The sequence below is a fragment of the Esox lucius genome, chromosome 14 (assembly GCF_011004845.1).
Source record: "Esox lucius isolate fEsoLuc1 chromosome 14, fEsoLuc1.pri, whole genome shotgun sequence".
NCBI lineage: Eukaryota > Metazoa > Chordata > Actinopteri > Esociformes > Esocidae > Esox > Esox lucius.
Genome location: NC_047582.1, coordinates 5344113 through 5466008, shown reverse-complemented (window position 1 = coordinate 5466008; position 121896 = coordinate 5344113). Strand labels below are relative to the sequence as shown.

Here is a 121896-nt window from a genome sequence, read left to right as displayed (position 1 = left end):
AGTATATACATGTGTTTTTTCCCCATTGTTTCTCACCATTTCCCAAGGTACCCCTGACAGCAGTGTACAGTTTGGAGTGGGGGTCAATGTGGGTGGAGTCAAACAGTCTGTTCATTGCAACCAGTACCTTGTCTGAAGCAAAAAGTGTCACACCACTTGGTACCAATTTGAAAGTGCATAGGGTCTAGAACAGACTTGGATGTAAGTGGTTGAAAAATTACGCAACTTCAGAAGCTTTGACCACGTGATATTTGTAAAGTTCATCCAGTCAACATATGCAGGCACAAGTCGGGTACTTTGTGTCCCCAAAATGCGGGGAACTACAGTCGTTGACCTACTTTTACTACCTTCTTGACAAAATTGACTATTTTGAACGCACCCGCAGTCATTCTCAGACTAACAACTAGGGAGTTGCGGGTTACGTGTTTTTGGCATGTCACAGTCCCCGCCCATCTGTAATGGGCTAACAACACTAGCCGTCTCTAAACAGTCAAATGAGGTTACTGACTTGAAAAGGAAGGACATCTTCGTGTTCTCTGAAAATGTTGACTTTTTTCTCCATGCCCCAGTATTTACTATAATATTCTGCAATTCTCTACAAGTTCTATAGAGTAAAGCTCGCTTGCAATACAAAAAAACGTTATCAATGCAAATCAGCTAGCTAGGTAGCTAACTGTCAAATGTAAAGCAAGTATTTACTATAGCTTCTTACAAGGATGTCTGTCGCGCTGAAAATAAACCAGAAGAACACCAATTTGACAAGGAGCCAAAATGAATGGTGAAGCACGCGGATTGTACCGTTAGCGGTACTGACTTACAGCACTGGGACATATATGTGACTTGGACTTACTGTAACTTCCCACTACAACATTGTTGGAAAACATTCAGGTACAGTAACAGCAAGCTTGTAGCTTGGCAGTTTAGTTATCACGTTACGTTATATAGCTCTTGTCAATCTCTTATCAGTTAGTTAGCCTGAGAATTGGTAGCTACGAAGTCTTGCCGAAAAGCAAGAGGTGGTCCAAGCGTCCTTGTCAGCAACAATTAAAACATACTTCCGGTTCGCGAATATTGCTGAACCGATTTACATCTATAGTATCTGTTTTTCAGTCAGTTATTGTGTAAACATTAACAGTGACACATTTACGTGACACTTTCATTTTAAAACATGTTCCAATATAAAAATATCCCTTCTGTTCAGTACGTAATCTATGTTGATATTAGACTTAAGAGTGAAGGTTAGGGGAGGTGGAAAAGACTGTTGTTTCTTCTAAACGAAATGTGTTTACATTTTAGTTTTGTACTGTGTTGCTGACTTTTCTTTCATCGTGTAATACACTGTATATTAAATTAATATGGGACTTTAGATAAAATATTTTCTACCTTTCTTCAATTAAGCGGAGTGGAGAATGCTGACAACCCACATTTAGAACGTCTTTAGTTAGTGGAGTACGGAGTACTTCCTGCCCACTTCAGCTGAGAAACCTTTTACACTTTTCTCCTCTACTGGTTAGATTTGGCATCATACACACAGTTTTGTACCAAAGACCTTTTGGTACAAAAAGTTAACGTCCAAAAACCAGTAGTCTCCATGTTGCTGTTGGGACGTTAGTGTTGCTGCCTTGATGTTCAGGTTTTCAGTAAGCTATGATTCATTCAGGAATTTCAAGTTATAAAAGGGGATTTTCGTCTCCATTTCCTTTAAGTGATACACTGTGGCACAGAATCAGTGAATAAACTACAAGCAAAATGAGTGCTTCCTACACACTTATGTGCAATGAAAACTGAATAGTCATAATGATACTGACCACACCACAATACAAACACATAGCACATAGTTAGATTTGGATCAAGACAGACAGACAATTTCGACACTCTCCCTTTGTAATTATGCCCAGTATATAGGTGAGTAGGACTTTTAACAGTTAGCTAAATCAGAGTATAATTTAGTTTGGATTAGCACATTCCGTGGAGCCAGTCTTACTGTTTATGCAAGTTTAGTGATCAATTCATTTCTCACCACTGCCACTTTATTCTCTAGAAATCCCACAGCACAACTATGTATTACTACCTACCAGGGTAATGTGATTGAGACAGTAATATAAATAACTTGGAATTTTAATTGATGGTGACTTGTCCTTCAAACTGCATATACTTCAACTTGCAAAAAAACTTACGTTGAAGTTGGGATTTTATTTTAGGAACAAGGCTTGTTTCTCATTTAAAGCAAGAAAAAAAACGTATTTTGGGAACCTTTATGCCTATACTGGACTATGGTGATTTTCTATATGAATGCCTCTGCTCAGTGTTTGAGATCTATTGACACCCTTTATCATGGAGCATTGAGATTTATCTTAAACTGTCAGGCACTTAACCACCATTGCACTTTATATGCTGGAGTTGGATGGTCTTCCCTACCTTCCTGTAGACTTAGCCACTGGTATACCTTTATTTACAAAGCCATATTGGGTTTATTGCACTTATATTTATGTTAATTTATCCTGGTCAAATAAAGGTTTAATAAATATTTAAAAAACTAGGTACTTGGCAGGTCAAATGGTGGGAATTACTTTGTTGAATTGCATGAGCCAGTATAGAGAAACTGCACTATATAACAAAGCAAACTGTCTTAGCTGTGTAAGGGGATTCAACTCTGGTTGCCAAAAGAGGTGATGGACAGAGCTTCGAAGTCCCCTACCCCAGCTGTCAGCTGAAAGCCTTTAACTTGATCCCTGCATTTGTTTGGTCAGTGTTCTTTTACAATAATGCAGTATAAGTTGGAAATCTACCACCTTACGCCATAGAACACCCTGAATTAAGAATTGTATACCCACCCATGAGCATTGCTTTAAATTATTGTCAGTGTTTGTCTGTCATAATAAGGGATAAGCACAGACCTACATGTTTCTATCATACATTCTAGTTAGCCTTGATGTGAAGGTTAACCCCTTTTTTGACGTGTGTGTCCGTTAGAAGGCAGGCCCTCTAACAGAATCCAACATCAGATTGATTCTGCAAAGTGAGCAAATCAAGCATGCCGGTAGCGCAAATGGCCCACAATAAAAAGCGAAATCGTTCAGTCTTCTCTGGCAGTGCTGAGGCTACAAGGGGTTGCAGGAGTACTGAAGTTTTTGAACCCTGATTTGAGTTTAATGCTTACGGTGCAAAGCATACACAGTGGTGGAAAGAGACAAATAATGCGCGACAGATACCGGATCTGTGGAAAACAGTCAAACTGATTACATGTTTCGACTTGTATTATAGAAATAAAAACTTGACGCAGGAGGCAATCGTAATGTGTGCAGTTTTCTGTTTGGCTATAGTAGGCTATTGGTCTATAAAGACATCTCTTCCGAAATTATACACCATCTCCGCCATGTCGCCCGTGTTTTCTTCAAGTATTTCAAAGTGTGTCAAGGATGTAATGTAGCCATAGCTGTTTAGATAAAAGCCTCAGAAGGTGTTTCAGACTAGTGACAAAATAAAGCAAATGAAAGGGGTGTTAGAAATTATCCAACAAATGTTTTTTATTTAAATGAGCAGAATGAACTCTTCGCAATCTTTGTGAACTGAGCACATAGGCTACAAATAGCATGGCATCATCTACCGCTTATCCGGGGCCGGGTCGCGGGGGCAGCAGTCTAAGCAGGGATGCCCAGACTTCCCTCTCCCCAGACACTTCCTCCAGCTCTTCCGGGGTGACACCGAGGCGTTCCCAGGCCAGCCGGGAGACATAGTCCCTCCAGCGTGTCCTAGGTCTTCCCCTGGGTCTCCTCCCGGTGGGACGGGACCGGAACACCTTCCCAGGAAGGCGTTCCGGAGGCATCCGAAACAGATGCCCAAGCCACTTCAGCTGACCCCTCTCGATGTGGAGGAGCAGCGGCTCTACTCTGAGCTCCTCCCGGGTGACCGAGCTTCTCACCCTATCTCTAAGGGATCGCCCAGCCACCCTGCGGAGAAAGCTCATTTCGGCCGCCTGTATCCGGGATCTTGTCCTTTCGGTCATGACCCAAAGCTCATGACCATAGGTGAGAGTAGGAACGTAGATTGACCGGTAAATCGATTCTTTCTTCACCACGACAGACCGATACATCGACCGCATTACTGCAGAAGCTGCACCGATCCGTCTGTCAATCTCCCGTTCCATCCTTCCCTGACTCGTGAACAAGACCCCTAGATACTTAAACTCCTCCACTTGAGGCAGGTACTCACTTGAGGCTACAAATAGGGCTGTCTAATTGCCAAATTAGAGCCAGATCATTATAATTGTATAGACTTTTTGTATAGATCTTTTTGCACAATATCTGGATTAAAATCATGTTTCCAGTCTGAATAATGGATTTTGAAGCCGATGTTAGAAATGTCTTAAATAATATGCATATTGTCAATTTCCAAAGGATGTCTAGGCCATGGGTAAAGAAAAGAGCGTTTGACAACTCTGCGTAAAGTTATAAGCACAGATAATTTACAGAAAATGAGTGCCAGCACTCGAGTCTCGTAAAATAAGTCTCATTCTATGGGGTCTTTAAGAGTTTTTTTCAGCAAAAGTGGCGTCCAAATGATCAGATCTGGCCATTGGCCAATTGTTGTGCTAGGCTTGCACATTCTAACACCCACGCTTGCTAGCAAAACAGTCCGCATGCTTTTGGCAGAGCAGCAGTTATCTGCAGTCTAATGCATTAATAATGTCTATAACCAACAGTCTAATCATGCTCAAATAAACAAATAACGCTGTCTTAATCTCATCTCACCTTCATCCACTTATCCGTATCGGGTCGCGGGGGCAGCAGCTCCAGCATGTCTTAATATAAATGTAAATTATCTCAGGTACTGTACACCGTGACATTACCCTTGATTACTTGTGTGGAGCCTCCGGCTCATCGCAAGGTGATATAAGTCGCTAGTGACCACTAGAGGCTGCGCAGCCATCGGCCACTATCAGAGGCAAGTTCTGCCGATAGAAAATATATGTAAAACGCCCTATCGGCACAGATTAAACGGCCAAAGGATAAATCGGTCCACCCCTTCTACAAAGGAATTTTGGTAGCTCATGCTAACCAGTGAATTTTGGGAGGCAGGAAAATGGTATTGCCGAAATTCGCCTTCCACTTTCAACGTGCTTCCCTTCGTCACTAGAGTGAAATACCATTTCTGGCACACTTTCAGTGTTGCAAGATTTTATAAGCTCTGTGCACAAGCGTATGGACGAACTTCCGCTTTAGCCAGATGTCGGCATATCATTTTCCGGTTTACTTAAGGCGATCACCCGCGTCGCCCAAAAATTCAGTTCTTAGTAGATGTCTCCCAAGACCTGCCTAAAATAAGCATTAGTGATGTCCATCGAATTGTTGAAGGAAGTAAACATCTGGTCCTATATGGTATTAATTGCGCTTAAACCTGCGTTACGTGGAAGTATATATAAAAAAAAAAGACTATTTCTAGCGTTTGAAGTCATTGAATGGCGCAAGCCATATTTTATTAAAAAGAGGACATTCTCCTGATTAAATGAGTCACGTACATTATATTAGTTTTTTTCCCTGTACAACAGCATCACTCATCTTGTTGTGCGTTTAGGTGTTTACTAATGCGGATGAGTATTAGTAAGTAAACCAGAAACTGCAATACCCACTTCTAGACAAAAGCGGAAGTTCGTCACTACGCTGGTGCACAGAGTCTATTGGCTAATTTTCTTTTTGTCAGAATAGCTATGGCAAGATGATACACCTAACACCCTTTCAAATATATACTACATGGGAAAGATAATGGTGTATACCAGGGCTGTCCAAACCATTCCATGGAGGGCTGTGTGTCTGCAGGTTTTTGGTTTTTCCTATAAGTTGGTTTCCAGTTCACACCTAAACAACTAGGTGAAGGTAGAAACTAATCTATTAGTCAATCAAGTACAATGTGAGAGCGAAAACCTGCAGACACATGGCCCTCTGTGGAATAGTTTGGGCACCACTGGTGTACAATCTTGGAAAACAAATGTATTGATAGACTGATACACTTAATAAATGTACACTACAAATAGCCTAACAGAAAACTGCACAACTGTCCCCCACCCATCAGCGTTATTTTCTATATTAAAATGCGGAAAACTAAATAATTTTGCTGTTGTCTTTAAGGACACAAAGAATGTTTTCATCTACTAAGAGAAGCGAAACATATGCTAAATTGTCAACGAAATGAAGAGCAAATTTCTCCACAAGCAGTAATGGAGAATAGTGTGAACGTATTCACAAGAATGGGGGTAATATTCTGGTATTGGGTCATTGAGGGTCCAGCTCAAATTAAGCACTGAGGAAAAGGGATGTTTGATGTCAGGTTAGGCCTAAGAAACAGTACCAATTTGGAAAACATATTTTTTTGTAAATAATATACATTTTTCTTAGTGTTGCACAATTTTCTTACAAAATATAACCATACAATTTCAGTAGCACGTTCATTTGTTATTAGATGGAGTACATACCCTAATCTGATTATTTTCACCAGTCATCGTTATTTGTCTCGCAAACTCATAAGAATATCTGTAATTCTAAGCAGTGGCGGTCACTACCATTAGGCAAGGGAGTCAGCCTCTTTAGCCCCTGAAGGCCCAGGGCCCCGTAAAAATGAAACTCAAATAAAATAACTAAAAAATAATACATTACACGAGATGGACTGCAAAGTTTTTAAAATACGCTGGTATGTGAGCGAGGCAGAAAAAAAGGAGGAATATAGCGCCGGTCCATAACAGTAATAGCTTAGTGGCTGCAGCTACTACTTGTCATAAACGTGAATAGATAACGGCTGCAGCTGTTACTTACTGAATATGACTGTTTGACAATCTCATAAGAAAGCGCAATCCCTGATCTGGACCATCACGAACAGCCTTGATTAAGAAGACATTTATTCTATTCCATCATGTCGTTCTTGTAACATCACACATTTTGATTAAAATGACAGCAATGTTGATTATCATGGTGATAGTGTCAGTGGTACTGATCGCAAATTAGCAATGTTGATTTCTATCCTCCCCAGGCTCCCTCTAACAGTACGGTGACACAGAATACAATGTCTGATCCAGGTATATGTGGCCTTCCCAGCTGACAGATAAGGAAGAGTGCAGCATAGTGAGAAAAGGAAGGTATATGAATGCACCTGATCAAGATTAAGAAACTGCACACTTGAACAAAATGGCGTAATGCTTTGTGCTTCACTTTAGTCTTAGCTTATAAGGCAGAATGTACCATTCAGAGAACTATTTTTAAACTATTTGATTTACTCTACTGCAAGTTTCTTTGGAAGTGGCAGTTCCATTCAACAATGAAGAAGGTATGCTCAAAATGTTGCCAGTATGGATTTGATACGGACAATAGGTAAAAAATAATAGGTGATGTTGGGGCTTCAACCAGCCTTTGCCGAAGTCTCTAAAACCACCACTGATTCTAGACTAAAAGAAGTTATCTGAAACATATATTTTTTTTACATTTAGGGGTTATGCTTTATTTAAATATTTTGACATGCTTGATTGTAAAAGAAAATGAGGATCCACTTGTTTTTCTGACGTTACTTTCTGTGATGTCAGGATGGATTTGGACCAGCATGCAAGGTTGCCAGATTTTAATGACAGTAAACCGCTAAATCTCCTTTGTTATCCACAAAGAAACATTGTTCTTTTGTATACTACCCTATATGTAAATCAACCTGCCCAAGCCCATTAAAAATGTTAAAGTTTCAGGGGAATCCTCCCCATCTGACAAAAATGCCAAAATGGAAACTTATATTTCTCATCTTTAGTTAAACTGTCCATTTGTGATAAAGGTGTTATGACTTGGCTAACAGGTTTCTTGTCAACAGGTTTTTCTATCACATCAGTTAGAGGCAGACATTTCCTTATTTATAATTTCAAAAGGGACACATTCTTTGGAGAGAACCCAACTTTACAGTCACTACTATTACTTAATTTAGGCTACACTTTACATCAAGAGTCAGTCTGTCTCTAAATGCCTAATAACGTATATTAACCGTCAGGGGAGAGTATGTGAGCAGAACTGAGCGTTGGAAAATCCCACTTGCTCCCTGAGCAGTTCTTGGTTCTTACATACTGCTTGCTTCTTACATACTGCTTGCTTCTTACACACTGCTTGCTTCTTACACACTGCTTGCTGGGTGCTTAATGTCCTTTTCCTTGCTCCATTCTCACAGAAAAACAAACCTCACCAAATCGCTCAGTTCTTTTGTTTAGAAGCATAGTTTAACAAATGCCCCATCTACTTATGTTTATGTAGGTTACAATCAAGTTGCACTTATTGAATATTTCAGCATGTTTTCCAAAATTGAAAGAACCCAGAACTCTCTGAACAATGTTACTTTAGCAAAACTGGAACACCTCACCTCATTCCCTCTCAACACCACACATACTATGGCAGTAACAAAGTATTCAGTCTGCCTAATTCTTAACTGCATATTTTTCCCAAATTAATATGTATCTTTGCACAAGCAGACCCTTTTCTGTCAGTTAACCACCAGAGTTGCATGCATAGAAGTGAGGAAAATAGATTTGCGTTCTAATTTTATGTGCTATGATGCATATACACTCACCTAAAGGATTATTAGGAACACCTGTTCAATTTCTCATTAATGCAATTATCTAATCAACCAATCACATGGCAGTTGCTTCAATGCATTTAGGGGTGTGGTCCTGGTCAAGACAATCTCCTGAACTCCAAACTAAATGTCAGAATGGGAAAGAAAGGTGATTTAAGCAATTTTGAGCGTGGCATGGTTGTTGGTGCCAGACGGGCCAGTCTGAGTATTTCACAATCTGCTCAGTTACTGGGATTTTCACGCACAACCATTTCTAGGGTTTACAAAGCATGGTGTGAAAAGGGAAAAACATCCAGTATGCGGCAGTCCTGTGGGCGAAAATGCCTTGTTGATGCTAGAGGTCAGAGGAGAATGGGCCGACTGATTCAAGCTGATAGAAGAGCAACTTTGACTGAAATAACCACTCGTTACATCCGAGGTATGCAGCAAAGCATTTGTGAAGCCACAACACGCACAACCTTGAGGCGGATGGGCTACAACAGCAGAAGACACCAGTGGGTACCACTCATCTCCACTACAAATAGGAAAAAGAGGCTACAATTTGCACGAGCTCACCAAAATTGGACAGTTGAAGACTGGAAGAATGTTGCCTGGTCTGATTAGTCTCGATTTCTGTTGAGACATTCAGATGGTAGAGTCAGAATTTGGCGTAAACAGAATGAGAACATGGATCCATCATGCCTTGTTACTACTGTGCAGGCTGGTGGTGTAATGGTGTGGGGGATGTTTTCTTGGCACACTTTATCCTCTGATGTCTACTTCCAGCAGGATAATGCACCATGTCACAAAGCTCGAATCATTTCAAATTGGTTTCTTGAACATGACAATGAGTTCACTGTACTGAAATGGCCCCCACAGTCACCAGATCTCAACCCAATAGAGCATCTTTGGGATGTGGTGGAACGGGAGCTTCGTGCCCTGGATGTGCATCCCACAAATCTCCATCAACTGCAAGATGCTATCCTATCAATATGGGCCAACATTTCTAAAGAATGCTTTCAGCACCTTGTTGAATCAATGCCACGTAGAATTAAGGCAGTTCTGAAGGCGAAAGGGCGTCAAACACAGTAAGGTGTTCCTAATAATCCTTTAGGTGAGTGTACATGTTAGTACACGAGTCGTGTTTAACCTGTTGCATAGTCCTGCTCATGAGTGCTAGTGCTCCTTGGTGAACACCTTTTTTTGGCAACCGCATACCTCAGATGCTAGCTGCACAAGGCTCCATCACAATGGTGACAAGACTAATGGCATAGAAGCCTTTTGTGGGAGTTGTGGAGTAGATGTAGCAACTGGAGTACTGGACAGGCCACAAACTGGCTGCTGTGATAATGTCTGTCCCCAGCTTCCCAAACAGCCCTGATAAGCCTGGAACAAGTAGTCTAACTCTCTGCCTGGAGGCCGATAACAGCATAACACCATGGACATACCATTTGTGGGTGGTTACACTATTGGGTGTGGGGGCGGGGATTCCCAGACTCAGATGCTTTTAAAAGTTTCACCAACATAGAGATTGGAAAGATCAACTCTTGTTCCCAGTTGGTAGCCTATTCCCCTCTGGGGAATGGGGTGCATTAAACAGTCAGTCGCTAGAGTTCATAATTCAGAAAGTGGCTACCCCTCTGCTGACCTACGGAATTAGACACACTGTCAGGCCACTCTCATGCGCTTCGTGTTGACCTACTTATGTATTCACTTCCTTTTTCCTGCTTTCTGACTGTAGGTACACCACAAGTGCCACAGCAAAGTGTTGTAAGACAAAAGCACCCGATGATTTGGCACGGTGACATCCCTACACGTGTTTTGTTATCGCTGCTGCTGTCGACTTAGACTTGCCTACGTTTTGATTGCCCTACTTTGCAGCTTCATTGCTGTTAAAACGTGACATTCAAGGACACTTCATTCTCTTTTTGAAAGGCAGCTGCTGTACAGTGTAACCTATCCCCAGTACCAACCAAATATGTATAGCTAGGCTCTTTTCATCCCAAATGTTGCTTTGTTATTATGAAACTTGCTGGAAGTGGCAGTAGCTGGACTGGGTTGCGGAGAAGACTGCCAGATGGGTCTACTACACCATACACACAAATAGGGCAACTGTAGCTGTCTCTCACTGGGAGTTGACACTTCCCCATTAGCTTAATTTTCTAGACTAAATATTGCGTCACTGGCTCGGTTCCACAAAGAACGCTAACAGATGCATCCCAAATTGCACCCTGTTCTCTACATGGTGCACTCTGCCTGACCAGAGCCCCATAGATCATGCATCTCTGGGAAGTGCTGATCCAGAGAAGCAAAGAACACTGGCCATATTTCTCATTTGTTAGTCTCCTTTACAAAGGTTAGCGGATTATGTTTTCTTTAAAATAGGGTATTGTTACTATAAGGAATTACAATAGGTGTGTACTTTCAGCCTTTGTAAGCTAAAATCAGTGAGCTGTCTTTAGTGAGCACGCTAGTGTATATTGCTATTGTTACAGTTTCTGACCTTTCATGATCTGTAGGTTGGAGTTCCTCTTTCATGTCTTGGGTCACATACAGTATAGGCTTTTGCAGCATTGTCTGTTTTTGTAATACTGTGATTTAAAAGGATTTGAGAAATGTGGCCTTTAAAGTAAGTGCTTCCCCAGTTGTTGCTTGAATACTGTTTTCATACCTCTATGTACAGTATCAGGGAAGTTAGAAGTCAGAAATTTGAAATAGGCTTAGAAATAGGTTGCTGGTATCTGACAACATCCCAAAGAATACTCAAGCTGGCCGTCTTGATGCAGATAAATCACATGGCTAAAACATTAGGTTTGCCAAAATAATTTGTTTGGTACATTAAGAAGAAAGCACTGGTTATCCCGACAATGTCAAATGACCAGGTAGACTGAGGTAGACCTAGTGGATGACCAAAGAATGCTCAGCATGTTAAAGAAAACTACATAGAACCTTCCGACAGATTGTGGATGTGTCAGCCACTACAATACGCAGGAGACTACCAGCTGAACTACAGTGGCAGGACTGCAAGGTGAAAAACATCAGTTAGCCTCAAAAACAGGATATAAAAAAAAAATATGTTCTGGTAGAAATGTCATTTGTACAGATGAGACATTAACAAGTATCAAAATGATGGCAACAGTTAGTGTGGAGAGACAAGAAAGGACCTGGCATACCAATTTATGTGACGTAAGGTGGTGTAGGTATTATGTTTTGGGCATGTATGTCTGACTTGCTTTCATTGATGATGTAACTGCTGACCGCAGCAGCAGTGTACAGACACTGGCACATCGCCTTGGAATAGGACAATGATCCGAAATAATCCTAAACATAAAACAGACTGGAGCTGAAGATGGCTGCAGTTCAGGCCTGGCAGAGCATCACTAGCTGGATCTTTCAATGCATCTTCAGTGAATGCATTACATACAGTGGGGAGAACAAGTATTTGATACCCTGCAGGTTTTCCTACTTACGATTTGCAGGTTTTCCTACTTACAAAGCATGTAGAGGTCTGTCATTTTTTATCATAGGTACACTTGAACTGTGAGAGACGGAATCTAAAACAAAAATCATGATTTTTAAATGACTAATTTGCATTTTATTGCATTTTATTGTAGACCTGCACAAGGCTGGGATGGGCTACAGGACAATAGGCAAGCAGCTTTGTGAGAAGGCAACAACTGTTGGCACAATTATTAGAAAATGGAAGAAGTTCAAGATGACAGTCAATCTCCCTCGGTCTGGGGCTCCATGTAAGATCTCACCTCGTGGGGCATCAATGATTGTGAGGAAGGTGAGGGTTCAGCCCAGAACTACAGGGCAGGACGTGGTCAATGACCTGAAGAGAGCTGGGACCACAGTCTCAAAGAACCATTAGTAACACACTACGCCGTCATGGATTAAAATCCTGCAGTGCATGCAAGGTCCCCCTGCTCAAACCAGCGCATGTCCAGTCCTGTCTGAAGTTTGCCAATGACCATCTGGATGATCCAGAGGAGGAATGGGAGAAGGTCATGAGATGAAGGTCATGAGATGTATGATGAGACAAAAATAGAGTTTTTTGGTCTAAACTCCACTCGCCGTATTTGGAGGAAGAAGAAAGATGAGTCCAACCCCAAGAACACCATCCCAACCATGAAGCATGGAGGTGGAAACATGATTCTTTGGGGATGCTTTTCAGCAAAGGGGACAGGACGACTGCACTGTATTGAGGGAAGGATGGATGGGGCCATGTATTGCGAGATCTTGGCCAGTAACCTCCTTCCCTCAGTAAGAGCATTGAAGATGGGTCGTGGCTAGGTCTTCTAGCATGACAACCACCCGAAACACACAGCCAGGGCAATTAAGGAGTGGCTCAGTAAGAAGCATCTCAAGGTCCTTGAGTGACCTAGCCAGTCTCCAGACCTGAACCCAATAGAAAATCTTTGGAGGGAGCTGAAATTCTGTACCTATGATAAAAATTTGACTTCTACCTGCTTTGTAAGTAGGAAAACCTGCAAAATCGGCAGTGTATCAAATACTTGTTCTCCCCACTGTATGTACAATTAAGTAATTTCTGTATAATACATTTCAGGGACACAGTGTGTCATTGTTAGCAGGTGTTAATTCAGTTCACCTGCTGCATTCCTTCTGCATGCATTTTTAGGGGGCATAGATACGGTACCCTATTGTTTTTGTTGGTTTTATTATAATTTTTTTTCTCTGGGCCCATTTTCAAAGGCCCGTAACTCGGCCATATGTGGCTCAGTTTGCATGAAACTTTGCATACTTGTTGCCATGAGAGGCCCCAAGGGCCTCGGCCATTATTATACCTATACACACCATGGTGGCGCTGTAGCACTTAGTCAAATGTTGAATGTTTGAGCATGCATATCTCATGAACTGAATGTCGTAGAGTCATGCAGCCAAGTTCCATACATGCCCCTTCTCAAATTCGCCCCTTGGGTTTTGCTCCATTCTGAATTTGGTGAAAAAGACTTAAACGACATCTCCTCCGAGACCGCTGAACGGATTTGCATGCCGTTTGGTGTGAATAACCTTTGAACCATTATCTTTAAAATGTATATAAGGAAAGTTGATATCTGCTAATCTGCTAATGAAATCTGCTAATGAAATTGAGCTGGGCGGGTCTATGACTTAAGATGTCCATTAAACCCAAATGGAACATCAAACAGCTACGAAACTAATCATGCTCGTAAATGTGTCTGCTAGGAATGGACAGGAAAACTCCCATACAGAAATACCGCTTGGTGGCACTATAAACATAACCAATGTTCCTCACGATTTTGCCATTGACAAAAACTCACTTAAACGACATTTCTTCCGAAACCGCTGAATGGATTTGGATGACAATTGGTGTAAAGGACGACTGGACCATTGTCTTTAAAAGTTATATTGTTGTAAATGTTTCTGGTGTATTTTCAAAATATGCATCTGTGGTGTGTGCTATTTCGGGTATTATAGATCCCAACCCAATGAGACTATTCAGTCTGCCTGCCAGCCCTGTGGTGTAGTGGGAACATCCCGGTCCTTCAATATTGTCACCCTAGTTTGATTCCCTTCTCAGACATTCCAAATTCTGTCTCTCAAAAATGTTTTTCCACTAGGTGCTTTTCAGCCTTCACACAACAATACATATCTGAAATACCATGATTTTCATTTATTTGCGAGAATAATGGTATTACGTGACCCTTTTATGCTGTTATTGTTCTCCAAAGAAAGGAACCAGCCATGGAATGATAGGATTGATTTTGTTATAAGTTGGCGGTATAGCTATTAGCTAGCCATCTATAATAATCTTTGTATAACAGTACACTTTAGTTCCGTTACAAACGTTTTGTTGCCCACTTTATCTCAGCAAAATTGTAATGACTGGGGTAAAATGTACATTTGGAGAGGATAGAGAGCTGTGCGGATAACCAGTAGCCCCTGTGGTGTAGTGGGGACGTCCCTGTTCTGCAATATTCTGACCCGGGTTCGATACTCCTCTGAGCTGTCCCAAATGTTGTATTTCACTCTGTACTCTTGGGTTTTCTGTACTCTGTACTTTTCACACAAAAATATATATCCCCTCTTTAATACCATGATTCTCATATGTTTAGGAGAAGTGTTGTTTTACGTGACCCTTATAAACTGTTATTGTTTTCCAAAGACACAAATCAGCCATGGAGTGATTGGAGTGATTGTTTTCGTTATAAGTAGGATGTATAGCTATTAGCTATATAGTCTTTGTGCAAGACTACTCTTTAGTTCCATTAATAAATGTTATTTTGTCTACGTTATTTCAGTAAAAATGTAATGGCTGAGGTAAAAGTTGCATTCTGCTGTTTAATGATTAAAGACATTCTACCACATAGAAAACCAGGGATTTAAACCTGCCAGCGACAACAATATTCATCCCTCCTAATTGGCTGAACTAGGATTGCCTGGTTCCTTTTCTGTTTTCAAGGTCTTTTTTTTTTTTTGAGATTTCCTCTCCTTCCATTGGACATCCTGGCTACTAGCGGCACTGGGCATTTTTAAATAGCAAAAGATTTCTCTAGTGAGAGCATGCAGTGGGATGCTTCCTGTACCACGCTTGGCCCCCTGAAATGCTGCTCGCAGCTTTAATTTTATCTAAATTTGTCCCCAGATTTATGGGGTTTTGGAACACAGTCACATCAAAATAACGGAGGGATTTCTTTTACTGTCTTTCTGTTACGAGATCTACACTGTTTTTGCATCTAGGACTTAGTGTTTTGATCCATTCTCTGTCTCAGTATAACCTGCACATGGTTGTGAGATTTCTTTAAAAATGCAATCAGTGTTATTTTCTTCCAGCATTGTTGCTATAGTGAAAATGTGAATTTCAGTGTTGTTAGAGTGGGAATGCCTGTAACTATAATGATAATATAGATGACCTAAACTGTGAAAAAAAAGCCATGTGGACGAGGCAGAGTTAATGATAAACCAATTGCATCAGTGCAAAGATACAAGGCTACAATTTAGACTGCCCCATATAGGTTGTTAGTCATGCTAGATGGACATTCCCTCATTATTTTCCAACACAGCTTTTGGGCCAACAACAGCCTCCTTATCAATATGGTTTGAGGTAGGTAGTTTATTTCTGTTGCTAAGCACAATGTATTTACCTACTTAAGCTTTAATTTTGAAGTATTTTCATCCATATCAGATCAACCATTTACAATTGAACCATTGAAAAATATATGCCCACTTTGAATTTGATGCCAGCAACACATTTAAAAAAAAGTTGTGTAATGCTAAAAAACTAAACCCGGTGGAACATCACACAACTAATTAGGTCAATTGGCAACATGTCAGTAACATGATTGGGTATTTAAAGATCATTCTAGAGAGGATGGTTGAAGGGTTCACCATTCTGTGAAAGACTACGCGGGCAAATAGTGCAACCATTTAAGAATAAAGTTTCTCATTGTAAAAGTGCGAGGAGTTTGGGGATCACATCATCTGCGGTGCATAATATTGTTAAAAGATTCAGAGAATCCAGAGAAATCTCTGTATGCAAGGGAAACCGATATTGGATGGCTGTGATCTTCAGGCCTCTAAGGAGGCACTGCCTTAAAAACAAACAATTCTATTGTGGAAATCACGACACAGGCTCAGGAACCCTCTGTGAAGGCACCATTAATGCTGAACAATATACAGGTGCTGGTCATATAATTAGAATATAATCAAAAAGATTTATTTCAGTAATTCCATTCAAAACGTGAAACTAGTATAATGTATACATTCATTCCACACAGACTGATATATTTCAAGTGTTTATTTCTTTTATTTTTGATGATTATAACTGACAACTAATATAAACCCCAAATTCAGTATCTCAGAAAATTTGAATATTGTGAATAGGTTCAATATTGAAGACACCTGGTGCCACACTATTATCAGCTTATTAACTCAAAACACCTGCAAAGGCCTTTAAACGGTCTCTCGGTCTAGTTCTGTAGGCTACACAATCATGGGGATGACTGCTGACTTGACAGCTGTCCAAAAGACAACCATTGACACCTTGCACAAGGAGGCCAAGACACAAAAGGTCATTGCTAAAGAGGCTGGCTGTTCACAGAGCTCTGTGTCGAAGCACATTAATAGAGAGGCGAAGGGAAGGAAAAGATGTGGTAGAAAAAAGTGTACAAGCAATAGGGATAACCGCGCACTGGAGAGGATTCTGAAACAAAACCCATTCAAAAATGTGGGGGAGATTCACAAAGAGTGGATTGCAGCTGGAGTCAGTGCTTCAAGAACCACCACGCACAGACATATGCAAGACATGGGTTTCAGCTGTCGCATTCCTTGTTTCAGCCACTCTTGAACAAGACACAGCGTCAGAAGATTCTCGCCTGGGCTAAAGACAAAAAGGACTGGACTGCTGCTGAGTTATGTTCTCTGATGAAAGTACATTTTTCATTTCCTTTGGAAATCAAGGTCCCAGAGTCTGGAGGAAGAGAGGAGTCTTGAAGTCCAGTGTAAAGTTTCCACAGTCAGTGATGGTTTGGGGTGCCGTGTCATCTGCTGGTGTTGGTCCACTGTGTTTTCTGAGGTCCAAGGTCAACGCAGCCGTCTACCAGGAAGTTTTAGAGCACTTCATGCTTCCTGCTGCTGACCAACTTTATGGAGATGCAGATTTCTTTTTCCAACAGGACTTGGCACCTGCACACAGTGCCAAAGCTGCCAGTACCTGGTTTAAGGACCATGGTATCCCTGTTCTTAATTGGCCAGCAAACTCGTCTGACCTTAACCCTATATGGGGTATTGTGAGGAAGATGCGATACGCCAGACCCAACAGTGCTGAAGAGCTGAAGGCCACTATCAGAGCAACCTGGGCTCTCATAACACCTGAGCAGTGCCACAGACTGATCGACTCCATGCCACGCCACATTGCTGCAGTACTTCAGGCAAAAGGAGCCCCAACTAAGTATTGAGTGCTGTACATGCTCATACTTTTCATGTTCATTCTTTTCAGTTGGCCAACATTTCTAAATATCCTTTTTTTGTATTGGTCTTAAGTAATATTCTAATTTTCGGAGATACTGAATGTTATTTTCATTAGTTTTTAGTTATCATCACAATTAAAAGAAATATATCAGTCTGTGTGTAATGAATGAAGGTAATATACAAGTTTTACTTTTTGAATGTAATTACTAACATGAATCAACTTTTTGATGATATTCTAATTATGTGACCAGCACCTGTATACAGGTTTTGGAGCAACATGTGCTGCCATCCAGACAATGTCTTTTTCAGGGAAGGCCTTGCTTATTTCAGCAATACAATGCCAAACCACATTCTGCGCATATCACACCAGCATGGCTCCGTAGTAAAACAATCCAGGTGCTAAACTGACCTGCTTGTAGTCCAGTCCCCTATTGAAAACATCTGGCGCATTATGAAATGATAAATATGACAAAGGAGACCCTGAACTGTTGAGCAGTTGAAATCCTATATCAAGCAAGAATGGGAATACTTTTGCTCTTTCAAACTACAGCAGTTGGTCTCAGTTCTCAAATGCTTACAGAGTTTTATTAAAGGAAGAGGTGATGCAACACAGTGGTAAACGTGCCCCTGTCCTAACTTTTTTGAAACGTGTTGCCGGAAGATTCAGAACGGGCATGTATTTTTCCAAAAACAATAACATTTCTCAGTTTCAACATTTGATATGATGACTTTGTACTATTTTCAATTAAATATAGGGATAAATGATTTGCACATCATTGGATTCTGTTTTCCTTTGCATTTTAAACAGCGTCCAAACTTATTGGGAAACCGGGTTGTACAACTACATTCAATTAAAATCGGGTGATTGACTTTGCTAGGCTAGTCAAGAACATTCACATTATCTCATCTTCTCATCTCATCTTCATCCGCTTATCCGGTTTCAAATTATTGGTCTTGAAACTCCTTGATAGCTATGGCAGTGTGTTTGGGTTCAATGTGCTGCTTGATAAAGCACTGTCTAATAGGTTTACCGGGATTTAGTTGTATCTAAACAGACAATATGTTCCTGGACAGTTCATGATTCTGTCCTCAGCAGTTACATAATCAATGAAGACCTGTGGCAGCCAACATGCTCACTAGCATACCATCCCCTCCAGTATATTTCACAGATGATGTGGTATACAAGTTCCTTCACCCTTTCCTCTTGCCATCCATTTGGGTCATGCACATTTTTATTTGATCTGTCCAAAATCCTTAGTTTACAGAATTTTGGGCCATTGTGTTGTTGATACTGGCAAGTGTTTTTGCACCTTACAGTCCAGCATCTGTAGTTATGCTGGTGATGTCTTTAGCAGATGATAGTGGCTGAAATCCACGCCTACATTCTGGAGAGTTGTTTATATCTTCTTCATTTTTACGTCATCCACTCTAGAGATCTTCCTTTGTCTGCTAAGTTGTTTATTGCAGTGCTAGTTGCTGTTGGACTGTATAGCTGCATTTTGAAAATATGCCTTGGTTACTGTAATATGTTTTCAGGTGATCCAATGACTCATTACATTTTCTAGTACCACACCCCCTATTATGATGTCACCACAAACAAGTTCTACAATGGCAGTCTCTGTCTGACGTCAGTGGTAAACAGTGAATCGAAAGATTTCAGTTTGAATCATCAGTCAAGAGATATGAGTGGAACGATTTTTTTTTTTAACTTCTGGTATTTCTCAGGTATGGTTTTCCCTCTACCATAAGGCCAACTAGAGTGCATTTCTGATGACACCCCATTCACTAAATAGTTCACAATTTTATAGTGCGCTACTAATCCCGTACGGAAAGCTATCTACACCACTGAATCCAAAGCCGAATCCAAAGCCCAATGCCACATTTCTTTCCTGGCATGGTGGCATGACTGCATCTCCTGAATGCTAGTATTTCACTTCCCTGGTCAGCCTTGTGACAGAAGTGTGATTGAGTAAAGCACAGTCAGACGGTCTCTCATGCTAGAGCACCTTGGTCTTTTGGGAAACGGGCTCCCGTCAACATGAGTCATCTTTGGCCTTTTTCAATTTGCTCTCCTGTCTTGAGCCGCTGATTCGGACTGATGAACTGATATATAACTGATTGGTCCGATTGTCTGCAGTTTACAGGCCCAGCACATTCATGTGGATCGCTATTAGCCACCCCAACAGGAATTCACACAGGTGTTTATACCGAGTTCATTTGTTGATCTAGTCTTTGTGAAGGCTATAGTATTTATGTGAATAATGCATTCCTGTAAACTATTTGTTGTAACTGTACATTTCTAGATGTTTTTTAATTATTTTTTAATTTTTATCACAGCCATGACTCAACTCTGCCTGTCTCTACTTCTCTGAAGGTGGATGTATCTGGCTAGCCACTCATGGCCTGCATTGCAGTGATGGACATGGATTCTCCAGTATGTCCCTCATCCAATCAGAACGACTGTGTCCTGGACCCACTTCCTTTCTCCGATGTCAAACAGGAACTAGAAGTCGTTCCAAATTGTTTGAGGATACACCTGTACTATCTGGGCAAGGGCGAGGCCAACTGTCTAGAGCTCACCTACCAGCCCGGCGACTACGTGATTGAGGAGCTGTGCATTGATGCCGCCAAGGCCTGTGGTGAGTAAGCGATGTAGAAAAGGGGAATGTCAACTGATTCCCCTTTGCTATAGATAGATAAATACTTTTCGGGGGGCAATTTTAAGCTTTTATTTTATTTTTAAGTTGTGGGTTTCAATGAAAACCCATTGTGCAATGGCAGGGACTTAATCAGAATCAGCTTTATTCTCCATACGAGGAATTTGACTCTGGATGATACAGGCTCATGATGTACTTACTCATAAAAAAAACTTAAACAAAGGACACTCAACCGACTGCAATGTACAGTACACATGAATACACAATAATAAACCAAAACAATAACATAATAAGACTGATGAGACAATATACAGTACACATAAATACACAATAAAAAACCAAAACAATAACATAATAAGACTGATGAGACAATATACAGTACACATAAATACACAATAATAAACCAAAACAATAACATAATAAGACTGATGAGACAATGTAGAGTACACATAAATACACAATAATAAACCAAACCAATAACATAAGACTGATGAGACAATATACAGTACACATAAATACACATAATAAACCAAAACAATAACATGATAAGACTGATGAGACAATGTACAGTACACATAAATACACATAATAAACCAAAACAATAACATAATAAGACTGATGAGACAATGTACAGTACACATAAATACACATAATAAACCAAAACAATAACATGGTAAGACTGATGAGACAATATACAGTACACATAAATACACATAATAAACCAAAACAACAACATGGTAAGACTGATGAGACAATATACAGTACACATAAATACACAATAATAAACCAAAACAATAGCATAATAAGACTGATGAGACAATGTACAGTACACATAATAAACCAAAACAACAACATGGTAAGACTGATGAGACAATATACAGTACACATAATAAACCAAAACAACAACATGGTAAGACTGATGAGACAATATACAGTACACATAAATACACAATAATAAACCAAAACAATAGCATAATAAGACTGATGAGACAATGTACAGTACACATTAGGGATGCATCGGTTGGACATCGGTATCGGCCAATATTTGCCTTGTTAACTGCCATCGGCCATCGGGAAATAAATATGACATTCGCCGATGTGGAGAATTTTTTTATTTATTTATTTTTTTTTTGGCGGGAGGGGTGGGGGGGTGGGAGATACCGAGGCGGAAGAGGGCACCCGTGAACTCTCTTCATTAACTTAGATTAAACAAAGAAGATGGCGGTTGTGTGGCAATATTTTAAAGTTTCAGAGAAAGATCAGCGTTTTGCAGTTTGCAATACGTGTTCCGTTGAAATCTCAAGAGGGGGGTCTGTTAGAAAGTCATTTAACACAACAAATCTCATTGGACATTTGAGAAGCAGGCACGAGGCGGTGTACGGGGATTACCTGCAAGCTGACCAAAAACGGAAAAATTAAGCCGCTAAGGAAGCGCAAACCCCCGTTAAGGCTCAGACTTCAATTGACACGGCGTTTGAGAAAGCCAAACAGCTGCCTCCAGACAGCACCAAAGCGAAACAGATAACAAACAAGGTGATGGAGTTCATAGCTTTAGATGACCAGCCTTTCTCTGTAGTGGAGGACGTGGGTTTTCGGAGTCTGATGAAGTTTATGGAGCCACGCTCTCCCCGAAATACACAACATTGTGGCCACGCACATTCATGAGCTACTGGCTTGCGACATCGCTGCAATCAGTTTCACCACTGATATATGGAGTTCAGATGTAAGCCCTGTGAGCATGCTTAGCCTCACGGCACAGTGGATTAATAAGGACTTCAACCTGGTAAAGGCAGTGTTGCACTCCCAGGAGTTTGCAGGTACCCACTCAGCATCTGCTATCTCGGAGGCTTTTGAGAAAATGTTCCAGACGTGGAAAATCGACAAAACCAGAGTGCATGCTGTCGTGAGAGATAATGCTAAGAATATGAAAAAAGCTATGATGGACAGTGGTCTGGCTAGTTTTGGCTGTATGGCGCACACACTGCAACTGGCAATTCATGACGGTGTTTTTAGCCAGCGCAGCCTCACTGATATTGTGTCTATATGCCGGAAAATCGTCGGCCACTTTAAACACTCACCCCTTGCCTATTCACGTCTCCAGGCTGTGCAGATCCAGTTGGGAATGAAACCAAAAAGGCTGCAGCAAGATGTTTCCACACGCTGGAATAGTACATTTTATATGATGGAGAGCTTGCTGGAACAAAAGCGCGCACTTGCTACATATGCCGCAGACTATGACCTTCCGGCCACTCTAACTGCGCACCAGTGGCAATTAATTGAAAACTTTATAACACTCCTCTCCCCATTTGAACAATTGACGAGAGAAGTTAGCTCATCAGAAGCATCAGCTGCAGATGTCCTCCCCTCTGTGACAGCCCTGAGACGTCTTCTGTGTAAGCAGGCTGACACCGATCACGGCGTTAAAACAACAAAGACCTCATTATTAGAGGCTATAAATAGACGCTTCGATCAAATCCAGTACGATCCCATGTTCTGCATTGCCACCTATTTGGATCCCAGATACAAGGATCGTTACTTTGATGAGGATGTTAAACAACGCGCTCGAGAAATACTTGAGGCACACCTGTTGGCTGATGCCGGTGCAGAGGATGTGACGCGCGATGGAGAGCGCGCACATCACACAGAGCGCGAAAGGCAACGATCCGACAGAACAGGGCCCTCCCTGCATGATGTGTTTGAGGAGATTCTGGAAGAAAATGGATCAGAGAGGACAAGTACCTCGTCTGTATCCCAACAACTGGGTATTTTCCTGTCAGAGATCACTATTCCGAGAGGTGAGAGCGCACTTTGCTATTGGAGAAATAACCATCTGCGTTTTCCAGAACAAATAGCACGCAAATACCTTAGTGCGCCATGCACCAGCGTAGAGAGTGAGCGGTTATTCAGCTCTGTGTCTCATGTCTTAGATGAAAAGAGAAATAGGCTTTGCTGTGACAAGGCAGAGATGCTTATCTTTGTAAAGAAAAACATGCATCTTATTAAGAAGTAGGCCAGAGATACAGCAGGTGACTTATGTGTCATTAATGATCAGAAGTGGAGGTACTGTTTTGTTTTATAAAATGCCCCGTGTTCGAGCCTGTGAGTTCTGAAAAAGTAATGTTTTATTCTGCATGAGAAATACACAAGGTGAAAGATAGCCCTATTTATGTTTGCATTTATGAATAACATAATTTATTTATTTAAATAATATAATTTATTTATTTCACTTGTTTTTGCATTTACACTTGAAGTATTTTTTTTTTATTTATCAGAAAAATATTTTTTATTGGGCCATGAAAATAATCTCATTGAGAACATTTTTGTTTATTCTGTATGAGAAATACACAAGGTGAAAGATAGCCCTATTTATTTTTGCATTTATGAATAACATAATTTATTTATTTTAATAACATATTATTTAGCCTATTTCACTTGTTTATACATTAACACTTGATGTTGTTGTTTTTTTTAATTTTATTTTTTATCAGAAAAAATATTTTTTATTGGGCCATGAAAATAATTGTTTAAGTTTTTGTTTATCAGGCTAAAAGCACTCAAATAATTTTGTTGGGCAATGTACTGCTGAAACAATCTTTTCATTGATTACTATTAGTTAGCAGTCAAAGGTTTTTGAATGTTATATTTTTCAGAAAATAACTTGTTATAAATAAGATTATAACTGTCAACCAGAAAGTGACAATAAAGGTGTTTTTTGTTTCATAAATTGGTCTGATTGAATTTGTGCTCATTCTAGGATAGTGTGATCAAGAGCCAAAAGACTTTTGTAGCACAAAAGAAGGAATAAATAACAAAAAAAAAAAAAGCATCGGCCATCGGCCAAATTGTTATGTTAAACATCGGTATCGGTATCGGCCCAGAATTTCCCAATCGGTGCATCCCTAGTACACATAAATACACATAATAAACCAAAACAATAACATAATAAGACTGATGAGACAATATACAGTACACATAAATACACAATAATAAACCAAAACAATAACATAATAAGACTGATGAGACAATATACAGTACACATAAATACACATAATAAACCAATAACATAATAAGACTGATGAGACAATGTACAGTACACATAAATACACAATAATAAATGAGCAGGGTATAAAGGGTGCTGGAAAAAAATATTTTTGTACAGGAATTATTATTTAAATAATGACGGTGGATGTAATCTACTGTATTTCACAAAAGTGAGTACACCCCTGACATTTCAGTAAATATTTGATTAGATCTTTTCATGTGATGACACTGAAGGAATGACACTTTGCTACAATGTAAAGTAGTGAGTGCAGGTGGGGGGTCAGTGAATGGAGGTGACAGGGGAGCAGTGGGGGAAGGTGACTGTTTGAAGATGGTGCTGGAGTTGGGGAGAGATGTGACTGGGGGCCGCTCAAACCTACAATAAACAACATTCAACTGGTCAGCCAGTCGTTGACATCCAGTGGTGTGGGGGGGAGGGTCTCCTGTAGTTGGTGAGTACCTGCAGGCCTTTCCACACTGACGAGGGGTTATTGGCTGTGAAGTTGTTTTTCAGCAGAGCTCTTCTTTGCTGCTTTGACTTCCCTTGTCAGTGTGTTTCTGGCCTGATTGTACAGGGTTCTGTCTCCACTTCTGTAGGCCTCCTCCTTGGACTGACGAAGCTGCCTGAGTTTTGCTGTAAACCAGGGTTTTTGGTTGGCACACACATCTTTACAGAAACTGATGTAAAATGTCACAGTGTCAGTGAATTCATGTAGGTCTGTGGCTGCAGCCTCAAAGACACTCCAATCGGTAGAATCGAAGCAGGCTTGTAATTCCACCTCATTGGTCCATCTTTTTAAAGACTTGACCACAGGCTTAGCAGATTTTTATTTCTGCCTGTAGGTCGGGATAAGATGAACCAAACAGTGATCAGAGAGTCCCAAAGCTGCATGGGGGACAGAGCAATAGGCGTCCTTTAATACTTTGTAGTAATGGTCCAATGTGTTAGATTCCCTGGTGGGGCACTTAATATGCTGTCTGTGTTTTGGAAGTCCCCAATAATAATAAGCAAGGAGTCTGTATGTTTTTTTCTCCACATTAGTTATCTGATCACCCAGCTGTAGTAACGCCTCACTAACGCAAGCCTGAGGCTGGATGTACACGGTGACCAGAATGAATGAGGAAAACTCCCGTGGTGAATAAAACGGTTTACAGTTAATGAACAAAGTCTCTAAGTGAGGACTGCATGATTTTACCAACACTGACATCTGTGCACCAACCTTCGTTTTTTTAGAGACAGAGTCCGCCTCCACTTGTTTATGTAGAGACAGAGTCCGCCTCCACTTGTTTATGTAGAGACAGAGTCCGCCTCCACTTGTTTATGTAGAGACAGAGTCCGCCTCCACTTGTTTATGTAGAGACAGAGTCCGCCTCCACTCGTTTTTTTCCGTTAACGCCTTTAATCGATCCGCACAGGGGAGATTAAATCCCAGTAGATTAAAAAATTCTTATTTAGTTTCGTACCTTTATTGCAAAGCTGCATTGCAAGCAGAACACTTACAAAACACTTCAAACTACATTCAGTAACCTGTCGTGGTAGCATCGCCATTTTTAAACTGCCGCTAATGAACTTTTTCCTATAGCCACCATACACAGCTTCTGTTCTTCGGCAGTAATGTTGTGAGCGTGAACTTTTACTTCAACAAGCTATGTGAAGATTGTTTCACTTAGCTTTTTAAAATTGAAGCTAGTTTCCACTTAGGTACAATATCTCACAAAAGTGAGTACATTTATGTAAATATTTGAGTATATCTTTTCATGTGACAACACTGAAGAAATGACACTTTTCTACAATGTAAAGTAGTGAGTGTACAGCTTGTATAACAGTGTACATTTGCTGTCCCCTCAAAATAACACAACACACAGCCATTAATGTCTAAACCACTGGCAACAAAAGTGAGTACACCCTTAAGTGAAAATGTCAATATTATATTTTGTGTGGCCACCATCATTTTCCAGCACTACCCTCTTGGTCATGGAGTTCACCAGAGCTTCACAGGTTGCCACTGGAGTCCTCTTCCACTCCTCCATGACGACATCACCGAGCTGGTGGATGTTAGAGACCTTGCGCTCCTTTTGAGGATGCCCCACAGATGCTCAATAGGGTTTAGGTCTGGAGACATACTTGGCCAGTCCATCACCTTTACCCTCAGCTTTTTTAACAAGGCAGTGATCATCTTGGAGGTGTGTTTGGGGTCGTTATTATGTTTGAGCTAGTGTCTACAGCAGGGATGGAAATTAGCACCCGCCACCAGCCAAATGCGGGTGATTTTGTGTTGTGGCGAGTAAACTCGCTTCACCTACCGGCCACCGTGGCGGGTAAATAAAAGTAGCATACTGTTTCACCCGGACACTTTTTTGGAAGAGGATTAGTGCCAAGCAATAATAAAACAAATAAAACCATTTCGACATTAAAGTCATTATAATGTGAGATTAAACTCTTTAAATTTAAATACTTGATATTTAATGAGTTTATTCTCAAGATTGTATTTCGACTTTTTTCTCGAAATATAACAAGTTTTTTCTCGCATTATAATGACTTTATTGTCGAGATGGTTTTATTTTTTGTATTTTTGCTTGGCACTAATCCTCTTACGTACACTTTAGAGGCGGCGCACATAAAAAAGAATGGGCGTTACATCGCAGGCGTTAAGAGGTCCGCTGAGAAAACATCTGGCAAACATCTTTGCCAGAGGACAAAGAGGCGAAAGTCAAAAAACATTTTTTTAAAGAACGATGGAGAAAAGCAGACTATGGGGAGTCCCGCGATTGGTTAGTTTACAACGAGACAAATCTGATAATGTACTGCTCTGTATGTTGTCAACACGCTTCACGTTGTTGGTTAAAAACAAGAAAGTGGCTGGTAAAAACATTGAGTGGCTGGTAGATTTTGAAATCCACCAGCCACAGTGGCCGGTGGACAAAAAATTTAATTTCCATCCCTGGTCGACAGGATCGCGTTGAATGCAGACAGGGGTCATTGACCGTTAAGCCTGCAGATTAGGCCTTTACCACCAGTCAGTACACATGGTCACATGCCCTACACACACACTGGCCCATCCCCCACTCATGTCACCGTGTCCTGTGGTTACTGTTGACACCATATACACACGCCTGACCACCCAAAAACAGCAGGTCCTAACTTACATGGGCTAAACACATCAGCAGTTTCTGGCCCTCTTGTCCAGCTATAACTGCAGCGAATGTCAGAGGTGTATTCTCATGAAAGAGTCACTGCAGTTCATCACCCATTGACTATGCAAGACAGTAATGAGTGTTGTCATCATGTAGATTGTAGAGCAGTCTGGTCTAGCAATGGGCAAGTGTCGTTTTGAGATTTAGCATGTGAGTGAATGAGCCCAGCCACCTTGAGACTAAATCACCTGTGTATGTAGAAAGAGGCTATGCATTTACACACCGATAGATTAACTCATTACATTATTCATGATTCAAGCATACAATACCTTGGATGAGTTACGTACAGTCTTGTAAAGTGTGGTCTTAAAATAGAGCTGTATATTTAGGCTTATCTTCCCACCATCACACTGTGTTCTTAGCAGTCTGATAGTTACTGCAACCCGCTGCTGCAGCTGCTGTTGTTGTTGTTGTTGTTTAACTTTCACTCAGTGCCACTGTTGGCATGTCTTCGGCTTTTGAGCCTATTTGAGGTAATTATCGGCAACTCAACAGCGTTGTATTAAAGCCCTCAGTTTCACAGAACAAGTTTCACAATAAAGTTATTTGTTTCTGGCTTTTTTGAGCCTGGAATCAAATCCACAATTGCTGATGCTCCAGATACTCAACTAGTTTAAAGAAAGCAAGTTGTATTGCTCCTTTAATCAGCACAACAGTTTTCAGCTGTGCTAACATAACAATAAGCCTCTAAAAATGATAAACTTGGATTAGCAAACACAATGTGCCTTTGGAACACAGGACTGATTGTTGCTGGTAATGGGCCTCTGTACACCTATGTAGATATTCCATAAAAAATCTACAATAGTCATTTACAACATTAACAATATCTACACTTTATTTCAAATCAGTTTGATGTTATTATAATGAACAGAAAATGCTTTTCTTTCAAAAACAAGGACATTTCTAATAGACCCAAAATTTCGCTAGGCCCAAAATGTATTTATTGGGGAGGAGTGTTCCCAAAAAACAAAACACAAATCCCCAAGAATTGAGCCCAATATTAGTTTAATGTAAGAAATGCTGTTCCTAAGAGATTTTGTGATCATGTCTCAACGTTATCATTGCATGACGTTGTTCTTTTTAAATACACTCTCTTTTTGCCTTAACTGTGGTAAATTTCCTGTGCTCCTATACACATTGTTTCTTATCCTTATCTTCTGCCCCCAACCATAAGTGCAGGCAAAAATTGGCCTGTGGCTGAAACTAGTAGTCTTCTGGTGCTGTTTGCTGACCCGAGCAGCTAGAGGAACGTGTTGTTTTTGTGTTCCCTGCCTCTCTATCTGCCTCCAACACACTTGGACGGTCTCCCTCTGATAAGTACCCAGCAGCTCTCTCTTTCTCACTCTCTCAAATGCTGTTGCCCCCCCCACCCCTTTCATTCTCACGTTTTCTGATGAGTTAATTCCACCACACTGCAGCATGGGGGAGGAAGTAGGCTTCACTGGGTCACCCTCCCGTACTGCAGTATACCTGAAGGCTTGTTTAGTGAGGATATTCTTGGAATATAGTGCATGCGTGGGCCATTCAATGTCTTTTCTATGTGGACAGTCACAGTTTTTTGTTCTGTTTCCTCCAGTGGATACCTCTGTCTCCCTTGACAAATTTACAAAATTGGAGTAGCTGCTCTACTAACTTTACCAAATTACTCAATTGTCTTGACAGCCACTACACTATGGTCTGCTTGGGTTCTCTTCCTGCTGTCACACAGCACTGCCTGTACTCTCACTTCCTGATTCTCACGTAGTCCGTCCGGCCTTCCTTATGTCTCTCACAATGTTGTTGTTCTGGGTTTAGCTGCAGAGAAACAGGCCGGTGATATCCTGCATTCATCTGTTCTCTGGAACCTTGTCTTGATGTTTTGTGCTAGTCTCACCCATAGCTTTGTCCCGTTTACAGTGATGATGTTCACAAGTCACATTACAACCCAAAGACCTACATAAATATGTGCAAAACAGGAAGTATGTTTCTTTATTTTCATCAACTTGTTGAAATGATGTGGGTGTTTTAGCCTGAAACGGCAACCATTTTTTCACTGAACCTTTTACTTGACTAATTTAGTAGACGCCCTTGCCTATACTTTTCTACTCTCCATTGGTCCACTGTGGGAATTAAATCCCCAACCTTAGTGTTGCAAGCACCATGCTCTACCAGCTGAGCAGCACGATGCACAGAGACCTTTTGAGCAGTTAACCAGATTTCACTCCTAGTCCGGTCCATGGCAATGTTGACTCGACTTGACCCCCTCCCCCGCCACCACTGCCAAAGAGAACGTTTTACTTACTGGAGGCTTTCAATTCTTCAACTCTAAATCCACACAACCATAATCCCCAAATCCCAATCACTAGATCAGTGTAAGTACAATCTTTGCTTCGAAGATCGCAATGATTCAGCACTCTTGTTATTGGCTCCAAGCACATTGTGTGGGCTCCCGGCTCACCTAAAATGTAAAGCCACTACAGAAATTCCAGTCATCTTCACAGTAACCTTACCCATGTGCGTTGAGTCATTTTACTGAGCGTTGAGTTCAGAATACCATTGCATCTAAATAGCAGCATTGTGGTGATTGCTGTTGTGTAGTGCAGCAAGTCTGTTCATTCATGCAGGATGACATTGGGTGAATGCTGTGACTTTTTGAAGTGCGTTGTTCTATAAATAGCTCTGCAGACAATCGTTCTTTTTGTCAATTGTGCTTACAGGTTTGTTACAGTGCCATTGAAAATTATTCAGACCCCTTCACTTTCTCCATGTTTTGTTGTTAAGGACTTAAAATTGAAATATCACACACCTTAGCCAAATAGATTTAAAATCTTTTTTTTTTACAATTCCCGACATTTAATCCGTAAGAATACAGCCCTTTTCATATAGTGGTCACTTTCGTCAAGCGCGCCCCCGTCTAGAGTCAAGGGAACTAGCAATTCCGTGTGTTTCTTGAATAGTATTGCAGTACATGTAGCCATGTTGTTAATCAACTCAATCTCAAAGGGAAGATGATTGCTAGCTGGTATATAGCCCTACATTGAAGGGAGTGTCCACCTAGCACAGATCACATTTCTACAAGAACTCCCAAGCCAAATGGTCAATGTAAACATTCCACATTCCTGAGGTTGGTAGAGTGTGACCTACTGAGAGAGAATCTAAACACAGATATTTCTGTTCTCATTATCTAGGCACATTTAACTTCCAATGTGCCTAGATAATTCAACCATTAACATTTTAGACCTAACAGCAAACACAACAATTTCCAAATAAACAAATGTAAAAAATCCTGTGAATGGAAGATGTGAAACATAACAGATGCCAATGTTCCGTTACAACTATGCAAACTTTTAATATGTACACATTTTATTTGCTTTGAGCTCAACTCTAAATTATAATCAATTATCATATCATACATTCCCCCCGCTTTCACTTCATTAAGTCAATGGAAAAGTGAGACCATGAGAGAAAGAAGAATCATGGCAAATACAGCCACAGGAGGAGCCATCCTGAATCTGCTCTGGCCATCATTTCAGGATGGATATGAAGAATTGGTAGTAGAGATGGATCTAGAATCAATTCGATATGGAGCTGCATACTGTATATTAATCAAAAAAAGAAGGGAACATGATAAAAACATGCGAAGGAATTATAATCCATTTAACATTGAAATTTTTTGTCTTACATAGCTAAACCACTCTCAAATTTGACTTTACACAGTACCTTCCCACAGGTCTGCGAAATTGGCTATCATGTTTTCATAAACTCCTGTAGTTTATTGGCACATACCTAACTAAATCAGTTTGCCCTCTAGGGGATAAGCTGCTCAATTGAATTTTAGGGGAAAAACACTCCAGCCCATATTACTGTGGGTTGCCAGCTACAACTAGCATTAGCATATCTGCAGCACCCAAATTTAGCATTTTCACAGGTAATGGCCAAATTACCTTATGACAAACATTATGTTTGTGTTTGTAGTGGAGGCCTCTTGGAATAAAACATTATCAACACAGTAAATGCGTTTAGCTCTAATTTACATCAAACCGGCATTTCTTGAATACCTATTAAAACATGCTATTTACCATCAAAGTGCTTTTCAAATGAATATTCAATTGGCTAAGCCAGGCCATTAACTAGGTCTTCTCTCAAATGTATCCAACCCTAGAGAGTTGCACGATATCTATCGTGGCGTAGACAGGGCCTAACTAGGTCTTCTTTCGGCTACCTAATACTATAGCGATCTTGACATGTTTGTTAAAATTGTATACGAAAAGGGACTAGGTGGACACTCCCTTCAATGTAGGGATATATACCAACTAGCAATCATCTAGCAATCATCTTTACGGTGAGACTGAGTTGATGAATGACAAGGCTACATACAGGTGCTGGTCATAAAATTAGAATATCATCAAAAAGTTGATTTATTTCAGTAATTCCATTTAAAATGTGAAACTTGTATAATGTATACATTCATTCCACACAGACTGATATATTTCAAGTGTTTATTTCTTTTAATTTTGATGATTATAACTGACAACTAATGAAAAGTATGTCATAGTACATGTTGGCATTAATGTTTCCCTCAATGAACTGTAGCTCCCCAGTGCTGGCAGTACTCATGCAGCCCCAGACCATGACACTCCCACCACAATGCATGACTGTAGGCAAGGTGATCTTTATGTAGAGCAACAATTCTTTTTTTTTTAGATCCTCAGAGTTCTTTACCATGAGGTGCCATGTTGAACTTCCAGTGACCAGTATGAGGGAGTGTGAGAGAGAGAACACAAAATTTAACACACCTGCTCCCCACTCACACCTGAGACCTTGTAACACTAACGAGTCACATGACACCGGGGAGGGAAAATGGCTAATTGAGCCCAATTTAGACATTTTCACTTAGGGGTGTACTCACTTTTGTTGCCAGTGGTTTAGACATTAATGGCTGTGTTGAGTTATTTTGAGGGCATAGCAAATTTACACTGTTATACAAGCTGTTTACTGACTACTTTGTAGCAAAGTGTCATTTCTTCAGTGTTGTCACATGAAACGATATAATCAAATATTTGCAAAAATGTGAGGGGTGTTCTCACTTTTGTGAGATACTGTAAACATTCCACATTCCTTGAGGCTGGTAGAGCGTGACCTACTGAGTGAGAATCTAAACACAGATATTTCTGTTCTCATTATCTAGGCACATTTAACTTCCAATGTCTTCCACAAATCCTAGTAAACATTCTATGTCTTTGGTCAGTTAGGATCACCCCTTTATTTTAAGAATGTGAAATGTTATAATAATAGTAAAGAATGATCTATTTCAACTTGTATTTCTGTCATCACATTCCCAATGGGTCAGAAGTTTACACACACTCAATTAGTATTTGGTAGCACTGCCTTTAAATTGTTTAACTTGGGTGAAATGTTTCAGGTAGCCTTCCACAAGCTTCCCACACTTAGTTGGGTAAATTCTGGCCCATTCTTCCTGACAGAACTGGTGTAACTGAGTCAGGTTTCTCTTATACGCTTTTGCAGTTCTGCCCACAAATCTACTATAGGACTGATGTCAGGAAGGCCACTTCAATACCTTAACTTTGTTGTCATTAAGGGATTTTGCCATTACTTTGGAAATCTTTACAAGATCCTTTGCTGTTGTTCTCGGATTGATTTGCACTTTTTGCACTAAAGTATGTTCCTCTGTAGGAGACAGAACGCACTGGCTGCGTGGTCCCATGGTGTTTATATTTGCATACTATTGTTTGTACAGACGAATGTACAACCTTCAGGTGTTTGGAAATTGCTCCCATGGATGAACCAGACTTCTGGAGGTTGACTGATTTTTATTTTCCCATGATGTCAAGCAAAGAGACACTGAGTTTGAAGGTAGTCCTTGAAATACACCCACAGGTACACCTCCAGTTGATTCAAATGATGTCAATTAGCCTATCAGAAGCTTCTAAAGCCATGACATTATTTTCTGGAAGCTGTTTGAATGCATAGTCAACTTAGTGTATGCAAACTTCTGACCCACTGGAATTGTTATATACTAAATTATAAGTGAAATAATCTGTAGACAATTGTTGGAAACATTTCTTGAGTCATGCACAAAGTAGATGTCCTAACCGACTTGCCAAAACTATAGTTTGTTAACATAACAGTCTGTGTGGTTGAAAAATATGTTTTAATGACTTCAACGTAAGGTTATGTAAACATCTAAATTAAACTATACATAAGTATTCAGACCCTTTGCCATGACACATCATATTGAGTTCAGATTTATCTTGTGTCCTTTAATACCAGCAAGAGACATTTATCACGTAAAAGCTATATGGTATATACCACAGTCAATTGTGTATTTTTTTTTATTTTTTTTGAAGATTCTCTGGTCTGATGACAAATCAAATGATTAGGCCAGAATGGCAAACACTGCAACATGCTTGGCTAATACCATCCCTGCGGTGAAGCATGGTAGAAGAGACGTGGACTGAGGGAGGATGAACGGAGCAAGATAAAAAGAGGCCCTTCAGGAAAACCTGATACATATTGCACAAGACCTCAGAGTAGGGTAAAGGTTCATCTTTGAGTATGACAGTAACACAAAGCTTACAGCCAAGCAAACGCTGGAGTGGATATGGTTGTCCAGTCTCACAGAGATGAGAGGATCTGTTTGAATCCAGCTTTTAGAGGCATACCTCAGGTGATTCAACTACCAAAGGCCTCTACGAAGTACTGAGTAAAGTGTTTCAATATAAAATTCTAGAAAAGGTTTTGTTCACTTTGTCATTATTGTGTGTTGATTGATATCACAACAATATATTTAATCAATTATATAATGACCAAGCAAAAACAGGTTTTCAGAATTGTTTGCAAATTTATTTAAAAAAATAAATATTACTTTTACATTTATAAGCATTCAGATATCATCACTATTTGTCCCTTTGGCCGCGATTACAACCTTAAGTCTTATTCAGTATGATGCTACAACCTTGGCAACCCTGTATTTGGAGAGTTTCTCCCATTCTTATCTTCAGATACTCTCAAGCTCTGTCAGGTTGGATGGTGATCGTCACTGCACAGCAATTTTCATGTAAATCTGGAGATGTTCGATCGTGCTCAAGTCCAGGCTCTGGCTCAGCCATTGAGGACATTCACAGACTTGAGCTTTTGCAAGGCGAACCTTCATCTCAGTCTGTGTTTTTCACCGCTCTGGAGCATGTTTTCATCAAAGATCAGTCTGTACTTCGTTCATCTTTCCCCCGATTCGGATTAGTCTCTCACTCTCTGCTGCTGAAACAACATCCCCACAGCATGATGCCGCCACCACCATGCTTCACTGTAGGGATGGTATTAGCTAGGTGAGGAACAGTGCTCATCCTTTGGGTGCCTTTTGTCAAACTCCAAGCAGGCTGTCATGTGCCTTTTACCGAAGAGTGGTTTTTGTCTTGCCACTCTACCTTATTGGTGGAGTTCTGCAAAGATGGTTTTCCTTTTAGAAGGTTCTCCCAGGACTAGAGCTCTGTCACAGAGGCCATCAGATTCTTGGTCACCTTCCTGACCAAGGCCCTTGTCCCACCCATTGCTCAGTTTGACTGGGCAGCCAGCTATAGGATGAGCTTTGGTGGTGTCAATACTGAATGTCAATACTTTTGTGTTGCACATCATGCATTATCAATAACAGGTGATTATTTAAGGCCGGGTGTCTCTGTAAAGCACTTTGTGACAACTGCTGTTGTAAAAAGGGCTTTATAAATACATTTGATTGATTGATTGATTGATAGTTATCCAAAGTACAACTTGTTACAATTGTCTTACACTGCTCAAAAAAATTCACGGAATACTTAAATCACACTTCTCAAATATATTAAAGATCTAAATTGTTGCCATACATTGTGTAATTAATTGAGAACAAAATGACTTAGCAACGGTCAATCCATACTAAAGGGAAGAGGCCAGCCTATGCTTGCATCAGTGTAACAATACCACGTGATTGATGACATCCTTGGCCTCGTTTGATCACATGCTTTTTTCAAAAAGCGTGTCTGTAAAATGCAGGCTTCTAAGATAAAAAAAAAAAAAACATTAGTGTAAAAAAACATAATTAACTTATTTAAGTTACTAACAATGTAAATATATGAACGTGAAGACGCTGGATCAGTGACAGCAGCAGAGCCTAGTACAGCTGAAGGAAGTCAAGGGAGATTAACGATGTGGCTTCAAGGCAAAGATTGGGGAAAAATAACTTGACAAAGCTCTAAAAAATACAGCTCTGTTTTAGTTTTTTATGCAAATGTATATGAACAAGAACATAGCATAACAAAAATAGACAATAATATTGACTGTGATTAATTATAAAGCTGATGGGTGATTTCATATTTCTTTTTAAATAACATGTTAATAGTTCTAGGTTATGTTAAGAATATATATATTGCTTGCATATTTTGGTTGATATTAGGGAGGACATTGTTGCGTGCATTAGCTGCTCAAGTGGATATGGACAACAGGGCAGATTTAACACTATAATAGTTGTCTTTTTCAAGTGTTTAGCCACATTGTATAAAGTATTTCACAGAGGGTTGTCCGGTAGAGTGGGGTACCACCTTTGCATAATAGTGAATAGATGTAGCACACCATAGTCAGATTTTATCAAATAAAACGTAATTCCCCAACAAAAAAATGGTGGCTAGTGAAAATGTTGAGTGGCTAGTAACTTTGGAAAACCACTAGCCACAGTGTCAAGCGCTGGCCTGAATACTGAACAACTTGTTTTTAATTTGCCTGGTCATTGTGATATTACGTGTAGAGTTTTAGAATACGGTGTAATCTTTATCATTTAGTATTTTAATCAATAAGTGTTTTTTATCATTCTTTCTTCTCCTCTGTAATAGGCTTTTCACCAATGTATTGCAACTTATTTGGCCTGATGAGGGAGAGCGACCACATGTGGCTTCCACCCAATCACGTCCTCAACCTGGACAAATCGGCCAATGAGAGTCTCCTCTTCAGAGTGAGGTAGGATCTGGGTGAAATAATTTAAGGGTGAATTATACAGTGGCAAAGACCGTTTCATTGAGTTATGGTGCCGTGGCGATATTATTTGCTCAGTGAAGTTTAGACAGAGCCCTTTTCTTTCATGGTTTATTTCCCCTCCACAGGTTTTACTTCTCTGAATGGTATTACAGTGGACGCTCCGATAGCCACCGCTATGGGGTCAACAAAGGACTGGAGAGCCCCATCATCGATGACACTGTCATGTTCTACCTCTTTGCCCAAGTTAGTCCAGTTCACCTTTTTTCTTTTTGTTCTAAATTTTGGGTGGCGTGTACTTGCAGAGACCAAAGTGTAAACCCATAATCAACACTATACACTAACACTATACACCCTAATTATAGCCTGACCAGATCGTGTACAGTAGGCTACAGACAGCTGAACCACCAGAGACCTTTCGATAACCTGTTAAGTAACCTTGTCGTCTTGATTGGCGCAGAGAAAGATGGTTTGTTTGACTAATGACAAGTAAAATCTTTTTTTGGCCGGAACGGCCCTCCATAAACTACCAATCAGCAATGCTGTAGAACGAGGTGTACATAACTAACCCATAGCTGTATTACCACACTGGTCCCTCATTGTGTTTGTCCGGGAAGTGGTTTTGGTAGGAAAGGGAGGGTGAGGGTGGAGACTGTTGCTGGCAGGGTGTCATTCTTTTTGGTGTTTTGTGCATGAGCTTTTATTGACTATTGGCTCTGTTTTGACAAACATTAATTATTAAAGCAGTAATCCACCCTGAGAAACCCTATGTAAAAACTTATGGTGAAAGCCTATGTTCCCTTGATGGCATAAATATGACTTTTCCCCATAATTTTATTTCAAAGTATTCTGTGTGTTAAATCATGTTGTAACACGTCATAGCTATCTAGTTGTTGTGCTGAGGGACATCACACTTTTACATTTCAAAATTATTTTAAACCATTTACTGTGCTCCAGGTGGCCAAATGAAGCCAATGGATTGTGTGGGCATACTTATTTAAAACACAGTCTAGATCCCTCAAGCTCAACTCTGGAAGCCAGTTCCAGTCTGTTTTTCAATGTCAACTTTCTGATTTGGGGCTTATTTTGTCCTGGGATATAAGGTGGGTACTATCAATAAAAATGTACTGTTTTGTAGTTTCATGATGTTCTGCTTTACTGACAAGCAACAGACTCCAAATGCAAAGGCAGAACATTAGGTGTGTAAAAGTCATAGTTTATAAGATTGAACACACTGGTGAGCTCAGCAAGAGCAAACAACCTGTAGGTACAATATATAACTTGTTGGTTTAATGTAAAGGAGTAATTGCTTTACATAGCTTTACATTTTACCTTGCTTTACATTTTACATCTTTTTATCTTATCCAGAGCAACTTGAAACTAGGGTTAAGTGCCTTTCTCAATGGCACATTGACCGTTTCTCTTTCAGTTTAATGACAAGCATAATCTCATCTCTCAGGTTAGGATGGAGATATCGAAACATGCAGCCTACATGAAAACCAGAGCTGCCTTACAGTTTTATACTTTTTTAAATAATTTTTTAAAATGCGTTCAATACAATTGCAGTCATTTACTTGCCACTGTTACCCAGAGCAACTTACATTATTGATTGTGTGACATCCAATACATCAGGTGTTCAGGTCCACCTGGACACCGGGTGAGGATGTTTGGCAAGTTTAACATGTTGTGTGGTGCGTGCATGTGCCTACGTGCGTGCATACTTTAACAATGTCCATGTGTGAACCTTTATCTTCACAAACACATTGTCACGAAACACACTGGTGTAATGAGAGATTATGCTCTCTCTGCGTTCGTTACTACTTGAGAAACGTTTCATTTCAGTCTGCACTTAAGGACAAAGGAAGCCCTGGGTCACAGAGGAAACAGTTGATACATGTACAGTTCTGAGAAATGTTCAATTAAATGTCTTGGCCCATTTTTTTTCTATTCGTAGAAAAGTTCAACCAGACTGGCCGTAGTTCTACTAATAGGCTATTTCATGTTGGATAATATTTGCTTTGACAAGAAAAGAAGTGGGATTTGCTCAAGAAGAGGGAGACATGTAGGACTGTTGTTGAGTAAGATTGACTATAATACTTTCCAGTTGGAATCCCTGGATTCGTAAATCCCCTCACATCTCTATAAGCATCACTTAGGAAACAGCGGCTCTACCTGCCTTGCTCAAATGGACCCCTTCAAACACTTAGGCTGTCTGTTGGCCTTAGCTATAACCCTTCAAACACCTAGGCTGTCTGTTGGCCTTAGCTATAACCCTTCAAACACCTAGGCTGTCTGTTGGCCTTCACTATAACCCTTCAAACACCTAGGCTGTCTGTTGGCCTTCGCTATAACCCTTCAAACACCTAGGCTGTCTGTTGGCCTTCGCTATAACCCTTCAAACACCTAGGCTGTCTGTTGGCCTTCGCTATAACCCTTCAAACACTTAGGCTGTCTGTTGGCCTTAGCTATAACCCTTCAAACACTTAGGCTGTCTGTTGGCCTTAGCTATAACCCTTCAAACACCTAGGCTGTCTGTTGGCCTTAGCTATAACCCTTCAAACACTAAGGCTGTCTGTTGGCCTTAGCTATAACCCTTCAAACACTAAGGCTGTCTGTTGGCCTTAGCTATAACCCTTCAAACACCTAGGCTGTCTGTTGGCCTTCGCTATAACCCTTCAAACACCTAGGCTGTCTGTTGGCCTTCGCTATAACCCTTCAAACACCTAGGCTGTCTGTTGGCCTTAGCTATAACCCCCGCCTTTTAGGGCATTTCCCTGTGTCATCGCCACATACCAAATAGCACCCTTATTCTTTGTTTCACTTCGGGGTCTGTCTCCCTCTGTCTCTTTTTGGTCTTCGTCTTTCTCACTCTGGTTCTCTCTCGTTTCTTTCCATCTATCTTCCCTTTGGTTGTTGTCACCATCTGCCGCCTCTTCCCTTCATATTTCTCTGCTTCCTCAGTGGCGGAGTGACTTTGTGAATGGTTGGGTGAGTATCCCAATGACCCACGAGACCCAGGAGGAGTGTCTTGGCATGGCAGTGTTGGATATGATGAGGGTGGCCAAGGAGAGCAGCCAGTCCCCTGTGGACATCTACTACGACACCAGGTAAGTCCACGGGAGGATGATGTGAGAATGTTGAAACTCAAAGCCAAGGGGGAAAAATGACCTCACAGAGACTCAGCTTAAGTAATTTGGTCACAAGTCATGTGTTCATAGCAGTCCAGCCAGGTGTAAAAGCTCAGCCTTCCCTGCGGTAACAAAATAATTAGCCTGAAATGCTAACTGAGGGGTTACATTCATATGTTTTTCTGCCTAACTCAGACTCTAGAAGCAGGGTTGCAGTCTGTGTCTGTGGTGGCAGGTTGCCTGTCAAACCCTGTCCTAAAGTAGTTTGAAGGGTATCAGTCCTGTAACCCAATGAACATCAGCATGCATGACATTATCAGAAATTAAAGCATTCCTAAAATCCTTTGCAGAACCTTATGAACTGATGGGATGTACTATTCTCACCTAGGCCTCCATTTCTCACTCCAACAGAACCCATCACTCCACACTGCAATCTGCTCTGTCATGCATTTCAGATATATAATGTTTGTTGCTAATTGGCAAAATGTTTCTTTTTTTATGAAATTGCATAGTTTATCTTTCAGCTGCTATTGTTTCCCCATTGGAATTAAACCAATTCCATTCTCTCTCCACCCCTGCTGTAGTTATAAGTTGTTCTTGCCCAAGGACATGCGTACTTGTATCCAGAAGTACCACTATGTGACACGAAAGAGGATCCGCCATCGCTTCAAGAAGTTCATCCAACAGTTCAGCCAGTGTAAAGCCACCGTTCGCGACCTCAAGCTCAAATATCTGGTAAACCTGGAGTCACTTCAGCCGGCTTTCTACTCCGAGAGCTTCCAAGTCACAGAGCCCTCTGCCGGAGAGGTCACCATCGTCGTCACGGGCAACAACGGAATCCAGTGGTCAAAGGGGAATTCTGTAGAAACCGACGAGGTAGGGTGTATTTGCATTCTCTTCCTCTCTTCTCTTCTTCTCTTCCCTTTTTTTTCTTTGTTTTCTTTTTGTCTTCCTATTTCCCTTTTCTTCCTGTTTCTGTCTGAGTAACTGCGTAGTGAATTTAAAACAGAATACTCTTGCTCTAGTAATGTAAACTATGCACTGTCAACAATGAGAATAAGACAAAGTTCATTCAGTTGGCTATACACTAGTCTCTTAAACAGGGCTGCAATTAAACCACCTAGTTTTAGCCCTTAAGCACTCATCAATTTCCCTCCGAGCAATCCATATCTGAACCAAATCAAGATTTGATTGGCTGTCCAATTAACAAACGCTTCCCTCTTTTCCTTGATATAGCTTGAGAGGATGAGTGAACACTTGAGTGCTCTAAAACGTTTAATGTGCAGAGGAAGTGCTTGCAGGTACACTCGTGACATTGTAAAACGTCTTTCACGGTCGGAAGGAATAGGACCGAGTAGTTATACTTTGAGACTGGAGTGCAGCCCAGACATGCTAATTTAAAAAACAAAAGTAAAAAAATCGTTGAACCCGGTTAAATATTGTCACGGCTCTCAAAACATGAACCCAGTCAGACACCTTGGTGGGTGACAGTTTGTTCTGAGGACCGCTGGTTTGCAGCTTGTGTGGGGTGGTTGTCAAGTGTAGGACCCATACTGTTATAGCCTGTATGTCAACACGCCATTCTGTATTTAAAGCTGAAGTACGTAACTTTCTAGAACAGGAAGTATTTTGGCATCATTTCCCAAGACATCTTGCCTGTCACTCATGTGACATCAGTTCACTCTTAAAGCCCCACACGTTATCTGTTCACTTTATTCAGCTCATCTAAGAAATGTCTTCATCTGACCAGGTTGAAGTTGAAATTCAACTATTTTAGTTATATGTAAGCAGTGTGTGATTTTTGTGTAGATATTTAAAATCCAAGTAGAATTTGGGCCAGTCCCATACTAAACTATAGTTAACTAATCTGAAAATCAAATGTCAGTTATGTCTATCATAACTAGCCAATTCTATAACCCAAAATATTATAAAGTGTGTGTAGATCCTGGATGCTGATTGACTAATAGCAGGGAGTTATTCGCCACAATCCCCAGGTAATACCAGTTAAGTTCCATTTTATTGACCAGGGGGTATCCACTGTTTGACAGACAAACAGGCCATACACCTTTTCTGTGTGTACACAATAGCACTTCTCTAGTAGCAGCAAATGTGCATCTAACCTAACATTTAAATTCTCCTGTCTTTTCTGTTTTCTCTTTTTGGGAGTTGCTACATGAAAGAGGCTGGACCTAGTCATGTTCTCCAATTATCTTTTACAGTAATATGTTTGGGAGAGTTTCATCCAGAGAAAGAGGACTGGTGTTGGTACAGTATGTTACTTTGCTAACTCTTGTTCCACCAGGGTTTACAGGCGTACTGTGATTTCCCTGAGGTTATAGATATCAGCATCAAGCAGGCCAACAAGGACGGCTCTATTGAGAGTCGCATCGTCACCATCAACCGTCAGGACAATCAGACTCTGGTACGACCCCTGTGTCCTCATATCCCTTCATGCTTTGTATGTGTGGATGAGTTTCTCATCTTACAGACTATGGAAAAGACTGTCCTTGATACAAAAGCATGTCAGAGGATTGATTGACCTTCTTTGTTGCCTCCTCTGTAATTTTTCCACTTCTCTCACTCGGTCTCCCTCACCTCTTCCCTCTCTTACACAGGAGCTGGAGTTCCATTCCCTGTCAGAAGCGTTGTCTTTTGTGTCACTGGTGGATGGATACTACCGCTTAACAGCAGATGCCCACCACTACCTTTGTAAAGAAACTGCGCCCCCTAGGCTGCTGGAGGCTATTCAGAGCTACTGTCACGGCCCAGTCTCGTAAGTCAAGACTACCACCACACACACACACACACCCAACCTTGACCATCTCCACACGGCCAGAAGAAGACTGGACAGCAGACCTGCCAAATCTATAGGTTTCTTCAAACATTCTGACCTTTCTAGGGAGTGTTTCCTTGATCCTTTGCTGACACATGGCATTGCTTGCTCTTGAAGAATTTTTGCCTGGATGTCTGTATAGGGCTTTACAACATCAGTACAGTTGATTGATTGAAACCTGACAGACCTCATGTGTCTTGTCTCCAGGATGGACTTTGCTATCAATAAACTGCGGCGGTCTGGGAATCATAAGGGCCTGTACATCCTGCGCAGCAGCCCTAAGGACTACAACAAATACTTCCTGTCGTTTGTAGTGGGTGTGAGTAATAATTCTGTGTTCCCAGACTCTTCACTAAAAATTCTATTGGATTAAATATGGGAGTCTTTTCTCTGTGTTAGTCTTATATCCATGTAGTACAGGTCGGACTCTGACCTTTGTATAGTGACATCCCTGTCATGGTATTTATATGTATGTACAATGTACTGTGTTTTTTCTGGAAAAAAAAGTCTGACAGCCAGGTGGAGTATAAGCACTGTCAGGTAGTGATGACGGACCAGGGAGAGTACATCCTCTCTGGGGCCAAGAAGAGTTTTGGCTCGCTGAGGGAACTGCTCCACCGCTACCAGAAGGAGGCGCTGCGCTCTGATGGACACATCTTCCACTTCACCAAGTGCTGTCCACCTAAGGCTAACGGTGAGTGGTCAGGGAATAAGACTAAGATGCACCACACATTGGGTGCCTAATGTTTCAATGGATTGTTTTAAATGGTTGTACTCTGGATATTGTCTTGGTAATTATGTTGGAAACTCTCTGTATTGCTGTTTTGTCAAGGTCTGTCTTGGAAAATAGATTTAAAAATGAAATGGGTAAACGCGAGTCATAGGTCTGTTTTGTGTGAAATCCACTGTAGGTCTCCGGACTTAGCGTTGTCCGTGCTACGAATGCACATGAACTATTGCAGTGTGAGTTTGACTCCAGCCTATTGCCATTTCAACACATTATCTCTCTCTTTCCCACTTTCTCAATCAAGAAAATGCAACAATTTGACCTTAAGTGAAACTCTTTATATGTATTCTCACAATAGTTTCATAACATGTTATATTGAGCTGAAAATTGTGTTTTAGACCAATTAAACAAACCGCAGTCAACCACTGTTGAAGAGAGTGACATTTATTCATGGTCTTGGAGCATAGAGACACAGCTTGTTCTCCTTCAGGACGGTAGCTCACCAGGAACAGAGTTGGGCAGCCCTGATATACATCTTGCTTTTGAGTCCATGACACTTGCGGAGAACTATTATGGTTACGGATATCCACCATGATGACCAGTTCCTTAGTCTACACACAAACATGTGTGAAACACCTCACTACAGATGCGAACCTGGATGAATTTGTTTTAGGCATTACATAGGAAAAGTAAGGGTTGCATTATTTTAGTGGCACAGTGGCGTGCTTCACAGTTAAGCTGTGCCATTATGGCTCTGTGTTTGAATCCTGATCTTGGCATACCAAAGAATTATCACAGCACCGGCCAGGGTGTATGGGGGTATGTTGGACATGGCTGGGTTCTCTCACTCTGGCAACGCCTTGTCATAGTTTGTGTTCCTGCTTAATCGAAGTTCTTGCTGGGGAATACGATTAGCCGGTGTTGTCTGCAAGCGCTCACTGGCCAAGCGAGCATATTTCTCAATGGTCCTCTCACCCCCACCCACAATGAAGTTGTTACGGTGAGGCCATAGCCATTAAAATTCACAGGGGGAAATGATGTCACATTATGTCCTGTCCCTGTATCTACACATCTGCATATACTTGTTCCCCTTCTTCTCTACCTGCAGAAAAGTCAAACCTGTTGGTATGCAGAGGGAACCGAGGGGCTGAGGTACCCCAAACCCCCTCCCTCCACAGACACATCAGCCAGATGGTCTTCCACAAAATTCGCAAGGAGGACCTCATCATCGTAAGGCACCTCTAACGCACGGTTTTCCTTCCCGTTCGTGACTTCAATTCAGGATGTTGGTTGATTAACTTAGTGCGTATGGCTCTAAGTTCACTTTAAGTATTGATAACATTCCTAGAACTTTAATTGTTGTTTGTATTGATAATTGGCACTGTTGATGGTCAGTTAATGTACGGTCCAATAGAAGAAGAAATATTCACATCACATGGAACAGTCAAGGAAAGGTCAGGATTTCGTATTTGCTTTTGTGTTTGTTACTTGGTTTTATGATCGATGTTGTTACTGATTTATCACTGTGTGCTTACAGAAAGACAGCCTGGGTCAGGGAACGTTCACAAAGATCTTCTGTGGTGTGAGGAAGGAGCTTGGAGACTACGGAGAAATCCACCAGATGGACGTCATCGTCAAGATTCTGGAAAGGGCTCATCGTAACTACTCCGAGGTTGGTCCAGAACCACTCGCCCACTGGTTCTTAAAGAGACAAGACAATGTTAATGTTACGTTGCTCAATGTTTAGCCATTTTTTGTCAGATTTGTATGCTCTTGTTGGTGTTCATTTCCTACAGTACCTAATGTTGCTCTGCCTGACCTCTGACCTCAACTCCCTCTCCCTCCCGTTCAGTCGTTCTTTGAGGCTGCCAGCATGATGAGTCAGCTGTCCCATAAGCACCTACTGCTCAACTATGGCGTGTGTGTCTGTGGAGAGGAGAGTACGTGACACCACACAATTCAGTTACCTCCAGCCCTCGTGACCTTGATGCTATACCCAGCTGTAGTAATTGAGAAAATGACTAGTCCATGACAGTATGGATTTATTTTACATTTTTGCAGGTGCTACGGCAGTGCTGTTATTGTTGAATTGTAACCTTTGTTTTTTTAGACATGATGGTGCAGGAGTATGGGAAGTTTGGGTCCCTGGATATGTACCTGAAGAAGAATAAAAGCTCTGTGAACATCACTTGGAAGCTGGAAGTTGCCAAACAGCTGGCCTGGGCTATGCATTACCTGGTATGACCGATCCGTGGTTTAACCAGTTAACCATCAGTTCTCTATTAAGAAACATTTTATTAATATTTGCTGGGGCGACTCTGATTCAAAAGACCAACTGAAGCGGATCTGTCATCCGCTTTGGATTAAAGTGCCACATAACCATAGGTGGTCAAGTGGTCAGTTTAAGTCTACAGTGCATAAATAATTTACACTGGTTCAAAACTGACCTGTATTCTAGCATATGATGAACTTTCATACATTCTCTCTCTTTTCATTAAAACAAACTGCAATGCGTGTCTGTATCTGCAATGAGTAATGTATCTTTTATTTTATTGTCGCCCTAATCTGTCTGCGGCTTCTGGTTTAACAGGAAGATAAGAGTATTATCCATGGGAATGTGTGTGCCAAGAATGTGCTGTTGATCCGAGAAGAGGACAGGAAGGGGGGGAACCCTCCGTTCATCAAACTGAGTGACCCTGGAATCAGCATCACAGTGTTGCCCAAAGATGGTGAGCACAGCAGTGCCCCCTGGTGGGGATTCCCTTTTTCCAAAAAAGTCCTTTGAAGTCAGAACACAACTAAATATTTCAAGGCACTCTCATAAATGTGGAATCTTTTAGCACTGCACAAATACTGAGGTCATTCTCCCAAGAGACGGTCTCCTGATGACATTACCTGTAATCCTTTAAAGCCTTTACTTATAATCAAAAATGTAGTCTATACACTCCTATACAACTGCCTGTCCCTTTTAATGTCTCTTCTCTGTAAATCCGGCCTGAATTTAAAATGATAAGAAGGTTTTGCATATGTGAGATATACATTTTTAACCTTTGTCAGGAGGAGCATGTATACCTATTTAATATCTGTTCTATAGAAATACATACATACATACATCTTCTTCCGCTTCATCCGGGGCCGGGTCGCGGGGGCAGCAGTCTAAGCAGGGATGCCCAGACTTCCCTCCCCCCAGACACTTCCTCCAGCTCTTCCGGGGGGACACCGAGGCGTTCCCAGGCCAGCCGGGAGACATAGTCCCTCCAGCGTGTCCTAGGTCTTCCCCGGGGTCTCCTCCCGGTGGGACGGGACCGGAACACCTTCCCAGGAAGGCGTTCCGGAGGCATCCGAAACAGATGCCCAAGCCACCTCAGCTGACCCCTCTCGATGTGGAGGAGCAGCGGCTCTACTCTGAGCTCCTCCCGGGTGACCGAGCTTCTCACCCTATCTCTAAGGGAACGCCCAGCCACCCTGCGGAGAAAGCTCATTTCGGCCGCCTGTATCCGGGATCTTGTCCTTTCGGTCATGACCCAAAGCTCATGACCATAGGTGAGAGTAGGAACGTAGATTGAGAGCTTCGCCTTGCGGCTCAGCTCTTTCTTCACCACGACAGACCGATACATCGACCGCATTACTGCAGAAGCTGCACCGATCCGTCTGTCAATCTCCCGTTCCATCCTTCCCTCACTCGTGAACAAGACCCCTAGATACTTAAACTCCTCCACTTGAGGCAGGCACTCTCCACCAACCTGAAGTGAGCAGGCCACCCTTTTCCGACTGAGGACCATGGCCTCGGATTTGGAGGTACTGATTCTCATCCCCACCGCTTCACACTCGGCTGCAAACCGTCCCAGTGCATGCTGAAGGTCCTGGTTTGAAGAAGCCAACACGACAACATCATCCGCAAAGAGCAGAGACGAAATCGTGTGGTCCCCGAACCTGACACCCTCCGGCCCCTGGCTGCGCCTAGAAATTCTGTCCATAAAAATTATGAACAGAACCGGTGACAAAGGGCAGCCCTGCCGGAGTCCAACATGCACTGGGAACAAGTCTGACTTACTGCCGGCAATGCGGACCAAGCTCCTGCTTCGGTCGTACAGGGACCTGACAGCCCTTAGCAAAGGACCCAGGACCCCATATTCCCGAAGCACTCTCCACAGGATGCCGCGAGGGACACAGTCGAATGCCTTCTCCAAATCCACAAAACACATGTGGATTGGTTGGGCAAACTCCCATGAACCCTCCAACACCCCGTAGAGGGTATAGAGCTGGTCCAGTGTTCCACGGCCCGGACGAAAACCAGACTGTTCCTCCTGAATCCGAGGTTCTACTATCGGCCGTATTCTCCTCTCCAGAACCCTGGCATAGACTTTCCCGGGGAGGCTGAGAAGTGTGATCCCCCTGTAGTTGGAACACACCCTCCGGTCCCCCTTCTTAAAAAGAGGGACCACCACCCCGGTCTGCCATCCCAAAGGCACTGTCCCCGACCGCCACACGATGTTGCACAGGCGTGTCAACCAAGACAGCCCCACAACATCCAGAGACTTGAGGTACTCAGGGCGGATCTCATCCACCCCCGGTGCCTTGCCACCGAGGAGTTTCTTGACCACCTCAGTGACTTCAGCCCGGGTGATGGACGAGTCCACCTCTGAGCCCTCATCCTCTGCTTCCTCAATGGAAGATGTGACGGCGGGATTGAGGAGATCCTCGAAGTACTCCTTCCACCGCCCGACGACATCCCCAGTTGAGGTCAACAGCTGCCCACCTCTACTGTAAACAGCGTTGGTAGGGCACAGTTTCCCTCTCCTGAGGCGCCGGATGGTTTGCCAGAGTCTCTTCGAGGCCAGCCGATAGTCCTTCTCCATGGCCTCACCGAACTCCTCCCAGGCCAGAGTTTTTGCCTCCACAACCACCCGGGCTGCAGTCCGCTTGGCCTGTCGGTACCCGTCAGCTGCCTCAGGAGTCCCACAAGCCAACCAGGCCTGATAGGACTCCTTCTTCAGCTTGACGGCATCCCTTACTTCCGGTGTCCACCACATTCTCTCACCACATTCACATTCCCCTGGGAGATATACATTTTTAACTTTTGTCAGGAGGAGCATGTATACCTATTTAATATCTGTTCTATAGAAATACCTAAATTTTCAAAATGCCTTAATGCTTTGAACACACTGATATACTGATGTTTCACACCTACTCTGTACACTTACTTGACAATATCTGCTATTTGTCTCTCCTCCATCACTTCAACTCTTTTTCCATGTCTCTCCTGTTTCTTGCCTCCCCAAAGTTAGCATCATGGCAATCATGCAAGCAGGCGGTGATCTTGAATTCTACAAAAGCGTAGCTTTAGAATTCTATTATTGCGCATGTAAAAAAAAAAATATTTTTACAAAATACAGAGGACATGACCTCAGAGTCGTCAATGGTAGATTCAGTCAGTGTCTGATACATTATTTTTCTGCTCTCATTTTTAAATGCGTTGGATGAAGCACTATAACTGCAGTAGATTTTCAGCAGAACCTTCTGTTCAGATCTTCTTTTCTTTTACCTTTAGTCTTGGTGGAGCGTATCCCCTGGGTGCCTCCTGAGTGTATAGAAGAGCCCAGAGATCTGACCCTGGCCACGGATAAGTGGGCCTTTGGAACAACACTGTGGGAGATTTGTAGTGGAGGGGACAAACCACTCTGTACATTGGACTGCTCCAAGGTAAACACTGGTGAAGGTATTACTGATGTTATGTGAAAGAGAGCACAGCAATAATAGTTAATTTGGTTAGTAAGCCATGACTGAGCCAGAACTGCCCAATGGGCAGGAACACGTCTCAATGTTTTTGTATTTTCTTTGCAAAACAGATCAATTACACCTAAAAATCATGGTCATTCATAAACAGGAACTTTTGTTTTGGTACATATTTTTTGGGATATTTGTGTTTGTGTGCTCAATATAGTTATATTTCTTTACATTTTCCTGTAGAATATTTAGTTTTAAGTCAGCAGAAGGGACCAGAAAGTAATCACAATCCTTGTATAAAAATTAATCCAGGGGAGAGATGCCCCCCAGTCAAAAGGCCCACCTGCTTTTGCCACCACTGCTTGTCTGAATCGTGCAGAATGGATAAAGCAGATACTAAGTAATGTCAGTACTTCAGTGTGGAAACTGAGACTTTGTGTGGTTACTTGCTACAATCTTTCTCATTTCCTTTTCTAGAAACGCCTGTTTTATGAGGACCGCCATCAGCTGCCTGCCCCTAAGTGGACAGAGCTGGCCAATCTGATCAACAGCTGTATGGATTATGAGCCCACCAACAGACCCTGCTTTAAAGCCGTCATCAGAGACCTCAACAGCCTCTTCACTCCTGGTCAGTAGCCCTCCTGATTCCAGTCATTTCTCGAACACCTGTTTCAATGGCTCAGCATGTTATGGTTCTTTGGTTAATATCCTGAACAGTATTGAATGTGTTGTCCCATCCTGCTTCTTCCAAGACTATGAGCTGCTGGTGGAGAGTGACATGGTGCCCAATAGGACAAGAGGGTTTGGGTTCCCAGGGGCTTTTGAGAATCAGGATCCTACTGTGTTTGAGGAGAGACATCTCATTTTCCTCAAACAACTGGGCAAGGTTAGTCACACACACACGTTTCTATCCTTATATTCCCTAATTCTGCCCTTAACCTTGGCCTGTATACCCTAACCTTTATTCTGAAACAACCTAACCCTAAACATTGGCCTGTATACCCTAACCTTTATTCTGAAACAACCTAACCCTAAACCTTGGCCTGTATACCCTAACCTTTATTCTGAAACAACCTAACCCTAAACCTTGGCCTGTATACCCTAACCTTTATTCTGAAACAACCTAACCCTAAACCTTGGCCTGTATACCCTAACCTTTATTCTGAAACAACCTAACCCTAAACCTTGGCCTGTATACCCTAACCTTTATTCTGAAACAACCTAACCCTTAACCTTGGCCTGTATACCCTAACCTTTATTCTGAAACAACCTAACCCTAAACCTTGGCCTGTATACCCTAACCTTTATTCTGAAACAACCTAACCCTAAACCTTGGCCTGTATACCCTAACCTTTATTCTGAAACAACTTAACCCTAAACCTTGGCCTGTATACCCTAACCTTTATTCTGAAACAACCTAACCCTAAACCTTGGCCTGTATACCCTAACCTTTATTCTGAAACAACCTAACCCTAAACCTTGGCCTGTATACCCTAACCTTTATTCTGAAACAACCTAACCCTAAACCTTGGCCTGTATACCCTAACCTTTATTCTGAAACAACCTAACCCTAAACCTTGGCCTGTATACCCTAACCTTTATTCTGAAACAACCTAACCCTAAACCTTGGCCTGTATACCCTAACCTTTATTCTGAAACAACCTAACCCTAAACCTTGGCCTGTATACCCTAACCTTTATTCTGAAACAACCTAACCCTAAACCTTGGCCTGTATACCCTAACCTTTATTCTGAAACAACCTAACCCTAAACCTTGGCCTGTATACCCTAACCTTTATTCTGAAACAACCTAACCCTAAACCTTGGCCTGTATACCCTAACCTTTATTCTGAAACAACCTAACCCTAAACTTTCAAGAGTCATTTCAAGAGCCACACCTAAAACTTGTATCTCAGGCAGACAATGCCATGGAGTTAGAAGGATGAGCAGAGTCTGTTGGTGTCCTCTGAAACCACTCCACCACAGAAAAGCACTTTTGTTTTTGGAAGGAGAACTACTTAAGTAATATAATTATTATGGGTCTTATTTAATAGAAATCTGGAAACATCTTGGCATTTCCTTAAAATGTATGTCTCACTGTGTCTTAGGGTGGTCCAGCAGTCAAGATGACCCCCTCTGGCACATCTGTACTGCTGCATGGATTCAAATCCAGCCCACTGCTGTTTCAGCCAAAACTCTCTCTGTCCCTAAAGCATGACAGTGCCAGGAAAAAACCCACAATATAAAACGTCTCTGCCTCCCCGTCTCTCTCAGGGAAATTTTGGCAGTGTGGAGATGTGTCGGTATGATCCTCAGCAGGACAACACGGGGGAGGTCGTCGCCGTCAAGAAACTGCAGCACAGCACGGCTGAACACCTCAGAGACTTTGAACGGGAGATCGAGATTCTCAAGTCCCTTCAGCACGACAATATTGTCAAGTACAAGGGCGTGTGCTACAGCGCTGGTGAGCTTCATGTGGGCTTTTTGTCCTGCCACTGTGTGATAACCACAATCTTATCTCGGTCAACCCCCTCAATTCTATGAGGGTATTAATCTGTTGTTAGGAATCATGCTACTATGCCTTTGTATTGTAAAATGTAGCGGCTCAAAGTTATAACCACAAACATTCACTTGTAACTCCACCCTGGTTTATTCAGTTTATAACCCCAATTTATGTTTATCAAATTCTAAACCAAACCCAGGATTATTTACTTAAAACCCTACCAAGATTTATTTAATTATAGTCCAAACCATGCTTATTAAAAAAGAATCCAGATCCAGGTAAATTAAATTATTATCCAAACCCAGGTTTATTTAATTATAATCCAAACCCAGGTTATTTAATTATTATCCAAACCCAGGTTATTTAAATTATACACCAAACCAAAGTTTTTTCAATTCTGACCTCAATCCAGGTTATTTAAATTCCAACCCTAACTCAGGTTAACTCAGTTCTAACCCAAATGTATTAAATTCTAACCCTATACCAGGTTAACTCAGTTCTAACCCAAATGTATTAAATTCTAACCCTATACCAGGTTAACTCAGTTCTAACCCAAACCCAAATGTATTAAATTCTAACCCTATACCAGGTTAACTCAGTTCTAACCCAAATGTATTAAATTCTAACCCTATACCAGGTTAACTCAGTTCTAACCCAAACCCAAATGTATTAAATTCTAACCCTATACAGGTCGAAGGAACCTGCGCCTGATAATGGAGTACCTCCCTCACGGCAGTCTGAGAGACTACCTCATCAAGAACAAGGACTGCTTCGACTACAAGAAGCTCCTTCACTATGCCTCACAGATCTGCAAAGTAAATAGAAACCATTGGAGAGAAAAAAGTGATATTGATCTAAAACAGTGTTTATGCGACTAGATTGTTTTGACTTCAGACAACCCATTCCTGTTTGTCAGTGCCTGGACTGTTTCATTGAGCTCATCCCGTGTTCTCCCTCAGGGCATGGACTACCTGGCTAACAAGCGTTACATACACAGAGACCTGGCCACCCGTAACATTCTTGTGGAGAGCGAGTTCAGGGTTAAGATAGGGGACTTTGGCCTCACTAAGGTCCTGCCTCAGGATAAGGAGTACTACACGGTCAGAGAGCCAGGAGAGAGCCCCATCTTCTGGTGAGAGCAGGTTCATGTGGACAGTCATGTCATTATTACTGTCGTCAGTAATGTTACAGACACAAATGAGATCAGCACCAAGTTGACAATCCTTACATTTAGCATTTAAGTGCTGCATTGGACCTTAATTGTATAAACAATTTTTGTGACATCTGTATTGTTCTTATTAAACCTTTACAACCCTGTTTTAAAGGGTGTTTTAAACATTCATCTGTTCATACTGTTTGTTTTGATTCATAACCTCATTTGGTTCTGTTGTGCTAAAGGTATGCCCCAGAGTCGCTGACAGAGAGCAAGTTCTCGGTGGCCTCAGACGTGTGGAGCTTTGGAGTGGTCCTGTACGAGCTGTTCACCCACAGTGATAAGAACTGCAGTCCTCCCGCTGTAAGTCTTCCAACCAAAAAGCATTCTTCCTCTTCCTCATTCTTCTTCCTACCTCTCTACCACTCTTCTATGTTACATCCCTCTGTCCATCCATCTGCTTTCCTCTGATGCATTCTGCATCCCACTGCTGGCTGGCCTCTAAAGCCAAGCAGCTTTCCCTCCTGGACAGTCCCAGGATGGGAGGCCAGATGCTGTTTGATGTTGTAAGGCCAGCAGGGGGCACTCTTTCCTCTTGTTTCAAGATTAAATCCCAGGGCAGTTAAAGGTTCATCGTCTTTCTGATTAAAAGTGTGTCCTGGCTCTCTGTGTTCACTAAACATCCTGTGGCACTAATTCTAAGAGGATGGGTGTAACCTCAAGTGTCTAGGGTATGTTATCAATCTGGACTTCATATTGTCCTGGCCACCTGTGCCTGAAATAAATCCAACTGATAAGTAGTGAACTTATATAATCAATAATGTCAGTTGCTCTGGGTATTTACTAACATGCTATTGCTTACTTGTTAAAAAATAAGAGACAATTTGTAGTCTTAATTATGGTTAGTGTGGTCTAAGCTGCTGCCTCTAGTGCACATGGACTGCTGTAGCATGGATTTGAATCTAACCCTCTCAGTCCGCTATCTCTTTCCTCTTCCTCTGTGCAATTGAGAATAAATAAAATCCAGAAATGCTCATCTTAAATATAAAACAACCCCCCCAACCCCCCAAATGCATATGTGTTTCATAACACATATGCATTTATCTTTACAACTTAGATTCCTTCGCCTAGCATCATTAAGCCGCATTTGATGTTGGGATTGACCAAGCTCTTCCTCCTCTTCCTCCCCCCTCCAGGTGTTCATGGATCAGATGGGCAGTGACAGGCAGGGCCAGATGATTGTGTATCACCTCATTGATTTGCTGAAAAGAGGATATAGACTCCCTTCTCCCAAGGACTGTACTGAGGAGGTGAGCCTATCTTGTCTGTCTGTATGTATATCTGATTGCCATTGAAACTAATACCTCCCTCTATACTCCTCAGATTTACAAAATGATGACTGAGTGCTGGAATGTTGACCCAGGCCAGCGTCCCACCTTCAAAATGTTAGCCCAGAGTGTGGACAGGTTTCGGGACAGTAAAGAGGGCTGAGGACACCTGCCTGCAAATTGTAAGAAGCAGAATGAACGAGACTTCTAGATGTCCAATAAGAGGTGCTGGTTTTCCATTGTAAATATTTTGCCACAGGAGCGCCACAGCGAATACAACCTTTACTACACCTCGATTCTAGAAAAGTAAATATAGTCATCTGAGCCAATGGGTTTCTTGAGCAAAGAGGATGAGCAAAGAGGGAAGATTACCAGTGGCATTCTGGGAGGAGATTGATATCAACATAGGTCAACCTTGTTTGCGAACCTAGTCCCTTTTTGTGAGATTTGGAGAAGGAAATGACTGTATGCTACTTTGTCAGTGTCTTTTCAATCGGCACTGTTGCTTCTGTGCTATTCTAGGACTTCTCTAGGACTGTTTTTGACTCAGTCCAAGGCAGAACATTCTGCAATAGTACCCCTTTCTGTTACTTTGCAAATCCTTGTTACCATTGGCACAAAGCACATTTCCTCCTGTTTTGTCAAGACGCTAGTGTCTCTTGAGTTCCGAACAAGGTTTTTATACCGCCTGTGACATACTGTATGTTTGTACTAAGAGCAGCACACACACTGATACCTGCAGTTGGTAAAGAACTTAAAGGGATATCTGAGTGTTCCTAATGCTGTGCATATCCAGGCATAGAATGTTCATTATAGTATTTTCAAAGATCTTGCTATGTTGGAATAGCAATATTTGGATTTGAGATTAAATAGTTATTGTAAAGCCAAATTCGGGGTGACCGTCTGTTTGTCCCAGTACTGTGGGTTGTAATATTGTGCCATCCTCTCGTCAGCTGTGTTCACTGGAACATGAATACGCACTTCTCCTGGAAAAGTAGTAGTATCAGGAAGTGGGCAATACTGTTCCTTCGGTCTGTCTGATAATATATGAACATGTTTTTTCATTATTCGAATTGTCATTGTTTTTACACATGCCATTATTTACATTGAAAGTTAATGTGCTGGAGTTGAATAATAACACTTAGTCTAATTTGATTGTAAAATATCAGCTATTTTATCAAAGCACTCCTCCTGTATTAAAAGGTTTGTTATTCTAAAGCTTTTTTGTTGGGTTGCTTTGTTGGCCTTTTATTGATTTGGCAGTGATCCACATTTGAATTGCTGTTTTATGTAACTAGTAAAATCCTCTTCAGCCTCATGGGATGGTTGGAGACAGAGGCAACCCCTTTTTTCATGTGAAATTACGATCAGTCCTCAAATGTCTCTTACGAATGACAATCACTTGGATACATGTGTGCAGAGCGCTCCGACGTCACCGGTCAATTACTGGTAGAGTATGGTTGCTTTTAGGAAGAGTCAAATTATTGGACTGTGGTTATTTGTTCTTATAGCTTTGAGACAAAATGGAGTTTCCCTGTGAAAAACCAGCCTTGTGGAAATCCCAGTCCGGTACCACCACCACCATTAACAAGTATAACCAATGTCCTGTGCATGCCTGACCTGAAGCCACTGTAATAATGATTAGTGTGTCTGATTGATCGGGTTGTCTTCTGGCTGACTAAACACAACTGGCTTCAGGTCAGGGCAACTTGTTAGTGTTTATACAGGGAAACATGAGCTCAGCTTTACCTATTTACCTGATTGTTTCAATTGTGTCTGCTTCAGTTAACAAGGTCACTCATGAGTGAGTTCATGCCCAGTAATTGGTTTTATCCCCCCACTAAAATGCAGACAGTTTTTATTACAGTAATAAATCCAGTAATGTTCTTTCCATGCATCATAATTACATAGATGGAATATTTGGGGATTTTCCATTGATCGGGTGAGATATTTAAACATGGTTCAAGACATGACATGATTTCCAAAAAGGCATTTTATATTATATTGATATTTTATTTTTTCATTTACATACACTGAACATTTCCACAGTATCCCAATCAGGTATTAGAGGGGATGAGGGATGCATTTTTTATGTTTGTCCAATGATCTATCATTATTCCTGTAGTGATGAAGAACAGTTTGAGCAGGAAAGAAAATGGACAATGAATAACAAACTATTGGCCTCACATAATACAAGTGTGCACAGCTATCTTGTGTTGAAATGTCCCCTCTTTACCAACTTAATGAAGCACAAAGAAAACTGCTTGCTCTCACCCTCAGTCCAATAACTCAAAATGTGTGGTCAGATCGAGCGGCCTCATCATTCAGTAATCTCATAGAGAAGGTTAGAGGACACAAATCCCTATAAATAACCCATTATGTTGATCTAGCCATTCAAGGCATCTGTCATTCTAATCTAGTGAAGTGGGTGGGACTTAACCTAATGAAGACCTGGTCTGGAAGGATTAGCCTATGAAGTTTAAAGTCCCTCCTACTTCACTACATTAAAATGGTTAAATGCTGTTATGTCCATGTTAAAACAACCTTTAGACCACTTAATGTCTCTAACCTTCTACATGCTTCACCTCCATCACCACCATCGATCAGCCCACTGCCCCAGTCTCAGCAAAGACGACCAATATCATTTTTGGTGCAGCCAAGGTTACAGCACATGCCCGCTACCCCGAGGGAAAAGTTCCTCTTGTGTCTGTCGCGGCGTGGCCAGTTCCTATCTGACTCTCCAGGTCCCCCCAAGCCTCCAAACACAGATGCCTGGTCCTGGAGCTCTATGCTGGGGTCGATGTTGATCACAGGCCCCCTATGGTCCCCCCCTCCACCCAGGAGTAAGAGGTCAGCCAGGGAGCTGGAAGATGAGACCTGGAAAGGGTGGTCTGCTGCCTGATCCAGACTCTGGGGCCAATTGAATGTGGTATCCTTGCCCTCGTTGACGTCACTGTAAGAACGAGGATGGAAGGCATCTGGAAGGGGTCATAGATGGAGAATTTATTATGCATATAGACAAGAATGGTCAAAGTGAAGAAATAATGTAATCTTGTTCTAGTATATTTAGGTATGGTAATGATGTTTCTAATAATGTATGAATATGTTAAAGTTTAAGTACTGTAGTGTATTCAGAAAGTATTCTGACTCATTCACTTTCTCAACATTTTGTCTTATATACATAACTGACTACAAACAGTGTTTGCCATCTACTTAAAATTCCCCCGCAAAAACAAAGCAGAAATTAGTTTTTTCAGGAAATGTATGTACATGATATTCAGACCCTTTGCCATGACACTCCAAATTTAGCTCAGATTTCTCCTGTGTCCTTTGATCATCCTTGATGTCTTCAGAACTCCACCTCTGGCAAATTCTACTGACTGAACATGATTTTTAAAAGGTACACCTCTGTCTATGTATGGTACCACACTTCACAGTGCAAAAACCAAGCCATTATGTCCATCTCTCCATGGTTGTCAGATAGAATTGTTTCTAGACATAGGGAAGATTTTTTATTTTATTTTTGAAAATTGCTAAAGCATTCTAAGTTCCCAAGAGCACAGCAGGCTCTATCGTTGTAAAATGGAAGTGTGGAGCCACCAAGACTCTTCCTAGAGCTGGCTGTCTGGTCAAACAATGATTCAGCAAGAAGGGACTTGGTCAGGGAGGTGACCAAGAACCCAATGGCCACTTTAAAAGAGCTTCAGAGTCTTTATGCTGGGAAAGGAGAACATGCCAGAAGGACAACAGTCTCTGCTGCCCTCTATCAACCAGGCTTTTAGAGTAGAGTCGCTAGACCAGGGTTATTCTAAGCTGGACCTCAAAACCAGTTCCACTACTTTTTATCATTACAACCCTCTAATCAGAGACCTACTGCCTCAAGAACTCTGCAAGAATTAGGGCATACCTAAGACTTGAAGCTGTGATCAAGAATACCTTAAAGAATACATTAAATATTTAGGTATTTCAAATTTTTATGAACTGGCACACATTTTAAAATGTTTCCCCCTGTTTTGTCACTATGGGGGAACAATAAGCAGTTATAAATTAAGTCTAAGACAAGAAAATATAAAGAAAGCGAAGGGGTCTGAATACTTTTGGAGGATACTGTATTAAGTTATGATGGGATGTTAGATGGTTTTTATAGGCTATAAATCTATTGACAATTAGTTTTGGACCAGCAACTCTGTAACCACTTTTTTTTCTATAATTAACCATTAAAATTAAATACATACAAATTAAGTTAATGGTTGGATCAAATACGTTTCTCACTGTCCAATCAAGGAGCTGTCCGACAGACTGAATTACCATATCCAAGAAACCTCATCTCAAGCGTTCCTTTTGACAGTTGCAAATGGTACATTTGCCCAAATCTTGATTGTATGGATGCGCTTTACATTTCTAAACATAGACTGCACATTGTCATTTAAAAATGTTAAATGGCATGACTACCAAAACGATTCAATGCTGTGCCCAGGTGAAACGATAACAATGTTCTAATAAGTCTTACAGCAGCTGTGGATAAAAGTCGATCTCAGGTTAACACGTAAAGTGCTGTCATTAGGACCGTATATGACAGTCACTTACCTAAGTCTTCGCTTAAAGACCGTTTCCAACGGGACCCACCGCACGTGAAGATAACAGCTCGTATAAACTCTCGGCCGCACAGTTTCACCCCGTAGTCTCTCGATAGACTTTGAGTGCACACACACATAAACAAAGTACCAACACACACAAGGACGACAGATGAAAGCTTTAGAACCATTTTCATTGAATAAAAATGGCAGAGCAGAGTTTTCCTTGTACGGGAGAGTCTAGTTATGCTTCTTCCGCACGTGTGTTCTGAGCTTCTAAGGATGCTATGCTGTTCTGTTCTTGATGTTTATTCTGGTATACTTGCAACTGGTCCATCTTTTATAGTCACTAGCCTTTAGCCCCTGACTATCGCCGTCCTGGGTGTGAGTCATGATGCTCAACTTTCCATCCACTTTCACCAAATGACGACCCCCTCCCACCCCAAAACACACGTCTGCACGCTCTGTCACACCAAGTGAAGAATATGAATCACCGCACTCGTTGGATAATTTATAATATTTTAAAATATTATTCTGCCAGTTCTCATCTTTTTGATTATAATTCCTTTCATGAGCAGAATGTACGTGAAAGGTCAATGTTCAGTTTTGTGCAAATATTATTGCTTAGAGCTACAACTGGGACTGCTCTGAATCAAATCTTTATCTACAATTTTGTAAATAAAAAATTTATAAAAACAGAACCCAACCATGGAATTTCCATGGAAATGGATGAATACGACTTTTTAGTGTATAAATGTTTTAAAGAAAAATATCCACTATATGCAAACGTTTATTTAAGTTAGGAATCTGTCATCGTTAATACAGCCATTCAAATTTAAACTACAGTGGAGAGAACAAGTATTTACACTGTCGATTTGCAGGTTTTCCTACTTACAAAGCAAAAAGAGGTCTGTCATTTTTATCATCATAGGTACACTTCAACTGTGAGAGACAGAATCTAAAACAAAAATCCAGAAAATCACATGGTATGATTTTTAAATAATTAATTTGCATTTTATTGCATGACATAAGTATTTGATCGCATATCAACCAGTTAGAATTCCGGCTCTTACAGACCTGTTTGTTTTTCTTTAAGAAGCCCTCCTGTTCTCCACTCATTACCTGTATGAACTGCACCTGTTTGAACTCGTTACCTGTATAAAAGACACCTGTCCACACACTCACTCAAACAGACTCCAACCTCTCCACAATGGCCATAACCAGAGATCTGTGTAAGGACATCAGGGTTAAAATTGTAGACCTGCACAAGGCTGGGATGGGCTACAGGACAATAGGCAAGCAGCTTGGTGAGAAGGCAACAACTGTTGGCGCAATTATTAGAAAATGGAAGAAGTTCAAGATGACGGTCAATCACCCTCGGTCTGGGGCTCCATGCAAGATCTCACCTCGTGGGGCATCAATGATCATGAGGTAGGTGAGGGATCAGCCCAGATCTACACAGCAGGACCTGGTCAATGACCTGAAGAGAGCTGGAACCACAGTCTCAAAGAAAACCATTAGTAACACACTACACTGTCATGGATTAAAATCCTGCAGCGCACACAAGGTCACCCTGCTCAAGCCAGCACATGTATTGCGAGATCTTAGCCAACAACCTCCTTCCCTCAGTAAGAGCATTGAAGATGGGTCGTTGCTGGGTCTTCCAGCATGACAACCCGAAACACACAGCCAGGGCAACTAAGGAGTGGCCTAGCCAGTCTCCAGACCTGAACCCAATAGAAAATCTTTGGAGGGAGCTGAAAGTCCGTATTGCCCAGCGACAGCCCCAAAACCTGAAGGATCTGGAGAAGGTCTGTATGGAGGAGTGGGCCAAAATCCCTGCTGCAGTGTGTGCAAACCTGCTCAAGAACTACAGGAAACGTATGATCTCTGTAATTGCAAACAAAGATTTCTGTACCAAATATTAAGTTCTGCTTTTCTGATGTATCAAATACTTATGTCATGCAATAAAATGCAAATTAATAAATTAATCATACAATGTGATTTTCTGGATTTTTGTTTTAGATTTCCTCACTCACAGTTGAAGAGTACCAATGATAAAATGTTTACTTCTACGTGCTTTGTGAGAACCTGCAACATCAGCAGTGTATGAAATACTTGTTCTCCCCACTGTAGTTACTTAGTCTTCCAAAAAAGTTGTGACGATGCGTAACAAAATGCAATGATGTGCAAATCATTTAAACTCTTGTACAAAGAACATATCAAATGTTGAAACTGAAACATTTGATTGTTTCTTGAAAAATATATGCCCACTTTAAATTTAAAGCCAGCAACATCTTTAAAAAAAGTTGTGACAGAGGCAACAAAAGACTGAATGTTGTGCAATGCTAAAAAACTAAACCTGGTGGAACATCACAACTAACTAAGCCAATTGGCAACAGGTCAGTAACATGAATGAATATTAAAAGATCATTCCATGGAGGATGGGTCTGTCAGAAGTGAGGATGGTTGAGGGGTTGACCACTGTGAAAGACTGTGAGCAAATAGTGAAACAATTTAAGAACAACACTTAATGTAAAATTGCGAAGAGTTTGGAGATCTCAGCTATGTACATATCATTAAAAGATTCAGAGAATCCGGAGAAATCTGTACGTACAGGCCCAGGCCAAAAACCAATATTGGTGGTTGTAATCTTCAGGGCCTCAGGTGGCACTGCATTATAAACAGACGAGATTCAGTAGTGTAAATCACTGCATGGGCTCAGGAACATTGTCTGTGAACACAGTACAGTACATCATTGCATCCACAAATCCACAAATTCTACCATGCAAAGAAGAAACCATATACACTGATCAGCCATAATATTATGACCACCTGCCTAATATTGTGTATGACCCCCTTTTGTCACCAATAAAGCCCTGACCTGTTGAGGCATGGACTCCACTAGACCTCTGAAGGTGTGCTGCGGTATCTGGCACCAAGACGTTTGTAGCAGTTCTTTAAGTTGCGAGGTGGGGCTTCCATGGATTGGACTTATTTGTCCAACACATCCCACAGATGCTTGATTGGATTGAGATTTGAGGAATTTGGAGGCCAACACCTTGAATTAATTGTATTCCTCAAACCCTTTCTGCTTTGTGGCAGGGCACATAATCCTGCTAAAAGAAGCTAATGCCATCAGGGAATACCATTGCCATGAAAGGGTGCACATTCTCTGCAACAATGCTCAGGTAGGTGATACATGTCAAAGTAACATCCACATGAATGGCAGGACCCAAGGTTCCCCAGCAGAACATTGCCCAAAGCATCACATTGCCTCCGCCAGCTGGCCTTCTTCTTGCATCCTGGTGCCATGTGTTTTCCAGGTAAGCGACGCACACGCACCCGGCCACATGATGTAAAAGAAAACGTGATTGTTCAGACCAGGCCACCTTCTTCCATTGCTCCGTGGTCCAGTTCTGATGCTCACATGCCCATTGTAGGCGCTTTCGGTAGTGGACAGGGGTCAGCAAGGGCTCCCTATCTGGTCTGCGGCTATGCAGCCCCATATGCAACAAATTGTGATACACTGTGTATTTTGACACCTTTCAATTAGCACCAGAATTGACTTTTTCAGCAATTTGAGCTACAGTAGCTCATATGTTGGATGGGACCACACGAGCCAGCCTTTGCTCCCTATGTGCAAATACAGGGATAAATGTCCATTGCATTCTGTTTTTATTTGCATTTTACACAGCATCCCAACTTTTTGGGGAACAGGGTTGCATTAAAAAGATAAGCAAAAACAAAAATGGTCAAAAGGTTGTGTGTCTTTTAATGCTTTGAGCACAGTTTTATAGGGTCATAGTATTATAAATAGGGGCAATTGTTAAACAGTAAATCAAACTTCAAAGGCATAACCATACGATATACAGTGCATATGACAAAACATTCAATAAGTTGTTCAGACACTATAAATCCCATCCTCTGACAATGGATACATGGAGTTACTGTCTCCTAAACATATGAAATGAGTCAAGTCGAGTGGGAACAAGTCAAACTGATGCTGTGGCCACGGACGGTCCAGGGTCAAAGACTACCACCTCTGATGCACATGTACCACTGCATTGTGGGTTCAAGTATCACCTACTACTCTATTAGCAAAACTCTCCTATTTTTAACCACTTTTCTGTCCAATAAACTGACAAAACATATATCAAGTAATATAATCTGATCTTCAGGATATAGCCTAACCAAACCTACCTCTACACATTTTCTATACAAACAGTAAAGATCACATAAGTATAAGCACATTTAATATAAATCAGTCAAGAATTACAAAAGTTGTGTTCTTCCCTTAAATACATTGCTCAAAAAAGAATTAAGGGAACACGTAATCATCACAGTGTAACACCAAGTCAAGTAAACACCAGGGACATCAATCTGTCCAGTCAGGAAGCATAAGTTATTGTGAATCAATGTCACCTGTTTTGGTGCAAATGAAAGTGACAACAGGTGAACTGGAGAGGCAACAGCAAGTCAACCCTGAAAAAGGGAATGGTGTTGCAGGTGGTGCATAAGCAATTGTGAATCACTGTCACCTGTTCTTACCCTTCCTGAGTGATTCATTTTGCTAGTGTCTTTGTCACTACTGGCAGCATGAGGCGGTACCTGCAGCCCATTCAGGTTGCACAGGTAGTCCAGTTCCTCCAGGATGGCACATCCATACGTGTTGTCGCAAGGTTTGCTGTGTCTCCCAGTACAGTCTCAAGAGGATGGAGGAGATGCCAGGAGACGGGCCGTTACACGAGGAGAGATGGACAGGGCCGTAGAACGGCATCAACCCTGGTAAACTGGTATCTGTTCTTTTGTGCGAGGTGGAACAGAAGGAGCACTGCCAGAGCCCTACAAAATGGACTCCATCAGGCTACCCGATGTCCTCTAGTGGTACCTGTGCTCACAGCCCAGCACCGTGCAGCTCGATTGGCATTCAGCAGAGAACACCAGAATTGACAGGTCTGCCATTGGTGCCCATTTTCTTCACAGATGAGAACAAGTTCACACTGAGCCGTGGTGAACATTATGCTGCCTACAACATCATCCAGCATGACCGGTTTGGCATTGGGTCATGCTGGATGATCATTGGGTCAGTGATGGTCTGGTGAGGCATATCCTTGGAGGGTCGCACAGACCTCCATGTGCTAGCCAACAGTACCCTGACTGCTGTTAGGTACTGGGATGACCCTGCAGTGGGCCCTGGGTTCCCCCTGGTACAGGACAATGCCCGGCCTCATGTGACCAGAGTGTGTAGGCAGTTCCTGGATGAAGGCATTGATGTCATTGACTGGCCCTCACGTTCCACAGACCTGAATCCAATTGAGAACCTCCAGGACATTATGTATCAGTGCATCCGACTCGCCAAGTAGAGCCTCAGACCGTCCAGGAGCTCACTGATGCCCTGATCCAGATCTCGCCAAGGAGATCCCCCATAATTTTGCTCTCAACGAATTACACAATGTCCAGTAAAGATTTACAACTTTAATATATTTTGTTCATCAATACCCAAATGTGTGATTTTTAGTGTTACCTTAATTTGTTTGAGCAGTGTATTAAACGAGTCAAATCAAATTAAATCTTTGTTGGGTTAAAATACAGCTCTGGAAAAAAATGAAGAGACCACTGCACCTTTTTCTTTCCTTTCCAAAAAGGAAGGTTTTGAGTTCATTTTCAAAAGGTGCAGTGGTCTCATTTTTTACAGAGCTGTATGTTAAAATCTGAATAACTGTTTAGACAAATATAAATATATATATAAAATGTCTAATGAGTACTCAAACTATTGACAGGTATTGTATGTATAAATAATAGTTAAAGAAATCCATGCACACACCCACTGATACGACACAGTGTAAGCTAATCCCATGCAAGTCAAGAGTGAGGCCTGCTACAGCATCCTCCCTCTTTCTGTCCCTCTCACAAGCAGATGACTAAACACACACTAAAAACACACACCTTTCATGTACTACTGTAAATGTGTGAAAGAGGAAGTGTGTATTTCTTTAAATATTTCTTATTTTTATTTACGATTAGGTACACCAAAACATGTTTTTTTTATAGAGAAAATGTTTTTTTTATAGTGTTTGTTATATATATAGTCCGGTTTATCTATACACAGAAAAATATTAAGATCTGATCATTTTAACATTTCCCATGACTGAAAGTTAGAGAAATAAATGGAACTTTTGTGGTCGGTCTAGACACTTGCATACTATGTTGATGCCACATTTCATGGACTAACACAAAACAGTTTTTTTTTAATACAGTGGCACATTTATATACTGTAATAAAAGGAGTTCAAGGACATCGAACCAGAAGGCATCTTCAACTGCAAATGGTTGAGTAATTGCAGTGACTTCCCTGATTGGCACAAACTGTAAGGCTTGAAAGGAATCATAGTTCTATTAAAGGTGTTCACTGGTAACACAGCCCATTGACACGGTGCCAAGCTCCTCAGACAGTCTGACACGGTCTAAATGTGACCTCAACCTGACACAGAAATATCACCACCAATCAAAAGAAGGTTGAACTGTGCAGCAGGCCATTTAGGGAGGTTGATACACTGCTCTCCCGGTCTTCTAAAACAATGTTGTGTGTGTGCAAGGTATTTAATTGGTTGATAAAATATTTCAGATGTGATCAGAGCGCACCTTTAAATATATTGAGTACATGTACACAGTTGGTGTGGCAAATTCTTAAACAATATAAATTCTGATCAAAATAGTTTTCCTGAAATAGCTCAGAAAGGGTTAATTATGTGCATGGATGGCTGAAAAATGTTGGCATTAATGTTCTATCTGAATTAACGGAAACACCAAAATATCAAACTTGGTGCACTGTGTATAACAATGTGACCATTTGATGGCATGTGAAGTTTACTCTGTGGTAAGACGGATGAAGAACTGCGGAAGTCACTGGTCCCATCCTGGTGTGCAGGTAAGAGCCTTGTGAGTGACCCTCCAAACGGCACGGTTGTCAGGTCAGAGTCACTTCTCCAAGAGGGAGCCATGGGAGCTTTTGGCTCTTCTCTCCTTCTCGATGCTCTCGAAGCTGATCGCACCATGTGGGAGATCCAATCGGTTGTGCTCTGACACAATGATGCTCTCGGCCTCACCTGGGGACACAAACAGGCAAGAAGAGATCAATCAGATGCCATGGTAACCAGCAAAGAATAATAATAATGACAGTTTTCTTTTCAGATTATGGAAACGTGTTTATTGCCCTCAACCTTGGTACTGGTATTATGTGGTGGAATGCAGTGGTAACGGGAAGTTGACATCGGACCTATATTTTCGTAATTGGTGAACTTATTCATGTATCGGATTTCGTTCTGGGGGACACTATTGGCATTGCATCAAAAGCAGCTTACGTTCCAGTTAGATTAGACATTTTTATTAGAGGTCATGCAAGGTGACCTAAGAGCTGACGTCACAAGAAAGATTAGTGGCGTCACAGCATGTTTGAGGTTCAAAGTTTGAATGAAACCGGTGTTTGTCGAGATCTTGAAATTGGATAACTAATGTCCCGGGCTCATTTTAATCCTGCCAAAATCACTAACAGACAAGATCGGGAAGTATGCTTTTCACATTACAATTCTGTGCTATACTGTGTAGGCCTGGTTAGGCGTACAGCATAGACAGATGACTATACACGTTATGAAGAAACATGTACTCACTTCTCATTCTGTAAATCAGTGATCCATATGCCATGTCCATCTGATAGGCCAAGATGAAGCCGAGAGGAACGATGGGGACAAACAGAGAAGGCTTCCTTTTCTTAATGGCACTGCACAAGTTGAAATTAATTAGCAAAAAATAATAATACTAACACAAAACAATATGCTTGAAACCATTAAAATCCCATTGTTAGCCACGATGGGTCACAGTATTTCTCAATGATCAATAATAACAGACGCTGTTGATGATAGCTGAAGACAGCTCAACAAACATCGTATTCACTAATTGATGGTTCATCAGTGTCCTAATCACACTAGCCACTATACACCAAGCATTGTGCATGTGAAGTGTTTCTTTGTGTAAGGAAATGTCTCCCATCTTCATCTTAAAAGGTGGGTAACAGGTCATGAACACTGATGAAAATCACACAGAGGTGTGGCTTTAAAGGCCACCGCACTTCACATCCTTCAGCTGACCTGTGACGCGGTAGATCACTGAACCCTCACACAACAGCAGATACCCATGACGTTGGACTTTGCGTCATTTTGTTTTACTTGGTAACATTTAACATCTCAGAGTTTATAAGTGTTATACCGCTTCTATTCCAATAGTAACAGGTGTTGACACAGTACTGAACAGCTTTGCCATCATTTCAGCTGAATAACCGATCCTTCATCTCACAATCATCTCACGAACTAGAGAACATAGACTTGGAGGTTGATCATGATGTAAGGTAACGCTCTGGAAAACCCACCCCATGGTGAGGCCTAAGGTGGTCAGGCTAAAGAAGGTGCCGTAGTATTTGAGGAACTCCCTGGACCAGGCAATCTGCATGGCCATCTGTCTCTCCCTCATCTGGTTCTGCATCAGGATTTGTCTCTCCAACTGAGATGGGACAGGAAAGAAAGACTTAGTCAGAGCTCAGAGAAAACATCTCAAAGGGCAATACTGGTTGAAATGTCATTATCATGTTTTACAGTCTTGTAGAACAGGTGACAGCAGAAAGACAAAATACAACCAACGTCTATAGACCAGGTCTGCAGCTAATACACATCTTCACCACAGATGTGAGCAAGTACTTCGAATTGTAATATCAAGAGAGGGCAGGGTGAACTAATGAAAGCAAGGAGAGGTGTGGAAAGCCAGTCTGGCTGTAATGGTGTGACTTTACCCAAAGGGCATCAGCCCTCCCTGACAATGGATGTAAGCAAAGAGGGATGGAAAGGGGGAGACTGAGGAAAGGAATGGGGCAGAGAGAGAGGATTGGAGCCTGCAGCCACCACACCTTAACCCGGCTTGAACTGTGAGTCATTTGCCACGACTTTTGTAGGAATCATCATCATGACAATATAATTTGGAGGGCCACTAAGTGCATCAGTGATTCAGGATAGGACAAAGCCTCGCCAACCTTCAAGATGGATGAGAAGACTCAGATTTAGCCTTAGGTCACCTGTGTGATTGTTCCAACAAACTAAACACATTCTGTAAATATCAAAGTTGCCCTTCAAACACAGTCTTGTCACATTTTTCCAGGACAGACAGACTCAGAGCGAGTCCTGAGATAAATACGTAGATGACTGACCAGAGTCTTGGATATCGGGCCAACTTGACCCCTCGTTCTTATTACCAAGTGAATCCTATGGTGGTTCAAGTTGGCTTTTGTCTATATGATTTCCTGCTTTCTATGGCTGCCATTATCCCCCGGGATGAGAGGTCTTTATTTCCTAAAAGCCATGTGTCAAAGGATGCTTCCTGGAATATGCAGATAGATGGTGAGACTGATGGATAATGAGGTGGGGGTGAATAAAGACGCAGATGAAAGGGACATCAATAGTGTGTCATTTCAAGATAATGCTCATGTTTTACTCATTTGTGGTAATACACAGAGTATTGGAGGAGAAAGTGGGCAAGACTCGACAGAGACAAACTCCCATTTTGTACTAAAGAAATAGAATTATATTAAAACAGCAGAATACAGTTGTGCTCATAAGTTTGCATACCCTGGCAGAAATTGTGGCATTGATTTTGAAAATATGACTGATCATGCAAAAAAGCTGTTGTTTATTTAAGGATAGTGATCATATGAATTTCTTTTTAAATCATAACAGAAATCACCCAAGTGGCCCTGATCAAAAGTTTACATATCCTTGAATGTTTGGCCTTGTTACAGACACACAAGGTGACACACACAGGTGAAAATAGTAATTAAAGGTGAATTTCCCACACCTGTCGCTTTTTAAATTGCAATTTGTATCTGTGTATAAATAGTGAATGAGTTTGTTAGCTCTCACATGGATGCACTGAGCAGGCTAAATACTGAGCCATGGTGAGCAGAAAAGATTTGTCAAAAAGACAGGAAAGGACATAAAAAGATATCCAAAGCCAGTTAGTACTGTTCAATCACTTATTAAGAAGTGGAAAATTCAGGGATCTCTTGATACCAACCCAAGGTCAGGTAGACCAAGAAAGATTTCAGTCAAAACTGACAGAAGAATTGTTCAGGATACAAAGAAAAACCCACAGGTAACCTCAGGAGAAATACAGGCTGCTCTGGAAAAAGTGGATGTTTCAAGGAGCACAATAAGACAATACTTGAACAAAAAGGAGCTGCATGGTCAAGTTGCCAGAAAGAAGCCTTTACTGCACTAATGCCACAATAAAGCCCCGGTTACAATATGCCCGACAACACCTTTGACACCCCTCACAACTTCTGGCACACTAATTTGGTGTGATGAGACCAAAATTGAGCTTTATGGTCACAACACAAAGCCTATAGTGAGCAGAAGACCATCCCCACTGTGAAGCATGGTGGTGACTCACTGATGTTTGGGGGGGGTGAGCTTTAAAGGCATGGGGAATCTTGAGAAAATTGATGGCAAGATGAATGCAGCTTGTTATCAGAAAATACTGGCAGACAATTTGCATTCTTCTTGGACTTTCCAGCACAAGACCAAGTTGAACCTCCAGTGGTTACAGCAGAAAAAGCTGAAGGTTCTGGAGTGGCCATCAGTCTCCTGACCTTAATATCATCAAGCCACTCTGGGGAGATCTCAAACCTGCGGTTCATGCAAGACGACCAAAGACTTTGCATGACCTGGAGGCATTTTGCCAAGACGAATGGGCAGCTATACCACCTGCAAGAATTCGGGGCTTCATAGACAACTATTACAAAAGATTGCACACTGTCATTGATGCTAAAGGGGGCAATACACAGTATTAAGAACTACGGGTATGCAGACTTTTGAACAGGGGTCAGTTCCTTTTTTTGTTCATGTTTTGTTTTATGATAGTGCCATTCTGTTATTACTTACAGTTGAATGTGAATTCCATAAGAAATAAAACATGTTTTGCCTGCTCACTCATGTTTTCTTTACAAATGGTACATATATTACCAATTCTCCAAGGGTATGCAAACATTTGAGCACAACTGGTATTTACATTTCTAAATGAGGGGCACCCTTGATAAAAGGTAAGCAAAATAGCCTATGCAAAATTAAAAAATATTATTATTATACAGTAGTGTAGATGCCATGCTGTTATCATTACTAAATATTGTTGTTTTTTGTTTGTGTACGTTTTATTTTTTACACAAAGCTTGGGTAATCTGGTCAACCTACTCGGAGACTCCCGGGATAACAGTGTGTCTGGGTCTAACAGAGTGTCAAAGACCTAAAGAAATCCCCAAACCTCTCAATCAGTAGCAGAACAAAGGGAAAAGCAGCAGAGCAGCGGGCCCTCTGCAACTTAACATACAGGGAAAATCCTATGGAAATAGTTTTCTATGATAATCTTTGTATGATCTTAAAGTGTATACTGTATACACAATGTCTTGATTGAACAGGTGTGAAAGTATTTCAAGGTTTCCTCCTACTTTGCAATGGAATTTTCAGTGCCTAATTCCTCATCCCATTTTGCCTTTATCGCTATCCTCTCTGTTACTGGTGTATTGACAGAATGAATCATACAAACGAGAAACATTTCCTTGAGGTAAAGCCCTAGGAATTTTATAGGCAGGGCAATGCTCTCTAACAAAGTCTCATTTCTGGAAGGTTCCCTTTTCTGGAAGGTTAAGCAAATCAAAGGATCCCCTATGGTATGAATCCCTAGCTCTTAATCAATCCAAGATATTATCAAGACTAGAAAGTCAGATGAATTAGGGAATCACATTTATTTCTATTTGCCTTTTATGAGGGAAGTTAAAGGTAGTTTGGTGATACTTATTTTGAGTGGACCATTAAACAGGGGTGGGGGAATAGTATGAACTAGTCCAGGGGGGTATAGGGTGGGGGAATAGTATAAGCTAGTCCAGGGGGGTATAGGGTGGGGGAATAGTATAAGCTAGTCCAGGGGGGTATAGGGTGGGGGAATAGTATAAGCTAGTCCAGGGCGGTATAGGGTGGGGGAATAGTATAAGCTAGTCCAGGGGGGTATAGGGTGGGGGAATAGTATAAGCTAGTCCAGGGGGGTATAGGGTGGGGGAATAGTATAAGCTAGTCCAGGGGGGTATAGGGTGGGGGAATAGTATAAGCTAGTCCAGGGGGGTATAGGGTGGGGGAATAGTATAAGCTAGTCCAGGGGGGTATAGGGTGGGGGAATAGTATAAGCTAGTCCAGGGCGGTATAGGGTGGGGGAATAGTATAAGCTAGTCCAGGGCGGTATAGGGTGGGGGAATAGTATAAGCTAGTCCAGGGCGGTATAGGGTGGGGGAATAGTATAAGCTAGTCCAGGGCGGTATAGGGTGGGGGAATAGTATAAGCTAGTCCAGGGCGGTATAGGGTGGGGGAATAGTATAAGCTAGTCCAGGGGGGTATAGGGTGGGGGAATAGTATAAGCTAGTCCAGGGCGGTATAGGGTGGGGGAATAGTATAAGCTAGTCCAGGGGGGTATAGGGTGGGGGAATAGTATAAGCTAGTCCAGGGCGGTATAGGGTGGGGGAATAGTATAAACTAGTCCAGGGCGGTATAGGGTGGGGGAATTGTATAAGCTAGTCCAGGGCGGTATAGGGTGGGGGAATTGTATAAGCTAGTCCAGGGCGGTATAGGGTGGGGGAATAGTATAAACTAGTCCAGGGGGGCATAGGGTGGCGGAATAGTACTACAAGTGTCTTATGTGAGTATGAAGAGACTACAAGTAAATGAACTGAGATGGACTGGCGAGAAAGTTTAAATGGGGAATATCTCAGGCACTTGTGTAGAAAAACTGGTTTTGATGCTTTAACTTAAAACATTAACTACAGATGTCTTCTGGACATTGATCGAAATCTTTCTTTACGGTCCTTTTAAGTACTTAAGGAATTAAGCGGATGCAATCAATATTGTTTGAAATGTAATAATAGGAAGTATATTAAAATCCTTCATTGTCCAAATCCTTAACTGTCCTGTAAATGCAGATATAATCTGTTCAAAAAAGAAACTATTATGGATGCATCTATTTATTTGTATTATTTTTTTACACATAAACAGGACTTGTGGTCATGAGGCATTGTAGTTTGGTTACAGGACGCATGGCGTATTGGCAACTCCACAACAGGTGCAGGATCATGTCTCTCCATGCCGGTCCTGTCTTTATCATTTTACTGACTCAACCTAGGAGCCTTTAGCTGGGTTTACTGTTTAATGGTCCAATCAAAATAAGTATCACCAAACTACCTTTAACTTCCCTCATAAAAGGCAAATAGAAATAAATGTGATTCCCTAATTCATCTGACTATGGGGAAGTATAGAAAGGCCATCAATGCCAGAATCTTTAGAACATTTACTTTAAATAAATATTGTATGGTGGCCTTTCCATGTTTGGTTTTAAGAGAAATGTAAAAGCCATGTGAACTATTACTTTGGGGAAAGGCAAAGAAATCAGAAAAGATTACAGGTCTTTTAAATGTCTAGGGGGCCCAGCATGCAGGATCCTGTGTTGCAAATGTCAGGGTTGCCAAGCATGCATGTTCTAGATTTGTCTAAGGGGCCCATGCAAATCTAGGCTTTAAGTCAATGTGGGCCTTCCCCATGGTCATCAGGTTCCAGTGCACTTGCACTGCTTGACCTTATGCCTCTGTGTAAATGTCATTAAATAAAACTAGGGGAAATGCTACATTTGTGCAAACAATACATTTTATCCAGTACTTCTCCTGTGGTGATCTGAACGGTAAGGGGTGGACTGAAACTGATTGGCTTTTTTGTGACTCACTAGTTACTCAATTGACCTTAGAGTCACATAAGCCGCCATGTCCAAACTTTAAACCAATAAAAACCTTTCACTTCCTATCAACAACTGTGGCGCATCGATGGGAGGTTAAGGAGGAAGTGCCAAGCTGTTGATTTGAGAGACCAATTAGCTTTTCTTGGAGTACTACAACATATTTGGTATGAAAACGTCTTACAGGTAGCCATTTCATGACGCATTAATGTTAGCTTGAGAAAATCATTGGGAAACCAGGCAAATAAGGAGTCCATTGTTCTGGTGGGGCAATGAGGGGTATTATCCACAACTCCAAGGGAGAATATCACAAAAGCCATTGTGTCCTGTTTTCTACCTGATTGCGAAGGACCATTTACTCCTTCCTGTTAACTCAAAAAGGCTTGATATTCCTTATTAGAAAACTCAAGGCATGAACGGAGCATAGAAGTGACATGAGAATATTCTGTATACACTACTGTTCAAAGGTTCAAATTGCGTCCATTAAAACAATAGCAAATTGATCAGAAATACAGTGTAGTTATTGTTAAGGTTGTAAATAACTACTGCAGCTGGAAATGTCTGATTATTAATGGAATGTCACATTGAATTCCCATCAGACATTGATTTCAGCCACCAACATCAACCATTGAACAGAAGGAAGTGGATATTCTTTCCTGAAAAACACCACTGATGTATTGATGGGAGGTGTGAAGTTAGGATGAATGAAAGTGTTTTTTAAAGTCTTAGGCATCTATCCGAGGGTCAAATGTACTTTCATGAGATCCATGTAAGATAATGCCCCAACTTTATTATCTACCTCTATAGAACTAAGAAAAGATACATGGCTGTGTACATTTGGAAGCTGTTGCTGTGAACACAACATTGCTGTCAAAGAGCTTTCAATGCAAGTGAAACAGGCCATCCTTAGGCTGCAAAAAAAAGAAATCCATCGGAGAGATAGCAGAAACAATTGGAGTGGCCAAATCAACAGTACATTCTGTACATTGAGATTTTTTTTTTATTGAATGCACTGGTGAGCTCTGCAACACAAAAAGGCCTGGTCGTCCACAGAAGACAACAGTGGTGGATGATCGTTGGTTCTTTTCCATGGAAAAGCAAAATTCCACTTCACAACATCCAGCCAAGTGAACAACACTCTTTAGGAGGTAGGCATATCATATCATTATCCATAAACTTCACGAGAGCAAATACAGAGGGTTCACCACAAGGTGCAAACCATTTATAAGACTCAAGAATAGAAAGGCCAGATAAGACTTTGCCAAAAAACATCTAAAAAACCCAGCTCAGTTATGGAACAGCATTCTTTGAACAGATTAAACTTAGATCAACCTGTACCAGAAAGACAGGAAGAAAAAAGGCTTGAGAGGGCCCATGATCCGAAACATACCACATAATCTGTAAAACACGGTGGAGGCAGTATGATGGCGTGGCCATACATGCCTTCAAATGGCACTGGATCACTAGTGTTTATTGATGATGTGACGGAAGCAGCCGGATTAATTCTGAAGTGTATAGAGGTATATGGTCTGCTCAGATTCAGGCAAATTCAGCAAAGTTGATTGGACGGCGCTTCACTTGACAGATGGACCCAAAACATACTGCAAAAGCAACCAGTGTTTGTTAAGGCAAAGAAGTGGAATATTCTGCAAAGACAGAGTCAATCACCTAATCTCAACCTGATCAAGCATGCATTTCACTTGCTGAAGAGTGCTGCAGTAAAGGCCGGGCAAAGCATCACAAAAGGAGGAAACAGCGTTTGGTGATGTCCATGCGTTCCAGACTTCAAGCAGTCATTGCCTGAAAATGATTCTCAAAGTATTAAAAATAAATTTTTTATTTATGATGTTAATTTGTCCAATAACATTTGAGCCCCTGAAATAAATGGACTGTGTATGAAAAGGGTTGCAATTCCTAAATGTTTCATACTAAATGTTTTAAATCACATGAACAGGGAGTACAGGAGGGGACTGAGTAGGCAACCCTGGGGGGCTCCGGTGCTCAGGGTCAGTGCAGAGGAGGTGAGGTTGCCCATTCTCACCACATGGGGCCTGCCCGTAAGGAGGTCCTGGATCCAACTGCAGAGGGAGGTGTTAAGTGCTAGGTTTCTGAGCTTAGGAACAAGCTTTGCAGGCACATTGGTGTTGAATGCAGAGCTGTAGTCCACGAACAGCATCCTCATGTATGTGTTGCCTTTTCCAGGTGGGAGAGGGCGGTGTGTGTTGTCAGGGCGATGGCATCATCTGTAGATCTATTGAGGTGGTACGTAAAATGAAAGGGGTCCAAGGTGTCAGGAAGGGTGGAGCAGATGTGAGTTCTGACCGGCCGCTTGAAGTGCTTCATGATGGTGGAGGTCAGTGCTACAGGGTGGTAGTTGTTCAGGCAGGTGATGGAAAGTTTCTTCAGTACAGGGATGATGGTGGCCTGTTTGAAGTAGGAAGGGACTGCAGACTGATTCAGTGAGTTTGAATATGGAGATGAGCAACTCTGCTAGCTGGTCGGCACACGCCCTGAGGACACGGCCTGGAATGCCATCTGACCCTGGTGACTCTTGAAGGTTTACATTTTAATTGCTCTCCTCATGCCATGGTTAGGGATGGATGCAGTCGTCCTGGTCCTCAGCAAGCCTCACCTCAAACCGAGCATAGGTGTTGAGGTCATCAGGGAGCAAGGCAGCGGAGCGTGCATTAATGCTATTCCTCCCTTTGTAGTTTGTGATGGGTCGCAGTCCTCCCCACATGCATCTGCTGTCTTTTTGTCCCTAGTTTGGCAGGCTGGGACAGATGTTCCCAGTAGGAGCATTTAGCTCTGCAGGCTGCTCTGCACTATGGGAAGAAGGCAAGCGGGCGGAGGCAAAGCCTCCAGGTCCCCAGAGCTATAGGCAGAGGACTGTGCTCTGAGCTTAGCACAGACATTACCATTAACCCAAGGCTTTTGGTTGGGGAAAGTCCTGACATTGACCCTCGGGACAACATGGTGTCAAGCACTTGGAGATGTATGCTGAGACAGAGCCTGTGTATTCACCAACGTCCCCATCGGTTACATCACTGAACATCTTGGAGATGTATGCTGAGACAGAGTCTGTGTATTCACCAACGTCCCCATCGGTTACATAACCCACAATCTGGTAGATGTATGCTGAGACAGAGTCTGTGTATTCACCAACGTCCCCATCGGTTACATCACTGAACATCTTGGAGATGTATGCTGAGACAAAGTCTGTGTATTCACCTACGTCCCCATCGGTTACATAACCCACAATCTGGTAGATGTATGCTGAGACAGAGTCTGTGTATTCACCTACGTCCCCATCGGTTACATCACTGAACATCTGCCAATCTGTTGTTTCAAAGCGGTCCTGTAAAGTGGTAATGGATCCCTCATTCCAGTGTTGAACAGTCTGAAAACATGGTTTGTCCTGTTTTAGGAGCTGTCTATAGGATGGGAGGAGCAAAAATCGATGAATGGTCAGCCTCACTAAACACGGGCAGGGTATGGGCTTGTAGCCATTTAGAATTTGTGAATAACAATGATCAAGAGTCTGATCACCACGATTAAAAATCCTTGCCCTATTGAAATCGCCAACAACAATGAAAACTGCCTCAGGGTCAGCATCCTCTAGACAGTTAACGCTGTACGCGGGGTTATGAAGACTCTACAAATACAAGTACAGTTTGCAATGTCTTGTTGAAAGTTAATCCGTGTGTGTAGTTTCACCATTTTATTGTCCAGGGATTGAACATTTGCAAGTAAAATGCTAGGTAATGGTGGATTGTAGAATCTTGTCCAAGATCTACATAGGATATTCGCACATTTGCCTCTTTTCTTTCTCCACCATCAGCGTATTGGTAAATAGATCCGCAGCAGTGCTAGTTGATCTTACAAAATAAACAAAAATAAAAACAATATATATAGAAATTAGCAAAAAATTACATTGTAGACCCAGAGTCACTGTGAGTGCAACCTTTCTCCACGGCGCACCAGAAGCTCCCTACGGTCAATCAAGCCGGTCTGACCCAAACCCGCTCAGATAAAGCCAGAGACATGGCCCGTCCAAGTAAGACCTAACAATTGACATTGATGTTGAGAACACAATGAGACAGCAACAGTGGAAACCAGGAAATGAAAGAAACAAAACCTATATTTAAGTAACAGTTAAATATCCTGGGCTTTATAATAATGTTGTTCAGTCTTATTATTCTTTTAAAATGTATTTATTCACTGGTACTCACACAAATGAGGGGGGGGGGGGGGGTTAAAAAAAAATATTCACACCTTCAAACCTCTATCAGAAATGCACACGCTACCTTGGAATGTGGTGTCTCGAGTAATCGATATCTGCAAGTTTACACACTAAAATAATTTAGCTTAGAGTATTCTTTGATAAGTCTCCGAAAATGTAGCGTCAAGTAAACAAGCCTTAAGAAAGCGTTCCTTTTCGGAATCTCCTAGGAATGAAATACAGATTAGGGTTTGGGAAGGAGGTTGTCTGAGGAATAGAGGGGTTGTCTGAGGAGAGCTGAGGGATGAAGAGGTGATGAAGTGGAAGAGGACAGAACATGTGGAAAAAGTTCACTGACATTTCCTAAAGACTTGTGGATCGAGGTTCCTGACCGAGCAGTAAACCAAACGGAAAACTGAGTACAGAGACCATCTGAAATAGCTTAAATTGTCCACGACTATTTAGAAGAGTTTCCTAAGCAACTTCAACCTTTAGAGTATCGAATCAATATACAGTGTCTAACTTTTTGATCGCTAAGGTTTTATAACATCACGTGTAATCATATGCAGGAAACAAATGTGAGCTGTCTGGACAGTGTGTGAATGAGTTTTATAGAAAATATTATGAACTCAATAATCATGTAGAATTTTTTGTATTCCACCTGCCTCAGAACATCAGGATACAATCAGCCCTATAATTTGCAGGCTATTTTGTCCCATATTTAAAAGCTGATGAATAAAAATGTCACAACCTCCAATAACATATGACATGGCCATACAGCCTAACCATCTCCATTTAATCATAAAATAGACATTTACATAAAACTTCTTTTTTTTATACTAAAATAAGCAGTGACTGATATGGCTTGAGGAAGACACTGGGCCCAGCTTGATGTGCCATCTGTTTGACATCTTAATGCACAAGACAGGAAGCTAGCATGGGCTAAATACACCAGATATTCTTTTAAATTGCCAGTTCGATTCCATTCATTACCATCCCAAATGTCAGACGGTAATTTACATAGACAAGGAGATGGTTACAGTAGCCATTTTGTTATTGTAGGTGAACAATTCTGTCCTCACAAAACCTTCAGAACGTCAACCATTAGGGGGTGTCATTTAGCCAATATTTATCATCAGGTAATGACACCTGATATAAACTTTCTATGAAAGTATACAACAGCAGCCAGTATACCAGACTGTTTGCAGTTATGTTTGCAGAGCTGATTAAATTAGCAATAAAACTGGCCTTCCTAGCTGTTACATAGCTTTTCACACCATGCTTTGTAAACCCTAGAAATGGTTGTGTGTGAAAATCCCAGTAACTGAGCAGACCGGCCCGTCTGGCACCAACAACCATGCCACGCTCAAAATTGCTTAAATCACCTCGCTTTCCCATTCTGACATTCAGTTTGGAGTTCAGGAGATTGTCTTGACCAGGACCACACCCCTAAACGCATTGAAGCAACTGCCATGTGATTGGTTGATTAGATAATTGCATTAAAGAGAAATTGAACAGGTGTTCCTAATAATCCTTTAGGTGAGTGTATATTAGGGTCTAGTTTGAGAAATTGACGCATCAACTGGCAGCCTCATTAAATAGTACCCACAAAACGTCAGTCAACGTGAACAGTGAAGAAGTGACCCTGGGACGCTGGCCTTCTAGGCGGAGTTGAATACAAAAAGCCATGTCTTAGATTGGCTAATGAAAATGGGCAAAAGAACAGACACAGGACAGAGGAAAATTGACCCCAAACTTTTGAAATATAAATATATAAAAAAAAAAAAAACATACTGTAGGTCACAGTTATGTTGCCATAGGCAATATTTTTTTTCTGCAACTGTTTATTAACGCAAGGTAAGCAAATTGAGAACCAACTACAGGATCACGGTGTCTAAAAAACTGCTAAGTGTGCATGGAAGCCATCTCCAACATGTACAGATGCCACAGTGGGCTAAGCAAGGTCAAAACATGTGAAGATACTTCTAAGAAAAATACATCTTTGGGGTACTAGCAACGACAATTTACCTACATTATCTCTTAGTCATCCACTTGACTTTAACCAGGGCAAGATTGCTGGAGCCCCAAATCTGGGACAGATAGGAATCAATCAACCAATCATCATTAGTCATTATTTATTACATTTGCAGAGGTAAATGGGGGGTGGGGTGAGTGATGTTTCCGTGCGCATTAAGTTTGTCAACCCTAAAGGCTCTTAACAGATAATGACATTGGTCTGCCATTATCACAGATCACAGGTGCGGATCACCTTAAAGGCAAAAATAAATCAAAAACCTATTGGTTCACAAAATTAATTTTAAAAAGCTTTAGCAGCAAGCAAGTTGCGAAATGCCACCTATTTTTAACAACAGCAATAAAATCTTTGTTTTACAACCTGCCTTGACCCGCTCCAAGCAAACAGAAGCACCTCACTCAATCTTAGGAACAACGATGCTGTGATATTTTGGAATCTAGGGGAAACTTCAGGGCACCAATAAAGTGTGGGTAACCAAGTCAGCAAAACATTTCAACCTGAAACCAGGCAACACTGGTTAGGAAAAATCTCTCAAAGGCATCCCAGGTGGAGCAGTGGCATAAAGCACTTTGTTTTTAGCACCAAGCTGACCATCACAGTGTAGGTTTGACTCTTGATTGTGGCACTAGCTACTTTAAAGAATCTAATATATAAGTATACATGTATGTATACACACATATGCATACACTGATGAGCCATAACATTATGAACACTCACAGGTGAAGCAAATAGCATTGATCTCCTAACAACAGCACACGTCAATGTCTGGGTAGATTAGATGGTAAGTGAAATAGTTCTGTTCACTTACTAGTTCAGTTCATGTAGTCAACATGTTTGATGCAGGAGAAATTGGCAGGAGTAAAGACCTCAATGACTTTGACAAGGGCCAAATTGTTATGGCCAGACGACTGGGTCAGTGCATCTCTGTAACAGAAAGGCGTTGTACCCCACAAGGCTTGCTCCCGGTCAGCAGTGGGGAGTACCTACTGACAGTGGTCCGAGGAGGGACAAACCACAAACTGGAGTCAGGGTGTTTGGCGCCCAAGGCTCATCGATGCGCAAGGGCAACAAAGGCTATACCGTCTGGTTCGAACCAACAGGTCTACTGTGGTACAAGTCACAGAAAATGATGGTACTGAGAGGAATGTGTCACAACAGCATACATCATACCCTGCTGCATATGGGGCTGTGTAGCAGCAGACCAGTCAGACAGAGTGCCCATGATGACCCATCCACTGTCAAAGGTGGCTCAAATGGGCACACAAGCATCAGAAATGGAACTTGGAGCAGTGGAAGGTTGTCTGGTCCAGTCCCGTTTTCTTTTACATCACATGGACAGCCGTGTATGTTGTTTACCTGGGGAAGTGATGGCACCAGGATGCACTGTGAATAGACGACAAGCCGCTGTTTTGGTGGCACAGAGGACCAACAGCACATTAGGCAGGTGGTCATAATGTTTTGTCTCATCACTTACATAGTAGGTATATAAGTCACCACGCCCTTTCAAAGGGTTCATCTTTTATTGCCTTACAGCCTGAAATGATAAAATAAAATCAAGCATGTTGTCACACAATAACCAAGAGGGGGTTACGTTCTATACCATATATACACACATTTTAGATTCTTCAAAGTAGCCACCCTTGGCCTTGAAGTCACAGCTTTATAGCTTTGAAATATTCCTGATTGACTGACCTTCATGTCTTTAAGAAATTATGGAATGTTGTTTCTCTTTGCTTATTTGATCTGTTCTTGCCCATGGACTACTACAGTAAAGGACATAATGGGCTTCTGTATACCAACCCTATCAGGGGGAGCAGCCAATGACCAGCTGGGTAATTATTAACGATCAGTTGATTTCAAGACCTACCAAGTGAACTAGATTAACATGGCTGATCCCATCCATAGCAAAGTCCATTCTAGAATGTTTTCTCATAGAGGAAGAGGCAAGAGGGTAAACTCATCAGAATATGACCGGAATAAGCCCAACTTGTTCCTCAGATCTTAAGCAGACCTAAGAATCAGGCATGTGCACAGGTAAGGCTCACGGGTAAGGCTCACGGGTAAGGCTCACGGGTAAGGCTCACGGGTAAGGCTCACGGGTAAGGCTCACGGGTAAGGCTCAATGTCGCTTCGCTATATAGTGCCCTTTCCAGTTGACCTGCCCGTCCATCTACAGGATGTGCATCACGCACACTGATGGGCATGGGATGTCCGTCTTTGCAATCACACACTACGACACATCGTCCGTTCATGTGAGCAGCTGCCTCTTGAAAGGTCTGTGCATGGAACTGCTAAGCACGGAACGACACTTGCCACTGTTCAGGGAAGAAATTAAATCTGGCCATTGTATCTAATATTCCTGCCCAAATTGTAAGTCCCCTAAATGTTTCTATGTTGCGCATACACTCAGTTCTACTTCCTCTGCAGCAGCAAGCTGCTTAAATGTAAGGCTAATAAGCTAGACAAACAGGTTTGAAACAGACAGGAGTGCACAATAACTGAGACAGAACAGGGAATCCAGGGGAATTTTCATTCGGTATCCCACCACAAAAAAGCTTTAGCTGCAAAACAATTTGTCAGAGTTTGTTTAGCTGCCTGGGGTGAATAGGTGGACGTCTGACATCTATGAGTGAGCAGTGTAATAAGAAGCAGAGCAGCTTGGAGAGACGTGCATCGGAGGCTCATCGACTCTCCCATACCTGTTGTGGATTTGTTGCAATGAAGTCAGGTCATGGTTGCAAATCAGAGATCAGGAACATTTTGAAAAAATTTAAACATATCAGTGACTCACAATATCCCCATGATACACTGTGGTTTTGATCCTCTCAAACATGGCCACTCAACAAGTTACAAAACATTTTGCCAAACAGAACTGGGAATGTAACTAAGTTGTGGTTTGTGGTATAATTTTAATGGTGGCTAAATGCTATAAAGTTAGAGACCTAAACACATTATGCCTACACTACAAGTACTACAAGTAAGAGACTTTAAACATCTTAGATAATGACATATTTATGAATAGTGACATACAGTTGTGCTCATAAGTTTGCATACCCTGGCAGAAATTGTGAAATGTTTGTATTGATTTTGAAAATTTGACTGATCATGCAAATAAACAGTTTTTTATTTAAGGAGAGTGATCATATGAAAGATGTATTATCACATAGTTGTTTGGCTCCTATTTAAATCATAATAACAGAAATCACTCAAATGGCCTTGATCAAAAGTTTACATTCCCTTGAATGTTTAGCCTTGTAAAATGGCAATTAAAGGTGAATTTCCCACACCTGTGGCTTTTCAAATTGCAATTATTGTCTGTGTATAAATAGTGAATGAGTTTGTTAGCTCTCACATGGATGCACTGAGCAGGCCAGATACTGAGCAATGGGGAGCAGAAAAGATTTGTCAAAAAGATGGGAAAGGACATAAAAAGATATCCAAAGCCAGTTAGTACTGTTCAATCACTTATTAAGTAGTGGAAAATTCAGGGATCTCTTGATACCAACCCAAGGTCAGGTAGACCAAGAAAGATTTCAGTCAAAACTGACAGAAGAATTGTTCAGGATACAAAGAAAAACCCACAGGTAACCTCAGGAGAAATACAGGCTGCTCTGGAAAAAGTGGATGTTTCAATGAGCACAATACGACAATATTTGAACAAAAAGGAGCTGCATGGTCAAGTTGCCAGAAAGAAGCCTTTACTGCACTAATGCCACAATAAAGCCCCGGTTACAATATGCCTGACAACACCTTTGACACCCCTCACAACTTCTGGCACACTGTAATTTGGTGTGATGAAACCAAAATTGAGCTTTATGGTCACAACACAAAGCCTATAGTGAGCAGAAGACCATCCCCACTGTGAAGCATGGTGGTGACTCACTGATGTTTGGGGGGGGTGAGCTTTAAAGGCATGGGGAATCTTGAGAAAATTGATGGCAAGATGAATGCAGCTTGTTATCAGAAAATACTGGCAGACAATTTGCATTCTTCTTAGACTTTCCAGCACAAGACCAAGTTGAACCTCCAGTGGTTACAGCAGAAAAAGGTTCTGGAGTGGCCATCACAGTTTCCTGACCTTAATATCATCGAGCCACTATGGGGAGATCTCAAACGTACGGTTCATGTAAGATGACCAAAGACTTTGCATGGACATGGAGACATTTTGCCAAGACGAATGGGCAGCTATACCACCTGCAAGAATTCGGGGCTTCATAGACAACTATTACAAAAGACTGCACACTGTCATTGATGCTAAAGGGGGCAATTTACAGTATTAAGAACTAAGGGTATGCAGACTTGTGAACATGGGTCAGTGAATCCCATAAGAAATAAGATATGTTTTCCTGCTCACTCGTTTTCTTTACAAATGGTACATATATTACCAATTCTCTGAGGGTATGCAACATTTTGAGCACAACTGTACGTTTATCTTTGTCCTATTATATCAGTGGATGACTTGTAAGTAGATGCTATTCCCACCCCTCAGTAAAATCTCAGTGACAAATATCCCATAGAAGGAATTCATCGGTCTCTTCGATAAGCGATCATTGTCTCACCTGGAGCCGTGCATTGTGCAACATAAACTCCTGCTGCTTCTTGAAGCTCTGGTCCATAGATTTGGACAGAATGAATCCCATGGTCCTGGTTTAAATTAAGGAGAGGCACATGTAAAGCAATAATATAGAATTTTCCATTCAAATATTATCCGAGTCTGTTAAAACTCAAGTCGCCAATTACACACTAGGTAAGATGTGCATACTGGCAACAAACAAAAATGTAAACAATCATGGTGCCTCTGGTAGTTATTGCTGCTAGCTAAAACAAGTTTATCTGTCGCTAATGCATAATTCAATACATTAAATAACACATGAGAAAACTATTATTATTAAGTGATATTAACTGTCCTTGAACAGTGTTGCTAGCAACGTCTAAAACTGAAGATAGAACATTGTGGAATTGTTGGACAGGGGTGTAGTCATTGGAAAGAAACGAAAGCTCGAAGCAAACGGGTGGGTGCCTTCCTGAACTTGTTCAACAAAAACAAATGTTCTTTGAAATACATTTTGCTGTCTGCTAACAGTCAGTCAGCGTGCATTTACACCCGTTTAGCCAGGGAGCTATTTGGAGAACTACGACAAATTGTTTCCACATGTACAAGTGACATATTGTATTATACAAATGTTACGTCAATTCACAGTGACATGAAAATACATACCTTTTCTTTTATGTCGTAATAAATTATGTCACTAGTTACTCGTGTGAATTCTGCTATGCTGTGGTTAAATGTTCCAAGGGCATGTTACAAACGAAAACAATAATTTGCTCCGCCTACAACTCAATGGAATCACTCTCATTGGCCAGAATTTGGAAATCGTTTGTGCCCGTCATGTTATTTATTGTAAAGCAGCAATCATAACGCGGGTATTTCAGAAAACATGATTAACATACTCTATGTTTACTGACTCTGAGCTGTCAAACTCAGAGTAGACAGTTTCAGAACAGGTGGTAACAATTAGTTCAGTCAACTCTGATTTAAGTTAATCCTGTGTAAAGCACGTGCAAGAGGAGACAAAAAGCCCTCATCAATGGAACGTAGATAACATGATTCACCATGCCAACAAGAGAAAATCCCCAGTGGAGTTAGAAACACAGGTGAATCTAAAAAAAATATAATATTAGAAAAGTTCATTTTTTCTCTTAATTCTAATCAAAAAGTGACACCTTCATATATTCTAGATTCATTACACATAAAGTGAAACATTTCAAGCCTTTTCTGTTTCAATCTTGATGATTACAGCTTACAGCTCATGTACATATCCAGTATCTCTACATTTTAGAATAAAATAAATGTATAATACAGAAATGTCGACCTTAGAAGATCAGCAAATAATCAGCAAATGTCCTCAAAAAACATGTACACGTTTCCTAAGTATGTTAATTTATACTCAATGCTTTGTCGGGGCTCCTTTTGCACACATTACTGAATTGACTCTGGACTTGATAAAACAGTGGACCAACACTAGCAGATGATATGGCAACCCAAATCATCACTGACTGTGGAAACTTCACCCTGGACTTCAAGTAACTTGGATTCTGTGCCTCTCCACTCTTCCTCCAGAATCTGGAACATTGATTTCCAAATGAAATGCAAAATTGACATTCCTCTAAATCTAAAGAGAGGACTTTGGACCACTGAGCAACGGTCCAGTTATTTTTCTACTTTGGCCAGGTAAGACGCTACTGACATTGTCTCTGGTTCAGGAGTGGCTTGACACTTGGAATGCGACATGGTCCTGGACATGTCTTTGCGTGGTGGCTTTCCTAACAGACTTTTCCCTTCCAGTCAACTTTCCATGAATATGCTTTGATACAGCACTCTGCGAACACCCAGCCCTTCCAGCAATGACCTTCTGTGTCTTACCCTCCTCATGGAGGGTGTCAATGAGTGTCTTCTGGACAACTGTCAAGTCAGCAGTCTTCCCCATGATTGCGGCAGTATGTAATTGAGGCTCAGGGAGTTAATTAGCTGATTAGAGCTCTTCTCAGGTTGACTTTGGATTCTCAGGTCAATGTCTGTACTGTACATTTTACATTCTAATATTTTGAGTTACTGGATTTTTGATTTCCATTAGCTGTATGTAATCATCAAGACTGAAACATGTTTCACTTTGTGTTATGAATCAAGAACACACTGTATGAAGGTGTCTCTTTTTGATTTTAATTATGTAAAAAAAATGAACTTTTCCATGATATATATATATATTTTTTTAGATGCACCTGTATTAATGAATGCATAAGCAGAATTTGTGTATACATTCAAGAGAAAATAAATACAGTATCAGCAGAAAAAGAACATGTAGAAAAATTGCTGACAGTCAATGCGTGTGTATTAACTGAAATCCTTTATTGTGTGTGTGTGTGTGTGTGTGTGTGTGACATTTATGCAGGTGCAACCCAGCAGACACAAAACATACTTGGCAATAACTGAAGATTAAATATAAAAATATAATTCAAACAAGAAAAGTATAATTTCAGTACAAGCAATTGTGATGTTGTTTTGCCTCCCCTACCTGGCTTCATTTAATATGTGATATATTTAAGTAGTAAGTAACATTTTCAGCCATTCCAGCACTGCCAGTATATAATAGTGTCTATTTGAATGAAGCACAAAAATGCCTTTATGCATTCAAGTCTCCAAATTGGTGCAAACTGAACATCCTCGTATTTATTAATAATGGCCATAGAAATCTTAGCTGGCAAAATTAGAACAAATAACAATATTAAGGGTTTAAAAATCCAGGGATTAAAAACATTTATACGGATGATTCAAGTTTGGTCATATCGCCAAATACAGAATCACTATCCTGTCTCATTAAATATCTAGACCATTATTAAAATCTAGACCATTATTCAAATCTATCTGGATTAAAACTCAACTATGAAAAGTGCATCATATTATGCATTGGATTATTAAAGGATACTCATTCTACACTTCCATGTAAACTTCCAATCAAATGGACCAATGAGGAAGTGGATGTTCCCAAAAATATAGAAAATGTTGTTTCTAGTAACTTTGACAAGAAAATTACCAAGGTCGATCGCATATCAAAACCTTGGACAGGAATGCATCTAACTATCTTTAGCAAGGTTACCCTAGTCCACTCACTAAAATTATCCTTGTTCACACATTTATTCATTACATCCCTACACCGGGAGTCTGTTTTTAAATCCTGTGAGAAAATAATATTTGATTTTATCTGGAATGGTAAGCCAGATAAAATAAAACAAACATATTTAGATAATGAATATGATATGGGCAGGGTCAATCTAACAAATATCTGAGCTTCCACGTGGCCTCTCTCCTCCTCGCTGCCACCCTGATGCAGAGCCCGAACCGATGGAGGTGGGGGACGCTCACCTCTCTGCATAGGAACAACGACGCAGAAGGGATTCGGGGCTCTGTTTCTACTGAGGGGATTCTGGATACCAACTTGTCATTGGTCCGGTGTGTCCGGATCCGGCTGGGGCAAGGAGAGGGTCCCAGGTATCACCTGCGTCACAGGTAGGTGTCCTTGTCGTGTGTCCACAGCCCTAGTGGACACCAGTGCGGCGGGGAATTTGAACCTCAGTATTCGGCCTTTCTCCTCTCCCCTCCGCGTTTGTGCCTTAGACAACAGGCCGCTGGGTACGGGTCATGTGACACACGTAACCGCACCTCTCACCCTCATCGTAGGTCACCAACACCAGGAACGCATACCCTTCCTGCTCATCACCTCACCAGTTCACAAGGTCATCCTCGGTCTCCCTTGGTTACGCCACCACAACCCTTCCATCTCCTGGTCGGGCAACACGATTACCTTGGGCGATTGGGAACTCCTGGCAGTGAAGTTAGCATTGGAAGAGTGGAGGCATTGGCTGGCGGGCGCCCAGGATCCCTTTCTGATTCTAACGGACCAAGGGAATCTTGAGTACATACGGGCCGCAAGAGGTTGAACCTGTGTCAAGCGAGATGGGCCATGTTTTTCACCAGATTCCACTTCACTCTCATACTGTCCAGGTACCAAGAACGTCAAGGCTGATGCCTTTTCCTGGATCTACGGTACAGAGGAGAGGTCAGTCCAAGTCGCTCCCATTATCCCCCCTGTTCACATCTTAGCACCTGTGTTGTGGGATCTAGACAGAGAGATCTGTGCTACGGGCTGCTTGGGAAGTATTCTTGCAACATATATAACACCCTCCAATTCTCCCCCGATATGTGACCTGAAGTGTGGCCAGTGAAGTGGGCTGGTTAGCCAATGACTGGTAAGATCCCAACTCTGATAACCTAAGACAGGCATAATCGTGCATCTGGTCACAATCCACAATATACATACCCAAGGCACATGTTTACGTAACCCAGAAACAGATCAAATAGCACAATGACCAGACCGAGAACATGTGGTGCTTTCCAGGTCCGGAGAGGTTGTCGAGTGTCAGTGTCACGTCCTGGCTGTGCCCCTAGCCATCTCTGCGCTGGGCTCGGGGCATAGCCAGGACAGGACAGGAGGTGGCCTTTAGCCACCTCTAATCCTTTTTTTGGTTTCCCCAATTGGAGGCAGGTGTTAGTTATTGCCTCCAATTGGGGACCCTATTTAAGTTCAGTTTGTAGGCCCAGAGGTGTGGTTCATTTTGGGTTTGTTTATCCTGTGTAAGGAATACCCACGTCACTGGTTGCTGCCTTTTGTTTTGTTGGAGTCCTTCTTTTATTAAACATGGATTATCTTCACTACCTATACTCTTAACTGCACACATTGTTACAGCCTCACTTGAGACTGGTGCACCAACCCACGTGACGATAGTTTTTTGTGGATTTCCTGGAGCGTGGGCCCTCCCATGTCCCATATATAAAAGCAAGAGATGACGCACCACTTACATAGTAATGTGTTTGTCTCACACATCCACAATTTTCTTTATTCTTGAAACTGTGGTGACTTAGACTGGATAGGCCTAATTTCTCTGATTTATTGTACATTGTTTCACCTCCTACAAACATTAAAACATTGTGAGTATTGAAACTTTATCTGGTAGTATTTATATTGCCAAGTTACTTTGAAAACAGGATTTTTTAAATACAAAACAGTCCTATGACTTTACTAAAGGAACAATCGGGTTAAACTGAGCTGGGCCACGGTATTTCTGGTCCATTAAAAAGCCAGGTGGGGCTGAATGGTGGTACCCTTGGTTAGGATAATTCTGCCTAAAACAATACATAATGAAAATCAGCATTTCAAGAGATATTATTCTTTAATATTTTATGTTCTACTCTATGTATTTAGACACACAGCTGTGGATAAAAAAAAACTAAAACAAGCATAGCACAACAAAAATCTAATGTTGCAGAACCAGGAGCTGGAAGACCATTACAATTTACAAAAATACAATTGCATGACAGAACAGGAAAATGAAAGTCCAAGAAGTATGGTTCTAGGGATAGAAAGCTTTTGACACACACTCATGGTCTACGCATAAACTCAATTTAATATCTTCAATATTGGGCAAGTAAATTCCACTGGAACTATTTCCTCCTTGGCCTATGATATTGGTTATATTCAAGAGCAGTATTTTTGCCGGACCGCGTAAGTGGAGATAGCCAAGAAGAGCAAATGTCTCTTACTGAGTGAGTGACTGACTGACTACCCCTTGTATAGCGGTGGTTAGAGACGTGGACTACCAAGCCAGAGGTTCTGTGTTCAAGCCTTGTTACAGTCTAAACAAATTATGCATTAGGATTTCTTCCGGACAGACAAAATCTTTGCTAGCTACAACCTTTTTTCTGTTGGATTTGGGATAATACAGGTTAGATCGCAACCTCTTGGGCAGTAAAAGAGTAGGGGTTTCTATGATTCTCTCGTCTTTTCACCTGACAAAAACGTCAGTTATCGTCACCTATATTGATAGTTATTGTATTAATGTCATTCATGAATAAAAAACAAACAAATGTTGTGTCATGAAATGAAATAGCTTTGGCAGAGTAAAGTTCATCTTCAGTCTCACTAGCAATAGGCTCTGTGCACAAGCGTATGGACGAACTTCCGCTTTAGCCAGATGTCGGCATATAATTTTCCGGTTTACTTAAGGCGATCACCCGCGTCACCCAACATTTCAGTTTTTAGTAGATGTCTCCCAAGACCTGCCTAAAATAAGCATTAGTGATGTCCATCGAATTGTTGATGCCTGGTCCCCTGCTCCAACAAACAAGCGGAACAAGGGATTCAAACTCTACGTATCGAGTTATCTGCACAACTACGAGGGTAAGTAGTTTACTGTGGTGTGCCGGCTGGCTATCGGCTAAGCTAGTTATCGACGTGTTCCTTTTTAGTGTAGTATTAGGCAGGACAATAGAAAGCATAAAAATTCACCCTAGCCTCAAAAATGTCAAAAGAACTCTGGCTGAAGCTAAATTCCATAGCCTCAAAAAAGCACCAAAACAGGTCTCCTCTTTTATTTTACTATCCTATATGGTATTCATTGCGCTTAAACCTGCGTTACGTGGAAGTATATAAAAAATCGCCTTTTGACTATTTCTAGTCTAGCATTTGAAGTCATTGAATGGCGCAAGCCACATTTTATTTAAAAGAGGACATTCTCCTGATTAAAATGATGCCCCACTTGTACCTTGAAACTTAAATGAGTCACATACATTATATTTCTTTTTTTTCCGTACAACAGCATCACTCATCTTGTTGTGAGTATAGGTGTTTAGGTGTAAACCGGAAACTGCAATACCAACTTCTAGACAAACGCGGAAGTTCATCATTACGCTGGTGCACAGAGTCTATTGCTCAATTCTTATGACTATTCCAATTAGTAAGTTAGTAGATACTAACAAGGTTATTACTGGCTAATAAGCTTTTAAAATGACCAGTGGCAAAAGCAATACAGTTCATAGACACTATTTGTGGTGGAGGTGAACTTAATAAGAAACAGTTAAACACAATGCTTAATGGTGTCTAGCTAAATATTCAAATTTTATGTGATAAAGTGATCTAATGCGTGACAAAGTGATCTAATGTCGAGATGCTATGACCCAAGTTCAAATCCAATGAGGGCAACAACATTTGTCACTTCTAATTTCTTGAACTGATGTATTCTTACTGATTAAAGTATTGAGTCCCCATGTTTAGATAAGAAAAGGAATGTGGGATAGGGGGTTCTGTTATTTGTTTAGGGGTCATCATTGACTGATGCAATGATGCCCTCTAGCTAGGCAGCATCTTACCACACCCGTTTTAACTGTAATAAATACTAACTGTTCATGTATTTACCTCAGAGATTCCTCAGAGGGTTATTTTGTAAGCTTTTGACGCGTCTCTCTATTTGCAAATAAACTACTAATTATGCCAAGATAATTTTGTCTCTGTACTTACTCCTTTAATAGCGCCTATCAATGGAATTACCATCACATTTTGGGGGTTCATCCTTTGGTTACTAAACCTAGTATCTCAAATTCATATCCTAGCGGATCAACCAAGCATGGCCAGAGACTGGGTCTCTGGAGCCTGAATCCTCCCACGATCGTGGGCTGGCTACTAAAGGGGTGAGAGTCAGGGCGCCCGGCTGAAATTATATTTGGAATTGATCAGTACAGGTACCCGGAGTCTAATTTTGAACTCAGGAGGTAAGGGCACAATGCAGTTAAACATGGTTCAGGTAATATGTGTTAGGGCACATTTAAATCTGCAGACAAGGTTAGGAGTGGAGAACATTTCCCTACAACCGAAGTAGCCAAGCCCGCTGGTGACCGAGATAGCCCCCGAAGCATTTTGCTCCACTTTAGGCATGGTCAAGAAAAGATTCGAAAGGGGGGAGAAGAACACACCAGATACAATGACGCAGAAGGGATTTGGGGCTCTGTTTCTACTGTGGGGATTCTGAACTCGTCATTGCATCTGGTGTTTACAGCGGCTAAGACCAAAGACTACAGACCCAGTGTTGAGGAAGAGACTATGCAAACCGCTATGTTTAAAATTATGATAGCTACCACTAGACATTCAACTGAATATTGGGTTTGGGAGGATTACCCGTGGGAATCAAGACAATGGCTGTTTAGACCCAACGGGAACAACCAGGAACACTAACCACCTGAGGGAGGGGTGCTGACGGTCAAAGGAGACGGACCAGAGAGCATCAACTGGTGAGATCTTAACACAACCCTGGTTTTTCTCTGTCATATTTAGAGAATACAGTAAGTAATTTTTTAGGGTATTTCAGTTATAGCTACTGTAGTTAAGAAACGGCCATTGTTCAGTGTCCTGATAGCACTAGTAACACTCCCATGGTCAACTTACAGTGGGGAGAAAGTATTTGATACACTGGCGATTTTGCAGGTTTCCTACTTACAAAGCATGTAGAGGTCTGTCATTTTTATTATAGGTACACGTCAAAAGTGAGAGACGGAATCTAAAACAAAAATCCAGAAAATAACATTGTATGATTTTTAAATAATTAATTTGCATTTTATTGTATGACATAAGTATTTGATCACCTACCAACCAGTAAGAATTCCGGCTCTCACAGACCTGTTAGTTTTTCTTTAAGAAGCCCTCCTTTTCTCCACTCATTACCTGTATTAACTGCACCTGTTTGAACTTGTTACCTGTATAAAAGACACCTGTCCACAAACTCAATCAAACTGACTCCAACCTCTCCACAATGGCCAAGACCAGAGAGCTGTGTAAGGACATCAGGGATAAAATTGTAGACCTGCACAAGGCTGGGATGGGCTACAGGACAATAGGCAAGCAGCTTGGTGAGAAGGCAACTACTGTTGGCGCAATTATTAGAAAATGGAAGAAGTTCAAGATGACGGTCAATCTCCCTAGGTCTGGGGCACCATGTAGGATCTCACCTCGTGGGGCATCAATGATCGTGAGGAAGGTTAGGGATCAGCCAAGAACTACACGGCAGGACCTGGTCAATGACCTGAAGAGAGCTGGGTCCACAGTCTCAAAGAAAACCATTAGTAACATACTACGACATCATGGATTAAAATCCTGCAGCGCACGCAAGGTCCCCCTGCTCAAGCCAGCGCATGTCCAGGGCCGTCTGGCAATGACCATCTGGATGATCCAGAGGAGGAATGGAAGAAGGTCATGTGGTCTGATGAGACAAAAATAGAGCTTTTTGGTCTAAACTCCACTCTGTGTTTGGAGGAAGAAGAAAGATGAGTACAACCCCAAGAACACCATCCCAACCGTGAAGCATGGAGGTGGAAACATCATTCTTTGGGGATGCTTTTCTGCAAAGGGGACAGGACGACTGCACTGTATTGAGGGGAGGATGGATGGGGCCATGTATCGCGAGATCTTGGTCAACAACTTCCTTCCCTCAGTAAGAGCATTGAAGATGGGTCGTGTCTGGGTCTTCCAGCATGACCACGACCCAAAACACACAGCCAGGGCAACTAAGGAGTGGCTCCGTAAGAAGAATCTCAAGGTCCTGGTGTGGCTTAGCCAGTCTCCAGACCTGAACCCAATTGAAAATCTTTGGAGGGAGCTGCTTTTCTGATGTATCAAATACTTATGTCATGCATCAAAATGCTAATTAATTACTTAAAAATCATACAATGTGAATTTCTAGATTTTTGTTTTAGATTCCATCACTCACAGTTGAAGAGTACCTAAGATTACAGACTTCTACATGCTTTGTAAGTGGGAAAACCTACAGAATCGGCTGTATATCAAATACTTGACTGTATTGTGGGGCAATATGTGCAAGATTTTTAGCAGTTACACTGCGGCAGTTGGACTGCGGGATGGAGTAGAGATTGCTATTTTAAAAGGTCAAAATTCTTGGACAACTTATGATTTGGAAAATCTGCAGTAAAGGTTGGACCCTTTATAGTTAAAATCTAAAGTAAAGATTGAAGCTTATTGCTGTAAATGTGTGTGCATCGATTGTCTTTGATCCATATACCAATCAAATGTATTTATAAAGCCCTTTTTGCAAAAGCAGTTGTCACAGTGCTTTTACAGAAACACCCGGCCTTAAACCCCAAGGAGCAAACAACAGTAGTGTTGTATTTCATTGGCTAGGAAAAACTCCCTAAGAAGGCCGAAATGTAGGAAGAAACCCTGAGAGGACCCAGGCTCAGAGGGGTGACCAGTCCTCTTCTGGCTTTGCCGGATGAGATATTAAGAGTCCAATTGGAATAATTAATGAATGCATGTGGGCTAAATCCAGAGTCTATTTAAATTTAGACTAGGTCAGAAGCATGACCAGATTGACAAGGACAGGGACAGCAACAGGCCCCCCAAACCAGGTACTCCACAGGTGTGGACCAGCTAATTTTGGGGCTTCTCCATGCTTCATTGAAATATATATCTGTGTGTCATCAGCGTAACAGTGAAAGTTTACATTGTGATTTCGGATTACACCGCCCAGAGGGAGCATATATAGTGAGAACAATAATGGGCCCAGAACCGAGCCTTGAGGAACACCAAAGCATACCTTTGACTTGTCAGAAGATATGCCATCCACACTGACAAATTGATATCTTTCAGATAAATAAGATTTAAACCAGGCTAGAACATGTCCACGTAGCCCAATATGAGTTTCCAGTCTGTCTAAGAGAAAGGAGTGATCAATAGTGTCAAAAGCAGCACTAAGATCAAGAAGCAACAAAACGGATGCAGAATCTTTGTCTGAGGCCATTAGAAGGTCATTTGTTGCCTTCACGAGTGCAGTCTCTGTACTATGATGGGATCTCTCAAAGATTTTTGAGAGGAACGGGAGGTTCGATATTGGCATATAATTGTTTAGATTTTTGTAGAAGAGGCTTAATTTCCACTATTTTTAGTGAGTTTGGTACACATCTGGAGGAAAGGGAGCAATATATTATGTTCAACATTGGCTGACCCAGCACAAGAAATAACTTCTTAAGTAATTTTGTTGGAATCAGGTCTAGCTGACAGTTTGTGGGTTTAGAACTCATTACAAATTTAGTGAATGTGTCCAGCGATACGGTATCAAAAAATTCAAGTGTCCCCATTGACACCTGGTCAGGGAGGTTCAGGACATTTTTAGGACAACTGAGATTTTGAGGACCATAACTATTTAAGGAGGAGTCAGTTATTTGTTTTCTAATGGTGATGATCTTTTCATCAAAGTAGTTCATGTATTCATTACAACTAAAGTGAAGGCCCACTTCACTTGTTGGGCTTTGCATTTTTGTTTATTTTGCAACTGTATCGAAGAGAAATTTTTGATTGTTTTTGTTCACCTCAATCAGGTTGGAAAAATAAACTGATCGAGCAGGCGTGAGTGATTTTCGGTATTGTAGTGTACGGTCTATCCAGGCTAGTCTGAATACTTCCAACTTGGTGGAGTGCCACTTTCGCTCCAATTTTCTGGAGGCTTGCTTAAGTGCTCTAGTGTCTGTGTTCCAGGGAGCAAGTTTCTTGTTGCGTATTTCTTTTGTTTTTAGTGATGCAACCGTGTCGAATGTATTTCGCAGTGTTGAGTTTAGATCCTCGATTTGATCGTTTGCTGATTTATTTACTCGTTGATGAACAAACTTGAAAGAATATCAAGGAATTTATTTGTAGTCTGATAATTTATAGTATGGCTTTTGAACCTCATTGTTTGTGGAGCATGTGGATATCTTGTTTTAACGGTAAATGTAATAAGACCGTGATCCGATAATCCAGGATTTTTGGATTTTGATTAAATTATTAGATCTACAATATCTATTTCTCGTGACAGGACTAAATCTAAGGTGTGATTGTGGCAATGTGTTGGACCTGAGACATGTTGGATAAAACCCATTGAGTCAATTATGGCTTCAAAGGCTTTTTGAAGAAGATCAATGGACTTTTCCATATAAATATTGAAATCGCCAAAAACTTGAACACTATCTGCCATGACTACAAGGTTAGACAAGAATTCTGGAAACTCATTGAGGAACATTGTGCATGGCCCAGGGGGCCTGTAAATAGTAGCTGTGTAAAATGATTTATCGGCCTGGCTAACTTTCATGAGTAAAACTTCAAACGAATGAAAATCAGTGATGTGTTTGAGAGTAAATGTATATTTACTGTCATAAATATTAGCAACACCCCCTCCTTTTCGGGATGAACAAGGGATATGATCACTAGTATAGCCAGGAGGAGAGGCCTCATTCAAGGCAATGAATTCATCAGGCTTTAGCCACGTTTCACATAAACCAACAACATCTTGTTTATGATCAGAGATTAATTCATTTACTGCAACTGCCTTTGGAGCAAGGGATCTAACATTTAGGAGTCCCATTTTGAGATGCGAGGTGATACAGTCATTTTTATTTTTATTTGTAACCGAGGTGGAGGAAGGCTTTTTCTTAATAAGGTAGTTTTTGTTAGCACTACCTTGTTTAACTTTTCTCAGCCTGGAACGACACACAGTGGCAATAGGTAAAGCTGTACTAACTACTCTGGCTATGCTATCGACAGACTCCACTATGCTAGCAGGCTGGCTATCTCATGGTGAGGCTATAGGAGTGAGACTCCTGTCAATGTTCCTAGATAAAAGAAGAGGATGGAGTCTGTCGCTCCTCAGCAGATCAGGCCTGGCCCAATTTCTGGGAGAGTCCCAAAAAGAGAGCCAGTTATCTACAAACTCTACCTCCTGCGACAGGCAGAACTCTGTTTTCAGCCAGCGATTGAGTTGCACAAGTCTGCTGTAGAGTTCGTCACTACCCCTAGCTGGGAGGGGGCCAGAGACAATTACTCGATGCTGACACATCTTTCTAGCTAGTTTACACGCTGATGCTATGTTCTGCTTCGTAACCTCTGACTGTTTCATCCTAACGTTGTTGGTGCCAACGTGAATAACAATATCTCTGTACTCTCTATACTTGGCAATTTTAGACTTCGCTAGCACCAGCCCCAGATTTGCAGCTACGTCGGTGGCTCTACCACCCGGTAAACAGTGTACGATCGCCGGCTGATTCTTTTGTCTAATACTGCAGGTAATGGAATCGCCGATGACTAAACATTTTTCGTTTTTCAAGGCCACCGGTAGAACACGCCTGGGGATCATTCCCCTCCGAAGACGTCTCGGCCTTGATTCCGACTCCAGTGGGGATAACCTGTTGAAAGTCTCAGTTGGATTTAGCAATGACTCAGGTTTAACTGGTCGACAGCATTTCTTCCCAGTGACCAAGAGAAAGTTCTTGCCCGGCTGCAGGAGCTGTGCCGGGGGGCTAACAACACTGTTGTTTCTTCCTGGTGGCACAGACGCAGTTTTTCTACACTAACATAATCCTTGCCTGACATCTGCATCAGAAGCCGAGCCTCTAACTCTGCTATCTTTACCTGATAACGATTGTTCTCCTCTGTGTTGTCTACAACAATTACAGTGATAAGGCATTTTAATGATACTTAGCGTTGGGTGTTCAGGGGGTGAGTAGGTCTGTTAATTATGTCCAAACAGAGTCCTGGTGTAGTAAAGTGGGGTAAGAGGTCAACAAATGAAAAATATGGCATTGGTAAAACTCTTGAAGTATAATTTGACCAATTAGTTTATATAGAGCAAATTCGAAAAAGGTTTGGCAGGTAGCCAGGTAGGTAACAGCAGGCAGCTTACAGCATGTCAAAGATCCCACAATGCAATTGGTAAACTGACAATGGCTCGTTGACGCTCACAAAAAGCAGCATATCTTTCTAATTACAGTCATGGCCCAAGTCCCAGGCATTGATGAATATCTTGCTGTGGTCGGCCTAGTAAATGCATTTTCCCTTTTGGTATTCCCTGTGCACCAGGGTTCCGATTGGCTGCATTTTGTATTCCTTGGTGGAATATTTGATCTTGTTCACCTAGATTATTGTTAACCTGGAGGTTTTTTGAATTCGCCAGGTTTTGCTTTGTTTGATTCATTGTGTTGTGAATGTGATTCTCTGGCGAGGCCCACTCTTTCGGCTTTTGCCTATGCACCAACTCTGCAAAATTTAAATTTGCTTTCTCGTGTTGTGTTGTTAGCTGTTACACATGGAGGTTGGAAATTGGTACAATGATGCTTTTCTTATTTGGTAAAATATGGTCTTGTGGTTTTCTTACTACAGGTTTAAAATATTGTGTTTCTCTCTCCTTGTATGGAGTAGTAGAATGAAGAACCAAATGGTGATGGTCTTTAATATTAAGAAAATGCTGTTTCCCATAAAGACTGGATTTGCATCCAATATAGTCACAGCCTGCAACAGAGGGTAAAATTGCCAAAGCCCGTTTATTTCCCAAAAAGCCAAAGCCTGTCAAATTAGATGTCCTATTTTAAATGTTGAATTGGGTTTGTTTAAATACTGTAGTTTCACTTTGTTTGTTTGTATTTACAATGATAACTACAAACCGCAGGGATATTGGGTGGGTAATAACTCTGAACCTTCAGTTAATGTAGAGTATCGGCTAAGTTGAAAGCATGATGTCCCTTACTACAGATGGTTTGAGGACCATGTCAGTTGTTATTGTGTGGAAGCGTACGTTTCATGAACATTTCACACAATCCATTTGGCCTTTATGGCCTACCAGAAATGGGTAAAGTCCTGGGCCCCAGGAAGGGGGGGCAGACCCCCTGGGATGGCCTCTACCAACCTTTCCCATTCAATCAAAGTAGCCTATTACTATGGATTGATATTAGTGTTTTCTTACTGGTCTCAATTTCCCCAACATTAGTATATTCAGTTTTGGGATAATCAAATGTTAAGTGCAAGCTAAATATATTTTCCTCTCAATAGCTTTCATGTGATAGTGTAGAGATGTAAAGTCATCCCCCATTGTTAATAATTAGAACAATCTTGATGTTGATGCATGAAATTTGCATGAAACTTGTGATTTTGGTTTTGGCTGACTGACATTATTTGAAAAAAAATAGACATATATCAAAGTTAGAGAAATTCCCCAAAACTTTAGGAGGTTGATCAAGACATTATGTTTGTGTTCTCACAAAGTACTTTGGCCATTGACTGTGACAATGCAAATTTTGGTTATGGTTCATATGCAAATTTGAGGGTTGTTTCCCTGTGTAAGACATATTGTCACGTGTTTGTTGTTTATGATTTTGTTTGTGGATGTTGTGTTTTTATCTTTTTCACATTTGTTTTTGATGAATATTCAGTTTGCGACTCCTTAGTGAATGAATGTTAGATTCATCCCTACTATTCTTTTTTCTTGTCCATTTGGTGTACTGCTTTCTCTTATGAGTCCTTTTGTGACTTGATGTGAAAGCAGGGGGGAATGTATGAAATTATTATCTATGATTAAAAAGAGTTGAACTGAGTGTTCAAGGCGCATTCAATTGGTACTTAAGGACTTACAGTGGATATAAAAAGTCTACACACCCTTGTTAAAATTCCAGGTTTTTGTGATGTAAAAGAATGAGACAAACATAAATCATGTCAGAACTTTTTCCACTTTTAATGTGACCTATAATGTGAACAATTCAATTGAAAAACAAACTGAAATCTCAGAGGGGGAAAATAAAAAATTAAATCCTTACAATAACCTGGATTCATTAGTGTGCACACCCTCTTATAACTGGGGATGTGGCTGTGTTCAGAATTAACCAATCACATTCTAACTCATGATAAATAGAAGTTATTACACACCTGCCATCATTTAAAGTGACTCTGATTAATCACAAATAAAGTTCAGCTTGTTCTAGTAGGATTTTCATGACATTTTCTTAGTTGCATCTCAGAGCAAACGCCATGGTCCGCAGACCTTCCAACGCATCAGAGGGATCTCATTGTTGAAAGATATCAGTCAGGAGAAGGGTAAAAAAGAATTTCCAAAGCATTAGATATAGCATGGAACACAGTGCAGACAGTCATCATCAAGTGGAGAAAATATGGCACAACAGAGACATTACCAAGAACTGGACTTCCCTCCAAAAGGAGGCTTCCAAGAGGCATACAGCAACATTAAAGGAGCTGCAGGAATTTCTGGATGTAAAATCTAACATGGCTATGGTTGACTAGGACACATCTAACCGTTTTGATTTGGTTTAGCTAAGAAAAAACGAATTTGTTGGGATGAATAGTGACTAAGAGATTGTGACTGTTCAGTTTTTTTGTTTGATATTTCTTAGAAGTAATCATGCTAGTTCCATGTATGAGGGAATAAGTGGGTAAAAAGGTGCAGGGAGCACATTTTTGTTAGTCCTGACATGGGTACTAAGTTTTGTTATGTTTTAATTGAAACTGAGAAAGTAATTCTGCATCAAGTTCTATCCTAGAAAACCAAGTTGAGAAGTTTATTTGGTCTAAATTGTAAAGACACAAAGGCTAAGAAGCTAGACTAAATGCTACCAATATGCTACTCTGTGTTGCTAGCGGGTGCTAGCCGGCGGTTGGTAGCCAGTCACCATAATGTTTCCAACTTACACTTAAGTTAACCTGAAACTATACAACAAAACTTAAATGCTTCAGTGTTTTTTGAAAATATATAAATGTGATAATTTTGCGACTCTAGATTTTGTCGAGATGATTGACTGTAAAAAAAAAAGAAAAAGTTTGAGGCTTAATAATAACAATAACTTATATAGCGCCTTTCATAATACCCAAGGTCACTTAACAAATTAGGGGGGAGGGGGGCTTGGGGGTTAGGGATCAAAGGACTTATTGAAAAGAGAGGTTTTAAGGTGCTTTTTGAATATGGGCAAGGATGGGGCAGAGCGGATGTGGAGTGGTAGACTGTTCCACAGTTTTGCAGCATTGGCAGAGAAAGCCCTGTCTCCAAAAGTCCGCAATCTGGTACGGGGGGTATCCAGTAGGTCTTTGTCAGAGGACCGCTGCCAGGGCTTTGTGTGGGTTAGAACCCTGGCAGCAGAGTTCTGGACATACTTGAGTCTGCTGAGGGTCTTGGTGGGCAGTCCGGACAGGACACCATTGCAGTAATCCAGACGGGAGGTGATAAATGCATGGATGAGTGTCTCGGTTACTGAATGTGTGAGTGAAGGCCGGAGTCGTGAAATATTTCTGAGGTGGTAGAAGGCAGACTTGGTGCTTTTGTTGATGTGGGACCGGAAGGAGAGAGTGGAGTCCAGGATGACACCCAAGTTGTGCACCTCCGGTGACAGGGAAATGGAGCAACCATCCACAACCAGGGCCAGGTCTCCAACTTTCCTGAGCAGTGGTGCAGGAGCCACTACCATGAGTTCTGTCTTGTTACTGTTGAGTTTGAGTAGGTTTGTGGTCATCCATGGAATGAGTTCCTTCAGGCAGTTGACAAGTTGTATGGGTGGAAGCTGGGAGGAGGGGTTTGTGCTGATAGAGCTGGGTGTCATCAGCGTAGCAGTGGAAATGAAGTCCATGTTTACGGATAATATGACCAAGGGGCAACATGTAAATGTTGAAGAGCAGGGGACCAAGCACAGAGCCCTGGGGCACGCCATGGTTGGCGGTGCTGAATCAGAGTTGGAGCCATTTAGGGTGATGAATTGTTTTCGGTCAGTGAGATAGGACTGGAACCAGGACAGTGCCTCTGAGGCCAATGAGCTCAGAGAGGCGGTGGAGAAGGATGGTATGGGAAACTATCAAAAGCTGCAGATAGGTCAAGGAGGATGAGGATGGTGATGAGGCCCTTGTCAGCAGCAAGCGGGAGGTCATTAGTCATTTTGATAAGGGCAGTTTCAGTGCTATGGTGGATTCTGAAACTGGATTGGAAGGGTTCAAAAAGCTCATGGTGCGACATATGATGGTGAAGCTGGGCTGAGATTGGAGATTGGACGATAGTTGTTAGGGTCATCTGGGTCTGAGCCTGGCTTTTTAAGAGTGGGGATGACTGCCGCCGTTTTAAAGCTGGATGGCACCACGCCAGAGGCAAGAGATACATTTATGATGTTTTCCATTTGATGGCAGAGGATGGGAACACAGGCTTTAACCAGGGTGGTGGGCATTGGGTCAAGATTGTTGGTTGAAGTTTTAGCTGAAGTGACCAGTTTTGTTACTTGGTCAGCGTCCAGTGGGGAGAAGGCAGATAGGGAGCACAGATGTGGGCGGACAGCTGATTGGTCAGAATCCTGCTAAGGCAGTGTGAGCCCGGACTGGAGCTGCCGGTGGATGGTGTCCACTTTCTGCTGGAAAAAATCCAAGAACCTGGAGCAGAGGTCAGCTGCGTCTGAGGGTTTAGTGGCATCAGGAGGGTGAAGAATACGGTTGATGGTGGAGAAGAGCAATTTGGGGTGTTTTTGTGGGTTACTGATGAGTGTGGAGTAATACCTTGTTTTTGCCTGAGATAAGGCTTCTTTGTGTTTCGTGACGTGTTCTTTAAATGCTTCATGATGGACAGTGAGGCTGGATCTTCTGTATTGTCTCTCAAGCCTGCGTCCTTTGGTCTTCATCCTGCTGAGCTCAGGGGTGAACCAGGGTGCAGGACGAGAGAAAGACAGATTGCAGATTAGATTTTCACATAACTTTAGTTATGAGCATAGTTTATTTGTCTGTTACTTGATTATAATGTTACGTGTCAGTGACTGGAGTTAGCTGAGGCGATACCTGAAAGGACAAACCGCTATGAGTGACACGAGTACGGTTGCCACCCATCCCGTATAATACTGGATCGTCCCGTATTGAAAAATAAAATGCACTGTCCCTTACAGGTGCGATTTGTCCTGTGTTTTCGTGGACACACTTCTTTACGTTTTCACAAGCTTGGATTGACACTAGAAATAATAAAACCAAAATACTTTCATGAAACATAGCGGAGAAGTATTAAATCAGAATGACGTGAGTCTGTCACTCAACGTCATCGTTGCCCTGGTTACGGAGACTCAGACACGCTTTAACATCAGCACTGCGGTTCTCCAAGATACACAAGTTGACAGTTCTGTAAGCAGGAGATACGACAATCCACATGCAGGAGCTGCTAGACCCCCTGCAGTTTGCCTACCGGGCTAACAGGTCTGTGGATGATGCTGTCAACATGGGACTGCACTACATCCTGCAACACCTTGACCCTCCAGGGACGTGTGCAAGGATCCTGTTTGTGGACTTCAGCTCAGCGTTCAACACCATCATCCCAGACATCCTCCATACCAAACTCATCCAGCTCACTGTGCCAGCCTCCACCTGTCTGTGGATCACAAATATCCTGACCAACAGGAGTCAGCAGGTGAAGCTGGGGAACATCACATCCAGTACCCGAACAATCAGTACCGGCACCCCCCAGGGGTGTGTGCTCTCCCCACTGCTCTTCTCCCTCTACACCAACGATTGCACCTCAAGAGACCCATCTGTCAAACTACTGAAGTTCGCAGACGACGCTACGGTCATCGGCCTCAACAGTCAACTTCAGACACTTAGTGCCAGGCACAATCCCTGTATAATAACCCAGTAACTCTGTCCCTAACATCCACCTGTCTACTACTTATTTTTTTGTCATCCTGTAATTCAGTGCTGTTCATTCTGTGTATATATACTGTATATATCATATCCACCTACCTCATGTACATTACACCTGCACAAAAATTACTTATTTATTCATTCCAGCATCGTTTGCACTCTGTTCCATTACACTAAATAAATATATATATATATATATTATATCCACCGTCATTATTTACATAATAATATCTGTACAGAAATATTTATTTCCAGCACCCTTTATACCCTGCCTCATCAGTCTTACTATGTTATTGTTTTGGTTTATTGTTGTGTATTTATGTGTACTGTATATTGTCTCATCAGTTTTATTATGTTATTGTTCTGGTTTATTATGTGTATTTATGTGTACTGTACATTGTCTCATCAGTTTTATTATGCTATTGTTTTGGTTTATTTTGTGTATTTATGTGTAATGTACATTGTCAAATCAGTTATATTATGCTATTGTTTTGGTTAATTATGTGTATTTATGTGTACTGTACATTGCAGTCGGTGACTCTTGTTGAGTCACTTTTATTTATATAGCACATTTAAAAACAACAGGAGTTGACCCAAAGTGCTTTACAGTCGAGGCAGATGGACTAACATCTGCCTCAAAACAGGTATACGTGCAGGCGCTAGAACATTTTGATTTCCATGGACAGGCACATTGGTCCTACTTACAGGTGGACGGAAAGCAAATAATCTTTGCATGCATGGCTTGCTGAAGCTATATACTAGCAAAATACACAGCTGTCAATCAAATTTGTAAGCTTTGGTAACTACAGTAGTTACACATTCTTTGTAACTTAGTGATCACATTACTTAAAGCACATCTTCGATCGCATTTGCAGATGAAGGCAAGAGAGCTAGCCTACATTCCTAACAAACTATTTTTGGGGGGCAAATAATTCTTGCTGTGGGGCAATGCCCCACTTGCTGCTGGGTCTGTATACATGATTAAAGGAATAATACAAAAAAGGCAACAATACATAATATTATAAGATAGCACATATAATACATACAGGGCAAGACTAAAATGGAAAATACTTAAGACAACAAACATTTTGTAAAATTGAAGTAATACAATAAGAAGTTAAGAGAAATTGAATAAAACCAACAACAGATTTAAACACAGTAAGAGGATGTTAAAAATAAGTAAAAAGTGGAGTTGACAAAAATCAAGGGACAACCTCAGACTGAACTAAAAGCAAGAGAAAAAAAATTGTGTATTTAAAATTGTCAATAGTGGAACGGGACTAATGTGGGATGGGAGACTATTCCAGACCATTGGAGCAGCAACAGACAAAACTAGGCTATCTCATCCTTCCTGGAGAGTGGGTTCTTGCTTCTAACAAATATACCAAATAGTTTATTTTGAAGTACTAAACATCTTGCCCATGTCTATGATCTTATGTTTTAATCCTTAATATAAATGCAACTGTTCTTAACTCTTATTTACTCTATTTCCATTACATTCATGTTCACACTCTCATTGTGGAGGACCCCCAAACCCCTGCATCATTTGTGTCCTCTGAGCTTGGGGTCGCTGGCAAGGTGTCCCTTATTTTTCCACATTAAAGGTGGCAACCCTAGACACGAGTGACAGCGCCAGCACCACACCTGCCACTCAATATGCCATGCGCCCTAATTATAAGACTTAATATAATTTAAACTATTAAAAAAATACAAAAATATACACCAAAACCATTGTTTGAACCAAAACCATTGTTTGAACCAGGCTGTAAACATGTTTATTTCTGCTGTAAAGTTGGGCATAGGGATTGCTCCCTTTTGCAGCCGGCCTCAAGTGGCCATTCGATGAATTGCAGTGTCTGGCATTTCTGGATAGGATTAATCTTTTTGCCTCAGAGTTTCCCCCGGTGCCAACATTAAGTATGATGTTGTCAGAACAACACCAACATTGCGATATCAGATCGGTCATCAACATTTGCTCATTTTCTCACTCACCTCCATGTCACCTGCTCTCCCTGCCCTGTTGGCATCCTCATGCTCTCTCTCTCCCTCTCTTTCATATGAACGCACCAGAGTGAACATTAAATACTATCATTAAACAAGTTGTTTCTTGCCATGATATTCAGGAATAGATTACTGACCATTTCTTATCTGAATGGCAATGATTATTATATCAATAAACATTGACTCACCTCTTGTTCTACTGTATACTTCTATTATCTGTCTGGTACTCATTTTCTCACTGCTCTCAGGTTACTTTTCTTTTCTGAGGCTGCCCAAAAAAACTAATGAATGTCACTGACACTCTTCCTTGTGCTCATGATGACACTACCTGTGAATGAAAGCTGACTAATAAAACAGCTTGCACTTTAATCAAACAAACACTAATAATGCTATTTATCATACAGTCAGCAAATACATATATATACTATACGAATATGCAATCAATGAAACGACAAATGTCTGCATGAATTACTCATGCAGCGCAACATAAATGATTGACACTTTACTCAGACTTAACGTGGCCTTTACTTTACTCAGACTTAATGTGACACTTTACTCAGACTTAAATCTAACAAAATTATTTACGTAAGACATTAACGTTAGTTGAATACGCATATGAGCACCATTGTTGGTCGCTGGGTGAATGTTTTTGGTAATTGATATTTAAATGTATTGAGGGAGACATTTTGAGCGTATATGAATTGTGGGGGGATGTGTCCCCTTCAACATATATTTTGCATTTATCCCATAGGAAATATCAACTTAAAATGAGGTCTGTGATTCGTTCAGGCTTACCCCACAGTGTAAATCTCGTCAATGGCAAGGTGACGTTTGTCAACTTATTTGGATTAATTCACTCAACAAAAAATATTGGCTAAATATGGGCAAAGATAGCCTATTAATAGAATTGACATTGTCCTATAGATATTTACATAATTATCAAACGATGAACTGGACCTAAAATCCCCTTTGGAAGATAATAACGGTGTAATAATGCAGAGTTGCTTTTCGACTTTGGAAAGGTTTTATGGTTGCTGCTGGCTATACCTTCTATTTCCCCCCATGAAATTATACCTTTTGTGGATTCTGCACACCCTAGTGAGTAATTCTTGAAAGCCATTTTGCACCTTACAACGTCCAGTTTTTTTATTATGAAATTTGCATAGGCCAGTTTTGGGTAGGCCTATATTCTTGCACTAGAGCAAATGGAGTGGTGGCTAAGAAAGTGCTCTTGGCTATACCCTCTATTTTCCCCCATGAATTGACACTTTACATGGATTCTTTATAGCCTAGTGAGGAACTCTCGAATGCCATGTTCCACCTTACAATGTGCAGTGTTTTTGTTATTAGGCAGTTTGCATTGCTGTATTTGGCTTTCTGTGAATTGAACTGGATCCAATGGAGTAGGTGGCTTAGAAAGTGCTCTTGGCTATACCCTCTATTTTCCCCTATGAATTGACACTTTATATGGATTCTTTATACCCTAGTGAGGAACTCTCAAATGCCATGTTCCACCTTACAACATCCAGTTATTTTGTTATTATGCAATTTGCATAGGCCATTTTCGAGTATAGAGTCTCGCACTGGAGTCAATGGAGTGGGTGGCTAAGAAAGTGCTCTTGGCTATGTCCTCTAATTTACTCCATGAAATTACACTTTCTATGGATTCTTTATACCCTAGTGAGTAATCCTCAAACCCCATGCTCCACAACACAACGTCTAGTTATCTTATAAGGCAATATATTTAACAATCCGGTCTGGTCATTGTATGTTTATTGTCTGTTACAATATAATGCAGAATTATTTTAATGTATACAGGTGCTGGTCATAAAATTTTAATATCATCAAAAAGTTGATTTATTTTAGTAATTCCATTCAGAAAGTGAAACTTGTATAATGTATACATTCATTCCACACAGACTGATATACACTCACCTAAAGGATTATTAGGAACACCATAGTAATACTGTGTTTGACCCCCTTTCGCCTTCAGAACTGCCTTAATTCTACGTGGCATTGAATCAACAAGGTGCTGAAAGCATTCTTTAGAAATGTTGGCCCAAATTGATAGGATAACATCTTGCAGTTGATGGAGATTTGTGGGATGCACATCCAGGGCACGAAGCTCTCATTCCACCACATCCCAAAGATGCTCTATTGGGTTGAGATCTGGTGACTGTGGGGGCCATTTCAGTACAGTGAACTCATTGTCATGTTCAAGAAACCAATTTGAAATGATTCGAGCTTTGTGACATGGTGCATTATCCTGCTGGAAGTAGCCATCAGAAAATGGGTAGATGGTGGTCATAAAGGGATGGACATGGTCAGAAAAAATGCTTGTGTAGGCTGTGGCATTTAAACGATGCCCAATTGGCACTAAGGGGCCTAAATTGTGCCAAGAAAACATCCCCCACACCATTACACCACGACCAGCCTGCACAGTGGTTTACAAGGCATGATGTATCCATGTTCTCATTCTGTTTATGCCAAATTCTGACTCTACCATCTGAATGTCTCAACAGAAATCGAGACTCATCAGACCAGGCAACATTCTTCCAGTCTTCAACTGTCCAATTTTGGTGAGCTCGTGCAAATTGTAGCCTCTTTTTCCTTTTTGTAGTGGAGATGAGTGGTACCCGATGGGGTCTTCTGCTGTTGTAGCCCATCCGCCTCAAGGTTGTGCGTGTTGTGGCTTCACAAATGCTTTGCTGCATACCTTGGTTGAAACGAGTGGTTATTTCAGTCAAAGTTGCTCTTCTATCAGCTTGAATCAGTCGGCCCATTCTCCTCTGACCTCTAGCATCAACAAGTCATTTTCGCCCACAGGACTGCCGCTTACTGGATGTTTTTCCCTTTTCACACCATTCTATGTAAACCCTAGAAATGGTTGTGCGTGAAAATCCCAGTAACTGAGCAGATTGTGAAATACTCAGACTGGCCCGTCTGGCACCAACAACCATGCCACGCTCAAAATTGCTTAAATCACCTTTCTTTCCCATTCTGACATTCAGTTTGGAGTTCAGGAGATTGTCTTGACCAGGACCACACCCCTAAATGCATTGAAGCAACTGGCATGTGATTGGTTGATTAGATAATTGCATTAATGAAATTGAACAGGTGTTCCTAATAATCCTTTAGGTGAGTGTATTTCAAGAGTTTATTTCTTATAATTTTGATGATTATAACTGACAACTAATGAAAACCCCAAATTGAGTATCTCAGAAAATTTGAATATTGTGAGAAGGTTCAATATTGAAGACACCTGGTGCCACACTCTAATCAGCTAATTAACTCCAAACACCTGTAAAGGCCTTTAAATGGTCTCTCATTCTAGTTCTGTAGGCTACACAATCATGGGGAAGACTGCTGATTTGACAGCTGTCCAAAAGACGACCATTGACCCCTTGCATAAGGAGGGCAAGACACAAAAGGTCATTGCTAAAGAGGCTGGCAGTTCACAAAGCTGTTTCCAAGCACATTAATAGAGAGGCGAAGGGAAATAAAAGATGTGGTAGAAAAAAGTGTACAAGCAATAGGGATAACCGCACCCTGGAGAGGATTGTGGAACCAAATGTGGGGGAGATTCACAAAGAGTGGACTGTAGCTGGAGTCAGTGCTTCAAGAACCACCACGCACAGACGTATGCAAGACATGGGTTTCAGCTGTCGCATTCCTTGTGTCAAGCCACTCTTGAACAAGACACAGCGTCAGAAGCGTCTTGCCTGGGAGAGGACTGGACTGCTGCTGAGTGGTCCAAAGTTATGTTCTCTGATGAAAGTACATTTTGCATTTCCTTTGGAAATCAAGGTCCCAGAGTCTGGAGGAAGAGAGGAGAGGCACAGAATCCAAGTTGCTTGAAGTCCAGTGTAAAGTTTCCACAGTCAGTGATGATTTGGGGTGCCATGTCATCTGCTGGTGTTGGTCCACTGTGTTTTCTGAGTTCCAAGGTCAACGCAGCCATCTACCAGGAAGTTTTAGAGCACTTCATGCTTCCTGCTGCTGATCAACTTTATGGAGATGCAGATTTCATTTTCCAACAGGACTTGGCACCTGCACACATTGCCAAAGCTACCAGTACCTGGTTTAAGGACCATGGTATCCCTGTTTTTAATTGTCCAGCAAACTCGCCTGACCTTAACCCTATAGAAAATCTATGGGGTATTGTGAAGAGGAAGATGCGATACGCCAGACCCAACAATGCAGAAGAGCTGAACGCCACTATCAGAGCAACCTGGGCTCTCATAACACCTGAGCAGTACCACAGACTGATTGGGATTTTCATTAGTTGTCAGTTATAATCATCACAATTTCAATAAATAAACATTTGAAATATATCAGTCTGTGTGGAATTAATGTATATATTATACAAGTTTCACTTTTTGAATGGAATTACTGAAATAAATCAACTTTTTGTTGATATTCTAATTTTATGACTAGCACCTATATATATATATGTGTGTGTGTGTGTGTGTGTGTGTGTGTGTGTGTGTGTGTTTATAATCATTATTCAATGCACAGTCTTTATAAGAAATTACACACATTGCCATGCATTTCAATGGTGGCATATACATTTATTCAGAAAAAATAATCTGAGTTAATACTGCCAGCATAATATCCTACTGATTGCAGAAAGCTAATGCCTTCTGCATACTGTCCAACTATTGTGCAAGATAAAGGGAGAGGGCGACCGCAGTAGCCTACGAGAAAATAGTGGAAAATGTTTGCACTCACTACAGTCGTCCGATAAATTACTTAACGGTGAAGATAAAGCGCTGAATCGGAAACTTACAGAATTGTGTAAAAAGGGAAATAGGAGTAGTTTATGGTTCTGAAAAATATCAGCTGAATAAATCTCGCCAAGACAAAGAACGTATTAATTATTGACGTAGCATAGACTAATCTTGCCCATACTATTTAACATTTACCTCTTTCTGTTCAGATAATTCAACCACTTCTCTTACCGGGAACTACTTGGTATCACGGGGAAGGGGAGGGGAATTCGAGTAAAGGAAGTGCTACACTACAAAATATAAGATGCGAACGAGATAGACGCCGATTAGACTTCGGAGGTGTTGGGACTGTTTGCAAAGAGTACATGTCACATTAGTGAGTGCCAAGTTTTATAATACTTTCTGCAAGGTTATTATAAACTAATTTAGAAGAGATTCTGGATCTTCATTAGAATTGAAAGTAAAATAAGTTATTTTTATCATTTTACTGATATTTGTTGATTATTTATTTTGAAAGTCTTTCGCAAACATTTTCGGGTTAAATAACTTATCTGAAGGCACATAGTCTATCCTCCACTGCATTAATGCAGTTTTTGCATTTTGTGCGTTCTCTATCTTCCACGGTCCATTGTGCTGCCACTCTCAGGTGAGTGATCCGATTTCTGTGCTTAGCCTATGTAATTAATTTTATTGACTTAAAGTTGACAAGGTTTCTTGGCAGGTCCCATCTAGGGAAAATTCCCATTTTGGGCTAGGTTTAAGGTACAAACTGTTTAGGCATAATAGTTAGATTATTGAGGTTAATGTTTGAGTTAGGTTAGGGTTAGGTTATAAAGACAGTATGAAATACGAAGACAAACGTGTGTGATCCAGGTCTTTTACATGTGAGGAGTCAGGAGGTGCCCGCAGGGAAGGGGTTTTCAACCAGAGGTCAAGGGCCCCCTGGAGGTCCACAGAGCTAATGCATGGGGGTCCTTGCCACTTTCCAAAATATATATAAATTTTTTTATTCTAGAATTTTATTGCATATATTTAATAATACACAGTTTCTTTTGGCTGAACATTTACTTTAAAATTGGAAAACTGAACAAAAAACTATTATAGGTATTTATAGACAGATGTGTGGTGAATGAATTGTTCCTGAATGGTGCAGAGAGAGGGGAGATGAAAGGGATTTTTTAATCTAAACTCCAAATGCCACATAAACAAAGGATTGGAAGTTCAGCGATAATGATGGTTTGGGGGATTATAATATTTAAAACAATTTTGCTTCAAAATTTGACACTAAGGAGTGACTGATTTTTATAAAAAATTGTAAAAGGGTTATTATATTACCTTTCAATAGTTATATTTTAGGAGTATATTTGTTTTTTAAAATGAAAATAAAATGTATTAATATGAAGTAATTAACTGACGCTGTTATTCATAGTGATTTACAGTAGTGAGTGCACACATGTTCATACTGGCCCTGCATGGGAATCCAACCTATCAAATGACCTACATGGGACAACATATGATCAGGATCCCAGGACTAATGGCTTGTGTACAGGTCCCGGGAAAAGTACAATTTGATGACTGTACAGAAATGTACAGTTGTGCTCAAAAGTTTGCATACCCTTGGAGAATTGGTAATATATGTATAATTTGTATAGATAACATGAGTGAGCAGGCAAAACACATATCTTTTATTTCTAATGGGATTCACATTCAACTGTAGGTCATAACAGAATGGCACGATCATAAAACAAAACATGGGAACAAAGAAAAAAATTAACTGACCCCTGTTTAAAAGTCTGCATACCCTTAGTTCATAATACTCTGTATTGCCCCCTTTAGCATCAAGGACAGCGTGCAGTCTTTTTTGTAATAGTTCTTGCAGGTGGTATAGCTGCCCATTCGTCTTGGCAAAATGCCTCCAGGTCATGCAGTCTTTGGTCGTCTTGCATGAACCGCACGGCTTGATGATACTAAGGTCAGGAGACAGTGATGGCCACTCCAGAATCTTCACATCTTTCTACTGTAACCACTGGATGGTCAACTTGGCCTTGTGTTTAGTGTCATTGTCGTGCTGGAAAGTCCAAGAGCGTCCCATGCGCAGCATTCGTGCCGAAGAATACAAATTGTCTGCCAGTATTTTCTGATAACATGCTGCATTCATCTTGCCATCAATTTCCACAAGATTCCCCTTTAGAGCTCAAACACCCCCAAAACATCAGTGAGCTTCACAGTGGGGATGTTCACTATAGACCATGTAGACCCCTCTCCAAACATAGTGCTTATGGTTGTGACCATGAAGCTCTGTTTTGGTCTTGTCACTCCAAATTACAGTGTGCCAGAAGCTGTGAGGCGTGTCAAGGTGTTGTCAGGCATATTGTAACCAGGCTTTTTAACCAGGCGCAAAAAAACCAGTAAAGGCTTCTTTCTGGTAACTTGACAATGCAGCTAATTTTTGTTCGTATTTCTCCTTGAAACAAACACACCGTATTTTTCCAGAGCAGCCTGCATTTCTCCTGAGGTTACCTGTGGGTTTTTCTTTGTATCCCGAACAATTCTTCTGGCAGTTTTGGCTGAAATCTTTCTTTGTCTACCTGACCTTGGCTTGGTATCAAGAGATCCCTGAATTTTCCACTTCCTAATAAGTGATGGAACAGTATTGACTGGCTTTGGATATGTTTTTATGGCCTTTCCCGTCCTTTTGACAAATCTTTTCTGCTCACCATGGCTCAGTATCTAGCCTGCTCAGTGCATCCATGTGAGAGCTAACAAACTCATTGACTATTTATACACAGACACTAATTCCAATTTAAAAAGCCACCAGTGTGGGAAATTCACCTTTTATTGCCATTTTCACCTGTGTGTGTCACCTTGTGTGTCTGTAACAATGCCAAACATTCAAGGGTATGTAAACTTTTGATCAGGGCCATCTGGGTGGTTTCTGTTATCATTATGATTTAAAATGGACCCAAACAACTATGTGATAATAAATGGCTTCATATGATCACTCTCCTTTTTGCATGATCATTCATATTTTCTAAATCAATGCCAAAATGTCACAATTTCTGCTAGGGTATGCAAACTTATGAGCACAATTGAATAGTGGGTTAGGATTAGATTAGGATTAGGGGATAGGGAACATGGGTCGCTATGCCGTTCTATTTCCCCAAATTACTCTGGGAAGAGCATGCATTCTCCGCTCCTCATTCCTAGATTACCTCCATTAACTGTATTTATCCCACAGATATTTTGTTACATTTCTATCAACCATCGAATAGGTTATCAAAATCACAATAGGTCAATGTTACTAGCCATTAACTTTCGCAGTTAGCAAAAAGAAAATGTGCTATTACAGAGAAAAATTATTATTTTTGACAATACTATAAGTAGTAAAACATATATCAAGAGATGCCTCCACAAATCTTTTACCTATTCAACGGTTAGAAACATATAATCAGCAATGGTGTCAAAATCACTATGGGAGAAATGAGTAGCCAGTTCATTTCTGGAACCATCAATGGGTTGAAATATGCAAACCCTTTATCTCTAAGGATCATTACGGATAGAGCAATAGAAATGTTAGATGATATATTTGTAACAAAGTTGAGTCATACCAGTATAGTCCAATCACGAGCTTGTCATTAAGATAGCAGATAAAAAAAAATTATTGTGACATTATTTTTCAAGTTGCTGACTCACCAGAGAACCAGCTCAGGCTAGCATTATACAGTAGTCTTAGTGTGACAGTATTTGTTCAATTCAAACAGACTACCTCATGACTTCTTACAAAAGCAAATTATTGCAACTGAAAACATTTCATTGTTTCTCTAGGTCAAATGAATTCGGCCTTTCTTTTGGTTTTACAAGTGGTCTTATGGCCCACAATTGCTGGTATGTTTTCAATGTTTTTATATACATAATGAAATACAATAGAGACTGAGGACCTTTGTTTAATTCGTAGAGAGAAAAAAAAGTAATTTATTTATTCTTCTGAGTAACATTTCTGGTAACTTGTTTGATTTAATCCTGAAATATATTGTCAATATTGCTTATATATTGATCTGTCCTCACAGCGTTGTTCACAGTGAAGGTAGACAGTCCATCCTACTTGGCGGAGTTCCATAGTGATGTCACCATGGGATGCAGGTTCCAACCTGTGAACCGTGAACTTAACCTGACAGTGATATGGCACCGTGTCTTGCCACCTCCAGTTGTTGAGGTTTACAGGCTGGCGAATGGGCAGGAGGACCTCCTTTCCCAGCATCCTCAGTATCACAGCAGGGTGCGGCTGGTATTAACAGAACTGATGAACGGGTGGGCCAAGCTGCAGCTGTCCAGGCTGAGGATCAATGACTCTGGGACGTACCAATGTCTTGTGACAATGGGGGTAGCTGATTATAAAGAGACCACTTTAACTGTCAAAGGTCAGTTACAGTCCTTAATTACTCACTATTACTTTGCTCCTCAACATTTCGCTATTATGTTGGTCCTTAGTGTAATCAACTGAAAATGAAAAACACCTGTTACAAATAACATTTAGTGTTAACTTACAGTAGGGTTAAGGTTAGGCATGACAGTATGGGGGTTAGGGTTAGGAATAAGGTTAGGGCTAGGTTACAATTACGGTTAGGCATCATAGTACTAAAGTTAGGATGAAGGTTAAGGGTAATTTTACAAAAACAGCAAAACCGCTGACTACACAAAACAATTGCCCAACCAAAAAATGCTGGTATCGAACTCACAACCAGCAAACTGAAATTAATTTGCAGAAGCACTCACCCACCTTCCCTGACTGCAGTGCTGTAGCAAACAGACACTGTTGAACTATTAATACCTTCATTTACTGCCCCTAGCAGCCACTTTCCAATGGTAGGTAAATGGCACTTCTCATATAATTAACAATGAACGTAACCACAAGCCATTACGGAGCAATATCACTGGGATATGTTCATACTGAACATACATATAGTTACATAGGTATGTAATTCCTGTGATGCTGCATTTATATAGTAGTGGATGTAATTTAGCTAACCATCACTCGGTTGCGTGGTTGTCGTCCTAGCTAACTTAAGATAAAAGCATTGTCAGTCGCTCTGGAAAACAGCATCTGATAAATGTTTAAAATGTTAATATACAGACATTCAATAATAAGTAGTAAGCTGTTATTAATTAATTTCATCTATCTTCTAGCCTCTTATAAACCTATCAAAAAATGCATCCTGAGTCGAGGGGGAGAGGAGGTGGATCTGGTGTGTGCGTCGGAGGGCTATCCTCGTTCCACTATCAGCTGGAAGGATGGGAGTAATCAGATCCTCAGTTCCAATGAAACCAATGTCCAAACTCCAGACCAGCTTTTCCAAGTCACTAGCAAGATAACAGTGAAATCCTCTGTGAAAAACAACTATACGTGTTCAATAGTGGATGAAGTTCCAAACAATCTATCAGCCATGTTTGTCATCCCAGGTATGTTGGTGAATTTCTCTCTTTGGCAACACTTTAGACTTAAATTGTGTAGAGATTTACGTGTATCAGAATCTCTGAAGAAAGAGAGGCTACGGTACGAATGAAGATTTAACTCAAAGATTTATTAATAGAAAATGATACATAAAATACATGAATTACGCTGCAGCTGTAAAACAGTTGTTTTAACCCGTAAGTCTCCACAGCTATTCTCCCAGATCTATTCGCCCCTGTCGGTTTTATTCCTCTAAACACAGTGGCTTTTCACCTTATTGGCTCTTCGTTGGCATGGTGACATGCTGGACGAATCTTGTTGTTTTCTTCGCTGTCCAGTGAGGAAGGACATGCTCTAAACTCTGTCCCCTTGGGGTTATTTTCGGTCACAGATCAACAGATTCTTGCATACAGATGTGACATCTTCGACAAGGTTACAGGAATTAGCATTATATTGTCCTAACGTAGACTAGAACATCAGGGGGTGGGAGACAGAAGGTCTCTTCCTGCTGTATAGGAGTCGGTTTCATTTGTATGTTAATTGTTGGGTTTTAATCCTGTCTCTCTAAATAAGACCGGTGAAAAGTCAGAGTGAGTGAGTGTGAGTGAGTGTGAATCATATTTTCCTAACCTGACTGCAGCATACAATTTAGTAAAACAAAAACATAGAAATACATGGTTATTAAATCAGCATTATTTAAACTTCATTTATCTCAACAATAGACTTCATTCATAATTCAAATTTAACAGATTTGCAACAAATTAGACAGTGAGATATTATACTGACAGCACAAGTTATGTCAGAGTAAACCTTGCGGCAAAGTGGGGTTGTGGTTAGTCCTGTTTGGCTGTGTGCGTTGACTAGGTATTTGTGTTTTCGATGAAAGGAACTATAAAACAGGGGCTTTCCTCACTCATTGAGGTTTTGTGTGTAGATTTGAGTAAAAAAGTTGCTTTCATTCAAACCATTATGTTGGATGTGTCATAAAAACGTGGGCTTTGATAAAGTTAATACATATTTCCACGAAGGCCAAATATATTAAGTTTTGTCAAAACTTCTACCATGGTTTTTATGATTTTGATGGGAATTGACACGCAAAACGATTACCAGGAAAAGTTCTATCAGATAACATCACATCATTTCTAATCTCTTTTTTTGTTGATCGGTGGTGACGTTTTTAACTTTACGGCTTTGCAACTTTGAGGAAGTTCTGTCCACATCATTGCATGTAGTTTAACACAGGGTCTTTCCAACGTGTTTTTAAATCTTTGTTTTTTAAATATGTATTTTTATTCTTTATGAATCAAACCAATGGGGAAATTGTTTAGTAGATTGTTTGTTCAAATCTAAACTCCTGGCTGGATTTGAGGCCCCTGCTGCAGCCTTACACATGCACAGGAGGCAGCATCTTAGACTGATGAACCACTCTTCACCACACATATTTTATTTATTTTTGTATTTAATTTTAATTAAGAACATATTTTAATATACAATAGCGATATGCACAGCTCATCTGAAATAAATGTGTTTGTCTCTTCTCTATCTTTTCTATTCACAGATGAAATACCAGTTCTTAAGAGTACACCGACCGCCCTTTATATTGCCCTGGGAACAGCATTCATGTTGGCTGTATTTATTGTAGCTGTCATCATCCGGAATTACAGACAGAAAGGTAAAATATACATAATGGAGTTTCCTTTTGTTTCAAGTTGCCTGAAACAAAGAGACCGATAAAAGAGAAGTGTGCACAATCACCTCTTCTGGTATACATCTAGTTGAGGTCAGAATGTTCTAAGGCTGGAATGAGACAGCATTATGAACTACTGTAGGGATTTTACAGACCTGAGGCAGCAGTTTAATCTCGTGACACTGACAGCATACAAACATGATTGTGCATTTTCTATACCTGTCTGAAATATCACGTGTGGAAACACCCCCACAAACACAGAGTTAGGGGAATTTTGTCGCCAAATCACATGGGCTCAGTCATTTCTTATTTTAACAATAGTACTCTATCAATTTCTTGACTCTAGTCTTACGATATTGTGTACTATTTTGAGAATTCAATGTGTTTAGTTAGAAATAGGAAAGGAAAGTACCAAAGCCTTTGACGGTAAATCAGAGACCTATTTAGAGACCTAGTGATAATCAGTGGCTACCTATTGGGCAATATGAATTTAACAGATTAACTAATGTAGATTATACCCTGCTTTAACTTCTGTTCACAGGGATGTCAGAAATGTCCAGCACTGCATGCAGAAACAGTCTTCTGGGCTTGGCACAGACGTGACCTGGAATCAAACACTGATTTGGTCATACAATGTAAAATAAGCATCCGTTCACTAATGTTATCTGATCTGCTACATATTGAACTGTGTTCTGTGGCCTCAAGTCATTTGCACAATTCTGGTTGATTCGGCTGATAGACTGATACGGATGACCTGTTTTAGGAGGTCAAAGAAAAGGAGCAGGTCTGGACTGTGTTAAAGCTTCTAAGAGAGACAGCAATGCTGTCAAGAAGACTAAAAACACAAAAGACTCATCCAGACATGTATACATCTTGTGTCCATTTTCCATCTTTGACTCTGTCAAGGAAACAGTGATAGATTTACTGGATTATTTCAAAGCCATACCTACAATATCCTATTGTTGCCTCTATTTACATTAAGGAAAGCCTGGTTTTTAAAAAAAGGCTACGTTTTATGCTACCTCAAGAAAAACTGAAATGTTTTTATACATACACATTTTTATTCCATTTGGTCTCCTCCCTCATGACGTGCAATTCAGGATAATGGCTTTGCATTTTCACAGCAACTTTCCAGCAGGTTCTGCAGATTTAAAAATGTAGTGATGGATGTCCAGTGATGGATGTCGTCCCAAGTCATTTTGCTTGCTCAAGCAAAAGGTATTCACTGGGATGGGCAACAAGCTTAGGCAGCACTGTTTGACATTCTGCCCATCCAACCCATGCATAGTCAATTTAGACCTCCTTCTGTGGGACCCCAAGGCACAGTCTGGGATTATGCGACCAGGAGGTGAACTCAGTGGCAAATTTTTATGTAAAAGTGTTTTCACAGCTGTTTGATTTCACTTAAATTCAATAAATAATGATCACGAATTATAATAAGCTGTAATGTGTTTTTTTATTTTTTTCAATCATTCTCAATCTAAAGTATGTGAAAACAGCTTTGTCTAAGTCAGAATCTCTCCACAAAACACACTAGTTGAACGGAATGGGCATGGGAATAATGTTAAAATGGCGCAGTTATCTGATCAGTTGCTTGCTGAATCATGGTGTGAAAAGAAACAGACTGTACACATTCAAATTAGGGAAGTGAAAAAACAATAAAGCATACAGTTGTGCTCAAAAGTTTGCATACCCTTAGATAATTGGTAATATATGTACCATGTGTGAAAACAGGAGTAAGCAGGCAAAACACATGTTTTTATGTCTTATGGGATTCTCATTCAACTGTAGGTCATAACAGAATGGCACAATCATAAAACAAAACATGGCAACAAAGGAAAAATTGAACTGACCCGAGTTCAAAAGTCTGCATACCCTTAGTTCTTAATACTGTGTATTGCCCCCTTTAGCATCAATGACAGTGTGCAATCTTTTGTATTAGTTGTCTATGAGGCCCCAAATTCTAGCAGGTGGCATAGCTGCCCATTCGTCTTGGCAAAATGCCTCCAGGTCATCCAAAGTCTTTGGTCATCTTGCATGAACCACACATTTGAGATCTCCCCGGAGTGGCTCAATGATATTAAGGTCAGGAGACTGATGGCAAGTCCAGAACCTTCACCTTTTTCTGCTGTAACCACTGGAGGGTCAACTTGGCCTTGTGCTTAGGGTCATTGTTGTGCTGTAATGTCCAAGAGTGTCTCATGCGCAACTTTCATGCAGAAGAATGCAAATTGTCTGCCAGTATTTTCTGATAACATGCTGTATTCATCTTGCCATCAATTTTCACAAGATTCCCCGTGCCTTTAGACCTCAGCCCCCCCCCCCCCCCCCCCCCCCCCCAAAAAAAAAAGAAACACCATGCTTCACAGTGGGGATGGTATTCTGTTCACTATAGGCCTTGTTGATCCCTCTCCAAACTGCCATCAATTTCCACAAGATTCCCAGTACCTTTAGAGCTCTAACACCCCCAAAACATCAGTGAGCTTCACAGTGGGGATGTTCACTATAGACCATGTAGACCCCTCTCCAAACATAGTGCTTATGGTTGTGACCATGAAGCTCTGTTTTGGTCTTGTCACTCCAAATTACAGTGTGCCAGAAGCTGTGAGGTGTGTCAAGGTGTTGTCAGGCATATTGTAACCAGGCTTTTTAGTGGCATTGGTGCAGTAAAGGCTTCTTTCTGGCAACTCCACCATGCAGCTCATTTGTGTTCAAGTATCATCATGTTGTGCTCCTTGAAACAAACACACCGTATTTTTCCAGAGCAGCCTGTATTTCTCCTGAGGTTACCAGTGGGTTTTTCTTTGTATCCTGAACAATTCTTCTGGCAGTTTTGGCTGAAATCTTTCTTGGTCTACCTGACCTTGGCTTGGTATCAAGAGATCCCTGAATCTTCCACTTCTTAATAAGTGATTGAACAGTGCTGACTGGCATTTGTAAGCCTACTGATAACTTTTTATATACTTTCCTATGTGATTGCTTTATTTATTTATTTATTTTCAGGATGTAATCCCATTTTCAAGTAAAAAATAAATAAATAAATAGTAACAACAATAGTATGACAATAATATCCAATACTAACAATGAAATATTAATCATACAATCGTAGCCTTAAAAAATATTTTTTGTGATTGTAATGTCCTGATTTGTATAAGGTAACTATTCTAGTCATTTGGACCTTTATATCTGAAAGATTATACTAAAAACTCATGATCGACCCTTAACAAACTGCTGCTTTTGTTGAAAGTAGTGTATATCTTCTAAACGAAATATGTTCCATACGCTGGCTCTCACCTTCTTTGGATGATTCCACATTTTAATGTTACAAAATGGAATCAACATTTTTGTCATGTCCAATGCATTGAGGACCCCCTGGAGCAGTCAGCCCATTATTAATACATGGAGAGATAAAGGCACAATTGGGAATATGTGTAGAACAGGCCGTCCTGAAAATCTGAGTATCCGTGCACGAAGCACACTTGTCAGGGAGGTCACCAAGAGGCCTATGGCAACTCTGAAAGATTTACAGTCTTCCACTCCTGAGCTGGGAAACACAGCATACTGCAACATTAGCCCAAATGCTTCACAAAAGTGCCCTTTATGGGAGAGTAGCTACAAGAAAACAAATCACAACAAATCCCAGGCTAGAGTTTGCCAGACGACACGTGGGAGACTGAGACCAAGTCCAGGAAGATTCTATGGTTGGATGAAACTAACATAGAGCTTTTTGGCCTCAACACTAAGCAAAATGTTTGGCACCAGCATCCTGAGAACACAATCTCTGTTGTGAAGCAAAGAGGTCACATGATCATGGTATGGGGATGATTCTCTGTGAAGATACAAGGCAAAATTGATGCTGCAAGGTACAGAGAAATTCTGAGAAAAGGTACAGAGAAAAGAAGCCCGGAACTCAATCCAATTGATAATATGTTGAAAAAGTTTAAAATTGCTGTCCTCATTTGACTTGACAGATTTTAAGCAATTTGGCCAAGAGGAATGGGGAAAAATGGCCATGTCCAGATGTGCAAAGCTGTTTGAGACATCCAAATAGACTCCTAGCTGTAATGGCTGCCAAATGTGTCTTTACCAAATATTGACTATAGGGAGTGAATACTTTTTATTTTCTGTTTTGTATTTTAAATTAATTCAGAACAAATTGTCGATTTTATGTTTTACTTGTGATGTTATGGACTTTTTTGTGTTGATCAGTGGCAAAAACTCAAGTTTCAAGTTTAATTTGTCAAATGCACCGATCAACCCAGCATCATCCTGCACAATGAAGTTCTAGTGACATGACACCCGACAACTATGTAGTGAGAATTTCTACTAATTAAATCAATTTTAAATTCATGTTGTACAACATTAAATTGTGAAAAAGTCCAAAGGGGTGAATATTTTTGGGAGCCACTGTATATGTATGTAAGTTAAAATATTTTAAAATAAGTTGTTTTCAATGAATTAGTCTTTTGTGACAGCCAATTAAATGATCTATAGATGGACAAGCTCAGATTCTTATTATCTGCAAAGTAAGGCGTGTGTTTTGCTAGATGTCACCATAGTCTAGGATAGGGAACAGTTATAACGGATGGATTCAGAAAAATATTATTCAACCTGTATAGTAACCAAGTTTATAGTTATTTGTTTTGTTTTACAGTACACAATATGGTTTTCAAAAAGTATTTCTGAATCTAGTCAAACCCACATATTTCAAGGCACCATGACATTGTAGAGGAAACCAGCTCCAACTAGAAGCCAGTGGTGTGTGTAAAGTGGGAGAACCAGGCAGGTGACTGCGTTTTGAATAAGTTGCTGGGGTTTTGTGGCCTTCCACGTACTTACATTTATGCAGAAGTTTATTGTATGTAAGGGAATGTATTGTGTTTGGTAATGATTATGTGTAACCATGATCTAAGACCTTGTGATTCATTTTCGCCTGATTCATTTGGCAGGGCTTTGGTGGGAATTAATCAGTTCATCGTACAATTGACAGGAAAGATTGTCTCCGCCAATCCACCCTGTAAAAAAAGGTTGGCAGCGTGACATTTTTCTTATCTTGTTAACGTGGTGGCTAATTGTTCCACTGTAATTGTTCAATTTTGTTACACAACAAAACAGACAAGAGTTCCCCATGCCCACACCTTGATGATCATTCCATCATCTGATATCTGTCTTCTATTTGTTGTTCACAGTTTAGCTTCAACTCTGCCGTGTGGTTTTGTAAACATATGAAACAGTCAAGGAAAACATTTCTTTCTGTTTTCACTGCGAAACAGATATTGAATATAACATATGTTTCTGTTTTATGTAGTCTCCTTGCAACACATTGTTACACAAATGACTGATGAAGATGAATGGAATTAGGCTGCATTGCAAATGGTCTTGTTTCTAAACTGCAGTTCTGAATTATTCTCAAATATCATATTCATTAAGCCAGATTAATTCAATATGAGCTTCATTTTTAGATACTGTATTTTCTAACACTCTATGTAATGGGGCCATATGTAAGATTTTTACTGTCCTACTAGCAGAAATACAAGCTAAAAGGACAAGTACACATCTGCAGTTAATATAATATATGTTATATAATATATTTCATATGTTTCAAATAATTTTCTAATATTTCCCCTGTACTTTACTGTTGCCAAGGTATAGGTAGGCAGGAACCCAACGTGGATGTAG

General features: G+C 41.0%; 4 protein-coding genes across 6 annotated transcripts; 2 read left to right on the top strand and 2 right to left on the bottom strand.

Moving 5' to 3' along the window:
- Positions 1-487: 487 nt before the first annotated feature.
- jak2a (Janus kinase 2a) lies at positions 488-54931 on the top strand. Of its 2 annotated transcripts, XM_020053283.2 has the most exons (25): positions 488-888; positions 19658-19718; positions 19895-20159; positions 36269-36392; positions 36536-36653; positions 39369-39514; positions 40120-40411; positions 41838-41957; positions 42151-42308; positions 42576-42687; positions 42876-43062; positions 44204-44325; positions 44633-44767; positions 44948-45035; positions 45206-45333; positions 45686-45824; positions 48647-48798; positions 49300-49450; positions 49575-49708; positions 51096-51285; positions 52015-52139; positions 52284-52456; positions 52723-52840; positions 53674-53787; positions 53861-54931. In XM_020053283.2, exons 3-25 carry the CDS (start codon positions 19919-19921, stop codon positions 53966-53968), a joined length of 3375 nt encoding a protein of 1124 aa, XP_019908842.1. In that variant the 5' UTR covers positions 488-888; positions 19658-19718; positions 19895-19918; the 3' UTR covers positions 53969-54931. The 2 variants fall into 2 exon arrangements, with proteins under 2 accessions (XP_019908842.1, XP_012992461.1); XM_013137007.3 differs by lacking the exon at positions 19658-19718.
- A 205-nt stretch (positions 54932-55136) lies between these two features.
- Positions 55137-59288, bottom strand: rln1 (relaxin 1). Its single transcript, XM_010892849.4, has 2 exons — positions 58393-59288; positions 55137-56783 (listed from the first exon to the last, which is right to left on the bottom strand). The coding sequence occupies exons 1-2, from the start codon at positions 58574-58576 to the stop codon at positions 56428-56430; spliced, it is 540 nt and encodes a 179-aa protein (XP_010891151.1). The 5' UTR covers positions 58577-59288; the 3' UTR covers positions 55137-56427.
- A 4370-nt stretch (positions 59289-63658) lies between these two features.
- Positions 63659-83888, bottom strand: plgrkt (plasminogen receptor, C-terminal lysine transmembrane protein). The gene is made up of 5 exons (XM_010892848.5): positions 83717-83888; positions 83058-83142; positions 66804-66934; positions 66049-66158; positions 63659-65487 (listed from the first exon to the last, which is right to left on the bottom strand). Exons 2-5 carry the CDS (start codon positions 83136-83138, stop codon positions 65360-65362), a joined length of 450 nt encoding a protein of 149 aa, XP_010891150.1. The 5' UTR covers positions 83139-83142; positions 83717-83888; the 3' UTR covers positions 63659-65359.
- Positions 83889-109361: 25473 nt separating this feature from the next.
- LOC105023549 (programmed cell death 1 ligand 1) lies at positions 109362-117674 on the top strand. Of its 2 annotated transcripts, none has more exons than XM_010892846.5 (6): positions 109362-109457; positions 112907-112966; positions 113149-113499; positions 114266-114538; positions 116089-116202; positions 116759-117674. In XM_010892846.5, exons 2-6 carry the CDS (start codon positions 112912-112914, stop codon positions 116818-116820), a joined length of 855 nt encoding a protein of 284 aa, XP_010891148.1. In that variant the 5' UTR covers positions 109362-109457; positions 112907-112911; the 3' UTR covers positions 116821-117674. The 2 variants fall into 2 exon arrangements, with proteins under 2 accessions (XP_010891148.1, XP_010891147.1); XM_010892845.5 differs by having other exon boundaries at positions 109415-109727.
- The last annotated feature ends 4222 nt before the right edge of the window (positions 117675-121896 follow it).

Coding starts and splice junctions, on each gene's coding strand:
- jak2a (XM_013137007.3), top strand. CDS start 19,919: ATGGCCTGCATTGCAGTGATGGACATGGATTCTCCAGTATGTCCCTCA. Junction 45,825..48,646: donor CACAGTGTTGCCCAAAGATG/GTGAGCACAGCA, acceptor TTTTACCTTTAG/TCTTGGTGGAGCGTATCCCC. Junction 49,709..51,095: donor TCCTCAAACAACTGGGCAAG/GTTAGTCACACA, acceptor CGTCTCTCTCAG/GGAAATTTTGGCAGTGTGGA.
- LOC105023549 (XM_010892846.5), top strand. CDS start 112,912: ATGAATTCGGCCTTTCTTTTGGTTTTACAAGTGGTCTTATGGCCCACA. Junction 112,967..113,148: donor CTTATGGCCCACAATTGCTG/GTATGTTTTCAA, acceptor CTGTCCTCACAG/CGTTGTTCACAGTGAAGGTA. Junction 113,500..114,265: donor GACCACTTTAACTGTCAAAG/GTCAGTTACAGT, acceptor TCTATCTTCTAG/CCTCTTATAAACCTATCAAA.
- rln1 (XM_010892849.4), bottom strand. CDS start 58,576: ATGAAAATGGTTCTAAAGCTTTCATCTGTCGTCCTTGTGTGTGTTGGT. Junction 56,784..58,392: donor GTCTTTAAGCGAAGACTTAG/GTAAGTGACTGT, acceptor GACCCCTTCCAG/ATGCCTTCCATCCTCGTTCT.
- plgrkt (XM_010892848.5), bottom strand. CDS start 83,138: ATGGGATTCATTCTGTCCAAATCTATGGACCAGAGCTTCAAGAAGCAG. Junction 66,935..83,057: donor TGCACAATGCACGGCTCCAG/GTGAGACAATGA, acceptor GTCCCATCTCAG/TTGGAGAGACAAATCCTGAT. Junction 66,159..66,803: donor ACCTTAGGCCTCACCATGGG/GTGGGTTTTCCA, acceptor CAACTTGTGCAG/TGCCATTAAGAAAAGGAAGC.